Raw genomic sequence first — 144,179 nt, 5'->3', positions numbered from 1 at the left:
GAGCTAAGTGTTTCCCTACCTTGTTCCCCTGGGAATAGGAGAGGCGACGCAGTTTCAGCAGGGTAAACTCCGCTCTGTTGTTATAATGAGCCCTAAGTTTCCCCCTGACTGCCGTTAGTGGGCGAAGTGTCAGTCTGGTAGGGTTCAGTTTATGCGCCTGCTCAAGAGTGGAGAGCTCCCTTTCCAGCTCCTCACGTTCCTTCTGCCGCATCCTGTTAAGGTTAGCATTGAGGGCCAAGCAGGTGCCCCTTAAGGATGCCTTAAAGGCGTCCCATGTGTTGAACCTGGACGTGTCGGTCACTGGGTTGAGATAAAAAAAATTCACGAATGGCTCTGCGCAGTTCTTCATCCCGGACAAGATAGGCCGGAAAGTACAACTTGCGTTGCCCGTCACACCCCGTCGACCAGTGTAGACAGAGGACGAGCAGACTGTGATCAGAAGCAGAAAGCGGGAATATTCTGGCCTCGCGGATATCGCCCCTAAGGGATTGACTTAAAAAAATGTGGTCCAAGCGGGAATAAGCGTGATGGACATGGGAGAAGAAGGTAAAGTCCCGAGAGTGGGGATGGAGAGAACGGCAGCCGTACACCAGCCCCATGTCACCAATCAGCTGCTGCGTCTCAGCGGAGAACAGACCAGCGTCGGACCTCTGGTGGTGAGAGCTATCCAACTCCCTATGCCATACCAAATTAAAGTCCCCCATCAAGAATAGGGCCCCCTCGACAAAGTCCTCCACCTTCCACAGCAGGTCCTGAATAAAGCCATTTTGGCCCATATTTGGAGCATACAACACCAAAAACGTGCATAATTTGCCATGGAGCAGGCCTTTAACCATGAGCCAGCGGCCCTCCTTATCGCTACGCACACCCATGGGCTGGAAGTGGAGGACAGAGCGGAAGAGAAGGGCCACCCCCCTATGCTTCGTAGGGGCAGACGACCTATAAATAAGGGGGAACTGCTTATGTTTGAGGCGGGTCTCGTCCCTTCGCGCCAGATGAGTCTCCTGGAGGCCCACCACATCCAGCTGATGATCAATTATATACTTCCAAACCTTCTGGCGTTTCTGTGGGGAATTCAAACCTTTCACATTCCATGTTCCTACGGTGATCGGCATTACGAATTAGGGACCCCCACTCTCCTCCAGCAGGCACACAACAACCGGCTTAACCCCCTCCAACCATAGTCGCCACTGCCCACAGCGTAACAGTGCCCAACAGCGAGCATCGCTACCCAGGACAGGATCTAGAAGTATACACCTCCTCCAACAACCCGCCTCCCCCCCTCCCCTCCCCCAGGCTCCACAACCCCCCAAACTCCCACCTCACGCACCCATGGACTCCACCTCACCCCTCCTCCCCCACCAGTACCAAGACACCAACACCACACAACCAACCAAGCAGCAGTGTGATCATAGCGGACACTCACTGCACCAGAAACCAGCCCCAGCCAGTCAGAACGCATCCACACAACATACCACAATCTGAAAGCTACACACACACACACACACATATCCTGACCACCACCAGTACCCCCCGGGCCCCCGTCCCCCCCCACCCCCCAACAGACCACCCAAGCTCCCTCCCACCCCCAAAACCCAAGAAACTGAACAGAAAACCAACAATGCAAAATAAAGCAATAGAGGGGCCCAAGATATAGGCCTCTATAGGCACCCTCACAAAATGTGGGTCGTGGCAAGGGTCATTGTCCCCCCTGTAGTCCGGACCAGAGTCTCTTCCCAGGGAGAACATAAGATAACCACGGTACCTGATGGCGTCTCGTCCCTCCGGCGCTAGCTAACCTGTCTCTCTGGACTCAGGCCGCAGATGAGCTGTCCTGCGAAGACGCCTCCGTTACGATTGCCACGGAGGTCACCACCGCTCCTCTCTTGTGAAGGCTGGTAGTGGGATCCGGCCTCACCGCTGCGGCAGGCCGCCCCACCCTCTGCCATGATCGGGAGCATCGACGCCGCCTTGAGGGGGAGCCCCCTTCTTGAGTAGAGGTAGTAGTGTCGTCCAGGCCCAGTAGCTCCCGGGCCGCCTGAAGGGATCGGATCCGGACTAGTCTGTTTTGCCAACGGAAGATAAGGCGAAAAGGGTGGCCCCAGGAGTAAGCCATGTTCTGATCACGCAAAAAGGCCGTCACGGGACGAAACACGCGTAGTTTCTGCAGAGTCGAGGCCGCCAAGTCCTGGAACAGCTGGGGATGCTGGTCGCGAAATTGCAGAGTGGTGATCCCCCTCGCCTTCCGCAGAATCCGTTCCTTCAGCTGGAAATCGTGGACACACACCAGGATGTCAGGGGGCGGTGCCCCCGCGCCCCTCGGCAGGCCAACTCGATGGACTCTGTCCATTCAGATTTCCCTGAGATCATCCTCGCCCAAAATCTGGAGGAATAGGGCTTCCACGTAGCCTCTCAGATCCCCCACCTCACCGTCCCAGGGCACTGCCCGAATCCGAATGTTATTCCGCCTTCACCTGTTCTCTAGGTCCTCGGAGTGAGCCTGGAGGTCCAAGTTCTGCTCCGTAAGACGGAGCACGTCCTGTTGAAGCTGATGGACCTCCCCAGCCAGCCCCAAGTCGTGATCCTCAAGAGTCGCCACCCTTTCTCCTATGCTGTCTACATCTCGTCTCACCTCGCGGAGGTCCGACGCCAGTTGCGATCTGAGCTCCGAGATGTCGTCTTTAATTGCTGAGAAGAGTTCCACCATGAAGGCCTTGGTAGCGGGCGCCTCATCATCTCCCATCCGGGGGGATTTGCTGGTCCCCGGAGACGTCGTCGGTTGAGCCCCCTTCGTCGGGCCCTCCTTGCCAGGTTTCTCTTTTCGAGGCTTGGAGGACATCGTGCCAGTCCAAACGGACACTCAACAGCCAGAAGGTCGGGACCCTCACCAGGCGGCCCACAGGCAGAGCGATTCCAGTGGGTAAAACTGCAAGGGCTATAGTATGTGCGGCAGGTGCAGGTCCCCACCTGCGGGCCCAGGAGAGAGGGAACCCGCGAGTCGATCAGCTGGTAGCAGGCACTGGCCCCGAGGTCTCTGGCACACTCGGGCTCCTCCTTAAGGCTCCTCCGCCTACGTCAGGTCTCGGGTCTCCCCCCGGTCGCCTCCGCTGCGTTATGTGTCTTCAGGGCACCAGGATCCCCAAAGCGCAGGACCCCAGCAGCCTCTGTCACAATAGGTGTAGTAGCCAGGGCCAGCAAGGCGGGGCCCCCAGTAGTCACAAAGGCAGGAATCACACCAAGGGTGACCCAGGGGGGCAGCACGAGCCCAGCAATTCCGCGTCTGCAGGCGATGCCCCTGTGTGGCAGATGCAGTTGACCCCCCACCAGAGTTAGGCGTGGGGAGGTCCGTCGCACCCACCGGCACCCTCCGGGTCCAGGCGGCCGTAGTGGGTCCAGCGCTTGTCCCCAGGCGGCCAGGGGGCCCGGTCGGGCAGCAGGGGCAAAGTCAGCCGCCCCGGGAGCAGGGAGAGCCGCCAGAGGTGGTACCAGTGCTCCCAAACTTCGTTCTCCCCAACAGTCGGCCACCCAGGCCCCCAGGAGGGAAGGTCAGCCCAGGCCGGAGGTCCTCTGGCTCAAAAGGCGCTGAAGTGCGGGTGGAGGCAAGGCCTTGGCACAGCCCGACCCCTTGCTCACGCCGTCCTGGCTCGTGCGCGGCTCCTACCGGGAACCACCGCTCCCAAGATGCATGACCTGCAGGGCCCCGGCAACTTCTGATCGGCCCTCCAGGCACCCCCGCCCCCTTCACGGCTCGCTCCCGGGCCCAGAGTCCTCGCCACCAACCTTCGATGCGGGGTAGTAGGCCCGTCCCAGGCAGGCCCAGATGGGCGGATCGCTCATGCCGTGAAGCGGACCAGGCGGCAGGCGGAGGTATGCCCCTGTGAAGTCTCAGGCCCCCGCAGGCAAGACAGGGCGGCCGGTGATCCAAGGGCTCCGGTCTCTCGCCTTGCTCCCCTCCTCCGGCAGAGCTCCGATAGTGCCTCCCGGCGGGGGGGCTCCGATAGCACCCCGCCTGACTCCCTGCAGTCCGGGACAGGTCTCGAGGCCCCGGCCTCCAGTAGCGCTCTCCGCAGGCCCTTCTCATGCTCGGCTCAGCTCGGAGCTCTATCTCGGGCCGCCCCAGGAGCATCCGTCATGGCCCCCGAGCCTCCCTCCCTCGATCGAAGCCAGCGGCGGCACCCTCGTCGCCAGGCAGCGGGCAGCAGGGCTCAGGTGGCCGACGGCCCGGAAGTTGTAGCTGCCGCACTCCACACCAGGGGCAATCCGGCCTCCGTCCGGCGAACAGGCCGCACTCCCTATCTCTTCACTCCGGGCACCGGGATTGACCGGGAGACTCCCAGCAAGGCACCAGCAACAGCGCGGAATCTCCCCACGCCGTGACACAGGTGAGTAACCGCCCCGAGAGAGTGCTTTCCAAGGCTTTAGATATCGTAGTGCCGGAGGGACTTGGAGACACGTCCTACTCCGCCGCCATCTTCTGAAAATCACTTTTAACTTAGCCGGGTTTAACAAATATGGTTGAGCGCCTTTAGCCTGAAATCAGGGAACTCAACCGTATATAGGCAGAAATCAGGCTGCACAAATAACTCAAATTCCCCCCCAGGTCTTTTTTTGTTAGGTCGTGCTAGAAGAAAAACATCTTCATGTGCCAAAAAACTGTTAAATGATATTAACAAAGCTCTAGGCCTGTCATCGGTCTGCGCAGTTCCAGAGAAAACACGCCTATTGAATGGAAAACGGTGAGCTCTTTCAATTTCACTGTCCCAGTCCCATTTTGCCATCTCCGGAAAGGCTTTTGTGAAAAGTTCAACAATATAGCACCTTGGATCCTGTCCTTCCTTCCCCTCTGGGATCTGATTCACTCTCAAATTATTCCTTCGCACACAGTTTTCGATATCGGCCATCTTCCAGTGCGTATCATCCTTGACTGATTGGATAGTAGCAGTCATAATTTTTTGTTGAGCCACTTCATTAAATCGAGAAACAAAATCCGCATGTGATTTTGTCATCCGTCGAACGTAATTTTGCAATTTCCTGCACATATTTTGGACCCTCTGAATCTCTTCTCGAGTTTTAGCCCAATGAGACCTAATGGACTGATAAATAATAATCAATAGACATATCTCTTCTTCAGCAGGGGGGTGTAGTTGTTAAGAAACAGTGCTCTGCTGCTCTACCACCGTTGCCGGAAGTCAACTCTAATTTTTTACGAACAGTAAGAGATTGCCCTTCCTTAAGATCTCCTGCCTCGTCCAAAAATGAGCTGCTATGCTCACTGTCATCATGGACACTCATCTGTGTTGCATATTGAAGTGCTAGATCCTCACATGATGAAGTTGAATGGTCAGACAGTGAAAAAAGTCACCAGAGTCTGCATCAGGCATAAGAGTTTGATCATCACTTGATAAGTGGGCGAGCCCATTAGAGATTTCATTACCCCCAAATCCATGGTGCCCTGAGTCAGCATATCACCAACATTCTCCTCCACCGTGATCTCTCTAACAAGTACTGGAGCAGGTTCTGATGCAGTACCAATAGCAGCATGAGGCTCAATATTAGCGGTTCCTTTTCCCTCCCCAGTCACAACAGTAGGGGCTAAAACATCATTCAACACAGAAACCTCAGTGCCCTCATTATACATGGCAAGGTCTTTCCTGCCATGCACATGCAAATGAGCATGATAATTTATGGGGGGGGGGGGGGGACAGGTTGTTTATCCTTACGTTTTTCTTTATTTTCTGAGAAAATTGCTGGAATCTTTTTCCCCTCCAAACCATCCTTGCCTCTGACAGCTGAAACATCCGTCATAATATGCATACCGGGCCCCTTTACTAGCTTGGCGGTGTCCGGTAGTGAAGCCACACTCACCCCTGCTCCAGCGACACTACCATCCGAGTTGGGCATACCCTGTGCCGTATCTTGAGCGTGGGATCGACCACGTGTTCCTTTAGGGGGCATAGTGGAAAAAAGTTTAGCAGTGTTGCAGCCCTACGACACGCAGGAGGAGAATCAGCCCTGTAGTCCCGGTCAGCAGCTACACACGCCGTTAGTCGCCAATGAGCTGAAGCCGCCAAACGCTGCACTGGGAAGGGGAAGAGGTTCGAGGCCGCCACTTCCTCGGCGAACCTCCAGCAGCTAAGCGGGGCTGGAGTCAAGCCCCGGAGGGTCGAAAAAAAGTCTTTCCAAGCTCTTCACAGAATCCTTGAAGAGAAACAGTATCGCTCCCAAGCAAAGGCGACAACGTTGTAGCAACTTCTAACCGAGCCGCGAGTAGAACCAGAGCGATCAGCCTACACGTCTGCAGTAGCAGACGCCATCTTGCCTCTTCTATAACCTGTAGTTAGTTAATTTCCAATGAGATTAAGTCTGTCTTGTTCAATAAATTACCTTTGATTTTTGTTCCATGCATTCAGCAGTGCTGCTTGGTCTTTCTAATAATTATAGTGTGATAATGGATTCATTGCTTTGGATGTGTCTAGTTGCTTTGTTTGTAAACGTGCTTTACAGTGCAGATATTACTGTTGGAGGGCTGAGGCATGCGCTCCTTGTTCAACTTATGCGTGCACAGCCAGACCTTCACCACAGACACCACACCCTTAGAAGGTGATATATTTGTATACTACATTCTTGTTTATCTCCTAATTACTGACTGATATTGAACTAATCAATTTTGATCGGAAAGAGGCAATTGATATAAAAACCTGCACTCACCGCGATTGACAAAGCCAATGCCTTCAACTCTACAACATTTACCTAGCATGGCTCGGTAAACATAGTGTAATATTTGATTGGTTCCACTGTAAAAGCGAGCATCTACCTTTGACTCTGCCCCTCCACCACCAATCCAGTTACACCAACAACTGAAATGATGACTCCACCATGCTTTATGGTACCTTTCCGACATAAAAAAAGACCTAACGGCAAAGCTCAAAATGACGACAATTCATTATTGCTTCAAATTCCAAAATACAAACCGTCCTGTGAGCTCCAAAAGAACATTATTCCGCTTCCGCCTTACGTGTCCCTGTCACCTTGCTCAATCGCAAAATGCAAGAACTTTCTTTCTAACTTGAATGTAAAGATCAGACTCGCCAGAAGAAATCTAAACTTCACTCTGACTTCTGGTGAGATTCTCCTGCGTAAGTTATAGCTATGCTTGGGACAGTTTCTCCAGTTGGCATAGATGATTGTGCATGTTCAAAAAACACCTCAGAACCACAAAGTATGTAATTGAAGAGCAAAAGCTACCTTTCCACCTTCTGAAAATGCACAATGCTCTATCATCTACATTCTCCCAGGGAACCTCCAAAATATTCTATGTATGTACCCAAGTCATGTTCTACTTTAACATATAACTTCCATCGACTCATTTACAACAGATTTTAAGGTCGAGCATTTGAGACCTCTTGTATATACTTTTGTATATAAGTATTATATATTTATATGTGTATGTACTTTGTGGGCTCTGGAGATCAGCTCTAGGACTTGTCTGCTTCCTCTTAGGGACTTTGTTTTCTGTTCAACCGCCTCTATTTAACGGTCTTGATAGAAAACGACCAGCAGAGGTCAGTAAAATACAGGGATTGCTTTCTGCTAACAGACTTTCTATTTAAAAAAAAAAAAAATCTGGCAACTGCCTCTATTTAACTTTTTTGATAGAAAACGACCAGAGGAGGTCAGTAAAATTCCAGAATCACTTTAGCCTTCCACAAGCACCCGTAGGCAATAATATTTTTTCCAAATCTTGTATTTTCAGTGATATGACCAAAGGCCCTGATTTTATATTAGAAACAGAGCTTTGAACTATACCATTTCCCGCTTAAGGGCAAAATTTCTCTCCACGTGTTCCCATACCTGGCGTGTCATGCAGTTCTGTGCTTACTTTCCCTCCATATTAACCCCTTGTATGCTCATGACGAGTTGAGCTAGTCATGGTATACAGTTGTGCTGTGCTCATGACGAGCTCAGCTCATGATGAGACCCACCCACGGGGAGCGCTGGCACCTAATGTTTTTAACGGGGAAGGCAGGGAAAGACCTTTCCCTGCCTCCCTCCCCTCCGTTTCATCAATGATGTCAGCGCGCTGATGTCATTGGAGGTTCCCTTTCTCTCCCGATGCGCAGGGAAGCCATTTGCTTCCTGCGTGTCGGAGGAGAAAGAAGTAAGTTTTGCGGCTGGGGAGGGGGGATGTGAACGAAAGAGGCATTAGGGGAAAGGAAAGGATTTTCCTTTCCTCGATGCCTCCTTTGAGCATTCCTGCCGCACGATCGTGCAGCAGGAATGCCCACTAGACACCAGGGATTTTATTTTTTTAAAGTTTTGGCAATGTTTGTTTGTTCGGGGAGCGGCCCCTTGGGCAAGGGTCGCTCCCCATTGTTGGCCTCATAAATTTGCGATGTCTGCCACCCGTAAGGGGGTAGAATTTTAATTAATTATTAAACAAATCAGCGCAAATTCGGCCATTATTCTGGGGAGTGACCCCTTGGGCAAGGGCCACTCCCATGGGGGCCATTTTAGGGAGGCCACTTCAAAATATTTAGTCTTGGGGAGCGACCCCTTAGGCAAGGGTCGCTCCTTTTTTGGGGGCAATGTTGATCGCTTTGTCTGCCCCCCTGGGGGGGCAGAATTTAAATTCTTTTAAATAAATTGTGCCAATGTGCTGGGGAGTGGCCCCTTGGGCAAAGGTCACTCCCATGGGTGCAATGTAAATCACTTTGTCTGCCCCCTTGGGGGGCAGAATTAAAACAAAAAATGTAATTGGGCCAATGTGCTGGGGAGTGGGCCCTTGGGCATGGGTCACTTCCATTGGGGCCATTTTAGGGAGCCCAGTTTATAAAATGTAGTCTTGGGGAGTGACTCCTTATGCAAGGGTCACTCCCCTTTTGAGGGCCTATTATTTTTCTTTGTTTGCCCCTCGGGGGCTGATTTAAATGTTAACAAATGTATTCGGCCCACTGGGCCAACTGAATAAATGTAGTGGGGAGAGGCCTCTTGGGCAAGGTTCACTCCCCTTTTGGGGGCATATATTTTGGTTTTGTCTGTCCCCTTTGGGTGGGGGGAGATTTAATTATTCTTTCATCAGCATGATTTAGCTCACTCTACCACCCCAGTTTAGACATGGCCATATGCAAATGAGTGTGACCCTGTGCCTTATGGGAACAGTCCTGCAAAGCTATGTTTTCCCTGGCCTGGAAACAACATGATGCAATCACTATAGACCACATCCTTCCGGTAGATTGGTCACATCACCACCTAATCCTATTCCACTTCACCCAACCGATCCTGTGCCATCCACCCATCGCTGTCCCCCTACATGGGAACCTATCGCAGATCAACACAGTTGAACTAGAAGAAAGAATAGCCTCCACTCTGCCAATCTGCCCGGACGGCCTCTCTACTACTGAACTCACCTCACACTACAACACAACCATGTCCGCCATCCTAGACCAATTTGCACCCCTGAAACAGAAAAAAACCTAGTAACATCCCTTCCAGAACCTGGTTTAACAAGGACATCAATGAGGAAAGAAGACATCTTAGAGCCACAGAACGTCATTGGAGAAAGAACCCCTCCTTCAGCCGCTGTGAGGAACTCAGAGCAGCAAGAAGAAGGTACACAAAGCACATCAATAGCAAAAAAACAAACTTCTTCTGTACTGCGCTGGACAAGCCAAAAACAGACCAAGAGAACTCTTTGACATCATCAAAAAACAAACTTCCAAGCCATCTACTATCCATGTCCAACCCTCCAAAACCCTTTGTGATAACTTCGCCAACTTCTTTAACAAAAAAATCTCCAAGATCGAACTCTCCCTTGACATCAACCTTTACCCTCCTCACGATAATGACCTCACAGCTACCGAAACCACCGTTCGAGGTCGTCCTACATTCACCTGGTCCTCCTTCGACCATATCCACGAAGCCGAGATCCTCAATCTAATCTCCTCTTCCAAACCCTCATCGCACAACCTTGATCCCATTCCCTCACAAATGGCCAAAGATCTGAAACTCTCACTTGCTCCACTCTGGTGTGAAATCATAAACAGCTAACTAAAAACTGGCATCATACCAGACTGCCTCAAAGTCGGCCAAGTTTCACCTCTTCTGAAGAAACCAGGCTTAAACACCAACGACCTGAATAACTTCAGACCAGTCTCCAGTCTTCCCTTTCTAGCCAAAATCCTAGAAAAATGTGAACTCCGCCAACTAAACAACCAGATCGAAAACATTAATCTACTAGACCATCATCAATCAGGATTCAGAAAAGCCTATAGCACCGAAACTGCAATCCTCAACATAGTAGATGACATCCGCAACTCCCTTGATTCAGATCGATGTTGCCTACTCATCCTCCAAGACCTGTCAGCAGCCTTTGACACGGTAGACCACAGGCTGCTCATCAAGGCCCTCAAAGAACGAGTAGGTGCGGATGATGTGGTCCTTCAATGGTTCTCCTCCTTCTTCCAGAATCGCTTCCAAAGAGTTAAAATCAAATCCTTCACATCCGACCCTCTCCCCGTGACAAGAGGTGTCCCTCTGATGAAAAGCAGCGAGACTCCCAAAACTTTTGTTGCCGCTTGGTGCAAACCACCTCTAATTCACTCTAAGATTAGTGATCAAAATAACGAGGCAGGCGCTGGCAGTTGGAAGGCGAAGAACAAGTTTATTGCTCTAGATGAGAGTACATCACTTCGGACACCGGGGCTATCGTCAGGAGGTGCTCTAACTGCATCTCTGAGGCCTGGCCTTTTATATGTTTCTTTCGTCACTTTATTGCATGGTCAAACATTCCTGGCATCAGTTTATAACATAGTGAAACATCCCTGGAATCCCCGCCTTTAAGCTAGTTCCCACACAAGTCCAGTAGCAAATGTTCCCCCACCCGGATCTTACAGATGATCGATATCTTGCAGCTGGGCATTTCGAAAGGACCCAAAACACATGGGATTGGTCAGAAAAAGGGGTCGGGTCACTGATTAAATTCCGGCCCCTTTGTTGGTGGAGCAAGTTCAGTCGTTACGTGGGCAATAAACTAAGTCATCAGGAGTTGATTAGCACCTGGGACCGGATTGAGTAGCCAGGTGCAGTGGAGGAGGTTATCAGAGGGGCCTGATCGTGCGCAGAGGATGAAAGGACAAGTGGGTTTGGTGCGGGAAGTGGCTCTAGGGTATTGTCATGCGGACATGGTTTTACGACCCTGGTATGTGTGCTCGGGTTCAGTCAGAGTGCGGGGGGATGAGGGTGGCTGGGGTGATGCGCAGGTGACCAGCAATGTGGAAAATGGCTGCAGAGACTAAAACGGTTGCCGCTTACGCCCTCGTAGGGGCCTTCGTTACACAAGATGGCGCCGGCAATGTTCATATTTATCGTCTTATATTCAACAGTCGCCCCTTTAAACATATAGGGGCCAGCTTGTCAGTTTGCGTCAATGTCCATAATGTCCTGTACCTCTCTGTCATACATTGCTTTCATGTTTTCGCATCGAGTGTCCAAAGTCTTAGAGCGCAGAGAATGCAAACAAAGAGAACACAGGGGCGGTATACAATGTATCCCCAGACAGCAGCCACATATTACCAAGATCGGAACCAAGAGGACCATCAATATCTTCCAACCCCATTCCTCTAATATGCCCCAAAACCAATTTCCCAGTGTTCAAGTCTCTGGTTCTTGGTGGATCTCTGATGCCAGCCTGTGGAGATGTTCAATTGCCTTGTAGACTGATGGCGAGCTGTCAGGGACGAAAGTGCAGCAGCTGGCACCGATGACGCGGCATGCTCCTCCACGGTCTGCTAGTACCACGTCTAGAACAAGACGGTTCTGCAAAGCTACCAAGCGGACCGCCTAAAGCTCGGCTGTGTTGTTGGTGAGGATGCCAGCTGTGACGTTCACTGCTAGCGATAGGTGTCAGATGGCTCGGCTGTTTGCCATCGGGACCCATAGCGGGATGAGTACTTTTGCTGCATCAAGGAACTGTGATGCGGCGGAGTCTGCTTGTTCTGTGTCTTTGGACCGGCTTTCTCTGTGATGGATTGCAGATGCTGTGTAGGTTGGCGGCAGAACAAAGGCAATGTAGCAAGTGCCCTCCCATCCTTTTGGGACCCAGGTGTAGGCTTTGGTACTACAGATAAAGTACATGTTGGGTGATGCAACAAATGAAGGGGGGTCGGCAGTGTTCAGAGTCCTCGTTATCTGGCAAGAGCTGTGACCTACGATCTTAGTCCCGTGGCCTTCGATGCAGACGAGGCCTGAGACGTTCACCACTGATAGGGCCACTGTTAGAGTTGCGGCAGTTCGTTTCATCAGATAGGAAAAGGTGGGTCTGTCTGGGTTGTGGTACGCCTGCATTTCAATTCTTTCTTTGGCGGGGATGTTCATAGGAAAGGTTGCATTCGAAGTCAGAGGGCAGAAGGGAGCAGAGGTTCTCCCCGTCTTGTTCAACCAGAACTCATTGTAAAACTGTTTGATGGTCCTATCGGACGTGGCATTGTCTTTGTAGCTCTCTGGCAGGAGCATTAACCAGGCAAGGCAGGATCCATGAACAGAGAAGGGTGAAGGGATGAAAGGAATGGAATGTTCAGTGGCATGAGGTAGCAACCCACAGATCCAACAGTTGGTGGCATTTGTGGCAAGATTGTGTTGGTGCAATAATTGTACAAACAAATTGTTCCAGAACTCTTTGCGCCGTTCTCGGAGGCGCGGTGACAGTGACACCAGATAGTGTTCTTTCTTGGTGGTGGGTTGCATGGTGGGTGACATTGTCCTGTAAGCGGGAGCATTTTCTTCAAGGTACCAGATGGCAACAATCAGCAAGAGGCAGGTGAGAGATGCTGCCACAAGAGTTATTGTCTTTGCACTGTGCAGTTTGGCAAGTTTGGAGTCCTCGCGGTGGTTCTTCAGTCGTCCGGGATCTTCCATCCCCTTCAAGAGACTCGACGAATGGCAGGACCACATACTTTCGTCTAGCGTATCTCCCAGTAGCCTTGTAGTGTTAGCTACCGATCTGAGACTTTTGACTCAGTTTGTTGCCTGCTTGTCGGAGCACTCTCCTTTCGTCGATCTTAAATTGTACCCCTCCTTGGATGGTACCGTGGGGTCGGGAAACTCTGCCAATTCAAGTCTTTCTGTTTGTGGATAGCAACTCAGGGTGGGTCGGTCTTTGGTCAGGCGCTCTTCTTGGCTGTTCACTTCTCCGGGGGACATCAATGTTGGAGGTATCTTCTTACAATGGTGCGCAGGCACCCAGTTCTTCTTTCTTTTCACACAAAGGGCAGTTCGGGTGGTAATCAGGACCTGCCAGGGGCCCGTCCACCTGGGTTCTAGACTCTTCGACCTCTGGAAATTTCGAGTCCGCACGAAGTCCCCAGGCTGGATATCAGGTCCTGGGCCCCTGGACACGTCTGGAATGGCATGCAGCACCTGTTGGTGGATAAGAGTTAGTTCGTTCGTCAATTTGTACAAGTAATCAGACATTAGTATGTCCGAGGCATCATGGATGGAAGTTGGCTTTGGTGCCCCCCAAATGTTTATGGGCCTGCCAAAGACCACTTCATAGGGGCTTAGTCAGTATTTTGTTGGGGTGGAGCGCATTGATAGCAATGCCAGTGGGAGAGCGTCTGGCCATTTCAACCCAGTTGTGGCGACTATTTTTGCTAGCTTCAGTTTTAGTGTGGCATTGTGTCTCTCTACCAGGCCCGCTGATTTGGGGCGGAAAACGGCGTGGAACCTTTGCTTTACCCCAACCCCTTCAATATGTTTTGTATAACTTCTGCTACGAAGTGGGGGCCATTGTCGCTCCATAAAATTCTACAAAGGCCATATCGGGGAAAGAATTCGTTTAGTAACACCTTCGCTGTGGCTAAGGCGGTGTTGTCACGGGTGGGGTAGGCCTCCACCCATTTACTAAAAGCGCACACGATGACCAGTACGTATTTAAGACCGCGGTACCTTTCTAGCTGGATGTAGTCCATTTGGAGGACTTCAAAGGGATGGTCGGGGACTCCAAACCCTCCCCGCAGTACTACGTTCCCTTTCCCTGGGTTGTGTTGCAGACATACTAGGCATTGTTGCACTAGGCGTTTAACTGATTCTGTTATCTTGCTGTTATGCCATACCCTGGTGATCAATTTGGCCATGGGGGCAGATCCTATGTGTGTGGGTAAATGTGCCATGGTCAATATAGGGATCAGATAGGCATTTGGCAGCAGCCATTTGTCCCTGTCTTTTGTCCTCCAGCAGCCTTCCTCGTCTTTTAGTCTCACCCGAGCCCATTCAGTCAGTTCGTCCTGTGTGCCTGTTGTTTGTATGTCCCTTACAGTCATTCTAGCATCAGTCCACTGTTCTGCTTGTGACCTGGTCACGTACATCCGTGTTGTGGTTCTGTCCTGGGCTGTGGTTCGGACAGTAATGTCAGCTAGTGCATTTCCCTGGCCAATGAGGTTGGTCACTTTCTTATGAGCCTGGCACTTAATTACTGCTAGCTGCTTGGGGAGGAGGATTGCTTCCGTTAATGCTGAGACTAGATCTCCATGTAGGATGGGTGTGCCGTGTGATGTCAGGAACCTTCTTTCACTCCAAAGGAGCCCAAAATGATGAACCACCCCAAAGGCATACTGGCTATCCGTGTATATGTTGACTGTCATGCCAGACACTAAAATACACGCTCGTGTAAGGGCAATGAGCTCAGCTGCTTGGGCAGATCGCTGGGCAATGTGGGCTGTCTCTAGGATGGTTCGGGCTGTGGTTACGGCATATGCTGCTGAGGTGGTGCCATTGGGAAGTTTGAGGCACATGCCGTCTACCCATAGTTCCCCGTCTGGTTCTGGTAAGGCAGTGTCTCGGAGATCTACTCTACTCTTTGTCTGTTCGTCAGTGAGGGTTACGCAATCGTGCAGTGGAGGCACACCAGGGTCGGTCTCGGGTAGGGGTAACAATGTCGCAGGATTGAGAGTGGTGCATCGCTTCAGGGTGATGTGTGGTGCTAGCAGGGTTAACTCGTAGCCTGTGAGTTGTGTGCTAGTCAGGTGTTGGGTCTTGGTCTGGTTCAGTAGTGTGTCGACTGCATGGGGTACTACCACTGTGATGGGGTTGAAGAGCACTATTCCCTCACTCTGGCGTATGGATACGGCAGCAGCCGCCACAGCGCGCAAGCATGCAGGCAGCGCTCTAGCTACTGGGTCGAGGGTGGCAGAGAAGTATGCACATGGGCTATGTTTGTGACCAATCGACTGTGTTAAGACGGACAATGCACATCCCTCCCTTTCATGAGTGTAGAGGAAGAATGGTTTGAAGTAGTCTGGGGTACCTAGAACAGGAGCTGAACAGAGGGCATCTCGTAATTCTTTGAATGCTGACTGGCATTCGGGTGTCCAGGGAAAAGATGAAGGGGTGTCTTTGGCTAGGAGGGAGAGAAGGGGTTTTACAGTGAGACTAAAGTTTGGTAACCACTGTCGGCAGAATGAGGTGAGGCCTATCAGAGAGCGGACTTGCTTCTGATTCATGGGAATGGGAGTGTCTAGGATTGTCTGGATTCTGTCGGGTGTGAGTCTTCTTCCTTCTTTCGGTAAGAGGTGACCTAAATAGGTCACTTGTAGCTGGCAGAACTGCAATTTCTTGCTAGAAACTTTGTGGCCATTGTCTGCAAGGAAGTGTAGGAGTTGGATGGTGGCTGTGACAGCTAGTGGAGTGGTGTCTGCTGCTAGAAGGATATCGTCCACATACTGTATCAACACCACTCCGTCTGGTAATTGAACGGCATCTAACTGTCTCTTGAGCGCCTGGCTATAGATGCTTGGGCTCTCTGTGTACCCATGGGGTGCTCGACAAAATCTATATGAGCGGGATCTTAGAGTGAATCCGAAGAGATAGCCACTGTCTTGGTGAATGGGTATGGAGAAGAAGGCATTCTTAAGATCGATAACGGTGAAAGTGGTAGCAGTTGATGAAATCAGGGTTAGGATGGTGGTGATGTCAGAAACTACTGAATACTGTGGTACTACTATTTTGTTTACCTCCCGCAGGTCGATGATGAAGCGGTAGGCCTTTCCATCTCCTTCTCCCTATCTCTTTATGATTGGTAGAATGAGACTATTACAAACATTGTTCACTACCTCTTCCACCACTCCTGCCCCTACGAGTGACTGTATGATTTCGGTCAAGGCTTTCTCGCCCTCTGGCGATATCTTGTACTGGGGTATTTTTTTTGGTAGCGTTGCGTCTGGCTGTATAGTCACATGCACTGGGCCGATCATCATTCGTCCTACATCAGAATCAGCCCTAGCCCACAGATGTTTAAGGGAAAGTGTCTAGTATGGAAGTGTCTGCCTTGGAAATGGGGTACATGTGTTGCGATGGATTATCTCTTGGGTCTTGGTGATTGTCATATAAGATGAATCGTACTTCGTCCGGCGAACGTCTGATAGTTGCACGGAAGTGTTTCAGTTGATCGAGACCCATAATGGCGTCTGGGGTGTTGGAGGAGGAAAGGAACGTCATGTCGATAATATTGTTTTCAGGTTTGAAGGGGATCGGTCTGGACAAAGGGTTGGTGGAGGGCGTACCGTCATCCTATTGAGGTTATATGTGAGCCAGACAAGGGTGCCCGTGGAATCAGTCGTTTGGATAGTGCACTACGTGTTGCTCCTGTGTCTACCAAAAATGGCAACTCTGTGCCCAGGACTTTTGCGGTGACATAAGGGCATTGCTGGTCAACATAGAGCTCGAGTGGATCCCTCCCTTGCCCCTGGCTATCCTATGCAAAGTCATACATATTGTCATAATCTGTCTGTTGGCACTGGTTCTATCTAGGGCGGTCAAATGCGTTCACTCTTCCTGGCCTTCCTTCGCTAGCTTTGTTCGCATATCCTCTTCCATGCCCTCTTCCTCCCTGTTCATGTGGTATTTCTCTCATCCCTCTGCCTTTACTAACTCCTAATAAGGCTGGGCACTGAGATTTCCAGTGTCCGTATTCCTTGCAGAATGCACATTGGTCTTGTCCTAAGTCCTGGCGTTGTACATATAGTGTCAGTCATTTCTAGGAGGCTGCACTCTAGGGACATTCTGTTGGTATCCTCCTTTATACGGTTCCCGTCCTGTATTCACCCCTTGGAGTTGGGCTATCATTACTCTTTCCTTCAAATCTTTCTTTTTCTTTTCTGTGGCTCTGTCATTGCAATTTTTCTGATGCTCATAATACTGGGCCATTTGGAGAATAGCCGCTGGCTTAGAGGCTGCCCAACTACTTTCGCTAGTCTGTAATTTCTGGGATACCTCCGGTAGTAATCCTTTGACGTATTTCTGCACAAATAAGTGGTGTCCGGTCGCAGTGGACATGTCCTGTCCACTGTAGTCCGAGAATACTGTTTCGAATCTCGAGAAATACTCGGAGACATCCTCCTGTGGTTTTTGGCGGCACGCTGTCACTATGGACCAGTCTAGCTTTTTCTCTGGTATCAATGTTTTTACTTTCTGCACTATTTTATCGGGGAGGTCCAATATAGCTTTAACTGGTTTTTGGCCAGGATTCCGCCGCTTGTCTAATGTGTCGAGTTGTTCCCAGTTATGACCGAACAATTCTGTGTGGTTTATCTTCCTGATCTGCTTCCACACATCGGCCGGCAAACATAACCCGAAGAACAAGTCAATGTCGGCAAGTGTCATTATCATGGACCCCAAAGCGGTACTTTGTTCGATGTAAAAGGCAGTGGGATTCTTCCGTAAATCTGGAAGAGATTTACGGAATGTCAGGATGTCCTGCCTGTCCCATGGCTGATACACCCAAATGTACATTACCCTCCCTTTAGCATCCTGGTGATTTATGTCAGCATGAGTCCCTTGTCCTCTAGGGGGGACCCAATATGGGGCAGCCTCTTTTATCGGCATCATGCTATCTAGCTTCTCTATTCGGGGAGTCACTGGCTTCGATGCTCTGTCTGCATCTATCCGCCCTTGTTCTACGAGGTGGCGGAATACTTCTAATGTGGACAAGAAGAGTTCTTCTACCTTGCTGTCGTTCTCGTCTCCTATGCCGACTTTTCCATAAAGAGCCATTAGCCTCCCTGGTCCTACATCCTGATATTTCTCTTCATAGGCAGTAAGTGCGTAGTAGCAGAAGCGCACAATGAAGAACTGCTTGTGGCTTGCGTCATAAGAATTGCATATGTCAGTCACATACTCTTCTGTTTCTCTCCTATTCACAAGGGTTTTGACTATCTTATCAATGTTTGTCCGCTCGTGTGTACTTAATCATGGAACCCGGGGTAACCCTTTTTCTATTGGTTCTATTATCACTAATGCGTTCGTTGATGAGGCACTTGGTGTAAGTGGCTCGAATGGAGCAGAAACGATCGTGGCGTCTCCGCTGGTACCTTGGTATTCTTGTTACTGTACTTCGGAATGATTAGGGGCATAAGGAGGTGGCATGTAGATAATCGGGGGACCCAGTAAGAGGTCATTGTTTATTCTTTGTTTAGCCGGTAACTCTGGGTACAGAGTTGAAGGCGTTCTAACAGGGCACTGTCCCGATATTTTCGCTTCTTGTTCACTTTTATCGTTCTCTCTTTCTTTGATATCATCTTCTAACTTTTTACAGTTCTGGTAAGCAGACTTTCGTGTTTCCTTATCCTGCCTGGCTTCATCTTGTTTCTTTAGTTGCATTGCTTCTTTTCGCCATAGGCCGAAGTTGTCGAGCATGGCTTGCGTAGTTTTCATTTCAAAGAGCGCTATTTCTAAGATTTCTATTTTAGCGGGATCAAAAGATCCCGTCAGTGGCCACTGATTTACCCGGTCCTTTCTAGTATATTTGTGCCATAGTTTGCTATAAGCAACGATGACTACTCCATATTTGACATACATGTCCTTGTTAGGGGTATCCTCCGGCGGTGCTGGATAATTGACCTCTAACAAACGGTCCGGTCCAAAACAATCAAACAATTTTGAGAAGACAGGCATGACGTACAAGCGGTCAAAATAAATATCTCATTGGTCGTGGACAAAGGTCGGCACTACCTGTCCTTCGCTGCCTGCAAAGAGGGAATATTCCTATTTTACGCTTGTTTGCAAGCAGGGAATACCTCAAGTACTACCAATAACTTCAAAGAACGGAATACTAGTATTCGAGCGAACAATTTCAATACAAGCAAACAATTATTCTCCGTCGTATATCACGACCTTACCTGGACCGTTACGGACAGTTTCTTCGTCCTCCCCTTCCAGCGCCCGTTTGTCCTCTCACTCCAAAGATACAGCGTTCCCGCAAGTTCCCAGTTAGGACCGTTGGTCACTCGAGAGAGGTCCGTTCAGAACCGGTGAAGTTCGGATGATCGGCCGCCAGACGAGGGTCTCTTTCAGGCAGGTGCACTTTCCCGGTCGTTGCGGACGTTCACGCCGTCTTTAGGACCTCTCTACCGGACCCATGTGTCGCTGATGGCCCCCACGTTGGTGTGCCAATTGATGAAAAGCAGCGAGACTCCCCAGACTTTCTTAGCCGCCTGGTGCAAACCACCTCTAATTCACTCTAAGATTAGTGATCACAATAACGAGGCAGGCGCTGGCAGTTGGAAGGCGAAGAACAAGTTTATTGCTCTAGAGGAGAGTACATTACTTCAGACACGGGGGCTATCGTCAGGAGGTGCTCTAGATGCATCTCTGAGGCCTGGCCTTTTATATGTTTCTTTCGTCACTTTATTGCATGGTCAAACATTCCTGGCATCAGTTTATAACATAGTGAAACATCCCTGGAATCCCCCCCTTTAAGCTAGTTCCCACACAAGTCCAGTAGCAAATGTTCCCCCACCCGGATCTTACAGATGAAAGATATCTCGCAGCTGGACATTCCGACAGGACCCAAAACACATGGGATCGGTCAGAAAAAGGGGTCGGGTCACTGATTAAATTCTGGCTCCTTTGTTGGTGGAGAAAGTTCTGTCGTTACGTGGGCAATAAACTAAGTCCGCAGGGGTTGATTAGCACCTGGGACCGGATTGAGTAGCCAGGTGCAGTGGAGGAGGTCATCAGAGGGGCCTGATCGTGCGCAGAGGATGAAAGGACAAGTGGCTTTGGTGCGGGAAGTTGCTCTAGGGTTTTGTCATGCTGACATGGTTTTACGACCCTGGTATGTGTGCTCGGGTTCAGTCAGAACGCGGGGGGATGAGGGCTGCTGGGGTGATGCGCAGGTGACCAGCAATTTGGAAAATGGCTGCAGAGACTAAAACGGTTGCCGCTTACGCCCTTGTAGGGGGCTTCGTTACACAAGATGGCGCCGGCAATGTTCATATTTATCGTCTTATATTCAACACCTCAAGGATCCGTTCTCTCCCCTCAACTGTTCAACATATATGGTACCCCTCACCACCATACTGAAAAAAGCTAACATCCCTTTCCATCTGTATGCAGATGACACCCAGATCTACCTCGAAACCTCTACCTTTAATGACATTCTAAGGCTCAACAACACTCTCAGAGAAGTCCAAGACTGGTTAGCAATGAACCACCTCAAACTCAATCAAGGAAAAACCGAGATCCTCCTCATCTCTAACAACGAGGACAACCCGCAAATCATTGAATGGGTGAAAGCAATCGATGCCCTCAATGGGAATCTCACCCTGACTAACTCGGTAAAATCACTTGGAATCACCCTTGACCATAAACTATCAATGACGAACCACATCAAGAACTCCGCTAAGAGCGCCTTCCTCAATCTGAAGCTCCTCAATAAAATCAAACCGCACATTCCGCAGAGAGATCTCAAACAAGCCACCCAATCATTGGTGCTGTCTAGACTGGACTATGGGAACGCAACCCTCTCCAGAACAGCTCTCTCCCACCTAGCGCCACTCAAAACTACCCTCAATGCAGCTGCCAGAATGGTATCCGGTGCAAAGAAATTCGACCACATATCTCCCGCACTCAGAGATCTAAAATGGCTCCCAGTGGAAATGCGCGCTAGCTTCAGAACTGCCTGCCTTTCACACAAAGCCCTTCATACTGGGAAACCAGAATACCTAGCCGCTAAGCTTAAAAAAGCTGGTCAGTCCAGAAATCTCAGAAGTTCAAACTCCCTTCTACTCATCCCCCTGAAAACTAAGGGTGGGCGTAGTATGCGTAGTGGGGCTACGTGAAGCTACGTGAAGTGGGCATGATGCTATGCCCACTCACAGGCTTTGCGTAGCCCCACTACGCGCCACCCACCTCCCTCTTCTACATGCATAATTTCAAGTAACAACTGCAGTAAAAGAACATTAAAAGCACTTACCTGGTCCGCGGCGTCCCGGGGCTCCCTCTTCTATTTCACGCTGACTTCTCCCGTCCAAATGCGCATGCGCAGCCGCCCGCGCATGCGCATTTCTTGTGAGAAATGCGCATGCCATTGTGTGTGATCTTGCTAGAAGACTGTTCAACAGAGGCCACCATTTGTACCTTGATAACTTCTACACTGCGTTGCAATTGTTTAAGGAATTGTTTAAAGTGAACACTTTTGCATGTGGCACAATCCGCTCTAATCGCAAAGGTCATCCGAAAGAGCTTGTTTGCAAAAAACTTCAGAGGGGTCAGTGCAGTTCCTTGCGTAGTGACGAACTACTAGCTGTGTAATTTGTGGACAGGAGGGATGTGTACATGCTGACTACCATCCATTATGAGAGTACTTCACCTGTGCCTGTTTGGGGTCAGGTTGCTGAAGTGCACAAACCTGTGTGCATTCAGGACTACAATAAGCACATGGGTGGTGTTGACAGAGTAGATCAGAGGTTGGAACCTTGCACTGCTATTCAGAAGGCTTATGTTTGGTATAAGAAGTTGGCCATCCATTTTTTCAACTTAGCAACTTTCAATGCTTTTATTGTGTTCAAGGAGTGTTCTCCTGCGTCAACGTTGACATTTCTTCAGTTTCAGCACTCTGTGATAGCTAGCCTTGTTGTTGTGGAACAGGTAAGTGTTCCTTGATTTGGAGTGGTGGAGGATGTGGCTCGATTGAAAGATCGCCACTTTCCTGATTACATTCCTCCCACATCTACAAAAGACTTTCCCACTAGGAGATGTAGAGTCTGTTGGCGAAGAGGTTTGCGGAAGGAGACTCGTCTTTTCTGCTCTGGGTGTCCTTCTAACACTGGGCTGTGTGTGCCTGCTTGTTATAGAACTTGCCACACACAAAATAATTTTTGGGAGTATCCATGAGTGGTACAATGAACTGCCTGGTCTGTATTGTTTAAAATTTGTATTCTGTTTTAAGGTTGGATTTAGTGCAATGTATTTAGTTTCAGATTTTGTGTTAGTAGATTTGTATCTATTTGCAATTTGTTTGTGTTTGTTTTGTAAAAATAAATTCTAAATGTGATGGTGGTGTGTGTAGGCTGGCGCTTGGCTGGTGGTGTGCATGGACTGGTGCTTGGCTGGCGGTGTGCGTAGATTTGCCGCTTGGCTGGCGGTGTGCGTGGATAGGCGCTTGGCTGGTGGTGTGCGTGGATTGGCGCTTGGCTGGCAGTGTGCGTGGAGTGGCACTTGGCTGGCGGTGTGCGTGGAGTGGCGCTTGGCTGGTGGTATGCGTGGACTGGCGCTTGGCTGCCGGAGTGTGTGGATTGGGGCTAGGTTAACGATGTGCATGGCCTGGTGCTTGGATGGTGGTGTGAGTGGACTGGCGCTCGGCTGGCGGTGGGTGAGTAGTTACTTTCTGTTGGTCACTACACACACTGCTAGCTGAGCGCCACTCCACGCAGTCCATCACTTTGTGTAGTTGCTGTTTCAGGAATGTGGGCATGTGAAAGTGATGGGCCCTTGAATGGCGCTGTCTGCCTGTGTGAGTATTGTAATGTGATGGGCCCGCGGCTGGCGGTGTGAATGTTTTTTATGTGTCACATGTATGAAAGGTGTATGAATGGCCTGTAAAGAGGTTGGTGCCTTGACGTGGCTTTACAGCTCACGAGTTGTGAATCAATGGTTCAGTTTCTCGTCCTTTCAATTATTAACAGTGCATTTCATTTTTGTGAAATGACTTGCTAATACAATTTTATATACTGAATCATCACTCACCCTCGTGCCAAATTCAACCAGTATGTGTGTGCGCGCTTGAGGATTAGATGGCTGTGCAGTAATATTTGTCTTTTTTCTCTTTCTGAAGCAGGGTGTACCTTGTCCCTTTTTGTGAATGTTGTAATATGTTGCTTTTGCTCCCAGCTAGTGTGTATCAGGTATGAAAGGTGCGTGAATGGCCTGTAAAACGGTTGGTGCCTTGTCGTGGCTTTACAGCTCACGAGTTGCGAGTCACTGGTTCGGTTTTTATGCATTTAATTATTGACGGAGCATTTCATTTGTGTGAAATCTCTTGTTAATAAATTTTTATGTACTGAACCATCACTCGCCCTTGTGCCAAATCCAACCAGTATGTGTGTGTGTTTGAGGAATAGATAGCTGTGCTGGAATGTTTGTCTTTTGAGTCTCTCTGTCAAGGTGTACATTCCATCTAAGAATAACCTACTAAATATAGATATTATTGTTAACCCATGGGAGTACATGGTGATGTCTCTCTTGTGAATTCAAAGTTATTTTTTATCCACAATGTCCTGCAAACTTCAAAAAATGTCTGTCACAATTTCCATGCAATATTGTCCAAAAAATCTCACGCTGTAGAACTGAACACATAATTAAGTCAAAGCAATTTGGTTTTGCAAGGTAGGTCACCTGGGTTTTTGGTCCCGTGCTCTGCGGCCATCTAGGGAAACCTACCAGACCCACACACTTCTGAAAACTAGACACCCGGGGGCTTTCAAGGAAGTATGGCTTGAATGGATCCCCCAACATTCCCTTACCCATAATCCTATGCAAACTTCAATTTTAGAAGAAAAAAAATATTTTTTCATACAGTTTTATGTGGGGAAGCGTGGCATCACCGGGCTCACACAAATTTCCTACCACCCAGCGTTCCCCCAGGTCTCCCGATAAAAATAGTGCCTCACTTGTGAGGTTTGCAAGGGTTTCTGGGTAACAGAACCTGGTGGGAGGCAGTCAAGTCACCCATCCTAGATTCCCCTGGGTGTCTAGTTTTCAAAAATGTATAGGTTTGCTAGGTTTCTGTAGTATTTAAGAGTCTACAATAAATTCGTTAGAAGATAAATTTATTATCTTTAGCAGGTGCTGTGCATCAGCAGCATCATCTCAGTTCAGGCTGGCAGCAACTGACAATTATTTCAAACCACTACAACCAGTGGAATGTTAACAATAGTGTCATAGAAACATTCCAGAATAAATGTAAGAGAACAAGCCTAAGGAAATAAAGAGAATACAACAGTTTTCCTAGGTACCGGCAAAGCTAGGATTCAACAACTACAGCTAGGCACTTTGCAAAAAAAGGGTCATTTTTCACTGCGAAATTGAGGTGTGACCACGTTGTGTTTTGTGCCGTTTCCGGTCGCAGGCACTAGGCCGACCCACACAAGTGGGGTACCATTTTTCTCGGAATACTTTGGGGAACGTGTGGTGGAAGGAAATTTGTGGATACACACAGATTCCAGAACTTTCCACCACAGAAATGTAGGAAAAATTAGTTTTGGGTAACAGAACCTGGTGGGAGGCAGTCAAGTCAACCCATCCTGGATTCCCCAGGGTGTCTACTTTTCAAAAATATATAGGTTTGCTAGGTTTCCCTAGGTGCCGGCAGAGCTAGGGTACAAAAACTACAGCTAGGCACTCTGCCAAAAAAGGGTAATTTTTCTCTGTGAGATTCAGGTGTGACCATGTTGCGTTTTGTGCCGTTTCCTGTCGCGGGCACTAGGCCGACCCACACAAGTGAGGTACCGTTTTTCTCAAAAGACTTTGGGGAACGCAGGGTGGGTAGAAGTTTCTAACTCCGGGGTCATTAATTTTCATAAAAAATTGAGCTTTTAGGAATGGATAAAAAATTATTTCAAAAGTCACTTGTATCGCCCCTTATGTTGAATAACCACTTTTTAAAGCCTCAAAGTGAACAAATATGTTGTTTTTATAGACTTTTCTTCCTACTCATAATTTTTTGCGTTCACCGATTTGGAGCATGAAAACAGCTCTAAACACGCTTATTTTGTTTCCAAAAGTGATGATTCACATCCAACATTCATTACAGTCAAAAGATGCAAAATTCAAGTAATCACCATTTTTTAAAACCATTTTTAGCAAGTTCCTAAGGTTCAATGATTTACTTGAAAAAAATGATTTTTTTGGCATGTACAAAAAACGATTCCAAATATCATTTGTATTGTGCCTTATGTTGTATTAACACTTTTTATGTTATCAGAGTGACTAAATATGCCATATTTAAAGACTGTTCCTCCTACTCAGAAGCTTGTGCTTTGACCATTTAAAAGCATGAAAATGACTTTAAATACACTTATTTTAGTTCCAAAAGTGATAATTCACATCCAACAGTCATATACAGTCAAAAGAAGAAAAATTCAAAAATGTACCACTTTTGACCATTTTTAAAACGTTCCTAAGGTTAAGGGTCATTGATTTTCAACCAAAAATAGATTGTTTGACATGGAGAAAAAATTATTCCAAATGGCATCTCTATTGTGCCTCATGCTGAATAATCACTTCTTAAGGCCTCAGAGTGACCAAATATGCCATATTTATTGACTTTTCCTCCTACTCGGAAGCTTGTGCTTTGATCAATTTCGAGTATGAAAATAACTTTAAACACAATTATTTTAATTCCAAAAGAGATGATTCACATCAAAACTTTCATATTCAGTCAAATGATGAAACATTTGAAAAGTCAAAATTTCTGACCATTTTTAGAAAGTTCCTAAGGTCCGGGGTAATTGATTTTGGACAAAACATTATTCTTTTGCACGGGTACTCATAGTACGGCCCGTGGGCCGCCAGCGGCCCGGCAAACCTTCCTTGGCGGCCCGCGGACCTTGCAGGCATTGTACCTGTGACAGACAGAGGGAGACAGAGGGGCACAGACAGAGGGAGGGAGACAGACAGAGGGAGACAGACAGGGGAGGAGGGCGACAGAGGGATGGAGACAGAGGGAGGGAGACAGAAGGAGGGAGAGGGAGCGAGAGGGAGAGGGTGACAGAGGGAGGGAAAGGGAGGGAGACAGAGAGAGGGAGACAGAGAGAGGGAGACAGAGAGAGAGAGACAGAGGGAGACAGACAGAGGGAGACATGGAGGGAGAGGGCGACAGAGAGAGGGAAACAGAGGGTGACAGAGGGAGGGAGAGGGAGGGAGACAGAGAGAGAGGGGGACGGAGGGAGATAGAGAGAAGGAGACAGAGGTTGAGAGAGGGAGGGAGACAGAGAGAGAGAGGGAGTGAGACAGAGAGGGAGTGATACAGTCAGAGTGAGGGACGCAGAGAGAGAGAGAGAGAGAGAGAGAGAGAGAGAGAGATTGTGAATACCCATGTTCTTTTGCATGTACAAAAAAGTATTTCAAATGTCATTTGCATCGCATCTCAAGTTGAATAACCACCATTTAAGGCATCAGAATGACCAAATATGCTGTTTTTATACACTTTTCCTCCTACTCAGAAGTTTTTGTTTTGAACTATTTCGAACATGAAAATGACTCTAAAGACACTTATTTTAGCTCCAAAAGTGATGATTCAAATCCAACAGTTATATACAGTCAAAAGATTAAACATTTGAAAAATCACTATGTCTGACCATTTTGAAAATGTTCCTGAGGTCCGGGTGGTTCAATTTTATCAAAAATAGATTTTTGAAAATGTACAAAAACAGTATCCCAAATGTCATTTGTATTGCGCCTCATGTTGAATAACCACTTTTTAAGGCCTCAGAGTGACCAAATAAGCCATTTTTATAGACTTTTTTAACCTACTAAGAAGCTTTTATTTTGAATGATTTTGAACATGAAAATGAGTATAAACACTCTTATTTTAACTCCAAAAGAGATGATTCACATCCAACAGTCATATACATTCAAAAGATAAAAACATTCAAAAACACAATTTCTGACTATTTTGGCAAAGTTCCTATAATCAGGGGTCATCAATTTTAATTAAAAAATAGATTTTATAGCATGAACAAAAAATTATTCTAGATGAATTTTGTATCACGCCTCATAAAGAATAACCACTTTTTAAGGCCTTGGAGTGACCAAACAAGCCATTTTTAGGAGGAGAACGTAACTCGAGCGGGGCCATCAGACTCACCCGCAACGCCGCACCAGTCGTCCCTGGGTTCCCGACGCTGCTGGTCTCCCTGCCGCCGCTAGCAACATCCCGCGGCCGCAGAGGGGGAGACCACAGCTCCCAGGCAGCACTGCGACTACCCCGCCCACTGCCACACATCTCACGCGCCCGGAGGCGATTAAACATCGGAGGCTCCTTCCGTGTCGCGGGACGCGCGCGGCGGCGCCGGGCTGAGCCCGGGCAGAGGGCGGGCCGTCTGTGGCCATCCGGGGCAGGAGGAGGCAGGGCAGGGCCATACCCTTGACATTTACCCTCTGACAAACGACCGGTGAGTGGCTTCTTATTTATATCTTGTTCCCGGTTCACACCCTCATCTGCAGTATAACATGGGAAATAATGGTGTCATAGCTACTGCGACCAATTTAAATGCCATTGACACTGTACTGGAGCATGCTATGACCTTGGTGAGCAATTAAATTCAGATGGCAAAGAGGAGATTGTCTGTGGGTTCCATCAAACAATCAGGCATAAACTCACATGACACCTCAGACAATAGCACAGCCCAACCACTGTCACGCACAGTAACTGTACATTTACCTCAGACTGTAATGGGAGAAACTTCTTTGGACCTGGAAGGTCCGGATCTGACCAGCCCGGTTATAAATGTTGAAGCTGATTAAGCCAAATTGATCACTCACTCATAGTGAATCTACCCACTACGCCTGACCCAGAAATATGTGGAACTAAAAAGAAGAGGAAGGCATCAAAACAGCCCTGTCCCAAAACCAATAGAAAGCAGCCATCTCGTTTGAAACCCCAATGTGCAACCTTAAATAGATGGCTTGAGGGCAACTCCACTATCACCAATCCTACTATTGATCCTGAGCCTTCCACAGATCAAATTCCAATTGACAACAGACGTAGTGATAGTACTGTTCCAATCATTGTAGTCGAGGAGGATTTACAATGTAATTCTAAGGAAACACAATCTACACAAACTGGCTTTTCAGACTTTACATTGGGGGACACTGCAATCGATCTTATTGTTGATACAGTTTGTAATCGTATTAAAGGGTTGATAGATTCAAGTTTTGATAGGTTGTGGAAATGATTAGATCGATTGGAAAGTTTAACCTTGAAATCCACACCGTCAAACAAGGAAAATAATGTACATACTAATCCTGTTAATACCTTGAGAACCCATATGTCAGGAAAACAACTACCTATCCCCCTACCCTCAGTACCCAAAGTTGTAGTACCCAAGCCATTAGGGACATCAATGCTCTCCCCCGTTCCCCCAGCAACTCAAACTGCAAAACCTTTGTCAGCTACCATTGATCGCAATACACCTACATGTCTTGGCTTACCAAGCGATCCTAACCCAAAACCTGCCCACAGCAGGTCGATAGATAATGCCAGCATAGCTGCGGTTACGGATAAAGGGCCTGACGAACCTAATAAAGATATTTTGAACCTGCCACCTCCATCATGCCCATACGTTTTAGTTCTTGCAGGGGTTCCTCCCCTACAGAAAAATAAATCTGAGTCTTGGGTTCAGCTTAGAAATAAATGTATGGATTGGTTGGCTAAACACAAAAGGTTCAAAAGGCCCGACATGAACGAAATTCTAATGGTTCGTAGGGTGGGCTGGGTAGGACCCACACCAAAAACTATCAAAGGGGACTGCATTGTTATTAATTTTTCACATCCAAGGATTGCCGGATCCATACTTGATGTCAAGGAAACTAGCAACCTTAGCCAAACTAACATCTGCGCTTTACCCCTTGGGATCTTTTACAAACATCCACTGACACAATACTCAGTCTCTACTCTCCCCCTTTTTACAAACCAATATCTTGCCCTCTCTAATTTGGATACACTTGATTGACCTTCCCAGTCACCCATTTTTAATAGTTCGCTGGTGTGTGGGAATGTGGATGTGATTGTTTCTGTCAACCCTGAAGCGCCCAACATCTGTAAATCAGATATTCCTGATTCCACATTGAATGTCCTAAGTTGGAATGTGGCAGGCTTAGCCCCAAAGTTAAAATCAGCAGAGTGGGTGAATATGATTAGAGAACATGATGTTCTTTTGTTCAAAGAGACTTGGGCCCCTAAAGAGTTATACCTTGAGGGATATGAATGTTTTCATATCATTCCCGCCACTCCTAGTCACGGCAGACCGATAGGGGGACTATCAATATGGATTAGAATCGCTTCAGGGGGTAGAACAAAACTAATCCCTACCGGTCACACCAATTTCCAAGCTCTAATTTACACACGGGGTCCTTCTATTTGTTTTATTAATTTTTATGAATGAATGAATGGCGTTTTTATACCGCGCAAAACTTAGCCCCAAGGGGCGTCAAGGCGCACAACGAACAGACATGGAAAGTCCAGACTCCAGGTAACTAGACCAAGGCCATTAGGAGAGCAATAATCTAATATGCTTGAGAAAAAGGGCCAGGTTTTAAGAAGTTTTTTAAAGATTGCCAAGGAGGATTGACTGGTAAGCTCAAGGGTAAGGGAGTTCCACAATTTGGGAGCCAAGATGGAAAAGGCTCTACCTCCCCATCTAACCTTGGCAAACCTAGGGACTGCCAGCCTATTCTTTGAAGATGAACAAAGCGTTCTAGTGGGGGTGTAGGCACACAGAAGAGATCTAATGCTTTCAGATACTGAGCCATGGATAGCACCATGGGCCAGACAAAGAATTTTGAAGGAGATCCTAGATGGAATCGGAAGCCAGTGAAGGTCCCTTCTGGCCTTTGTTGCAGACGTCCTCCTAGGAAGGCTCAGAACCAATCTGGCTACAGCATTTTGCACCATTTGGAGGCGATGGATAGAGCCCTTATTGATGCCACCATAAAGGGCATTACAGTAATCTAGCCTTGATAGTACTAGGCCAGCTGTTGCTTGTTTCCGGGCTGCCAAGGACAGGTAAGGGGCAATTTTCTTTAAGATTCTGATGGTGCCATAGCATGTAGACACTGCCCTATTTACCTGGGGGTCGAAGGAAAGGGCGGGATCAATTTGTACTCCAAGGTTCTTAGCAATAGGAGTGGGAGTCGGGCAGTCTCCCAGAGATGGAGGCCACCAGTCCTTTGACCAGAGATCTTGGCTCCCTCCGAAGACCATAACTTCGTTTTTTTCACCGTGCAGTTTTAAAAAATTACCTGTCATCCAATTGGAGACTGCCTCCATGCAAGCTCTGAACTTGGAGGCGATCTCACAAATTGGCTGGGTGATGGATACCAAGATCTGTGTATCGTCAGCATATGACAGCACGTCCAGGCCAAAGGATCTTACCACCTGTGCAAGTGGGGTAACATAGATGTTAAACAGTAAAGGGCTCAATGAAGAGCCCTGGGGAACCCCACATTGCACCTTTTGGGGATCGGAGAGGAAATTGCCCATTTTTACTCTCTGCTCCCTGTGATGAAGAAAGGAGGAGAGCAAACTGAGGGCAGAGCCTCCTAATCCGATATCCTTAAGCCTGGAGGTCAGTATTGACGGGGACAAGGTGTCAAACGCTGCTGTGAATTCTAATAATTCAAGCAGCGAAGGATGTCCCTTGTGAACCTCAGATCGAATTATGTTTGTCACAACAATGATTTTTTAAGAACTCCGAATCCCAATTTTGTTCAACTTTTTGATTTTATTATGGATCAAGATAACCTATTAGGGAAATATAATTTGGCGGGTATTTTCTTGGGGGGTGATTTTAATGCAAAGATTGGAAGAGGTGTCAACGGACTCTCTTTCGATCTTAATATCCACAATCCATGTAAAAGGGGGTATGAGCTAATAGATCATTTAGTAAACACCAGCCTCCTGCATGTAATGGACATTGCCCCAGTTAACATCAATGGGAATTTACCACCCAGCTACAGAGGATCAGGACGAGGGTCAGTTATTGATTATGTGTTTCTATCACCCTCGTTACAAAGTTATCTCCTCGGGGCAGAGGTAAAGCTTTGGAGACCATAACCCCATAATTGTTCTGCTAAAGGTGGCACGTCATGCAAATTTCAGGAAGGAACCAGGTGCTAGTAACTTACAGCTCTCCACTGACACCTTGAGAGTCAAATGGAGAGGTCTAGATTACAAGGAGATCTTTGCGAAGATGGTAAAAACATACCCCACTTTATGGGAGACGTGCCTGGTCTTGGCAGACCCTAATCCTGTGGTTGTTACTGCATTTACCGAACTATGTGCAGGCATAAAAAACCTGATCTCTAGACCAGTGGGTACACGCAACTCTGACCCTAAAGGGTTACGATAATACTTGCTCCAAAGCCAATAGGGAGCTGAGAGCGGCTCTGTCTGCAAACACCAGAGATCCTATGCTCATTCGCACACTAAGGTCAAATTATAAGAGGGCCTTAAGAACTAGGCGTGACACCGTTCTGAAAGAACACTGGGATAATTTGGCTTGTGCAGCTAACACTAAAAGCACAACTGCCTTTTGGTCTGCAACCAAATCCCTAAGAACTTTCGGGAATCCCTCCACACCCCTTGATTTTAATATCTCCAGTGAAGTATGGGTTGCTCACTTTTCTAAAATATATGCCCCCCATTATATTGTGATAATTCTTTGTCTAATATGTGTCCCACTAAAATTTCAATAACTATAGGCGAGGTCGAGGAGGCAATATCCCAGAGTTTGGGCAATAAAGCACCTGGACCTGATGGTCTACCGATAGACCTGATAAAAGTGGAACAGGAATTTTGGGCCCCCTTAATAGTAAATGTTTTTAATAATCTAATTACAACCGACATTCCCAGTACATGGTCAACTTCTGTAATTGTACCAATTTTTAAAAAGGGATCAGATCGGACCCTAGCTGTTATAGGCCGATCTCATTAATCGACAATACCCTCAAAATTTTAGGAAGAGTTTTCTTTAATAAAATCAGGGCATGGGCAGAGGAAGAAAATATTTTAAACAAATGCCAGTTGGGTTTCCGGAGCCAACTGGGTACAGTGGAACAGTGCCTGAATTTGAACCTAATCATAGGAAAATATACCATCGCTCGACACAGTCCACTGTACCTGGCTTATTTGGACCTTTCGTCCGCTTTCGACTTTGTCAACAGGTCGAAGCTCTGGCAACGCCTTTTGGACTATGGTCTGGATAATAATCTGGTATACTTTCTGGCATACCTGCATAGAGATCTGAAAGCTAGAGTGAGGTTAAGCATAGATGGAGCAGTGTCAGGAGACATAACGGTCGGCAGAGGCGTTAGACAAGGGTGCGTCCTTGCCCCTCTTTTATTTATTTTATATATTAACGAACTCCATAACGCCCTGTCTAATTTAACCTCCGATGTCCCTATAATAAATGGCACTAAACTCCTCTCCCTACTCTATGCAGACGATGCAGTTTTAATGGGTCGCACACCGAACGCCCTGAGGATTTTAGTGAGGGGATTTGTGGATTTTCTGTATAGCCTTGACCTTTGCACTAATTTAAAAAAATCGTTTTTAATGTGTTGTGGCCCTAAAAAACGTCACATTAATAGGATCGTCTTAGATCAGGGATCACTGTTATGCACTCGCACTTTTCCGTACCTGGGCCTACAATTCGCTGATAACGGCTCATGGACCGCTCACTTGGCTTACGGTCGTTCTAAGTTCATCAAGGCCATAAACTCCGTACTGACTCTTCCGAAGCCTAAGAGATTTGTGGTGGTCCAGTCTTTATTAAAAATTTATAAGACACATTGTGTCCCTGTCATGACATATGGGGCCGAAATCTGGGGATATTCAAACTTAAAAAACGCCCAGGCGGAGGAGAACAGATTCTGCAGAAGGCTTTTGGGTCTACCGATTTCATCCTCCACCTTCATAAGCCATAATGAATTAAAATTGTTTTACTTGGAGGATTACATTAAGGCACGTCCTGTGTTATTCTGGATTAAGGTTTGGAAAATCCCAGAAGCATCACTAACAAGGGAAATTCTGGCTGACTGTCTAAAATGTGATCAGGGTATTAAAATCCCATGGCTTGCCCAAGTTCGGGCAAGCCTGGCAGCAGTCAATCTTGAACACATATTTGAAAACCCAAATGGACTAGAAGGGACTAATGGGAAGATAATACGGAATACCCTCTATAGGCATTATGGGGAGACTAGATACAATGCTGAAATAGCAAAATCTTCTGTGAAACGCTATATCCAAATAGAAGGCGAAATTGTATCTACCTCGCTCACACCAGTCGGCTACCTCCTTAAAGAAATTACATGCTGGGAGCGCAGCCTTTTGTTTCGCCTAAGAGCAGGATCTATAAAGTACCTACTGTGTTTCCCCTTGGGCTACCACTGTAACATTGTGAATTTGGTTTGCCCATGTCAGAATTCCGGGAAGCAAACACTAATGCACTTTTTGTTCTTTTGCTCCTACTATCATAAATATAGCAAGCCCCTCCTGATACCATTCTTTAGCGCTAAAGGCATAAAAGATTTTAACGTGGCATTTAAATCTATTTTACAGCTTAAAGATGATGGATTAATATACCGTGTGTGTACTTTTTTAAAAATGGCCATACGATCCCGTATTTCTATGAATTAATTCTTATCCAAATGAACTATGTCACCTTAACAGATCGGAAGGAGGCCTCTTTGCGCTTTGCACATTTGCACCTTAAATGTATGCTGCTATCTGTAAATATGTGAATTATTTTTTCCCTGTCCTCACTCTGGTAAATATGGAGACATAGATAACAATCTACTCCTTGATCTATGGCTGCTATTACACTATGCACTTTATTTAGATAGTCTAATAATTTGGATTTACACCCTGTGCACTTTAGAAATCTGCGATTAAAATAATGCTGCTAATTATTTGTTCTATGTATATCTTGCTGCTAGTTTAACGATGATCTCTGTATATGTATATTTATTAGCTAGAGTTATAGAAATAGATAAGAATTGGTGGATATGGACATCAATGATATCTTGCACTTTTTCTTGTCATTGTTTTTATTAAGGAAAACGTAGTACAGTTACCTTATTTTAACCTTGACCATGTACGTAATTATGTGTATGCTTTTATGGATAATGCAATATCCGAATAAAGGTTATTTCGATTTTGATTTGAAGCCATTTTTATAGACTTTTCCTCCTACTCAGAAACTTGTGTTTTGACCGATTGTCAGTATGAAAATCACTCAAAACACATTTATTTTAGTTCCAAAAGTGATGTTTCACACCAAACAGTCATATACAGTTAAAAAATGTAAACATTCAAAAAATCACCATTTCTGACCATTTTGATAAAGTTCCTGAGGTCAGGAGTCATCAATTTTCATCAGAAAATAGATATTTTGGCATGTACAAAAAATTATTCCAAATGTCATTTGTATCGTGCCTCAAGTTGAATAGCCACTATTTAAGGCCTCAGAGTGACCACATATGCCATTTTTATAGACTTCTCCTCCTACTCAGAAGTTTTTGCTTTGACCAATTTCAAGTGAGACAACAACTCTAAACACACTTATTTTGTTCCCAAAAGTGATGATTCACACCAACGGTCATTTACAGTCATAAGATGAAAAAATGTGAAAAATCACCATTTCACCAAAATTGATTTTTTGGCATGTACTAAAAACGATTTCACATGTCATTTGTATTGTGCATTATGTTGAATGAGCACATTTATAAGGAATCAGAGTGACTAAATATGCCTTAGTTATAGACTTTTCCTTCTACTCAGAAGCTTGTTTAAGAACATGAAAATTAATTTAAATACACTTATTTTAGTTCCAAAAGTGATGATTCACATCCAACAGTCATATACAGTCAAATGATGAAATATTCGAAAAGTCACAATTTCCTGACATTTTTAGAAAGTTCCTAAGGTCCAGGGTCATTGATTTTGGACAAAAACAGAAACTTCTTAATGTCTCAGAGTGACCAAATATGCCATATTTATACACTTTACCTCCTACTCAGAAATTTTTATTTTGACAGATTTTAAACATGAAAATGACTCTAAAGTCACTTATTTTAGTTCCAAAGGTGATGATTCACATCTAACAGTGATATACAGTTAAAATATTAAACATTCGAAAAATTACAATTTCTCAACATTTTGAGAAAGGTCCGGGGTCTTCAATTTTTATCAAAGAATTGATTTTTTGACATGTACAAAAAATGATTTGTATCATAGGATTTCATCGGGTCAGGCATGCCTTCACGTAATACGCTGTGAGCACTGCAGTTCTTCCTGTTAATTGAATTCTCCTGGCCGGAGCAGCGGAAGCTGAGTGCAGCCAGCAGCAGGACACCATTTGGAAGGTAGGCAAGTCTTAGACTCCTGTCCTCTGCGCCGGTAAACTCCACTCTGCTGCGAGTGCGAAGTTTTTGAAAACTTCGCACTACAAACGGAGTGCAGAGTTCTAAAACACCGCAAACTCCGCTAGCAGAGCGGAGTTAACCCCTACACCTTGAGTCAAAAGATAAAACAATAAAAAATCACAATTTCTGACTATTTGACAAAGCTCCTATGGTCCGGGGTAATTGATTTTGATCAAAAAATTTATTTTTTGGCACATACAAAACATGATTCAAAATGTCCTTTGTATCGTGCCTCAAGTTGAATAGCCACTATTTAAAGCCTCACAGTGACCAAATATGGCATTTTATAGACATTTCCTCCTACTCTGAAGCTTGTGCTTTGACCAATTTCGAGCATTAAATGACTCTAAACACACATATTTTAGTTCCAAAAGTGATGATTCACAGCCAACAGTCATAGACAGTCAAATGATTAAACTTAAAAAAATTATAATTTCTGAACATTTTGAGAACGTTCCTAAGTTCCAGGGTCATACAATTTTTTATTTAAAAAAATCAGTTTATGGCATGTATAAAAAAATGATTCCAAATGTCATTTGTATCGCGCCTCATGTTGAATACCCTGTTTTATAGGCCTTAAAGTGACCAAATCTGCTACTTTTATACACTTTTTTTTTACCTACTAAGGAACTTATATTTTAAACGGTTTCAAGCATGAAAATGACTTTAAAAACACTTATTTTAGTACAAAAAGTGATGATTCACATCCAACAGTCATATACAGTCAAAAGTTTAAACATTTGAAAAATCACAATTTTTTACCATTTTGAGAAAGTTCCTAAGGTCTGGGATCATCGATTTTCATCCAAAAATTTATTTTTGGGTACGTACAAAAAATTATTCCAAATGTCATTTGCATCGTGCCTTATGTTTGGCCTATTTTGAACATTAAAATTACTTTAAACATACTTATTTTAGTTCCAAATGTGATGATTAACATCCAGCAGTCATATAAAATCAAAAGATTAAACATTAAAAAGTCCTAAGTTCCAGGGTCATCGACTTTCATTAAAAAATTGAGTTCATGGCATGTACAAAAAAATTATTCCAAATGTCATTTGTAGCGCGCCTCATGTTGAATAACCATTTTTTTGTTCACATCTGTTTATTGTGGACACAGCGTTAAGCCTACAACCTCGTGTCGAGGCCGGCCGCGTACAAATCAATTTCTTTAGTTCGGCGCCAGCTTGGATGAGGGAGACTTTTTAACACAGCGCCATGCCTACAACCCTCCAGGAGGGGGCCGGCCGCGTGGCTTACTTGTGGGCTGTGTAGGGGTGCGCTGCAAGCGGGCATGTGTCCATTTCGGTGGTAGGGCGTATGGCGGGCAACTAGCCCAACTGTCGCAAACTGCGCAACAGGGCGCAACTGTCTCGCTGAAAGTCAAGAGCCAGAGTGGCAAGTAGGAAGAAGGAAAGTAGGAAAGACAGAGAGGCCTAAGAGAAGTCAGAGAAAAGAAGAAGGGGTGATGAACACGTGCAGCATGCTGGTAGGGTGAGGGCAGGGGGCCGCGCGCAGGAGCAGGACCATCATCGGTGCCCGTGGTGGTCAGGTACACAGCCTAGTTGGGTCCGCAGGGACGAGTGCATCATCAAAGAGGCCCAAAGCGCGGAGTCTAGTGGGCATATGGCGTGCATATTCTATGGAGCAGAGGTGTCGCACTAGGGGTTCCCAAACTGCCTTAAAGCGTGTATCTCGCGCTTGTAGCCTTGCTGTGAGAAGCTCCATCGCCAGGACCTGCCAGAGGCGTACAAACCAGGAAGCTACGGATGGCGCCTCCTTTCACTTCCAGAATAGGGCTATGAGTTGTTTGGCTGCCCCTAGCATTTGTAGTGTGAGGATCCAGTCACTGCGGGTGAGTGCCTTGAGTGTGGTAGGGCGGATGCCGAGTAGAATTGTGCGAACTTCCTCAGGTAGAGGGAAACCCAGCACCCCCTTGATGTGACTGAGCACCTCCCTCCAGAAGACGGTCAAGATCGGGCATGACCACCATATGTGCACGAAGTCGCCAGTCGCAGAGTCACACCTCCAGCACATCGGCGAGGTGTTGGGAAACATTTTACTAAGGCGCAGAGGGGTGTAGTACCATTGGGTGAGCAGTTTGTAGGCGTTTTCCCTCTGTGGGATACTGCTATATATCTTGGGTATGTCCCTCCACAGCCTGCTCCAATGGGAGAGGTCTATGTCTGTGCCTGTCGCTGATTGCCAGTGTCGTTGGTAGGGATGTGCAGGCGTCGACGCAGGGTGCTGCAAAATGAAGTATATTTGCGAAATCAGCCTCTTCAGGCCCCCTAGGAAGCGTGCCAGCTTCTCAAAGGGCGTGTATGCCCGGGTGGCCGCTCGATACATGTCCTCCCCCGCAGTCCAAGGACGTAGCTGGGTGTGCTGTAAGGCAGCCGTCGGTGGTACCCCAAATTCCTCCCTACAGTCCTTCCATGTTTTGGGCGAGCCCCCTATGAAGAGGTCCCCAATCACTCTGCAGTCCCCTTGTATCCACTTGTCGAACGCCCGGGTCCGATGGGCCGGGGGGAACTGTGGATTCCCGGCAATCGGTGTATGAGGAGATGGGAAGTGGTAAGACCCCTAGACACAGCTACTCTATTACAGATGTCGAGGACTGTTTTTGTGGGAACCGCAAGGTATGCACTTTTGGAGCGTGCTGTTCGCGGGAGCCAGGGCAGGTCCCATATGGTGCGTCCTGTGACTGCCCTGTCCATATGGAACCAGTGCTTGTCGCTTTCGCGTGAGCCCCATTCCACCACGAATCGGAGGTGTGCTGCCCAGTAGTAATGTACCAGGTTGGGGCATGCCAGTCCGCCTCTATCCCTTGGTTCCATAAGGACCTTCTGCGAGAATCGGGGGCGTTTCCCACCCCAGATGAAGGACGTGATTTCGCGCTGAAGGCTCCGTATGCAGTGGAGCGGAATAGGAGTGGGTAAGCATTGAAATACATATAGGATCCTAGGGAGGATCGACATCTTCACCGCGTTGAGACGTCCCAGCCAGGATACCATCAGGGGCCTCCACTTCCGGGGATCCTCCAGCACCGCTCTCCGGCACTCTGTCCAGTTTATCGAAGACCAGGAGCCTAATTGGGGAGTGAGGTCAAGGCCCAAATACCGAATGTGGTTTTCCGCCCATCGGTAGGGCGCAGCCTTCTGCAGGGATGGGAGCTCCTCAGCAGGTACAGTGAGTTAAGCACCCAGGATTTAGTGTGATTTATTTTCAGGCCCGAAGCCTGCTCGTATAGGCAGAGCACCTCATGAGCCGCCGGTAGGGATTCGCGAGGATGCGTTAGGGTGAGGATCAGGTCATCCGCAAACAGCGCCACCCTGTTATCTCTTCCCCCGTGTGGTATGCCTTGTATTCTTGGGTCGCGCCTTATCAGCGCCGCGAGTGGCTCTACTGTGAGGGCGAAAAGGAGCGGCGAGAGCGGGCACCCCTGTCTCGTGCCTCTGTGTATCGTCAGCGGCGATGTCAATTGGCCATTAACCCTGATTCTGGCTCGCGGCCCTAGATACGGGGCCATGATCCGCGCTATCATTTTGGGGCCCAGACCTAGTTTCTGGAGGACCTCCCTCAAGAAGACCCAGTCCACCCGATCAAAGGCCTTCTCCGCGTCTAGCGAGAGGAGACAGGCCGGAATGTCCCAGTGGCCCACCTTACCCACCAGATGTGCCAGTCTGCGCACATTGTCGGCACCCTGTCGACCATGGATGAACCCCACCTGGTCCGGGTTCACCAATCCTGGCATGTAAGGGTCAAGTCGCTTAGCCAGTATTTTAGTATAGATCTTCAGGTCAGTGTTCAGGAGGGCGATCGGGCGGTACGAGGCACATTGCGCTGGATCTTTCCCTGGCTTCGGTATCAAGGCAATCTCCGCCAGTCCCATATCAGGGGACGGACCAGACATGTCAGAGAAGGATTGAAACAGTCTCCACAGGTGGGGACGGAGTTGGGTCTGGAAGAGTCGGTAGAAGGTCAGCGGTAAGCCATCTGGCCCTGGGGTTTTCCCCACGGGGAGGTCCCTCAGTGCCGCAGAGATCTCGTCCTCCAATATGGGCCCTTCCAGCTCCAGCGCACACGCTGGCGGTAGTGGAGTCCCCTCATAGTCGTCGAGGACGGCCCTCCGCCGACGTAGGTTCCTCCGTGTATAGGGAGGTATAATAGGCTGCAAAGGTATCCAGTTTAGCTCTTTCCGTGACGGCACGGGTGCCGTCCTGGCGTTGTATCATTGCGATGTGGGCTTTGGCCGTCCTCGCCCTCAGCCGTCCCGCCAGAAGGCGTCCCACTTTGTCCCCCCCCTCGTAGTATTTCTGTTTTAGAGTTAGCAATGAGTGTTCCGTCTTGTTAGTGCGTAGGAGGCGGAGTTGCCCCCTAAGGTTCGCCAGCTTTCTCCTGGACGCCAGGGAGGGCCGGTCTCTATCCTGTCCTTCCGCCTGCTTGATCTCACCCACCAAGTCAGCCTCCAGTTTGTGAGCTGCCCGTCATCTCGCTATCGCCAGCGAGGTGATGTGACCTCGGATGGTGGTCTTAAAGGCATCCCATACTGTCGGGAATGGGGTCTCCGGGATGTCGTTGAGGGCGAAATACGAGTCTATGGCTTCCCGGATGCTGTTGACATCCTCCGGGTCTCGAAGGATGCTCGGAGGGAGGGTCCATCGCCGTTCCCGAGGGGCGTGTGCTAGTGGATCTTGCAGTAGCATCTCCACGTGCGCGTGATCCGATAGTGAGATGTCTGATATGGACCTTCAGCGTGTCGCGGGTCAGGTCAAGAGAGGTAAAGAGGTGGTCGATACGCGAGTAAGTTCTATGGGAGTGTGAGTAGAAAGTGTAGTCTCGGATTCCCGGGTTATGATAGCGCCATGCATCAACGAGCCCCAGGTCAGTAATCTGCCCTCTTAACGCAGCCGACATCGCGCCCGTGCCGCTAAATGCGCCGTCCCCGCGGTCTACGTCTGGGTCCCACACTAAATTGAAATCCCCTCCCAGTATTGTGCGCGGTCCGCCGGTCTGAAAATGTTCCCGCAGAAGCGACTGGAGGTATTTATCTTGCGACTGGTTAGGTGCATATACATTGCCAAGGGTGAATTGCATGCCTCCCACCTGCACCGTGGCCCGAAGGAAGCGTCCGTCTCCACTCTTATAGGGTTTTATGGATCCCCGCCTGAAGCCAGCTCTGCACAATATCGCCACCCCCGCAGTTTTAGTGTCAGCCGATGCCCAGAATTGTGTGGGGTATCTGGGGTGCGCCATACGTCTAGTGTCCCCCCGCAACAGATGGGTCTCCTGGAGAAAGATGATGTCAGGGGAATGGTGGAGAAGATAGCGCCATACCTGAGTTCGCTTGTTGGGGGAATTGAGTCCTTTGACATTAAGTGTCAGGACCTTTAGGGGAGCGGGGACATTTACCGCCATGGTACTAAGGGGGCAAGAGCCGCTTCATCACCCTGTGTCTGCCACCCCGCGGGACAGAAGGGAGTGGCTGTCCCCACCCACCGCAGTCGCGCAGGCACCTGTAGTGGTTGCCGGGTCACCGCATTGCACAAAGAGAGAAGGGGCCAAGTGAGAGGAAAGCTCAGATGAGAAGCAAGAAAAATAGAACAAGTAGGAAAAGAGAAAGTACACAGAAGGTAAATAACCACAATAGGCCAACAGGGCCGTAGTAGAATGTCCCAAGTTCCGGGCATCCGCTACCCTAGGGTTTGGATGATCTCAGGAATGTCACTTCCTTTGGGACAAGTTGGGGGGCGTATTACCAAAGGTGCGGGTCTCAATTATCTCGAGGCCCGTCTGCCCCGCTGCCCGGTGTGAATTCGGGGGGTAGGCAGTACAAGTTCATCTCAAAGGTGGGTGTGTCGTGTCCGCCAGGGCAGAGAGATTGGGTCCCAGCAGCGTGGAGTTCACTCCTAAGTCGCAGGGCCGCCGGATCCGGCCCCAATCACCTCCTGAGGGGTAGTGGCTCCAATCATCGGCCCGTCTGAGCCGCCTCCATTGGTCGGTTGCCCCCCTGTAGAGAGACGGCGGGCTCAGGTCCAGGCATGTGCTTCCCCCGCATTGCCGGGGTGCGTGAGTTCATGCGGGCTGCAGAAGTGCAGGCGTCATCCTATCGCCCTTCAGTGGGCGCACGGTCACAGAGGCTTCTATCCCTGCATAGGGGTTTGCAGCGGCGTTCCCCTCAGCAACCGTTGATCACCTAAGTGTGGGAGCTGGTCGATTGGGGGTCATGGAGTATGAGGTTTCGAGGGGTGCTCCTCGCGGTCGTTCTCAAGGGAGCAAATGTGGTCTATGATGTCTTGCTTGACCTGGGATGTGGAGCAGTCATCCTTCGGGGGCGTCCGGCGATGCCGGGTCACCGTGGTCCAGTCCGGTCGAGCCGGGGGTCTCTCCTGGCGCCTGGAGTGGGATGGACTGCGCTCGGGGGATTCCGAGAGTCCAATCAGCTGTGCCCCCTCAGTGTAGGAGCGGATTACTCTGCGCTTGTCACCCCAGCGAAAGATGAGGGCAAAGGGGTGCCCCCACTGGTAGGGGATGTCGAGAGTCCGTAGTTTTTCTGTCACAGGGCGGAAGACTCTCCTTCTATGCAGCGTGTTGGGTGTCAGATCTTGGAAGATTTGAATCTTGTGCCCCCCGAATCGTAGGTCCTGGTTGTCCCTTGCTGCTTTCAGTATGGCCTCCTTCTTCGTGAAGTAGTGTACTCGGGTTATCATATCCGGGAGAAGGCCCGTCTTGCCTCCCACGCTGATGAGTCGATGTGCGCGATCCAGAAGCGGCAGGGAGGCCCCTTCGCCGCCTCGCACCTCATGCAGGAGCTGAGCCGTATAGGCCATGATGTCAGTCCCTTCTTTCCCGAGTGGTACGCCGCGGATGCGGAGGTTGTTGCGGCGCCCCCTATTCTCAAGGTCCTCCTGTTTGACCTGGAGCTTGATGTTTTGCTCCTCCAGAGCCGCCACCCTCTGCCACAACTGCTCGATATCTTCAGTGCGTGTGTCGACAATTTTTTCAAGTCCATCGACCCTGTCTCCCAGCTCTGTGACTTCTTTGCGCATCTCTTTGACGCATGTATGCACCTCCGACCGCAAGGAGCCTATCTCCAATTTCAAGTCCGCCATGAAAGAGGACATGAAGGCCTGGGTCACCGGGGGGGTAGTCAGTGACGGGCGGCGGCGTTTCTTCAGTCGGTGCTGACGCTCCTGCTTTGCCCCACATGGCGACCACCGACGTGCCCTTGGACGTCGTCGCCGGGTCCGTCCTGCCCCCCCCTCTGCCTCGGGTCATTGTCAGCCTAGGGCGCGGTGTCCAGGCACCTGGTATGTGCCCCTCGCCGCGGGCACGGTTCCTCGGTGGCGTTGCCGGGTCGTGGGGATAGTGCGGAGCGCCACCAGTCTTCCACTCCCCGCTCAAGCACTTCCCCACGCACAAACTCGCTCTGCCCACAAGACGGGATTCAGGCCTGGGTCCTCCAGTTGCCGCTAGCGCGCAGGGGATCCGCTGTACAGGCCGGCCCCCTCCTCGAGCCCCGGGTATCACACCTCTCGTCCCCCAGGAAATGGCGTCGCCGCTCAGGAGTGGCGCTGGTCACCCCGGGGCCCCACAGTCAGCGCAGGGGTACTCACGCGCCTGTCGTAACTCCGTTCCCTCGCTCCAGGTCAGCCAGCTCTGTCCCGGGGACGCAGATGCCAGTGGGTGCAGCAGCCGGAGGGGCCAAGACGGCGGTCAGGATCCGATCCAGAAGAGTCAAGATGGCGGGCGGTGTGTGCAGTAGTCCCAGCCGTGGTCCAGCGGCGCCGGGTAGTAGCGGCGCACCAGTCCGCAGACAGGGGAAGGAAGAGCTCCGATGAGGGGGATTTCGTTGGGCACCCCTGTGGCAGCTCCCAGTCTCACAGTAAGGTCTCCGGGCAGGGGGCCAGCCGGCGGCGCCCCCGTGCCAAGTGCGGCCCTGCGTCCCCGCCAAAGCCGGGTCCTCCCCCGGGGACCGTGGCTGGGCACGCACCACACTCCTGTCTAGGAACCGCCTCGGCACCGGCAGCTCCGTCCGCTCTGATCGCTGGGTCCTCAGCACGCAGTCAGCAGCCGGAGGTCGCCCTTGTAGTGTCGGTCGTCCCCTCAGCTCTGCGTGCCTCCCCGGGAGTAGGTGAAGCCCAGTCGCCGGCCGTCTGACGTGTCGAGAAAATGGCGGCGACACACCGGCCTCAGCTCCTTCAGATCCCTGTTCGCCCCCAGCTGAGCCGCCTGCACAGGATCAAAGGGCTTCGCTCCTCGTGCAGGATGGGCCGGGGGGGCGTCTTAAACGATGCGCTTGATGTGCTAGTTGCAGCACTGGAGACTATCGCGGATCTTAGGAACCGCCGCCATCCTGGGGTCAGGCAAGTCGGGCCGACTCCGGCTCACAGCGGCAGCTTTTTCCAGGGACTCTCACCTCCTTGACAAGTTGAGGCGTTGGTTGGGTGTTCTTCTCCTCCTCACAGTCTTGCAAAAGGCGCTCGCCGGTGTTAGGGGCTGGAGTCAGCTCTCGGCGTCAGGCGAAGTCGCGGCAACAGGGCGACGCCATTTTAGGTCCTGGACAATGCCTGAGCACGCTCCGCAAGAGACTGGAGGAATGTTTGCATGCAGGCATCAACGGGCTCCAAACTGGCAACCGGAGGGCACCGCATGGAGCAAGGCATCACAGTCCACGATTTCCGATCACTGTTCAGCGGGGGATCACCCGCAGAGGCGCAACCACCCGGGCGCCGGTCCCCAGTCACAGGACCAAGATGGCGGGCGGGTCCCCCGGCGGCAAGGCGTCCAGGCCCCTCGAGCTGCACCCCCTGGCCTCTCCCGCCGGATCCGCCTCTCCGGTGGCCGCCGTGTGTTCCAGGCACCAGTAGCTGTGGAGGTACCCCTTTTTTTAGCCCCCGAGTATCGCTTTTAGTAGCTAATGTAGGCAACGGGGCGACGGAGCTCGCCCGTGGCACGTCCGCTTACATTGCTGTCTTGGCCACGCCCCCAATAACCATTTTTTAAGGACCCACAGTGACCAAATATCTTTTTTTTACCTATTAAGAAGCTTGTGTTTTGAATGGTTCGAGCATGAAAATGACTTTAAACACACTTATTTTAGTTCCAAAAGTGATCATTCACATCCAACAGTAACATACAGTCAAAAGATTGAACTTTGAAAAATCACCATTTTGACCATTTTAAGAAAGTTCCTAAGGTCTGGGGGTCATCAATTTTTTATCCATAATTTATTTTTTGGTATGTCCAAAAAAATGATTCCAAATATCATTTGTATTGTGCCTTATGTTGATTAACCATTTTTAAGGCTTCAGAGTGTCCAAATATGCCATTTGTATAGACTTTTCCTACTACTCAGAAGTTTGTTCTTCAGCCTATTTTGAGCATTAAAATTACTTTAAACATACTTATTTTAGTTCCAAATGTGATGATCAACATCCATCAGTCATATACAATCAAAAGATTAAACATTCAAAAAATCAGCAACCATTTTATATCACACACACATTAGACAGAGGCAATGAACCATATATGTGCAAATGAGTCTATAAGAAATGTAACATTAGACAATGAGGATTACAAGGGGAGGAGTCACATGTTAACTGTATTAGTAGGCAGTATATTTTGAGAGTGTTTGTTCTGGAGAAGCACAAACTCAGGATTTAAAACTTCCACAGTGGTTGGGGTTGGCTTTACTAATTAGAATGTATTTCTACCCACACTAACCCTTTTTGGCAACATTAAGATAATGAAGGACTTGATGAAAAAACATAACGTTCTGACGTAAACCAGGCATTTTGCATGCAGCTCCTTTGTGACAGTTCCCAGGTCACTTTACTATATCAGGATTGTAACTTAAGAACTGCAAGTAACAAAAAGATCTCTCTGGCAAAGAAATAACCCCCTGAGCTGTATACATAATATACAATTCTGCGATCTGCATGGTACACATTCTTTACAGGATTCATTCTAACCCTCTGCGCTACTTTATAATGAGCCAAAATTGCTACTAGACACAGAATAAAAATCAACAGAGTTATCTTGAAATTGAGGGGGCGTGGCTTACGCGCCGGCGTGGGATGGCGCTTCACCCGTGAGCTCCGGACCTACGCGGGAATCCTCACTGTTTTTCTGCATTTTTCTCCGCACACGGAGTCTGGCAAACGGCATCATTACACGGCGGAACATGGTCCCCGTGTCTTACGAGCATCAGCGGCGCTCGTAATTGCCGCTTTCTAATCTTTTGGCTGCCGTCTCTTCTCCACTTGTCACGGGACGCGGGCGGCCGCCATTTTGTGCCGCCGCGCTCGCGTCCCGTCTTCTGGCATTTCCACCGCTCCAATGGCCCGTATACTGCACTGAATGCTCATCTTGGGAAACGGTATGTGCCAAGGTATGCGCCTCCTGCTACCAATACGTTTTCTTGACTTTTACCGCCAAAGTTCTCCTCAGGACTTCTAATCCTATTCACAATACATCTTGGCGGCCATTTTGAGGTGCTCCTTGCGCATTACCTCATACCTTCCTTTCCTATGCTGTTAACCCTTCATGGTACATTTAATACTTACCTTGGGTCCCATATTTCATGAACGCTTTGCTGTCTCTTTGATACCATATTCCTGGATGGTTTCTTTGGCTTCGCATGAAATTGATTTTTGCTGCATCTCGATGCATACCGTGTAGGTTTGCAGTATTGCTTCTCCATTGCCACATGTTACCTCTTACATGACCTCTTCTTTCCAGTACTTCGTATACCTCGGCTCATAGGGTCTCAACAAATCGATTGTTACGGTGTGACTTTCATTCCTGTGGGTCTCCCAGTTTGCCCCTCTGTTGGCATCATGTCTCAGAACGCAGGCCATGCGAGATCGTCTGTCACCGGTACCACACCGAAACGCCTTAAGAATGACCCTCCATCTCCAATTCGCTCTTCTCAGAACCCTGTGCTGGATTCCATTTTAGAAGAGGTTCGTGGCCTACAACCTTTCATGGTGGCAACTAATGAGAAGCTCAAGCAGATAGAAGACAGATGGGTCGTCATGGAAAATAAAGTCCTGCAACTAGAACAACGCATTAGTGACGTCCAGGATGTCTCTACAAAAATTCCTATTCTTGAAAAGGAGATACAGCAGTTGAAACTTCACACAGAGGACCTTGAAAATCGTAACAGGCGGAATAACCTCCGTATTTATGGTGTTCCGGAATCCCTTGGGGAGGGTGATATGGTGTCCTTCATCCGCAAATTCCTCTACGAACTTTTGGAACTCCAACCTGAATCTACTCCCCTAAATATACAGCGTGCTCATCGTTTGGGACGTCCAACATCTAACCCGGCCAAACCCAGAGGCATAATCCTACTTTTTCTGGAATTCACTGAATTGATGACTGTTCTTAAGGCTGCAAGAGCGAAACGTCGCCTTATTTGGTCGGGCCACACCATCTTCATAGCCCAGGATTTATCGAATGCCACGAATGCACGCCGCAAGGAGTTCCTTAATCTGCGTCCACGTATGAGGGAATTAAGCATTCAATATGGAATTCTTCATCCTTGTCTCTGCAGAATAACACACAATGGTCGTTCCCGTACCTTTGATGATCCGCAGAAGCTTCGAGAGTATCTACAAACCGTCTCTACTTCCACGATGGACACTAATGACTGAAAATAACTCTTTTCTAAATTCTGCCCTCACTTTTCTTCTGTCATGACGACTGTTGTGGCCTTGTCCAGATCTCTTTCGTGTCATTTTTTACTATGACTTCTCTTCTTGTTGATTATATCCTATCTATATTCCCGCGTTGTCCTCGCTCTATGGGGTGGACGCCCGCGTTGGCGTCTCCATGCTCCTGCTATCTAAACATTCTCTTTTTTCTCAGATCTGGCGTCTTTGCCTTGATCTGCTTCTTATCCATTTCCTTCTTTTCTTTTCCCTTCTTTTTCTTCTTCTTTTCACAGGCCATTCATGTTTATCCCTTGCTCATTTATGCTCCGTTCTCTTCTTTGTGTCACTTATTTCCTCTCTTATTACTAACTCCAGTACTCCTCATTGTTCCTCCCTACCTCTCCTAATGAATATCATGCTTCCTCGTCTACTGTTTCTCTATTTTTACCCGATATGTATTGTCTATGTTTATATTGCGTATTTGAATCTCATTTTTAACATGTTTGTCTCCATTGTCTCTCCTTGTAGTTCCCTACCTGCAGTGTTTTGGATCCAGTTGTTACCCTCCTCCCTTGTCTTCCATCATGTGTAACTTTGTTACGTGGAATGTTCGTGGTCTCGGCAACCCTGTTAAACGTCAAAAGGTATTGTCCCACTTATCCAAGTTAAACGCTCAGATTGCTTTTCTCCAAGAAACGCATTGTACAGATGTCGAATCGTTGAAACTTAAGAGGGCGTGGGTGGGTCAAGTTGTATTTTCTCCAGCTGTTGATAAAAAAGGTGGTGTTGCTATATTATTTCGTAAAGGTTTGGATGTTCAAATTCTATCCTCTCAATCGGATGCAGAAGGTCGTTGGGTTATGTCAAAGGTGACTATACAAAACAAAACTATGGTGCTCCTCAATATTTATGGCCCTGTCCGACCTGACCCTAAATTTTGGACTGATGTCAAAATCCTCATTTCCTCCATTGACTGCCCTAATATTGTCTTAGCTGGCGATCTTAACCAATGGTTAGACCCCTTTTCAGATAGACTATCCTCCTCCAAATTCCAACCTGATAAGACACACAAATCCTTCCAATCAGCCATTGCTTCACGTCCCCTCTTCGATGTGTGGAAAACATGTAATCCAAACTTACTCGAATATACATTCTACTCTAATGTTCACCACACCAGGTCCAGAATTGACTATATTCTAGTCAGCAAATCCCTTCTCCCTGCGATTCAGAAATCTGAAATTGGTTCTATTTTTCTTTCGGATCATGCACCTGTTTATGCCACTTTTGACCTAGCCCAAACCTCCTCCTCTTTCAATCGTTGGAAATTTAACACTTTCCTTCTCTCCGATTCTGTTTTTATGTCTAAAGTTAAGGATTTTATCTCTGAATACTTCGCCCTCAATTTACCCCAAGACACGTCAGTTTCAAATAATTGGGATGCTTTTAAAGCTGCTTTACGAGGTTTCACGATTTCTTATGTATCTCGGAAAAAGAAACTCAATCGTGATAAATATACCGCCCAACTTTCCAACATTAAGACCCTTGAACACTCTTACTTCTCGTCCAAGAATCCTGACGCTCTCCACCAACTTATTAAAGCCAAATCTGAACTTAATCAAATTGCCACAGTTGAAGCTTGCAATACCCTCTTGAAGGTTAAATCTAAATTTCATGGGGGTCAGAATAAAGCGGGGAAAATGTTAGCAAACTATCTCAAAATTAAATCTGAGCGGAAATCAATTGGATCTATTCTCAATGAGGTAACCAATACAACGGTTTCATCTGATGAGGATATTGCACAAGTATTTCATAACTACTATAAACTCCTGTATACTGACGATACGCACCCTGATGATGATGACCTTTCCCGCTTCTTCCAAGACCTCCCCCCTCCTCCATCTCTCCCTACCGAATTCCATCAATTAGAGTCTGAAATTACCCCTCAGGAAATTCTCAAGGCAATTACCTCCCTCAAGAAAGCGAAAGCCCCTGGTCCAGATGGTCTCCCAATTGAATTTTACTCCAACATGCATTCTATTTTTGTCCCCCATCTTTTACAACTTTTTAACTCCTTTATCGCAAATGCCAAAGCATCTGGCTCATTTTTGGATGCCCTCATAATCATAATCCCCAAACCTGATAAAGACCATTCCCTGTGTAAAAACTATCGTCCCATATCCCTTATTAATTACGATTGTAAAATTTTTGCCAAAATTTTAGCGGCCCGCCTTGAATCCCTTATTCCTCTGCTAATCACAACCGATCAAGTTGGTTTTGTGAAAGGAAGACTTGCAGCTGATAATGCCCGTGTTTTTGCCAATATTATCTCCCTCAGTAAACGATTCAAAGCCCCTCTAGCTGCCCTATCTTTAGACGCTGAGAAAGCGTTTGACCGAATTAATTGGAAATTCATGTTTAAAGCATTACATTGGTTTGGGTTTGGCCCCCACTTCATTTCCTTAGTTAAACTACTATATTCTGCTCCCCGTGCTAGTGTATATGTTAATAATCAATTCTCAAAATTCTTCCCCTTATCCAGAGGGACAAGACAAGGCTGTCCTCTTTCCCCTTTACTTTTCATTCTTTGCCTTGAACCCTTCCTCACTAAAATCCGCTCTAACCCCCTAATTCAAGGGTTCACTCAGTCCTCGATTGAGACAAAAATTTCAGCCTATGCTGATGATGTCCTGGTTTACATGGCTAATCCTGTTTCTTCCCTTCCTCCATTTTTAGAAGAAGTCCGCTTATACTCCTCTGTTTCTGGCTATAAGCTTAATCTTTCTAAAACGGAGGTCCTACCCCTCAACTCATCTTGTTACCAATATATGTTTGCATCGACGGATTTTGCATGGTGTCCCGCTAAGATCAAATACCTGGGTATTTGGTTCTCCTCTACCTTGCGTGACACACTCAAACTGACCTTTACCTCCCTTACTCAAAAGATCCAATCACTCCTCCAATTATGGTCTCCCCTTTTCCTTTCCTGGTGGGGTCGTTTAGACACCATCAAAATGATGATTTCTCCACATATTTTATATACTGTATCCATGCTACCTGTGAAAATCCCTAAATTATATTTCAATCGGCTGAACTCCATCTGCTCCAAATTTCTGTGGAATAATAAAAGATCTCGTATTTCCTTACATAAACTTATACGCCCAAAATCTGAAGGTGGAGTCCGCTTTCCTGATTTTCAATCGTACCATTCTGCCTTTTTATTAAAACAAGCCTTCTCATTGGCGTTTGATTTCAATGATACCCCTCTACCTAGATGGATTGCTATCGAAAGGTCCTTGTTAAAGGATTTTTCTTTCCAACACACCCTTTTCATGTCAAATTGTTCATTCTTGAATATACACCCTGTACTGAAATACTCACATACTCTGTTGCATAATATATTCTCGAAAGACTCATCCCCACTACAAACTTTTCTTTCCTCTAGCGTATGGTATAACAAATATCTTAAGTACAAGGGTAAATCTTTTTACTTCAAGTATTGGAAAGAAAAGGATATTATGTTTGTGTACCAATTTTTTTCTGATTCATCTATTATTTCATTTGATATAATGCAAACTATGTTTGATTTACCTGCACATTTTCGCAAAGAATTTGACATCATTACTTCTGCCATTTTATCTCACTTATCTACCCTTCCTACTTTTGATTTCCTTCCTTCCCCTACTCCTTCCACTCCATTATATACTATGTTTACTCAACAAATACCCAAAGCTGCGTTAATTTATAAACTGTTATTAGGGAATGTAGGCCTTAGGCCTAAAACTGTTATTGAAACTGTTTGGGAAAATGATTTATCTTTCTCGTTATCTGTTGATGTTTGGGATCGCTTATGGTCTAAACTGTTTAAGACTTCGATTTCAGCCCGTATTACTCAGTCACTTTTTTTTCTTTACCATAGAGCTCTAATTACCCCCGTAAGCATAACAAAATTCTCCCCTTCCTCCTCACCCCTTTGTTGGTCCTGTTCCTCTCACCAAGGCACACTTACTCACCTCTTATTTGATTGCCCATCAGTTCTCACTTTTTGGAACGCAGTTTGGAAATATTGCATGCGTATTTTTCATTTCTCTGAACCATTTTCATCGTTGCATATTTTTTTAGGTTCCCTATCTGATGTTTTGGATTTACATTCTTATAATGCAAAATTGTTTGATCTTCTCATTGCAACTGCTTTCAAAGTAATTTTATCTTGTTGGAAGGATAACTCTAAACTGTCTGTGCATACATGGTGGAATTTTGTTTGTGATGAGCACAGGATTGCAATTGCTTCCTCCTCTTCTGTCACCTTAAAAATTAAATCTGACCTTACCTGGCTACCTTTCTCTACCTTCTTATCCCCCTCCCTAACCTTTCCCTCCTTTCTCTCTCTCTTCTTCTTTTTCTCTCTTCTTTTCTTCTCTTTCTTTCTCTCTACTATTTTCTTCCATTTCATATTTTCTCTGAACCTTTTTCATCTCCACTTATCTTTTATGATTATTGCATATTGGTTCTGTTATATGTTATGCTGTTATATTATACTGTACTATCTTTCTTAAACAAAATAAAAACTTTATTAAACTGAAAAAAAAAAGAGTTATCTTGAAATTGGTATTGCTGGCTGAAAGCTGCTGGACGCACACGGAAATCTGGAGCGGGTATTTTTACGCTCATATGTTATTTCTAAACATAGCACCCTCAAACTTAGAGCCAGGTGCGGCTGCACCGGTACCACCACCCTAAAGCCGGCTCTGCTATTTGCTAACTGCTTCTTTAAAACTACTTGCAACAACTGTAGCCTTTAAAAAAAAATCTTGGGAAAATTGTGACATAAAGTGGTTTATTTGTACTTTTTTTCTTATAAATAACTAAAGCTGTTTTCCCCTCATACTTAATTCTCCCAGGTGATCAGACTCACCTGCTATGCTTGATCAGCTTTGGTAATTTGCACAGAATACACATGCCTCGCCTGTTTAAAAGTTCACCAATTTCCAATCCCATGAGAAGACACTGTGTCAAAGACCAAAACCCGGAAGCACCTCTTCTCTCTGAGCACAGCGTATGAAAGGTCATACCCAACTTGGACAAACTGAGGCATCCCTAAAGCAATTTAGGGGGGTTGGTGGAAGGGAGTCTGTAAAGTGAATGTAAACAGTTGGTGTTGAAATGCCAGGGCTTCAGGTTAGCCAGCATAACGTATATTTCTAAATTGCACATTCAACCCATGGGACATTTTGAATGACAGATGTTTATTTTTACCAAAGTTAGTGCTACTCATGTTATCAATATTTGAAGGATGAGAGACTGAGTCGATCCTTCAGGATTCAAACTTGTGACCGTGAGTTCAGACACAGATTCCGAGATTGAATGTATTAGCCCACTGATCCACCAGAACCATCATAATTCTTTTTTCCCTCTGATTTGCAGCCTCTGCTTCCTGACTACATGTAACCTGTACTCCCAAATGTTCCTTCGTATTTGTGCTCTATATAAGTGATCTGGGCAACACAGTGGGGCAAGTACATTTTTGTACAAGACAAATACAGTTCCGTAGCATTTTTTTTCTTCGACAAATTTAATGTTGTGTTTAATTTGCACACATCTGTGTAACCATACCTCTAAACTGCTGTCTTTTATTTAAATATTTGAACAGGTGCTTTTCTTTAGGGTAAACTACTTAAATATTCTATTCTGGTGCATTGAGGGGGGATACTGTTAACAACGCTGTATACTTTCTTGAATGCATTCCTCTGTTTTCCAGAGGACAATGGAGTGGAAGACTAAGCCAAAAGGCTCATGATTAATTTTAATACACTGTAGCATTGAAAAATGTGAAAACAATGTTAGAGCCAAGGGCCAATAACAGCCGGCACAGACCTCCGGCACGAACATTCCAATTCTGCTCTTTCAGTTTTGTTTTATTAGAATATTCCACTTTCAGTGTTTGGGATGTTTGCATACCATTGTAATACTTCTTGTATGGCCAATACCTATTGTTGAAAGTCTTCTTGCTCACTATATATCTTCACCTGCAGCTCCAGCCTATAATATGGGTCAGGGGCATTTAACAATGGGCTCAGCAGTGTCCTATAACCCTAAATTACAACATACATTTGAATTTCATAGGATAAACCTCACATCTCGTATAAGTGTATGTAAATTGGGTCACTGCTTTAAAAAATAAACCCATCCACATGAGTGTGGCATATGATTGGGCAATTCCAAAGATGAGTATTGCATAACTGTTAGAAATTGGGTATCTGGGTGGCAGACGTATACACTCTGTCCAAGCAGGAACCACAATCCTAGTCAGGTTATGTCACAAACACACCCTAAATTAACTTCTGCTCACCCCCTGGTAGCTTGGCACAGAGCAGTCAGGCTTAATTTAAGAGGTTATGTTTAAGGATTTGTGCATCACTTCAAACAGTAAAACTGTGAAAACACCACACAAAAAGAAGCCATATCTGGTTAGAAAGATTCAGCTTCATTCAATGAACTATTTCTGACTATTTGACAAAGCTCCTATGGTCCGGAGTAATCGGTTTTCATCAAAATATGTATTTTTTGGCACACACAAAGCATGATCCAAAATGTCCTTTGTATCGTGCCTCAAGTTGAATAGCCACTATTTAAGGCCTCAGAGTGACCAAATATGGCATTTTTATAGACTTTTCCGCCTACTCTGAAGCTTGTGCTTTGACCAATTTTGAGCATTAAAATGACTCTAAACACACATATTTTAGTTCCAAATGTGATGATTCACATCCAACAGTCATAGACAGTCAAATGATTAAACTTTTAAAAAAATTATCATTTCTGAACATTTTGAGAAAGTTCCTAAGTTCCAGGGTCATACATTTTTTTATAAAACAACTTGAGTTTATGGCATGTACAAAAAAATGATTCCAAATGTCATTTGTAGCGCGCCTCATGTTGAATAACCATTTTTTAAGGCCCCATTGTGACCAAATATGGTATTTTTATATACTTTTTTACCTACTAAGAAGCTTGCGTCTTGAACGGTTTCGAGCATGAAAATGACTTTAAACACACTTATTTTAGTTCCAAAAGTGATCATTCACATCCAAAAGTAACATAGAGTCAAAAGATTAAACATTTGAAGAATCACCAATTTTGAGCATTTTGAGAAAGTTCCAAAGGTCTGGGGGTCATCGATTTTCATCCAAAAATGTATTTTTTAGTATGTGCAAAAAATTATTCCAAATGCCATTTGTATTGTGCCTTATGTTGATTAACCACTTTTTAAGGCTTCAGAGTGACCAAATATGCCATTTGTATAGACTTTTCCTACTACTCAGAAGTTTGTGTTTCAGCCTATTTTGAGCATTAAAATTACTTTAAACATACTTATTTTATTTCCAAATGTGATGATTAACATCCATCTGTCATATACAGTCAAAAGATTAAACATTCAAAAAATTAGGAACCACTTTATGTCACACACACATTAGACAGAGGCAATGAACCATATATGTGTAAATGAGTCTATAAGAAATGTAACATTAGACGATGAGGATTACAAGGTGTAGGAGTCACATGTTAACTGTATTAGTAGGCAGTATATTTTGAGAGTGTTTGTTCTTGAGAAGCACAAACTTAGGATTTAAAACTACTACAGTGGTTGGGGTTGGCTTTATTCATTAGAATATATTTCTACCCAAATGAACCCTTTTTGACAACATTAGGATAATGAAGGATTTGGTGAAAAAACATAACGTTCTGACGTAAACCAGGCAGTTTGCATGCAGCTCCTTTGTGACAGTTCCTAGGTCACTTTACTATATCAGGATTGTAACTTAAGAACTGCAAGTAACAAAAAGATCTCTCTGGCAAAGGCAATAACCCCCTGAGCTGTATACATAATATACAATTCTGTGATCTGCATGGTACACATTCTTTACAGGATTCATTCTAACCCTCTGCGCTACTTTATAATGAGCCAAAATTGCTACTAGACATAGCCCCAATCCCTCTACAGCAGGAATAATAATCAACAGAGTTATCTTGAAATTGTTATTGCTGCCTGAAAACTGCTGGACGCACACGGAAATCTGGAGCAGGTGCTTTTAGGCTCATATGTTATTTCTAAACACAGCACCCCAAACTTAGAGCCAGATACGGCTGCACCGGTACCACCACCCTAAAGCCGGCCCTGCTATTTGATAACTGCCTCTTTAAAACTGCTTGCAACAACTGTAGCCTTAAACAAACATTCTTGGGAAAATTGTGACATGCAGTGGTTTGTTTGTACTTTTTTTCTTATAAATAACTAAAACTGTTTTCCCCTCATACTTAATTCTCCCAGGTGATCAGACTCACCTGCTATGCTTGATCAGCTTTGGTAATTTGTACAGAATACACATTCCTCACATGTTTAAAAGTTCACCAATTCCCTATCCCATGAGAAGGGACTGTGTCAAACACCAAACCCCGGAAGCACCTCTTCTCTCTGAGCACAGCGTATGAAAGATCATAACCCAACTTCGACAAACTGAGGCAGCCCTAAAAGCAATATAGGGGGGTTGGTAGAAGGGAGTCGGTAAAGTGAATGTAAACAGTTGGTGTTGGAATGCCAGGGCTTCAGGTTAGCCAGCATAACGTATATTTCTAAATTGCACATTCAACCCATGGGACATTTTGAATGACAGATGTTTATTTTTACCAAAGTTAGAGCTACTCATGTTATCAATCTTTGAAGGATGAGAGACTGAGTCGATCCTTCAGGATTCAAACTTGTGACTATGAGGTCAAACACAGATTCCGAGATTGAATGTATTAGTCCACTGATCCACCAGAACCATCATAATTCTTCTTTCCCTCTGATTTGCAGCCTCTGCTCCCCTACTGCATGTAACCTGTACTCCCAATGTTCCTTCGTATTTGTGCTCTATATCAGTGATCTGGGCAAACATAGTTGGGTAAGTACATTTTTTTACAAGACAAATACAGTTCTGTAGCGTTTTCTTTCTTCAACAAATTGATTTTTGTGTTTCATTTGCACATATCTGTTCAACCATAACTCTAAACTGCTGTCTTTTATTTAAATATTTGAACAGGGGTTTTCTTTAGGGTAAACTACTTAAAGATTCTATTCTGGAGCATTGAGGAGGGATACTGTTAACAACACTGTATACATTCGTGAATGCATTTCTCTGTTTTCCAGAGGACAATGGAGTGGAAGACTAACCCAAAAGGCTCATGATTAATTTTAAAACACTGTATCACTGAACAATGTGAAAACAATGTTAGAGCCAATGGCCAATAACAGCCGGCACAGACCTCCTGCACCAACATTCCAATTCTACTCTTTCAGTTTCGTTTTATTAGAATATTCCACTTTCTGTGTCTGGGATATTTGCATACCATTGTAATACTTCTTGTATGGCCTATACCTATTGCTGAAAGTCTTCTTGCTCACTATATATCTTCATCTGCAGCTCAAGCCTATAATATGGGTCAGGGGCATTTAACAATGGGCTCAGCAGTGGGCATAACCCTAAAGTAGGACATACATTTGAATTTCATAGGATAAACCTCACATCTCCTGCAAGTGTATGTAAATTGGGTCACTGCTATAAAAAATAAACCCATCCACGTGAGTGTGGCATATGATTGGGGAATTCCACAGATTAGTATTGCATAACTGTTGCAAATTGGGTATCTGGGTGGCAGACGTATACACTCTGTCCAAGGAGGAACCACACTCCTAGTCAGGTTAAGTCACAAACACACCCTAAATTAACCTCTGCTCACCCACTGGTAGCTTGGCACAGAGCAGTCAGGCTTAACTTAAGAGGTAATGTGTAAAGGTTTATGCAACACTTCAAACAGTAAAACAGTGAAAACACCATACAAAAAGAAGCTACATCTGGTTAGAAAGATTCAGCTTAATTCAATGAACTATTTCTGACTATTTGATAAAGCTCCTATGGTCCGGAGTAATCGATTTTCATCAAAAAATGTATTTTTTTGGCACATACAAAACATGATTCAAAATGTCCTTTGTATCGTGCCTCAAGTTGGATAGCCACTATTTAAGGCCTCAGAGTGACCAAATATGGCATTTTTATAGACTTTTCCTCCTACTCTGAAGCTTGTGCTTTGCCCCATCTCGAGCATTAAAATGACTCTAAACACACATATTTTAGTTCCAAAAGTGATGATTCACATCCAACAGTCATAGACAGTCAAATGATTAAATTTTGTAAAAACTTATCATTTCTGAACATTTGGAGAAAGTTCCTAAGTTCCAGGGTCATACATTTTTTATAAAACAAATTGAGTTTATGGCATGTACAAAAAAATGATTCCAAATGTCATTTGTAGCGCGCCTCATGTTGAATAACCATTTTTTAAGGCCCCACAGTGACCAAATATGCTATTTTTATATACTTTTTTCACCTACTAAGAAGCTTGTGTTTTGAACAGTTTCGAGCATGAAAATGACTTTAAACACACTTATTTTAGTTCCAAAAGTGATCATTCACTTTTGGAACTGTAACACACAGTCAAAAGATTAAACATTTGAAGAGTCACCATTTTTGACCATTTTGAGAAAGTTCCAAAGGTCTGGCGGTCATCGATTTTCATCCAAAAATGTATTTTTTAGTATGTACAAAAAATGATTCCAAATGTCATTTATACTGTGCCTTATGTTGATTAACCACTTTTTAAGGCTATAGAGTGACCAAATATGCCATTTGTATAGACTATTCCTACTACTTAGAAGTTTGTGTTACAGCCTATTTTGAACATTAAAATTACTTTAAACATACTTATTTTAGTTCCAAATGTGATGATTAACATCCATCAGTCATATACAGTCAAAATATTAAACATTCAAAAATTCAGGAACCACTTTATATCACACACACATTAGACAGAGGCAATGAACCATATATGTGTAAATGAGTCTATAAGAAATGTAACATTAGACAATGAGGATTACAAGGTGTAGGAGTCGCATGTTAACTGTATTAGTAGGCAGTATGTTTTGAGGATGTTTGTTCTTGAGAAGCACAAACTCAAGATTTAAAACTACTACAGTGGTTGGGGTTGGCTTTACTCTTTAGAATATATTTCTACCCAAATGAACCCTTTTTGGCACCATTAGGATAATAAAGGTTTTGGTGAAAAAACATAACGTTCTGACGTAAACCAGGCTGTTTGCATGCAGCTCCTTTGTGACAGGTGCTGGGTCACTTTACTATATCAGGATTGTAACTTAAGAACTGCAAGTAACAAAAAGATCTCTCTGGCAAAGGCAATAACCCCCTGAGCTGTATACCTAATATACAATTCTGCGATCTGCATGGTACACATTCTTTACAGGATTCATTCTAACCCTCTGCTCTACTTTATAATGAGCCAAAATTGCTACTAGACACAGCTCCGATCCCTCTACAGCAGGAATAAAAATCAACAGAGTTATCCTGACATTTTTATTGCTGCCGGAAAACTGCTGGACGCACACGGAAATCTGGAGCGGGTGCTTTTAGGCTCATATGTTATTTCTAAACACAGCACCCTCAAACTTAGAGCCAGGTGCGGCTGCACCGGTAGCACCACCTCAAAAGCGGCCCTGCTATTTGATAACTGCCTCTTTATAACCGCTTGCAACAACTGTAACCTTTTTTTTAAAAATGGGAAAATTGTGTCATAAAGTGGTTTATTTGTACTTTTTTCTTTTAAATAAAGCTGTTTTCCCCTCATACTGAATTCTCCCAGGTGATCAGACTCACCTGCTAAAATTGTTCAGCTTTGGTAATTTGTACAGAATACACATGCCCCACCTGTTTAAAGATTCACCAATTCCCAATCCCATGAGAAGACACTGTGTCAAAGACCAAACCCCGGAAGCACCTCTTCTCTCTGAGCACAGTGTATGAAAGGTCATACCCCAACTTTGACAAACTGAGGCAGCCCTAAAAGCTATTTAGGGGGGTTGGTGGAAGGGAGTCAGTAAAGTGAATGTAAACAGTTGGTTTTGGAATGCCAGGACTTCAGGTTAGCCAGCATAACGTATATTTCTAAATTGCACATTCAACCCATGGGACATTTTGAATGACAGATGTTTATTTTCACCAAAGTTAGTGCTACTCATTTTATCAATCTTTGAAGGATGAGTGACTGAGTCGATCCTTCAGGATTCAAACTTGTGACCGTGAGTTCAGACACAGATTCCGAGATTGAATGAATTAGTCCACTGATCCACCAGAACCATCAGAATTCTTTTTTCCCCTCTGATTTGTAGCCTCTGCTTCCTGGCTGCATGAAAACCTATACTCCCAAAAGTTCCTTTGTATTTGTGCTCTATATAAGTGATCTGGGCAACATAGTAGGGCAAGTACATTTTTTTACAAGACAAATACAGTTCTGTCGCGTTTTCCTTCTTCGACAAATTGAATTTTGTGTTTAATTTGCACACATCTGTGTAACCATAAGTCTAAACTGCTGTCTTTTATTTAAATATTTGAACAGGTGGTTTTCTTTAGGGTAAACTACTTAAAGATTCTATTCTGGTGCATTGAGGGGGGATACTGTTAACAACGCTGTATACTTTCTTGAATGCATTCCTCTGTTTTCCAGAGGACAATGGAGTGGAAGACTAAGCAAAACGGCTCATGATTAATTTTAAAACACTGTATCATTGAAACATTTGAAAACAATGGTAGAGCCAAGGGCCAATAACAGCCGGCACAGACCTCCTGCACCAACATTCCAATTCTACTCTTTCAGTTTTGTTCTATTAGAATATTCCACTTTCTGTGTCTGGGATGTTTGCACACCATTGTAATACTTCTTGTATGGCCTATACCTATTGTTGAAAGTCTTCTTGCTCACTACATATCTTTGGTAATCTACCTTTAGTATGCAGATTTTTGTCCGCAAGCGTTACTACGCTTGGGATGTAACATGGCGTACCATTACTACGCATGCGTTGTTAGAACGCATGCGTTTTTAATGGTATGCTATCCACATCGTTGTTTGGAAAAGGAGGCGCTTCCGTTTCCAAACAACGAGGTGCAGCAGTGACAATGCAGGAAGACGGAGATTACAGGAATCAGATGTGACGGAGAAGAGAGGGACCACGAGGAGCGAGAGGTAAGTGGGGCTGTGTAGTTTTTAGGGTTGTGTAGTCTTGTGTTTGTGTAGTGTAGTGTGGGAGGGTCGTAAGTGGGGCTGTGTAGATTTTAGGGTCGTGCAGGGTTGTGTTTGTGTAGTGTAGAGTGGGGGAGGGTCGTAAGTGGGGCTGTGTAGTTTTTAGGGTAGTGTAGGGTTGTGTTTGTGTAGTGTAGAGTAGGGGAGGGATGTGCAAGGGGTAGTGAGTTAGAGTTTAGGGTAGTGGTGTGGTGTTTGTGTAGGGTAGTGTTTTAGGGTTTAGGGTATAGTGTTTTAGGGTTTAGGGTAGTGTTGTGGTGTTAGTGTAGTGTAGGGTAGTGTTTCATGTTTTAGGGTAGTGTCGGGGGGTCGTGCAGGGTAGTGTTTCAGTCTAGGGACAGGCCTGGGGGTAGGGACAGAGTAGTGTTTAGGGTAGTGTGGTAGGGGGTTGTGAAGGGATCACTGAAAGAATATCGATTGCAAAAATATAGACCTACAAAAATATTGAGTAAAAAAGATAGAATGCCAAAATATCGACTTCTTATCTTCAAACAGGTAAGTACAAAAATATTGAATCAAAACTTTCGACCTACAAAAATATAGATAGTCAAAATATCGAATTTTTTAAATAGTTAAAAGTAATTTTAAATTAATGAAATAATAAATATAACTAACTTAAACATACTTAAAATACTTTAATAACATTAAAATAAATAAATAATAAATATAAATTAAAATAATTTTTGTACGATAGCGAGAGGGTTACATTTACTATTCCCACTCCAGTGAGTGCAACAGTAGGGAAAGCGTTGGCTAGCGGAAGGTTAAAAAATACTATTCCCACTCCAGAGAGTGCAACAGTAGGGAAAGCGTTGGATAGCGTAGGGGTAAAAATCACTATTCCCACTCCAGAGAGTGCAACAGTAGTGTAAGCGTTGGATAGCGTAGGGGTAAAAATTACTATTCCCACTCTAGTGAGTGCAACAGTAGGGAAAGCGTTGGATAGCGTAAGGGTAAAAATTACTATTCCCACTCCAGAGAGTGCAACAGTAATGTAAGCGTTGGATAGCATAGAGGTAAAAATTACTATTCCCACTCCAGTGACTGCAACATTAGGGAAAGCGTTGGATAGTGTAGGGGTAAAATGTACCATTCCCACTCCAGTGAGTGCAACAGTAGGGAAAGTATTGGATACCAGGAAGGTACAAATTACTATTCCCACTCCAGAGAGTGCAACAGTAGGGAAAGCGTTAGATAGCGTAGGAGTAAATATTACTATTCCAACTCCAAAGAGTGCAACATTAGGGTAAGCGTTGGATAGCGTAGGGGAACAAATTACTATTCCCACTCCAGTGAGTGCAACAGTAGGGAAAATGTTGGATAGCAGGAAGGTAAAAATTACTATTCCCACTCCAAATAGAGCAACAGTAGGGAAAGTAAATACTTAATATATAATTACAAATAAATTAAATATTAATACCAATTACAAATTATTTAAAATTAAGATATTATAATAATTCTTCAATTAAAAATAATAAAATTAATTTAATTACTAAAAAACAATTACCTATTAATATGAAATATTTACAAATAACAATAAATTATTATAACAATTAAAAATAATCAACAATTAATTCAAAATAATTATCAATTTATATATTACAATTTTTAAATAATTACAAATAAATAACTTCGCACCCAATTCCCCTATAAACCCACAACATACTACAAAAATTAAATAAATAAAATTCACATTTTTTTTTCTTTTCAATTTATATAGCGCATTATCACCCCAGGGTCTCTAAGCGCTTATACAAGAAAAGTCAGCTCTACAAAAACAGGTAACTTACTTATAACACTCCCCATGCTTCATGAAATTGAATTATCAATTAATCCATTAAAAAAATTAATTACCAATTATATATTAATTAAATACCAATTAAAAAATTAAGTAACAATTGATTGTAAATAAGTAGCAATAAATAATTTAACATATTTAATTAATTTTAATTAAATTACTTCCCACCCTATTCCCCTATAAACCCACAACCCGCTCCAGAAAATAAATAGATAAAAAAAACATAATCAATTAAAAAAATAATTACCAATTATAATTTAATTAATTACCAATTAAAAATTAATTAAGAATGATTTTTAAATAAAAACCAATAAAAAAAAAAATGTATTTAATTAATTATCATTAAATTATTTCCCACCCTATTCCCCTAAAAAACCCACAACCCGCTCCAGAAAATAAATAAATAAAATGAACATAATTATCAATTAATCAATTAAACAACATTAATTACCAATTATATTTTAATTAATTGCCAATTAAAAATTAAGAAGTTATTGTAAATAAATACCAATAAATTAAAATATTTAATTAATTATAATTTAATTACTTCCCACCCTATTCCCCTATAAACCCACAACCCGCTCCAGAAAATAAATAAATAAAATGAACATAATTATCAATTAATCAATTAAACAAAATTAATTACCAATTATATTTTAATTAATTGCCAATTAAAAATTAATTAGGAATTAATTGTAAATTAATACATTTAATTAATTATAATTAAATTACTTCCCACCCTATTCCCCTATAAACCCACAACCCGCTCCAGAATTGTATTACAAAAAAATTAAATAACATAAATGTACTTACTAAAATTCGATATTTTTGCTGTCTATATTCTGTTCCTCGATATTTTTGCTGTCTATATTCTGTCCCTCGATATTTTTGTTGTCTATATTCTGTCCATTCGATATTTTGTCCATTCTATATTTTTGATTCGATATTATTGTCATTCTATTCAATATTTCTGTAGTCTATATTTTGTCTTATCTATATTCTGTCTACTCGATATTTAAAACTCGATATTTAGCTACCTCGATATTTTTGTGGTCGATATTATGTCTGTATACCTATAAAAGATAAACCCATCCACAAGAGTGTGGCATATGATTGGGGAATTCCACAGATGAGAATTGCATAACTGTTAGAAATTGGGTATCTGGGTGGCAGACGTATACACTCTGTCCAAGCAGGAACCACAATCCTAGTCAGGTTATGTCACAAACACACCCTAAATTAACTTCTGCTCACCCCTGGTAGCTTGGCACAGAGCAGTCAGGCTTAATTTAAGAGGTTATGTTTAAGGATTTGTGCATCACTTCAAACAGCAAAACAGTGAAAACACCACACAAAAAGATGCCACATCTGGTTAGAAAGATCAGCTTCATTCAATGAACTAAACAAGACTAAAATAACGAACCTCCAATAAGTAGATCCGTAGTTATACATTTTTAAAGAATTCATTGAAATGTAGTGCTTATAAGAATAAAGTGCCAACCCAGGCAATCTGGTCATGCTAGACCAGGTCAAATCAGAAAGTTCAGGCCGACCACAATGGACCAAACTTGCCCGGCTGCAAAGTACCTTGCTGCGTCATCTGTCCCATCGTATGAAGGCGATGCATTGGTTCCAAGTCGTTCAAGTCGGAGATGCATTGTCATCGAAACACAAGATGTAGGCAATGCATCGCACAGGTCAACGATGCATCGGGAACTTGAGTCGGTGATGCAAGCTTTTGGGTCCTTGCAGCAGCGGTGATGCGTCAGTACTGAGGGAGATGTGCCTGGTCTGAACCATGCAAAAACAGTGATGCATGAATTTTGGTACTCACAGCATTGCATACATACTTCCAAGGGCCCAGGGACCACTTGACATGGCAAGACTCTCAGATGACAGAGTTTAGGTGCTATAGGTAGATGGGTTGGAAGTCTTTGATGTTACTGAGACTTCAGAACATGAGGCAAGGAGAAAAGCCCTTTGAGTCACTCTAGTTCTGGGTTGGAGAGATGCAGGCCCAGTTCTTCTCACTCCAAGGCAAGAAGGCAGCAATAAGCAACCCAGCACAGCACAGCAGGAGTTTGGCAGAGTAGCAGTCCAGTAGAGTGGCAGTTCGTGTAGAAGCACAGTAGTCCTTCTTCCTGAAAGAGTGTCCACAGGTCCAGAAGTGTACTGAGTCAGTGGTGTCAGGGGTCCAGTACTTCTACCCAGTTGTGCCTTTGAAGTGGGGGAGACTTCAAAGAGAGGTATTTTAAGGTCACGCAGTCCCTGTCCTTCCTGCCCTGTTTCAGACTAACTACAGTGGGGTATGCAGCCCTTTGTGGGGGGACAGGACACAGCCTATTCAGGTGTAAATGTGAGCTCCTCCCTCCCATCCTGCCCAGGATCGCCCATCAGGATGTGGATGTGCCATCAATCACACCTAAGCTCCATTTTGTGTATGGCTGTCTAGAGGGAATGCACAAAATCCAGCAGTCACCCAGCACAGATGTATATTCAGAGACAGACAGAAGGCACCAAATGGCTAAAGTAAGAAAATGCCACCTTCCTAGAAGTATTATCTATACAATTGTACCTTAAGGATTTATTATACAAAACATTAATTTACACCGCCTTAGAAATGGACACAGAAATAAATCACTCGAGGGATGTACTCAAAAAGCGTTATATTGATGATTTGAATTTAAATCAAAATCAACTCCTAAACAATACTGTCACTACTAACATTTACAGCTTCCATAGTAGTGTGACAAGCTTGTTGAACACAATCTTTAGTCTATACATCACATCCAATATACAATTCCAAATTTCATAGACAGTATCTTTCTATACAAATATGTACAATATACTATCGACATTTATTCACACATATATACACAATGGGTGCCCAGTAGGTCAAAAAAGATCCTTCAGACCATCCTGAGGACACAGCGTTGTTTGGTATCCGACAATTCACTTTTCTATACATGTGGTCTTCATTCTGTATCTAAACTCTCCAGTTAGAACAAACACTCCATAAAAGTGAGTGGATCCAGTGAAACTTGATTTCCTCAACACGGCTTGCATAACGTTTCAAGTCCTTCCTAAAAGTGCCATTTTCAGAATTACAATTTAAAATCCGACTTCACCATAGGTTGTGATTTTAAATTGTGATTCCAGAGACATCAGACTTGTAGGTTCTATCTCTTCCATAGTTGAAATTACGCTTAGAAAAGGTGATAAGGTAATCCCACTGTTATCACATGGGAGAGATAGGCCTTGCAGTAGCGAAAAATTAATTTAAGAGTTTTTCACTACTAGGACATGTAAAACGTAAATGTACATGTCCTACTTTTTAAATACACTGCACCCTTCTGTTGGGCTGTCCAAGGCCTACCTTATGAGTGGCTTATAAGTATTAAAAAGGACGGTTTTATCCTGGCAAGAGGGCTAACTTGCCAAGTAGACATGGCAGTTTAAAACTGCACACAGACACTCTGCAATAGCAGCCTGAAACATGTTTGAAGGGCTATTAAAGTTAGTGGTACAATCAGTTCTGCAAGCCCTGAGTATCATTTAATTATTTACACGTCCTGGGCACAAGTAGTACACTTTACTAGGGACCTATAAGTAAATTAAATATGCCAATTGTGGATAAGCCAATGTTACCATGTTTAAAGCAGAGAGCAAATGCACTTTGGTAGCATTAAAGAGCCCAGCCAAATAAACCAAATCCACTACTGCATGGGGACTTGTCAGTCCTACGCCTCTCTAAACTCAGTTGTATCCTTCTATTTATACTCTCCTGAGCCACTAAATTGACCCATGGGGAACCCTTCTCCTCTCTGGAGGACCCCAGTTTTGCAGCAGCTATCCTAATGTGCTCACAGATGCATCCCAGTAGGCAGACAGTACGACCATGGTGAGTAAAGTTATGTGGCTCATTCCACTCTTTGGGTCTGATCCCCAACTCAGAGAACACTCTGTCCACAAGGATGACAACCAACAGAGGCCACTGACAGGTATCAGTGTCCAGAGCCAGGGACCAGGCCATCCAGGGGTCTTTAACCTCTGTGGTTTCACAGAGTGTGAGCAGTAGCCCTAGGTGATTTGCCCTCTTTCTCCACTCTACCTCCAGCCAGTTCAGAGGTGGTATCCTGAAACTGGTCTTGCAACCCAGGGTCTGTACCCTTAAGCTGAACATGTGCCTGGTGAGCTAGGAGTTCCAGGGTAGTACCCTTTACCCCCTCAAGGGAGACACACTCTGTGTGTGTCATGCAAGAGTGTGCCTGGTGCAGTTCTTCAGTCCTGATTCCCGGTGACTGTCCATGCAGCCCCCTCTGGTCAGAAGTGGCCTCACCAAGGTCAGTCTTGGGGAATTCTTTTCTTAGATCTGGCAACCCCTGGCCCACTGGTCCTCCCACTGTTGACTGTTTCTTCCTCCTGCCCCTCTATCAGGGCCGCTGAACCCTCTGCTGCGGAGTGGTATTCCCAGAAAACAGAACTAGTAGGGCACCGGTGGCAGCCACCCCACCCAGCTCTCCTGACACTGTGGAGCTCCCATCAGCAGATGGTCTCTTGGTACAGACCAAGTTCCCCAGTTTGTGCCCCAATTGAGACTAATTCAAGCACTGGGGGAGGTAATAGGGCACACTGGGTCTATGTTTACCATAACCTCCCCTCCTATTCTTAGGAGGGACATGGGACACCTCCCCACCTTACTATACTGGAACCTTTCTGGGTCACTGTGTATCTCCCCCTCACTCTGATGGGGGACCTTAAGTCCCCCTCCTTAGGGTCCCTCCCCAATGCCTTCCCAAAAACAATGGGACTCACCCAGAGGTTTGCTTCCTTTGCAAGATCTCTGGGGTCAGTGAACTTGCAATCAATCAGGTGTTGGCGTAGCTCTGGAAAACAGTGACTGAACATGTGCAAACAAATTGTACAGCCCCTCAAAAGTGTGTACCTCCCTACCCCTCACCAAACCATTCAGTACCTTGCAGAAGTACCCCACAAAATCCCACCAGAACTGGTGAGACAGTTTCAGACTGCCACTGAATCCCAACCTACACTCTTCTGGGGGTGAATCCATATCTCTTGACAAGGGTCTCGTTCATGGTGGGATACCTCAGCCTGTCTCCCTTCTCTAGGGCCAGTGGGGCCTCAGTACCATCACTAGACATATGATTCCCTATGCTAGCTCCCCAAACCTCCTCAGGGATCCTTTGTACCTCTAGAGTAATCTCATATGCCTCAAACCAAATGGCTGTGTTCTCCTCCTTGGAGTCAGGCACCATGAACATGTGTGTGTAAATCCTTCCCATATCACTGGACTCTGTAGTTCTGTTGCCACCATTCCTGCTAGACTCTACTAGCTGTTTAGCTTTCAAGTCCAGCTCTCTCAGACTCAGTTAATGAGCCAGCAAGCTATCCTTACGTTCTAAAGCTATCTAAGCCTCATCTAGCTCCATGGCAAGTTTCTCCCTGGCTAAGGCTCTCTCAGCCTCAGCCCTCCGCTCCTCTGCCAGGGCTTTGTAAGCCTCAGCTCTTCTCTCCTTTGCAGCCAGTTGGACCAACTGCAGCCTCATGTCCCTCTCAGCCTGTCTGTCCTTTAACTCCTCAGTAGACATGGTTTGGTATGTGACACTGCTTCCTGCATTGGATCCAGCAGGGGACTCCCTCTCTGTGGGCTCCCTTTTCTCCACTGGAGCCTTTGGCAAGTCTTTTCTCTTCTCCTTTTCCTCCTCCTCAGGGCCACTGCTCTCTTGGGTCTCTGGTAATGAGTCCAGGTGTAACCAGGCCTCTCCATTCTCAAATACTAGAACTGGAAAGGGGTCCTCCTCCTTCTCAGAGTCCTCCCCAGAGTCATTACCCTCCATATCCTCTGTTGGTGCTCATTACCAACGTTTGCATCAGACTAATATAGGGCATTCGCAGGTCCTCCCTAGTGGATCCTTTCTCCACAGCCAGAGCCCTCTCCTTGCAGAATTTCCCCGGGTACCTCATATTGTAAGATGAGAGGCAGTTGGGATCCATTATCATTCTGTCAAGATATCACTGGTGCAAAACCAAGAGTCTCTGATGTATGGAGAAGGAGGAGTCACATTTAGAAAAAATACCAATTGAGAGAAAAACGGAGAAAACCTTGTAATGGTCTTTAGATGTGAAACAGTAGTGTACATCAAGTCACTGTATGGCACTGCACAAACATAAGTCATATCCTCACTGTTGGTCATCAATGTTACAAATAAGGGTTCTGGTTGGCAGAGGCATGCACCCTGTCCAAGCAAGATCCAAAATCTCAGTCATGGTAAGACATAAACATACCCTAAATTAACCTGTGATCACTCCTGGTAGCTTGGCCAAGAGCAGCCAGGCTTAACTTAAGAGGCAATGTGTAAAACATTTGTACAACATTTCAACCAGTAAAATAGTTAAAACACCACAAAGATATCACATCTGGTTAGAAAAATAGAGCTTCATTCAATTAAGTGGTGATCCCCATAGGGGCTGAGTGGCTTGTTACTTCCAGCGGGGCATACTTGGTTGTAAACGTCGGCTATGAGCTACTCATACACACACTCATATATATACCACTGGGACCAGGGACCAATTATGACTGAGTGAACACATGTTAGGCTAAGCGCCACACACTATCCAGCGACCATGTTTACATGTCAAGTATACTTCCTGATAGGAATGACGATGTGTTGTCATGTCGGTTCGAACACATTAAATATGACAAACATACAGTTCTATCTAAATGTATATTGTATGCACTTACAGCTGGGCACCACAAGGTGGTAACTGAGCTTGGAGAGTGCATGTGACTGTATTGCACAGTAGGTAAGCATTATGTTTATGAATGAATTAAGCATGGGTGTTCAATGCAATCGGTTGATGAGGCCATGTACCTTTAATATGCCCATTTCTCCCACAGTTTCATGAACCCCTCTGAAAGGAAGAGGGACGTTGGAGAACGGGCCACGCAGTTGCAGTGGTGGCTTGCATTCTTCCTTTACATTTCACTTGTTACCGCTATTTGCAGAGTGACTGTTGTTACAGGTCCTGACGAATGCCTGTTGGCAGAAACATGTTGACCTTAAAAGACCAGGGTATATCTGTTGAAACCCTATTTCCTCTTACATTTTAATCATGTCCCTGTGAGAATATCGATGTCAATAATTTGATGGACAGAATATCGACCCTAAGGTAAGCAATATCGATGTTTTTAATATCGAACTTAGTAATATCGATATCAAATATGTCGATGTTACTAATATCGATGTAAGTAATATCGAAGTTAGTAATATCGATATCAAATATATCGATGTTACTAATATCGATATGTGTATTATTTTCATGTATTTCATTAATCATTTTATATGTATATGTTAATTTTGTGTTTTAGTACTGTAGCGAGTAGTGGGTTTTTAGGGGAATAGGGTGGGAAGTAATTTAATTATAGTAAATTGATTATTCGTTTTTATGAATTATAAATACATTTGAATTAACTTTAGTGTTGAAGCTCTGTAGGGGGTTGTGGGTTTATAGGGGAATAGGGTGGGAAGTAATTTAAATTTAAGTAATATTTTTTTTATTAATTGGTATTGATAATTATAGTATTGTTAATTAATTATTAATTGGTAATTAATTTATATTGGTAATTAATGTTTGTTAATTGGTCATTAATTGTAATAATCAATATTTTTGGGTGTACATTATTTAATTGTTCAATATTTGTTAATTGGTAATTAATTTTTTATATTTAATATGTTCTTATTATTACATTTTTAAAAATATGTTTAATTGTTAATTAATATTAATTGCTTATTATTTATTGGTATTTATTACACATTAATTGTTAATTAATTATTTATTGGTAATTGTGTTTTTAATTATTTTTTGTATTTGTAAACGGTTTATAGTTATTTAATAATTAATTCATTATTAGTTTTTAAATATTTTAATTATTTTTAACCCTTTCTATGCTGATGACAGAACCGCTCCGTCATCAGCTACGGTGGCGCTGTGCTGATGACGGAGCGGTTCCGTCATGGCCCGCCAGATGCGCCTGCGCGGCACTGATTTCGCGCCTGCGCGGCGCGTTTTATTGAGCGGGCGGGGCCATGACGGAACCGCTCCGTCATGAGCACACCAGCATGCGGCCGCCGCGCGGCCACCCCGCCCCCTTAGCGCTGCGGCGGAATAGCCGCCGCAGCGATGCGGTTAAGTATGTTGTTTTTAACTTCTACGCTATCCAACACTTTCCCTACTGTTGCACTCTCTGGAGTTGGAAAAGTCATTTTTACCCCTATGCTATCCAACACTTTCCCTACTGTTGCACTCTCTGGAGATGGAATAGTAATTTTTACCCCTACGCTATCCAACACTTTCCCTACTGTGCACTCTTTGTAGTTGGAATAGTAATTTTTACCCCTAAGCTATCCAACACTTTCCCTACTCTTGCACTCTCTGGAGTTGTAATAGTAATTTTTACCCCTATGCTATCCAACACTTACCATACTGTTGCGCTCTCTGGAGTTGGAATAGCAATTTTTACCCCTTACGCTATCCAACACTTTCCCTACTCTTGCACTCTTTGTAGTTGGAATAGTATTTTTTACCCCAAAGCTATCCAACACTTTCCCTACTCTTGCACTCTCTGGAGTTGGAATAGTAATTTTTACCCCTACGCTATCCAACACTTTCCCTACTGTGCACTCTTTGTAGTTGGAATAGTAATTTTTACCCCTAATCTATCCAACACTTTCCCTACTCTTGCACTCTCTGGAGTTGGAATAGTAATTTTTACCCCTATGCTATCCAACACTTTCCCTACTGTTGCACTCTCTGGAGTTGGAATAGTAATTTTTACCACCACGCTATCCAACACTTTCCCTACTGTTGCACTCTCTGGAGTTGGAATATTAATTTTTACCCCTACGCTATCCATCACTTTCCCTATTGTTGCACTCTCTGGAGTTGGAATAGTAATTTTTACCCATACGCTATCCAACACTTTCCCTACTGTTGCGCTCTTTGGAGTTGGAATAGTAATTTTTACCCCTACGCTATCCAACACTTTCCCTACTCTTGCACTCTCTGGAGTTGGAATAGTATATTTTACCCCTACACTAGCCAACACTTTCCCTACTCTTCCACTATCTGGAGTTGGAATAGTAATTTCAAGCTTTACGCTATTCAACATTCTCCTTATTGTCTTAATTTTTTTTACATTTTTATTTAATTTTTATTTGTTATTATTTTATATGTATAGATGTATTTGTAATTTATAATATTTTTAATTATTTATAAGTTATTAAAATAATTATACAAAATTATTATCACGTAAGTATATATATTATATATTATATGTATATGTTTAATTACGTTTTTATTAAATTATGTATATTAATACATTTTAAATATTATTAACTATGTTTATTATATTTATAAGTATTATTTAATTTATTTTACTTTTTTTTATTTAAAAAAACTATTTTTTTATAGCAATATTTTTGACATTGATTTTTTTCTCGATATTTTTGTACTTACCATGTTGGTTATAGGATTTCGATATTGTTGACATCAATATTTTTGTTCCGATATTTTTGTATGTCGATATTTTGTGTTTCGAAATTTTGTCAGATGTTTGGTTGAAGGGCTACTGAAGTGGGTGGCACAATTAGTGCTGCAGGCCCACTGGTACCATTTAATTTACAGGCTCTGGGCACATCTAGTGCACTTTACTAGGGACGTATATGTCAATAAAATATGCCAATTGTGGATAAGCCAATGTTCCCATGTTTAAATGAATATTTTTATTATTACAAGACTTATAATGCGCACAGCTACCCAGAGGGGTTTCGTGGTGCAGGCCGGGAGTAGAAAAAAGGAAGAAGTGATCTGCATAACGAGTTTAAAAAGTCAGGTTTTTAGACCCTTCCGGAAAGCAAGAAGGGATGTTGAGTCTTTCAAGGAAGCTGGCAGGGGACTCCACAGTAGTGGCCCCACGTAGGAAAAAAATTGGCCTGTCATACAACCCTGTTGGGTTTTTGGTACAATGAACGGAGTCTGAGGAGAGGATCTCAAGGGACGGGAGAGATGGTATAGGTGTACTAAGTCCAGGAGGTATTTAGGAGCAGAACCAGATTTGACCCTGAACATATAGCAAAGTGCTTTGAACTTGATACATTTCGACACAGTCAGCCAGTGTAGATCGCAATGAAGGCTGGAAACCGAGGTGAACTTAGGTAGGCGATAAAGAAGCCTGTTGGCTGCATTCTGCACAAGTTGCAGTCAATGAATAGTGGATTTGTTGGCTCCCAAGTACAAGACATTGCCATGTTCCAGTCTAGAAACCACAAGGGCCTGGATCACCGTCCTCTGTGCTGAAAAAGGAATCAGCCACAGGATCTTTTTTAACCACTTAAGGACTGCAGAACAGGTGGACTTCACCTTGGCCACTTGTTGTTTCACGGATAATGACTCATCCACAATGAACCCCAAATTCTTAACACTACACTACTAGAAGAAGTGGAGAGAGCTCCCAATTTAGTGGGTCAGTGCTGGGCTCCACAGGGATCGGACCTTTTGCCTAGAATCATAACTTCAGTTTTGTCCCTGTTGACCTTGAGCAAATTATTTGGGATCCAGGGAGAGATCTTGCTCAGGCTCAAACTGAGATCAGAGAAGAAAGAAAGCACATGCACTTTAACACTGGCTGGCAGTGGTAATGTGCCCAGACTCAGGGCCAGCTTTAGCGCTGGTTGCGCCTGGTGCGACAATCAATTTTGGTGCCCCCACACCCCATGACTGCCTCCTCAGATTCTCTCACTACCACTGGGCAAAGGGCTCCTCCCTCATCTCTCCAATCATGTTATTGCTAAACACAGCGCTACCCCAGGAGTTCAGCGCCCCCTCCACAGGTCAGGGCCCAGTGCGGCCGCACCAGAACACTGTCCTACAGCCGGCCATGCCCAGAGTCCTAAAGCCAACAAAATTGAATTCAGCAAAAAGGGTAGGAGGAAGGCAAAACGTTGGGGGTTACCCTGCAGAAAGGACCATTTTCAACAATAATGAAACCACATTGTTTGAAATGCCAAATGAATGTGACTAATGCTGTATGCAGCAAAGACTTTACAAGCCTTGTGCACAGCCACTGAGTGATTCTTGCCCACACACTGATGCTCAATCGGTACAATGCTTGAGAGTAAATTGCAGTTAATCACCGATATGCTATTATTCGATCTGCTGGCTTGCAATGGGAATCAAATAGTTCAGTTCCTAAATCGAAGTGTATCATTTGGGGTTCACCGTTTGTTATTAGTGACGTCGCATGCCACAAAATACATGCTGTTGCCTGCGACCTGTGTTTGAAATAAGATGTTGACCACCTGGCTCCTGCCAGCAGCTAGAAAAAGAATTACAGAACTACCTGTATCCTGTTTTCACGAATTAAAAAGAGACCTGCCTGATCCCATCTCCTGGGGTACTTGACATCAGATATTTATGTGTTCTTCATTTGCTCCTTGTCTTTTGTCTGCTCGCTTAATGAAATTATTCATGTTATTGTTGAACTTTGAAACTGTTTGAATGTTATCCCTTTGCACTTGTTTACTACTTTCGGGTAGGCGCAACCTGTGTCACACGGCGTCCTTCCGTGCCTTCAACAAATCCACAGAAATGTAACAAGGAGAGAAACTTCTTGTAAATAGGTGCGCGTTTTTTATACATGAACCACAATGGGATTCTTCACATTTGTAATGTATTATTTATTGTTCAATAATCCTTCATAATGCGTTCAGTATTTGTCAATTTTCATAGATTATTTCATTTCATAATCGTTGAATTTCAAATGTCAAAACGAAATTGCATCATCAGCTTATTCATACCCAATGCATTTCGGGTCATAAAGCAAATTGACCCTTCGTCAGGGGTCTGTAACGAAATGGAAAACAGGACCATTAAGTTCATCATCCTATTGCTCACAAACAATTCCCTATTATATACATTCGAATTTTACATTGAAAAACGGTGTCATTTGTGAATGTGGTGGTCGCAAAGCGGACATATCTAACCTGTATGGGTGGGCTAGTTAAGACACGGCTCAACAGACTAAATGCAGCACAGAATCATTTAAGTAACCGCATACCATAAAACCACTGCCCCAGAACATTATCGTGGGTCGACTTCAAATGACATTCATAGGCAATGACGCGCAAAAGGCTTAACGTGCGAGAAACAGCACAACGCTTACTTTAGGATCAGCCGATCTCCGCCTAGCTGTAGTGAACGCCCAAGCTGGTTTGTTTTACCGCGCCATGTTAACCCCTTCCACGCTCATGACGAGCTGGGCTCGTCATGAGGTAGCCTCCTCGCACGCTCATGACGAGCCCAGCTCGTCATGAAACATGGGAATGATCAAATCCCAGCACAGGAGGGGAAAATGCATAGCATCGATCTGGTTAAACTTCCTGGTTAAACGAACCTGAGTGGACACGTGATCGGGAAGGCAGCCAATCACGGAAGTTCAACTTCAAAATGCCAGTATCATGTGACGGGGGAGTTTGTGCGCTGTGTGGTGTCATGCTCAATTTAGTTAAATAAAGTTATTTATCACATCGATATGTATATCTGTGAAGTTGAACATGATATAAAACACAAAAACGAACTTCAAATATCCACTAGCACAATTTACATAGAAAATGAAATATACATGATGTCCAGAAATAATCGCGTGTTGTGTGAGACCCAAAATTCCTTAAACTCACGGTATCATATATAAAGTTAATTATAAGAAACATGAATGTTCAATTCGATCATTGAGCCCTGTTGGGTGCTCAGTATGTAATTTTTTGATCCAAAGAAAATCATTCCTCAGTCTTTGTTTGGTGGGATCCTGGTCATGGACTGAAGGCTTGATAATGTACAGAAGGTACATTGACGATCTATTCATAATATGGAAAGGTACCTCTCAACTATTGGAACAGAACATCACTGATCTGAATACTCGTAACCCACGGATTCAATTCACCCACACGATTGATGCAAAGACCATATCATTTCTTGATGTACAAATAAATATCCAAGAGAATAAAATCACTACCAGAGTTTTCACTAAACCCACGGACAAAAAGTCAGCATTATTGTTCCAAAGTTTCCATCCTGATCCTCTTAAGAAACATCTGCCTACATCCCAATTTATCAGGATTAAACGCATAACCTCCAATGAGGGAGATCTCAAAGATGCATTGGAAACCCAAACTGAGAAATACCATGCAAGAGGGTATCCCAAAGATGTGCTTGATGCAGCACTCAGAACAGTTGCGAATCAGTCTCGAGAAAAATTACTGGAAGCGAAAAGTAAAACATCAGATAAAAAAACTGTTTGCATCATGAAATATTCAAGCGACGCTTCTAGAATCAGAGCAATCATTAACAAACATTGGAAATTAATCCAGTTAGAACCTGATCTTACTGGATTATATAATGAGAGAGTCACATATGCTTTTCAACGGTCAAGAAACATCAAGGAAATATTGAGCACCACTAAAGAAACTGTCACACAATATCGAGGGATGCTTAAATGCCACAATTGCACACACTGTGGAAACGTGATCGAGTGCTCTACAATTACACACCCCACGAAGGGGTTTTCTATCCAACTCAAACACACAAGCACGTGCGATAAGATGAACTGCATCTATATGATTAAGTGTCCATGTGGAAAAGCTTACGTTGGCCAGACCGAAAGAAAAGTTAAGATACGCATAACGGAACACAAAAGCAATATCCGTTCCAAAAATGCCAAATCATCAATTGCCACACACTGGTTGGAACATAAACATCAAATTTCTCAACTCAGATTTCTAGTTCTGGAAAAGCTCACCACACGCCATGACCAGGATCCCACCAAACAAAGACTGAGGAATGAATTTTTTTGGATCAAAAAATTACATACTGAGCACCCAACAGGGCTCAATGATCGAATTGAACATTCATGTTTCTTATAATTAACTTTATATATGATACCGTGAGTTTAAGGAATTTTGGGTCTCACACAACACGCGATTATTTCTGGACATCATGTATATTTCATTTTCTATGTAAATTGTGCTATTGGATATTTGAAGTTCGTTTTTGTGTTTTATATCATGTTCAACTTCACAGATATACATATCGATGTGATAAATAACTTTATTTAACTAAATTGAGCATGACACCACACAGCGCACAAACTCCCCCATCACATGACACTGCCATTTTGAAGTTGAACTTCCGTGATTGGCTGCCTTCCCGATCACGTGTCCACTCAGGTTCGTTTAACCAGGAAGTTTAACATGGAGCGGTAAAACAAACCAGCTTGGGCGTTCACTACAGCTAGGCGGAGGATCGGCTGATCCTAAAGTAAGCGTTGTGCTGTTTCTCGCACGTTAAGCCTTTTGCGCGTCATTGCCTATGAATGTCATTTGAAGTCGACCCACGATAATGTTCTGGGGCAGTGGTTTTATGGTATGCGGTTACTTAAATGATTCTGTGCTGCATTTAGTCTGTTGAGCCGTGTCTTAACTAGCCCACCCATACAGGTTAGATATGTCCGCTTTGCGACCACCACATTCACAAATGACACCGTTTTTCAATGTAAAATTCGAATGTATATAATAGGGAATTGTTTGTGAGCAATAGGATGATGAACTTAATGGTCCTGTTTTCCATTTCGTTACAGACCCCTGACGAAGGGTCAATTTGCTTTATGACCCGAAATGCATTGGGTATGAATAAGCTGATGATGCAATTTCGTTTTGACATTTGAAATTCAACGATTATGAAATGAAATAATCTATGAAAATTGACAAATACTGAACGCATTATGAAGGATTATTGAACAATAAATAATACATTACAAATGTGAAGAATCCCATTGTGGTTCATGTATAAAAAACGCGCACCTATTTACAAGAAGTTTCTCTCCTTGTTACATTTCTGTGGAATTGTTGAACTTTGAGTCACAGATAAATGTGTTTGTCAAGAAGTTAATGGCAATTGCCACTGACATTATGTTTTATTTGTTGAAAATTACTGTGGCAATTGTTGGGGCTGATGAAACAGAAAAACGTCATCTGTTGATCCTCCATAAATAGAAAAAAAACATATACCATTAGCAATTTCAGAAAATCATTGGGATTTGAAAATTGTCCCTGTGCATCCTTGTAATAAGCAGGTGTGCCCTCTGACAAACTCTTGAGACTAGGAACGCAGATGTTGGTTCAGCTGCTGGGTGAAGGGTGTACACAACATCCCCTTTACTTAAGGAGGCAATTCTTTCAGAGTATCTTTAAGAGGCGTTTGCGCCAGTGGGTCCACCATATTTACGGACATCAACAACAATAGTAAGGAACTTCTTACACCTCTCCTTGAAAAGACATGTGTAAAAATCATATTTTTCCTGCAAACTGTAAATCAAGTACTCATCGACAGTAACTAGCCGTGTTGATAGTGAAGCCAGTGGTCTATACCAGGTAAGTTTTCCATGGAAACACATTTATCCCTTGATCCCAGGTGTTCAGTCCCTCTGGCTTTCTTTTGGCCTCTTTATTTTTCCTCTTCAGATGAACTGTTCTGTGCTCTGTGTCTTACTGTCGACATGCTTTTTGCAGTAATCGGCTCTTGTTTTGAAATGGATTATGTAAAGGTATTTATTTGAAGGGAGAAAGATAAGTCAACTCTGTAGGTTGTCAATAAACCAACAGTGACATTGGTGTCTTGGTGTTCGATGGTTCTATCACTTATTGGAGAAACCTTTGTTTTACACCACACTGTTGATGCAAAAAACTTACACTGCAGGGTCTGCTCAAAACGTGTTTTCCTTGTTCTGATTTCATTAAGTGCAATTCCAAGCCACCCCACCCCCAACGTTCAAAAACCACTGAAATGTTGCTTACAATGGTATGTGAGAAAGTCGTTGCATACAAGTACTGTTGCAAGAATACTGACTTCCACAATATAGGCAAGTTAATTATATATGGTAAAGTACAGGTTTACTGTTCTTAATTTCACATCTACCTACACTGTGTGTGTTTATACACACACTTCAACATGTAAAGTTAATACTCACTGATGTTTAGATATTAATAAATACTTAGGGGCCGATCCCGACTGCCTGATTAGGATGTGACCGAACATTGTTCAGTCGCATTCTGACTCTTCCTTATGAAAGCATGTGTTACGACCATAAACCGGCTGTAGTACATGCTCCCATACGGAAATGGGAGGTGGTGTTAATCCTGGCACCCTGTTGCAGGCACCTCAAAGTGCCTGCCAAGGGGTGCAGAGATGAACAGGGAGCCCCATAGGTGCTCCCTCGGCCAGCAACTGGAGCCTGAAAAAGAAAGGAGGCCCTCATAGGGCCCCCCCCAAACACGCTTTCCTAAAGGATTTCCATGTTGAAAAGGCAGACTGCAAATCCTGCCGGAAACCATGCATCGTAATCCAGATAGAGTAAACAGCCATCCATTTGGATTACATGCCGGTTCCGGAAGTCAGCCAGAATGACCGGCCGGTTTGAAATCCGTCCGGCTGAATCAAAATCAGCCGGTAGGAATTGGAACCGACGATGTCGGTCGTAACTGGTCGGACTGACATCGTAAGAGGCGCCTAAGTATCACAATATTCAGTACTCAATATTTTGCACACCTTGCATTTTACTGACGTGCCTCATCAAGAGAGCTGGCGCCATGAACCTCTCTGTCTTCGGTACTTTGCTGTAACCATCACGAAAAGGGTATCTGGTACATCTTGTAATTATGTCTGCGGCTCCAGGTGTACAAAGCAGGTTCAGGGTTGCCACCTGGCCGGTTTTCTATCGGTGCCACTGATATTTGACTGCCCCTGCCAGTACAAAAATAAGCGAAATCACCTAAAGCCGGTATTTTTGCCCTAATTTGTACATTCTTCAAACAGCAAATATAAATAGAAAACACTTTTACATTTGTTCTAGAACTATGGTAATGATCTCTGACTAATAGAGTAAAATAATGACACAGAAGTCATGCTTATAATAGAATACATACGACTTTGTTTAAAGTCCTATTTAGTATCAAGCCCGGGCCATGTGCAGACTCTTAAAGCAGCAAAATGGCCGGTATTTTATTTTTGGATAGGTGGCAACACTATGCAAGAAGCTGGGTGAGAGTCGGCTGGAAGTCCGACCATGTTTGCAAACTTAGCAATAGCAGAAGACTAGGACCTAAAGTCAAACGCCAAAAAAATATAGAATTTAAAAAAAGGAGTGGTGCGACAAATGCAAGATTTAATTAAACAAGGCGCCGGTTGCAGGCAGGTGGTGTATGTCTGCCCTGCGCACGTACTTTCCTCGCTCGTGCTAAAGGCCCTAACTTCAAATCTCTCCTCAAGGTTCCTGCCGCAGAGGCACCTTTCACGGACATGACCTCGCAAACATCATAGTGGCAGGACCTCGTTGCGGCTACCCCTCTTCCCCCCCCAGTCTGATGGTATCTCCCACAATGAGTGACATTTTACTACCTAATCATGTGTGACACTTCCGTAGAGGCGGGCCGCGGGCGAGCCTCTGAAAGCTCGTGCCTGAAGCCTCGATCTGGCGGGTTGGAACCTCGAGCCCACAACGAGACCAGCTCTCGTTTGGTTTAGGCCCCCCGGGTTCCTCTACCTGGCTTGTGAAGTTTCAAACTCGGGAACCAGGTTCGAGGTTGGGCGTCTGCTCAATGTCGGTGATTCTGGTCAAATCACTTAATCTCCCCAAGCCTATAAACAATGGACGTGACCTTTTGCAATGTAACGGGTGCTAATGTAAACCACTCAATACCTTCAGGTCAAGTTTGCGCAATATTTTAAAGACCCCCCCTCCCCCCAAAAAAAGCCTAGCCTGGGCTAAAGTGCGAATCAAAAACAGCACCAGAACAACAATTTCTATTCTCGGACAGACACGTTCTGCTTCCCTTGCTGCTGCAGTGTCCTCAACGTTAGGATGCGGGTGTCCCAGTGATTCATAGTGGAGGTCAAAAACCCCATAGTCGGGTTTCTAATTGTTCAAGGCAATGTACGTCATCGTCCACCATTGTTCTTAAGAGACAATATGGTTTCCCATTAACACTGGTATGAGGCAGCATCAGCACTTCAAAACCAATTTCTGGTAGATATCAAAAACTGTCTTGATTTGGAATCGCATTAACATACTGTTTACTACCCAGGTGGTAATAAGAGCTAATTAAATGCTAAAGAGAAAAGAAAGAGGGTTTATTCAGTTTTAAATACACTGTGGGCAATCCACACATTTCTACCAATAGCATCTTTCAAGGGGGCTTGGGGGGTGAGGGGGCTTGGGGAGTGCTTGTGGTTTTGGTTCTAAAAAATTCATTTACTGACTAAAACAAATAAAAATGCAAAATGATGTTGAAGAAATACGGGTGGGGGTGGATGGAGCGCCATCACTTATTATTTAGTGGGGACAAGGACTCTTATAAAATGATCAATGGGTAGCAGTCCCAATCCTCTGGGTAAAGTGTTGCTGACTGCCTGTCCTTTTATAATTTGTGTAGTTTAATATATTGCAAACCTGTCCCAAAGGCTTCAGAGTGCTTTATATGAGCACCAGATTACATCACACAAGACCATAATTTTTTTTTAGGCACAGGTAGATTAGGTGATTTGCCCAGACTCACAGAATTGACTATGTTGAGCTGATGCCACGATTACAAAGTGGTTCTTCCAGCCCCAAAGTTATCAGCTCAGGCCATTAGGGCCACATCTCTTTCCTTTCCCCACAGGGAGGCCAGCTAAGGCTCAAGCATTGATGTTGCCTTTGAGTCTGTCTGTTACTATTGGCCTCAAGGTGGTGGCTTCACAATGATGTCATGCCAAGCAGTTACTCTAACAGGCCATATGCATGAAGAGATGCAGTGCTGCACCTCACTGGGCTAATGCACCTCATACTTGCTCTTTTGCTTAGTTTGGTAGGGATGGACATGAGCACCACAGCAGGGACACACATGCACTACATTTTCCGTCTAAGCGCAGCCAAGGGCTGTCAAGTTCTGACCTCTCACAGTCCACCTCCAAGAAGGCCCTAGTGTGCCTTTAGCCTTTTGCGTTTGGTGGGCGGACATATAATAGACTAAAGAGACACATTAGAATGACACTGTGCATTGACAGCACCTGGTACTTCTCCCACCAAGCTTTCTGCCACAGCTGCATGATGTTCCCCAGACTGCTCTGCACTTTGTATTCTACCTCTTGATCAACCTTACCATCTCTAAAGTGTCACTTTGTGGTTGTAAAACCTTGAGCCAAAGGGAGAACGGTGCCTGCTCCAAATCCAAGACACATTCACATTTCAAATAAACAGTTTAAATGTATACTGGCTGCACAGTTCCTGGCCCTAGGGCTGACCCAGTTCGGTTGGTGCCCACCCCTTCTTCTACTACCCAAAAGAGTAAGTGTAGACCAATGGGATAACACACCTGCATCAGAGACATAGCCCATATGACTCCCGCTTTCAGTGTTCACCTATTTTAAAGCTCAAGCTTGGTGTTCAGAGACGAGTTCTAATTTTATGTTTTTGTCTTCATTTTTGCTGTTCTGCTCAGGCCTGCTCTTTCCTTCCCATGTGCTACAATGCATTTTAACGTCTATTGCATTGCCTAACTGGACCTCAGCCCTGTCTATCCTTCCCTGTGTCCCCTTTGTCACTCTCTCCACATGCCGCGGCCTCCTCTCCGCTCCCTTTCCTCCTCCCTTTTTATTTTTCCCCACCTACCCCTTCCCACCACATACATTTTACATTTATCTCCTTTCATATTTAACATTGTCTTCTTGTCTTAATATGATCTTTCCTGCTTTCTTAAAATGTCCTCACTACAAATGTAGACTAAAAGGACACACCACAATGACATTAAAGCAACGAGCATCAAGAAGACATACACAGCAAAGTGTACTCTGGGAAGGAAGATGGTTTGCCATTGAGAGGGGATAAAAAGACACGGTAAATAGAGTTCAGCAGTGCAACTGTGGAACAAAGCACCACATGTTCAAACTCTTGCAGTGGAAAGTACCAATCAAAAGGGCGAAGTCTGCTTGGTATCAAGAAGCTCATTTTGGTGCCTATTTTATTAAGTAGAGCAAGCTAAAACTGAAGCTCGTGGTTTCTTTAAAAATAGACTGAACACTTAGAAGACATAAATGAGTACTTGCACAGAGAGAAATGGGTTCTTGCACACATAGAGACAGTGGAGCGCGGCCGCACACAGGTCTTGTCACCTCGTGGAGCTGAGCTACTTTACAGATAGAGCTGAACTCCAGCACAGAAGCAGCCAGGCTCCTGCATATACAGTGCTGAACCCATGCACAGATAGAGCAGACCATGCACCTGTGGGTCATTTCTGTAATTGAGCCAGAGTTCAGTTCCTACATACATAGAGCTGCAGACAGATCTGAGCTCTTGCAAGTATGCTGCTGAGCTCCAGTGCAGACAGAGCTGAGCTCTTGCAAGTATGCTGCTGAGCTCCATTGTAGACAGAGCTGAGCCCCGCGCAGACTTAGATCGAGGTGAGTCAGTTCACAGGCTGAGTTGAGCTCTTTCAGCCTTCATTCCTTAAATGTAAAAGCTGGGTTTCTGAGAAATCAGGATCAACTAATGTTCTATGGGAGAATCATATCCTTGTAACCCAGGTTAATCTTACATATGCCCTGTTTCTAACAGAGAGTGAAGAGGAGAAGGTGCAAGGGAGGAAGACAGTGAGAGAGAAGAGATTGAGACAAGCGATCGGAGAGAGAGACAAGGTAGACAGTAGTGAAAGAGAAGTAAGTATGTGTGAGAACATGGACAAACAGATGAGAGAGGAAAAAGAAATGAGAGGAAAGTGTGACTAGGATGGAAAAGAACAGAGAGTCTGAGACATCAGAGTGAGAGACGTTTGAACAACAGCACAACAATGATGCTAATTCAAACTTTATGTTATTTTATGTTATGGTATTTGTGGACCACACAGCTCACCATGGAGGACATCCTGGTGCTGAGAAAGAAGGGGCTATGCCGGCTGTGCCTTCTCCAGGTGAAGAGCCATGTTTTCAGTTTCTTCAGGAACTTAATTACTGGGGTGGAGGCTCTTGTGTGTACGGGCAGGTCGTCCCAGGCTTTAGACACGAGGTAGGAAAAAGCACAACAGCCAACTCTGGTTCTGTGTATAAGGGGGGATGTGTGCGAGCAGATGTCTGGCTGAGCATAGGTGTTCTCGTGGGTGTGTTGAAGTTGATGCAGCAATTGAGGGAGGCAGGGTAGGGGTTATGTGTGAGCAGTTTGACGAGTGTGAAGTTTTGAATGGGGAGCCAGTGGATGTCTTTGAGGTGCCGGCCGGTGATGTGAACACAGGAAAGGCCAAGTGTGAGTCTGGCCGCCGTGTTTGCTATGGTCTGAAGTCTTCTAGTCAGTTAGGCAGTAATTTCAACATAGAGTGCGTTGCCGGAGTCCATCTTGCTGTTGATGAGAGCCTGGGCGACCATTCTGTGTGTGTTGACTGGAAGCCATTTGAAGATTTTGTTGATCATTTTGAGGATGTGGGAGCAGGAGGTGGTGACTAAAGCAAACTTCTTCTTTAGAAGCCTGGCTTTCATTGTGTCACTGCACAGAGCTGGTTCTGGTAGTGAATGGATGGTGCCGATACCAATCTCCAAAGAAACATTTTTGTCAACAGCACACTTTTTATTTATTTTTTAGCAAATTAAGCACTAGGTTGAAGTGAAGATATTGCATATGTGACAGATCCCATTATCAGCTATGTTTCATGATTGTAAAGGGTGGTCTAGTCCATTTTGAAATTGTTTCAAACATAAACCGTCGATATACTGAAGGAGTTTGCAGTTTTAAATATTCACCACCACGGCTTGGTTGAAGCAGGCAAACCCCAAAGTGAGGGGAAGGAGGAGAAGAACATAACGCTTTGTGACAGCAGCCCAGCTTCAATGGTGCAATAGGAGGGATTTCCTGCGGGAGCCTCAGTTAGTGCATGTGCAATAATCGGTAATGTATGGCTTGGTGGCATCACAAATGAAGGGAAGGGCTCCAATCCTGGTGCCCCCAGTGGACAAAGGTTCTGTGCACTCCTCTATACTTCTAGCTATACCCTCCATCTTCCTGTGAAAGTGCACAAGGCATCTCTTCAGATGCAGGAACATGAGCTCCACAGTGGATGAGGGTGCATGGGTTGTGCACGGGAAAGCCGAAGTGTGAGTCTGGCTGCTGGGTATGCGATGGTCTGAAGCATTGCGCCAAGTAGCATGCTCGCTCGCGCGGGAGCGCACACTACCTGCTCCCAGTGCGCACACACTCTCCCAAAGCATGCACTTCACTGTTCCTTGCAAGGGACAGGATTGTCACTTTCTTGAAATGTGAGGAGTTTCAGCCCATGTGGTTGAGCAGCATACAGGAAAAAACGACTTTGAGAGTCTTCCTCTAGGCGCTATGTGGAATACTGACGCAATATTATCTGGGTGTGGCTCCTTAGCCTGAGGTATTTCCTGCATTGCATTGTATACGAAGGGGGCAAGGCCCAAGGTGATCTAAAAATAAAAATTGAATGAGGATTACTGATGGGTGTCTCTGGGTTCTAAACATGCCAATGGATGGAACATGGTGTAAGATACGGTTCACTGAATTGTGGATAATATTGCTTGATATGTAATATGTATAATTATACTGCGGATGTACTGGCTAAATATACCCTGCGATTTATTATGCTGATACCTTCTAATAAAAACTATGTTATAAAAAAAAAGAGAGTCTTCCTCTAGGCTGCAACGGTTTTGCCACAGTGTGTTACGGGGCTTGGAGCAGGCCGCTGTTAAATATGCTGCTTGCTTTATTACTGTTAGTGGCCTGCAAGGATTGAGCAGTAGCAGAGGCGTCCAGAGCCCTATCCAGGAATGTATTTATTGTTGGCAGTGTTGCTCATAAAAAATAATATTCAGTATCAGTTGTAAAGCACATGGAGAAAACTATCCAAGATCCGTGTTATGTAAAACTGTGCAAAATTGACTGTGGATTCTGCCTGTCACCAACATCTAATCACATCCTTTAGGAATGAAGTACAAACCATTTAAGCTTAAAGCGTTATCCTTTGATGTCGGCAAGAAATGCCTTTCTAGTGGCTAAATTGCAAAGCATGAAACTGGAAAATCTGGTATCAATTCCTGCTTGAGAGACTTGTGTGATCCTAGGCAAAAACATTATTTCACTGAGCATCCTTTTTGCTTGTTATCACATAAGAGATCAGCTCTAATACTTGAGTTCAGAATGTGCAATCCATAAAAAACATATTTATTTAGCAGCATAAAAAGTTGCTCCATCTTTAATAAAAAGCTAGGCTACCAATACTGCATGCATGACAACTGGCTTGCCTCTTTCTTAACTTATAGCATTGTCATCAGAGCTGGGGCAGGAATGTTTCTCAGTCCATGTTTAAAAACTCCCACTTTTAACAAATACTTTTCAAATACACTTATTTGCTAACGTGAAAAGCTCCAGCATGTAAAAAAGATGTTTTTTAAAATCTTATCATAGTCTAATGTGATGTTTGATGCACGATTTACATGTCAAATATTTTGAGGGCTTGTCTCGTACATGGGCTCTTAGAGTCACCGCACACCTGGGGCTCAGCTCTTCCTGTTAATTTGTTGGTTCGCCCACCTCTACCCGCCCGCCGCCCTGCAGTGAGCTGCAGACAGTTGTTAATTTGCGCCCCCTATCCCTTACATGGCACAAATGGACTACTCCTCAGTCTATTTTTTAATGTCTCAAGCGTGCTGCCAGTGAAAAGAGAAATCAAACTTGTCACCACTCCTTTAAGTGGGATGAAAAAAGTGGGTAATCGCGACAACGGGCATGGCAAAAAGAAAAGTAACTGCAGCTGCGGTTTGTTGAAGGCATAGTGGTCTTCAGTGTCACAATCTCCGATAAGAACTGCATTTTTATTCACTTTTCCCTGTCACTGTTTAAGGCGCTTTGTTCCTCCTTCACACACTTTTACATACTATCACAGGTACAATGGCACCAATGCTCTATGCACTCTGCACAGGGGCCAACAATCAGATGCTCAGTATTCTGAACACCAGTCTGAGCCACTGAAGGATATTCTGCAAATCTCACACTTCCATCAGCCTCAATTCCAGAGATCTCCATCATGACCCATTATAAACCCCTCCTTACAACCTGACCTTGCATGGATGTAAAAATCCCAGCATTTAAAAAAAAAATCCCAGCATACCAATTGCTGACCAGAGGAGTCAAAACTGATATACGATGACTAGGCCGGTCTGTATTAATGCGATTTTCTTAAATTGCCTACTTTGATTCGGCCTGAGTACAGGAGGAAATACATGTGTGTGTGTGTATGTAACCAGTGCAACACAAATTCACATCTATGTTATAGGGAAGACTGAATTAAAAGTGACATAATTAGCATTGTAATATTTGTAATTGGGAGCTAGCATATCACTTTCTTTGTATTCATATTTAACAACCGACCCCTATGAGATAGTGAGTACTGCAGCGCAACAAATTCATTCACTGTGATGTCGGGTAAAAAATGACTTCACATGACTAGCAACATACTGCATAGCCTGTTTTACCCTACTCGTTTTCTGGTAGGATTTCACCCCACAATCAAGTCGCAAATAGAGACGCCTTATGCAGACACCCAATTTTTAGGTTGAAGGATTAATAGCAGAAGCTTTCAGTAATGTCACAGTCTGAGCCAAATACCCTTTTAAACCTTTCTTTGACACCCAAGTCAAGCAGTTCTCAAAATTGTTCAACAATTAAAAAATATGATGTGCCCTAGTTGGGACTCAGTGTGGTGAGACAAATGCTTTCACCTGCGGTCCCAGCTACATGGTTGCTCAGCAGACAGCAACGTCAATGAAGAGAGTGGTTTAGCGGGTGTGTCTAGGAGTGAGGGGGCACTGATGGTATTATTGAATAGATTTTTAAGGAACTGGATAGTGTGGAGTTCAAGAACCACAGACCTAGCACCCATGGAGGTCCTGGATTCCATGAAGGAGGACAGCATGGGGAGAGGTGGCTCGGTGGTGTAAGACGACTAGATTCGGAGGAAGGAAGGCCTGAAGTAAAAAGTAAAGTGGAAGAAAAACAAACAACGTTTTGCTAAGAGTCTGTAATCCAACCTGGCCATGATCACCCTTATGAGCCAGAACTTCACGGGAAGAGAATCATGCTCTTCCAGGTAAGACGATTCATTAGTCTCCTATAACTTGTTTGCCATTAGGCTCACTTTGGGGGATGCTTTCGCATTGCAAGGTGTTGAAGCTAATACCACCACCCAAAACCCCTTATTCTGGGGCCACAAAAGCTGCATTACCCAGTTCTAACCCTTTTAGGTCACTGTCACCATGACAGTATACCTTCAGTACAATCTAATATTCATACAAACCTGTGAGACCTGTTTTTTACTAAACCTAGAGTTCAAGTGCCACTTGAGTAAACAATTCATGTCATTACGATGAGTAGCTACATTGCAAAACTGTCACAAACCCATATTAGATGGAGATGTATGTGTAAAATGCAGCTGTTTTCACTGTTGTTGTAAACAAACACTTGCAGTGGTGATTGCCACAGATTTATTTACCTGAGCGCTGCACTTGCATACATTACATGATCAATTCCTTGGTGCTGATAGACTTGGCTGTAGTGCACAGAGGTCCTACACTGCAGCACAGAGAGGAAGCAAATTAGAGGGAACATTGGTCTGAAGTCTTCTAGTCAGTTAGACAGTAATTTCAACATGGAGTGCATTGCCGGAGTCCATCTTGCTATTGATGAGAGTCTGGGCGACCATTCTGTGTCTGTTGACTGGAAGCCATTTGAAGATTTAGTTGATCATTTTGAGAATGTGGGAGCCGGAGGTGGTGACTAAAGCAAACTTCTTCTTCAAAAGCCTTGCTGGCTGTGTGTAACCTATAACTGATGACCAATTAAAAAGAAAAAGATTCAAGAATAGACTCCGACATTGGATTGGTTCTTCGTCTTCAGAACATTTTATTTACATATTGTGTTATTTTGCTATGAGTGCGCAGGACTGTTGTCAACCACATAAACATGACAACTTTGTTTCCCCAAGATAAAACGTATCTTCAGAGTCGTGGGAACAATAGATAGATATTTCACTCAGTCAATCGTGCATGCTTCGTTTCACCAGAGGTGCAGGGAAATAGATAGATGGGCGTTTTCAATAAAAGGGTTTTATTGAACAGTCTTCTTTCTCAAGCATAATAAATGAACTGCTACAATCGTAACACTGGTTGTAAAATATAATCATACAGTATAAATAGTAGAATAAAATAATACTGTAAGAGCATTGTATGGTTCCTAAACCAAAGATAAATACATACATAAATAACAGAGGCTAAAAGTACTCAACTGGTGCTTCTAAAATACGCCTACCCCAATGTACCTAACCTAAGATTAGTACGAGGGAGGAAGTAAGTGAGGTGTAGCATAAATGGAGTATTCTTTTGCCAAGAATCTGCCCAAGATTTCTCTACGGGTCTAATCAGCTCCGTACCTTAGTTTAGAATGAAGAAGGCTGGTCTCGGGACTCGATTTCCCAGCAACTCGCAAGAGTAGCTTGGAAACACTGGAGCTGAATTTCTCGGCAGGAGAAAAGACAGCGTCTCTCTCAGTGCGTCTGCCTGAGGATCGGCTTCCTTCGGCACTTGCTGTAGCAGGGCGCATCGGGCAAGTAGATAGTCGAACGGCTCCAAACCAGCAGTGTGTTTGCTTGGGCAAGTGTGGGCATATTTATACCTTGAAGGTGCCGGGTTTGACGTATGGTTGGACATAATAATGTCATCAAAGAGTCTCAATTCTTTGAAAACTCCATGAGTTCTTGGAGAAATCCATATTCAAGCAAGGGGAAGTCCTTGACTGCTGAAGGCGAGTTTTTCCAAGAAATCGTTGTGGATTTTCGGACCTAGTGGAAGTAACCCTGCAATATTTGGACTGCATGAGCTATGTCTAAATAGGGTTATGATTTCTATGCCTATATAAGGATATGGGGCCAGATTATCAAGCGTTTTTTTTTTGTCGCAAATGCTGCGAATCGCAAAATAGCAGCGTTTGCAACAAAAAAACGGGAAATGCGATGTATGAAAAAAATCGCATCGCACAATTAAGGAATCGCAACATTTGAGATTCCTTAATTTTGCACTACCATTTAAGGAATCGCAAAAAGAGATTCCTTAAATGGTATGTAAGAAACAAGAAAGTTTTGCGATTTCACACTAAGAAATCGCAGATTAACCAACTTGTAGTTGGTGGTAATTTGCGAATTCTTTTACAAATGCACTTTTTGCAATTTATAAAGGTGCCATGTGACGCTCATACATGCCCTGTACACCATATGCGCACACATGTCAATTTCAGGGGAGTGCAGCAGGGTGTCCTTAAGACACCCTGGCACCCTTGAAATTATTCTCAATTTGCGATTAGCAAATTGCGAATCGCAAATTGAGAATAATTTCACATTCATTCCTATGGGCCTCCTGGCCCATAGAAATGAATGGGAAAATATTCCTTAATTGCGATTAGCAATTTGCTAATCGCAATCAAGGAATTTTAAGAAATTGCTAAAAAATAGCGAATTTTTACATACATACCATTTTGCAATTCTCAAATAGAGATTCCTTAAAAACCGCTTTTTGAGAATCGCAAAAGGGTATCTTGATACATCTGGCCCGTGGTGACTTATACCTATATAAGCGGTACAAAAGGGAGCGGTGATGGACGGAGCATCTGAATCAATCAAACACTCACACCCAGTCAAAAGATCTGGGTTTAATCCATCACTGTTCTTTAGCCCACTCTGCCACCCCAGTTCAGACATGGCTGAGTGAGCTAAAGAATGGTGATGGATTAAACCCAGATCAGTTGACTGGGGGTGAGTGTTTGATTTGCTCAAACGTCCATCATCCCCTTTTGTATCGCCTTATACCTATATAAGGGCATGAATCGGGAAACTTACAATAGAGTCCTAAAATAATACATAACAGCACACTTCTTATGTTTTAGCAAATTAAGCACTAGGTTGAAGGGAAGATGTTGCACATGTAACAGATCCACTTGACAGCTATGTTTCATAATTGTAAAGGGTGTTCTAGTTCATTTTGAAATTGTTTCAAACATAAACCGTTGACATACTGAAGGAGTTTGCAGTTTTAAATATTCACCACTACGGCTTGGTTGGAGCAGGCAAACCCCAAAGTGAGGGGATGGAGGAGAAGAACATAAAGCTTTGTGAGAGCAGCCCAGCTTCAATGGTGCAATAGGAGGGATTTCCTGCAGGAGCCTGTTAGTGCATGTGCAATAATCGTTAATGTATGCCTTGGTAGCACCACAAACGAAGGGAAGGGCTCCACTCATGGTGCCCCAGTGGACACAAGTTCTGTGCACTCCTTTATACTTATAGCTATACCCTCCATCTTCCTGCAAAAGTGCACAAGGCATCTCTTCAGGTGCAGGAACATGAGCTCCGCAGTGACTGAGGGTGCATGGGTTGTGCACCGGCTGGAGCCCCAGGAGCCCACTGAGAGCTGATGGATTATGGGCATGCAAACACTTTCCCACATGCATGGGTCTACTCACAGGTCTCCTGGCTATCTCAGTGTAATCCTGCAGAAGTGTTTGTGTTGTCAATGCTCACCATGACAAGAATAAATAGATTTTTTACACTGCTTCAGTTCCTCCACTAATATGGCTGCAAGCACTACTTGCCATGATGAATTTCTGTTGCAACGTGAGCACATTTAGATCTGTTAAATCAACCTCATTTGATTTGGAGAGGACTGAGTGCAAGTTTGAATTAGACGTAGTTTGTATTTTTATAAGAAAATTAACCTAGAGCTAACAAAGGAGGAACTGGCTTTATAGTTGTAATTGAGGATACTGCTTCATCCCTCTCGCAGCAGTGCATAGCCATTTTAAGGAAGTATTGCAGGGCTGAAAGCCCAAAAAAGATTCCGTTTGAACGCTATCTTACATGGCAAGAAATACCACATTAAAAAGACACTCATTGCCACCATGATCCCTGCTCGACAATGATAGCTACAATGGAGATTATTTAGAAGTCATTACATCTTCGAGTAAGAAGGCATAAATTACATGTCTTGGTGCTTTTACTGCACAAAAAGTAGTGGTATGAAACCCATGTATCACAAGGAACCGTGAAATATGGAAAATATTTCATGGTTGCCTGCGAAATATAGATTTTGTCATCATAATGATAGTCCTGAGACCACTGTTCAGAGGTTTTACATTGTCTAGGATTATGTAGCGTGGACGACCAAGGTGATTGAAATCATGCAGCAAAAAATGCAAATTATTTGGCACTATGTCTGGTGCTATTATTTTAATCGTGTTTATTTATTTATTTATTTATTTTTGACATTTTTAAAGCGCGCTGTTACCCGAAGGTGTCCTGTCGCTGACTGATTGCTAGAGGGCGTGGACAAGAGAGTTAGTGTGTGAAAAGCCAAGTTTTAAGGGCCCTCCTAAAATTGAGCAAGTCGGGGATCTGTCTGAGGCTTAGAGGTAGCGCATTCCATTCCTTGGCGGCACCCAGGGTGAGACTTCTGCCTCCCCAGCGGACTTTCCTTACTCTGGGGACTACAGCCAGCCCCTGCTCGGCTGATCTTAGAGCTCGCAATGGCTTGTACCACTGGAAGAGAGGGGTCATGCTTTGGGGGCCCAGGCCATGCAGCGCCTTGAAGATCACGCAGAGTGACTTAAACACAATTCTTTTGTGAACTGGGAGCCAGTGCAGCTTTACGGGGTCTTGAGAAACTGAGGCAAACTTGGGAGTGCCCGTAATCAGACGTGCAGCTGCATTCTGCAGGATTTGCAGTTTGTCTAAAAGTCCCTGCTGGGCGTTCAGTAGCAGAGCGTTACAGTAATCCAGCCGGGACAATACCAGACCGGTTACTACTGTCTATTTATGTTCCGCCGGCAGAAATGGCAGGACTTTCCGGATGGTTTTAATTACATAGTGGGTAGCCGAGGACAAATCGTTGATTTGTCGCCTGAAGGTCAGGGAGTCGTCCATCAAAACACCCAGATTTTTTACCTTTGCCACCGGAGAGGGGGGCGACCCCATTTCCTCTGGCCACCAACGAGGGGACAGGAAGTTGTCTCTTGACCCAAACAGCAGCACTTCTGTTTTTGCAGAATTGAGCTTATGGCAGTTTCCTGCCATCCAATTGCTCACCTCCCGCATGCAACATCTGAACCGATCTGCTGTGTTGTCCAATTCTCCCAGACGCAGCGACACAACAATCTACGTGTCATCGGCATAAGATGTAAGATTAAATCCGAAGGATCTAATCACTGGCGCCAGGGTGGAGACATAGACATTAAAAATAGTCGGACTCAGGGATGAACCCTGTGGGACTCCGCAGGGAAGCACAAATGGTTCAGATTCGAAGTCCCCCAGGGCCACCGACTGAGTCCTGCCGGATAGGAAGGCTTTCAAGATGTTGAGAGCCTTTCCCTGAATCCCGCAGGCCATCAATCGGTCCACCAATAATTTATGGTGGACCGTACCGAAGGCCGCTGATAAGTCCAGCAGGATCAGGGCGGCTCTGCCCCCCGCATTCAGTTTGAGCTAGAAATATCAATTTTGGTGAAATATAAAAATTTGGGAAATTATGTGCCAATTCAGTAAATCCATAATTATGCATTTATTTGTGACAGGTAAACAAACCCTCAACATTTTAATTTCAGTCAATGCCCATTGTTAGCTGACTTTTAATAAAATTGCTTGTAATATAAAAAATACATAGCGGGTGCATTGTCATTGCCATCTCGGGGTTCTAGGGTAATTTACGAATGAAAGGGCTAAAGATATCATCAGAACCCCTCAATGATAATATTGGACCAGATTACACAGTTACCTTTTATGTATTCTCTGTATGTACTTAACTTTAAACCATTGTGTATATGCAAATAGAAAAACCTCAACCTTAAACAAGAGACAACCCTTTAAGGTGCTATGTTATGTTAGGTGAAATTGTTTGACGCAACTTATCACCCATGAGGGTATCCAGGCGCTGGGGCAGGAGTGTGGGTCCAGCCGTGCTCCTCATTGAACAGCCAGGTCTTTAGCTTCTTGCAGAAGTTAAGGAGTTCTGAAGTGCTGATGAAGTTTGTTCCGGTTTTTGGCTGAGATCAAGGAGAAGGCGCGTCCCCCTGTCTTGCTTCTCTGAATGCAATAGATTGGTGCCAGGGCAAGAGAGGTGGACTTTGGTTTGAATCAAGCTTTGCATTGACTGAAAATTGTTCAGTTCTGGGAAATCACTTAATCTGTATGTGCCTAGAATGTAAATGTGTGAGATACTAGTGTAAATGTGTCCCCGCTTATGTTTTAAGACGTGCTGCCACCCATGGTATTTTGAGGCCAGAGCTTACCACTGCTAAAACCCCAAGGCCACGCCCTCTTGCCTCTCTTCCATCTTCATCTAATATAAATACCATTCTTAAATGCTCATACCTTAACACTAGGTCCATGGTTAAGCACCATCTGGACATCTTTCTCTATTTGCAAACTGAAAAGCCTGACATTTTATTTCTCACGGAGACATGGCTTAATGCAGACTCCTTACCTGACATTTTGGCAGCGGTTCCCTCCGATTATTACATCTTGCATGTGGATAGACCCGCTGACAAAAGGGGCGGGGGGGTCGCTGTGATTATCCGCAACACCCATAAAGTCTCCCTTTCACCTTCCCTTGACCTCACATGCACAGATAATCTGATTATTAAAATGGATACTAACAGCGGTATTCTACTTATGATCCTCATATATCGCCCCCCTCAAAACATGCCCACATTTGCGACAGCCTTAGCAGAACAGCTTGCCCCCTTAGTAATCTCGCATAAAAAAATTGTGCTACTAGGCGATCTTAATTATTGGCTGGACTTAGCTGAGTTAGATACTCAGGCAGCTGCATTAAAAGATGCCCTCCTAGACCTGAACCTCGTTCAACAGATTCATCTTCCTACTCATGCTAAAGGGCACAGCCTGGACCAAATTTGGTCTCAGAACATCCCTTTGGCTATCAATTCCATCTTGCCCTGCATTTGGTCAGATCATTTCATGATCAAATTCATCTTGACCATCGAAAGTAGTAGGAAGCCCCCGGCCCAGACAGGAGGCAAAATTCGAATCTGGAAGAATGTTGACATCCCCGCATTTATTGGCACCTTAACTTCCTCGTTTTCCCCGCTAGATCAGGATATCGAGGAAATGGAAGCAGCATTCTCTAGATGGCTACTTCAGGCAGCCGATGCCTATGCTCCTTGTACCAACTTTCCCCGCTCCCGTCCCAATGACGCCCATAGGTGGTTTACACCTCTCTTGAAAAAGCTAAAACTTGAAGTCCGCCAAATGGAGCGTAAATGGCGAACAGCCTACCTAGAAGTAGATAGAGTCATTTACTGTAAGATGCGTAAGGATTACCAAAAACTTATTTTGGAACATAAAACCGATTATTTTTCTAAAAAGATTCTTAATGCCCAGAACAAGTCCAAAGAGCTGTTCAATATCGTGGAGAATTTGAGTGCTAGCGATAGAACCTCTCTCCCGGCAGTCCCTACTCAAGAGCTTTGTAATTCTCTCAATTCATTCTTTTCCGACAAAATTAGCACTATCAAACAAAGCATTCCCATCACTCAGTCCCCGTTCTTATCAGATGACACTGATCACAATACTGCGACTCTGCCCGTATTCCCCCATGTTGACAGCACAACTTTACATAAACTTCTCACTAAAGTTAAATCTGGTTCCCCTGATGACATCTGCCCTCCTTACATCCTGAAAGAAGTGGGAACTAGTATTCCTGAGGGTATACTTTCTCTACTGAATGGAACACTTACTCAGGGTAAAGTCCCCGACAACTTTAAAAAAGCCCTTCTTATCCCCTTGATGAAGAAGGTAGGAGCCAACCCGCAGGACCTGCAAAATTATAGGCCCATATCCTTGCTACCCTACTGTGCCAAACTTTTGGAGTCTCATGTCTGCAACAGCATCTCCAGATTTCTGGAAGCATCAGAGTACCTTACACCGAACCAGGCTGGCTTTCGCCCAGGCCATTCTACCGAGGCTGTTATTCTTTCGGTGCAGAATACTCTGAGACGGAAAGCAGATGAGGGAATACATCAGGCTCTGGTGTTATTGGACCTTTCGGCTGCATTCGACACGGTCGACCATAACATCTTGGTCGACCGTGTCGAGCAGGCAGGTCTCAGGGGCACGGCACTGAGCTGGATCCGCTCATTTATCACCGGGCGCACTCAGGCCGTCAGACTAGGATCTTTCACTGCTCCCACCATACCTTCTACCTGTGGAGTCCCTCAGGGCTCTTCGTTATCACCCTTGCTTTTTAATTTATATTTACGCCCCCTTCTGTACTCCCTTAGGAAGGCCAAGGTGACAATCTTTAACTACGCAGATGATTTGCAGCTCATCTTTCCTTTAAACACCAAGGACTCCGTGGTTGAATTTCAAAATACGATGTCCCACATTATGAACTGGATGAGCTGCAGTCATCTGAAACTTAATCCTGGCAAGACCGAATTGGTCTTGCCGGGAAAGAGTGCTCTTAGCTGGAACCCTAGTTTCTGGCCTCCCAGTATGGGAGCTCCCCCATCTAAGTCTTCCTCTGTCAAGAGCTTGGGAATACACATTAGTGAGGACCTCTCTCTTAAAAAACAAGTAGGAGCCGTTGTCTCAGCTAGTTTCTTCCAGCTGAAGAAAATTAAGAAAATCGCCTGCTTCTTTTCCCCAGCAGCCCTCACCCAGATCGTCATCTCCCTGGTTCTGTCAAGATTAGACTTTTCCAACAGTCTCTATTTTGGAATCCAAGTTGGAGAGCTTAAACACCTCCAGCTTGTTCAGAACCAGGCTGCCAGACTTCTCCTGAATCTCTCCAAAAGGCAGTCTGTCAGATCTGGTCTGAAACAGCTACACTGGCTGCCTGTGGAGCAGCGCGTGGCCTTCAAAATAGGGTGCATTTTATTCAAATCTCTGCATGACTCTGGTCCTCTTTTTATCAGAGACATGTTTAAGAGATACACCCCTTCCCGCAATCTTCGGTCTATTCATAAACTTCTTCTAACTGTTCCACCCTATAAGAGGAAACGTCTTGGAGGCAGCTGTTTTGACCATCTTGCGGCTGGCTTCTGGAACTCTCTCCCCCTTCGCCTGAAACTGACTGATGACATCCTCAGTTTTAGACAATCTTTGAAAACTTGGCTTTTTACCCTGGCGCATTGCTGAGTTGCTCCCCTTCCACTGTGACCTGTGCGTTTGTTCCCTCCGACAGCGCCATGAAGCCTCCGGGCGTACGAGCGCTTACAAATACATACTAACATTAACATTAACAAGAAAAAGATTTAAGCCCCCAGTTGAATACAAACTTGCATGATTTTCCATCACCTCCCATAATATGCAACACTCTGTTGCTCTCAGACTAGGTCCATCCTATAAAAATACCACCACATGCATGCTTTTATATTGCGAAGAATAATCTGGTTTATGATTCTCTTGAGATATCTCTTCCTTTTGAGACAATAGTGAACACCCCTCATTTTGTGACAGCTGGATAAAAACTCCCCATGATTTTGGTTGTCCCAGTGTTTCTTCACACTTCAGTGGTGTTCATATAAATCTATTTCTCAATGTCTATGGCAACACTTTCTTGGGAGATTCCCCCAAACTTCTCTTCATGTTACCTAGAAGCACTTGTTCATTTTGTTTCTGATGCTACTTTCAGTAAGAAAAGACACCGTCCCTGTAGGCCTTTAATGCTTTCTTTTGTGTGTGTCAGACATACACAGCACTCGCTTGGTACCAACCATCTTGCAGACATCTGATGCTCACAGGTCTGGTGAACACTCTCTAAGGTCCAGCAGTGCTTATTGTCTCTGGGGAATATATTAGCAAACACAATAGATATGGCTTTAATGTGCTAAAGCATGAAAGAACAGGCATGCACATATGACATTTCCATCTGTTAGCACATTGTTTTATATGGTATTCCTGTTTCACTGATCTGTGCCCTGGGACCAGTCATTATTTTAGACCAAAGCGAGGATTTAACAGGTTTGCAGTACAGGAGTCAGAATGCATTGGTGATTGTCTTGTTTGCGCTTGCCCTACAGACATTCGTCATTGCGTATGGATGGGAGATACTTGGCATCGGTGGGCATAAGTGTAGTGTGTAGTATATGGGTTCCTACTGTCCTGGCAGTGAGTCGGTGTACTGCTGTGGACTTGTGTTGAGGTGGTGGCACCCTGTTTGAATGTTTTTTTATTTTCAGAAATGTCACTCGATGCATACTAGATGCGTTCATCACTGTGATTGTGAGATATTCTTTCTGGTTGTCCATGTTCCAGAGGGTGTGGTGCAGATTTAGGTGCTTTTCTCCATCTGGAATGTGTTCTTGTTGGTGTGTCACCTAGTGCGGCTGAGTGATGGAATTGGTGGGGGGCTGGGCTGCACTTTTGTGTGTTTATGTGTGAGTGCATGAATTTGCGATGGAGTCTATTCTTGTGGCCATTTGTGCATTGCTTTTGGGAGATGGAGAAGGTGGGGATGTGTGTCTAATTTATGGGTCATTGTTGCATTGGGTTGACGTTTGTTTTCTGTGTACGGATACAGGATAATATACTGATGTGGCTTGCCTGTGTTGTCCTGTGTGTAAGGAAGGGGATGATGAAGTGACCTGATGTGTCGGTGGCTGCATGGACTGCTTGAGCATGATAAGGAATCTTGAGTGTGGATCCTGCCCTCCAACAACACAAATTGTAAGATGCAAAATCGTTGTGGGATCAAAATATGCCCCAATTGATTTACAAAGCTCTGTTGTTTCCACACAAATGCCAGGAAAAAAGAAAAAGAGAAGAGAAAAGGATAAAGGGAGATCCATGGTATCCGATATATGTTTTAAAACGTTTTTGTATGGGTGTTCTTTTTTGTTTTTTTGTAACCAACTGTAAACTATGAATAAATATAAAATAAACCCCAAGTGGAACCATTTGCAAAATCCACTCCAAGAGGAACCATTTGCAGAATCCACCCCAAGAGGAACCATTTGCAGAATCCACGGGCCTTTATTGCAAATCAATATGTAATTCCATGAATAATCAATGATGTGCTAGTTAGTAGGTATGGCAATTCCTATTTATATTTAACTCTCACTTTTTTTTTACAGTTCAGCACTGTAGGAACCCACTTAAAAAGAAGGCCCCAAACTAGAACCGAACAGCCAAATCGACGCCCTTTCTCATGACGCTGCTCCTAATAATAGCAAGTTTCCTGGTTTTGCCATCTTCTGCATCAAAAGAGGGGTGTTTCCATGATCCAAAACTAGCAATGTTCCCCCAAATGAACTACTACAGGGAGGGAGATCTAATTCTTGGCGGCGTCCTACAAATAACGAGGGATTTCAACTTGTGGATACCAGATTACACTGATATCAGCCCATCCATAACTTGTGCATTGTAAGTAATTACTCCTGTGTGGTGTGTGCGGGTGAGGTAGTTAAGATGTCCCACCTCCAATCAAAACTTTAACCTTTCTTAAATGCAAGACATAATGTATTTTGATTGAACAAAGTGTTTTCTGCAGCTTGGATTTTCCATTACGAAGGTACAACAAAAAAATATATACAATTTATAGGTTTAAAAATATGTCCATTTTCAAATAGTACAAAATCTGTTCATGACACTTTATATATTTATTTGCCTTTTTATATAGCGCACCAGAAGACAGAAAAGGAAGACATTTCAATTGCTAAACAGAACGGCAGTTATAAATAAATAAATAAATAAGATCAGCCTTAGACAGAGCAAGTTAACCAACATTTTATGCACGAGTAAAACAATTTTATATCACCATTTACAGCGGACCAGACACAGTGCCAAAACAAAAAGCAACAAAATAGAACTGTTTAACTGTAATGAGGCTGTAGTTAGCGTCTTATACGTCCAACATCTTAGGCGCGTGTGGAAGTTAGAATCTTATTCAGCCAGCATTTTATTTACAATCTGAATTTTATATCAAATGCATTGCATTTACTGAAACTTAAATAATTCAGCTAACTCCATTTTATTAGACTTTTTTTAACATTTAAAAAACCTTTATTAGTAGTTGAGAGTGTGAACACAGCTCAGTGCCTACAACCATATCATGGCCGGCAGCGGCTCAGAATGATCATCAGGCATCAATCAATAAACCATATAATCAGTACGATTTAACACAGCAAGCCGCCTACAACCACTTCGGGCCGGCCGCGTTTCAATGATCATCAATGTGACAACTATCTGTATTGGTGGCAGGACACAGAAACAATGAAAGGCAATAAAGTTTGTGGTAAGCCATAACCTTGGAGCATGTAGTCACCGCTCATCATTCAACACTGCACCCTATACTAAGCAACGCAGCATGGCTAGTATGACCGCAGTTAAGCCTGGTCAAAAAGAAAACAAGCATTTACAATGCAATGGTTTCGCCTTTTGAAAAGTTTGATCTATTGATATTGTAAATGTCAAAATTTGTATGTATGTGTTGGTTTTGAAAACATATAAATAAATGGCATTGTTATTTACATTGCCATTAGCTTAATCTCTTGCAAATGTGAGACTTATTGTACCCTACAAATGAGCTCAGCAGACAGCAATTACAGCCACACACATACACCCAGAGCCAGCCACACACACACACACACACACTAAGAGCCACACACACACACCCATAGCCACACACACCCTGAGCCACACACACACACACACCCAAAGCCACACACACACACACCTAGAGCCACACACACACACAGAACCACACACACACACACACACACTCAGAGCTACAAACACACTCAGAGTCAAGTAAAGATCAATTCTTAGAGTACTAGTACGTAAACCAGTAGAGATTTTTAAGAGAAAGGAATGCGACAATACTTATGCAGTGCCTTTGAGTGCAGGTAATGTAAAACCTGGCTGTCTTTTACCTTAAACAGAAAGATCCATTGCATTTGCAATGCAATGAGTTGCAGATGCACAGTGAATGAGAAGACTAGGTATTTAAAAAAACATGAGAGCATTATTTTTTGAGCCTTTATATATATTTCCTTGCACAGTAATATATCTTTTTGTAGTTTGTAAATAATAATGAAAATACAAGAGAAAAAATTTAACATGTTTTATTAAAGTAAATATATTTAATATATTTTTTATTTTCAGTTTTTATAAAAGCAAAGTATTGTGCACTATTTTATTATTCAAGTATTTGTATGATGTTTCCATTTTGGAAAATTACATTAACTGTTTTTGGCAGGTATTGTATTACAGCTTCTTCAAAGTCGTCAATGACATCTGGGATGTTTAAGTAGTCCATTAGAACTGTATTATTTATTTCAACTGATTGAAAGTTTTCAGCATCTTCAATTTGTACAGTAATTGTACTTTGTTCTTGATTTGCACTTTCCAGTCCATATATAGGGGCAGATTAGGATGGCGGACGGACCTGCGTCCGTCCGCCATCCCAGAGGTGGAGGGACCGTCCGCAGGGGCAGCGGCGGTCCCTCTGTGCAAATTAGGATGTGACCGCCACCCTGGCGGTCACATCCTGTATTATAAACATTGCGGCGGGTGCTGCTTCAAGCAGCACCCGCCGCAATGTTAAAAATGCATGTATTACATTTACATGCACAAAGCGGCAGGCACCGCGCGGTGCTTGCTGCTTTGTGCATGTAAATGTTGGGGGGTACCATAGGTACCCCCATGTGCACCCCCCATCCCCCGAAACCCTGGGGGCACGCAACGGGCCCCCAAAAGCCAAAGTCCACATGCTTTTCCACGGCGGAAAAGCCGCCGCGGAAAAGCATGTCTCCGTGAACATCCTAATTTGGATGACGGTGTCTTGCAGACACCGTCACCAAATAGCCCTCCCCACCCCGCGGATCAGCGGCGGACGGACCTGCCGTCCGCCGCTGGTCCAACCGCAATCCCACCGCCATCCTAATCTGGCGGTGGGTCTTGTATGTGGCTGCGGCGGTTAATCCGCATCCTCCAGGCCGGCGGTGGCTTCCGCCGGCCCGGGGGATGCGGATTAACCGCCATCATAATCTGCCCCATAGTTAGATTAATTTCTTCTTGTGGTGGTTGTATTTTCTGTGAAGAAAAAAGAAAAGTGTTAATTTGTTAAGTCTTTCCCTCCATTTTTTTCCCATGTATTTTCTTTGTGTTGACCTAAAGAGAAAAATAATTGTTATTTGCAGGGACCAATTAAGTTAATAACTGTTGAAGGTAATTGAAGATAGCATAGATGTGAGTAAATGTAGTAGAGAAGTATTATTGTAGAGTGTATAGTAGAGGAGTAGATAGTGTGCTGTTAATAGTTGAGTTAGTAGTAGGTAAAAGAGTTATTAATAGAGTGAGTATTAGGTAGCAGTAGTGAGTTGTAGAGTAGTATAGTAAGTAGTGAGTATAGTGAATAGCGGAGTGTTAGTAGAGAGTATTTGAGTTATTAGTAGAGACATTTTGGTGTAGAGTAGTTGAGGGACTAGTACAGTAATTTTTAAAGAGCGAGTATTAAAGTGTGAGTATAAAGTTAGCAGTACTTTTGAGTGTATACTAAACATTGAGTAGTAAATAATTAATAGGGGAGTTATTAGTGGAGTGAGTAGTAGAGAGTATTAGTGAGTATAGTAGTATGGATTAGCAAAATGAGTAGCATATATTTTTAGTTGTAAATAGTGAGTAGCATATAGTTGAAATGTATTAGTTTAGTGTTATTAGAGAGTAGTAGCAAGTTGTTAATGAAGTTGTTAGTGTGTTAGTAGAATTGTGTGTATGGATTATTAGATATTTGTAGTGTACGGAGTAGAGTAGTAGAGGGAGTATTTTAGAGAGTATTAGAGAGGGAATACAAACGTGTGTGTAGTAAAGTGTGAGTTTTAAAGTGTGACTAGTAAAGTAAGAGTAGGTAATAGATATTTGTAATATGTGAGTATTAAAGAGTGAGTATTAATTGTAGTGTAGCAAAGTGTTATTTTTAAGGAGCAAGTAGTAAAGAGCGAGTAGTTAAGAGTGAGTAGTGGAGTGATTAGGAGAATATTAGTGACTTTTGTAGTAGTGAGTCGTAGAATGTGTAGTATAGAGTTATAGTTGTAGATAGTGAGTATTAAGTAGGAGAGTTATTACTAGTGTGTTATTATAGTATTATAAAGTTGTTCAAAAAAGTTAGTAGTATAGATTAATTAGTAGAGTAAGGTATAATATTGTATAGCATTTTGTACTTACTTGAAATTGTGTATTCCGCGTCGTATTTTATTGTTGTTGAATTCGTGCACTGTTAGGTGAGTCATTTTTATGTAGGAACCCATTTCTACTGGGAAGTCTGTGGCTTCTCTCCAAAGGGTTATTTTGACTGAGTCTGTTGTGTCGATCACAGTTATTGATTTTAGTTTTGTTTCTTGCCCAGCGATAAAGATAATTTTTGTTTCTTCTTCCTGTAAGACAAACATAAATATTGGTAAAAAATGTTTGTACAATGTTAGAGTTTTGGTGTGTAAGAGTGTGGGTGAGAAAGAGTGGGTGTGAGAGTGGGGTTGTGAAAGAATGTGGGTGTGAAAGAATGTGTGTTTGAAAGAGTGTAGTTGTGAAAGAGTGTGGATGTGAAAGATTGTGGATGTGAAAGAGTGCAAGTGTTAAAGAGTGTGTTTGTATAAGAGTGTGTTTGTTAAAGAGTTTGTTTGTTAAAGAGTGTTGTTGGGAAAGAGTGTTGGTGTGGAAGAGTGTAGGTGTTAAAGATTGTAGGTGTGAAAGAATGTTTTTGTGATAGAGTATGGTTGTGAAAGAGCGTTGTTGTGAAAAAGCGTTTTTGTTAAAGAGCGTGGTTGTGAAAGAGCGTGGTTGTGAAAGAGCGTGAGTGTGAAAGAGCGTGGATGTGAAAGAGCGTGGGTGTGAAAGAGCGTGGGTGTGAAAGAGCGTGGATGTGAAAGAGCGTGGATGTAAAAGAGTGTGGATGTGAAAGAGCGTGGGTGTGAAGCATTGTGGATGTGAAAGTGTTTTTAAAAGAGTGTGTTTGTGAAAGAGTGTGTTTGTAACAGAGTGTGTTTGTGACAGAGTGTTTTTGTGAAAGAGTGTGTTTGTGAAAGAGTGTGGTTTTGAAAGAGTGCGGTTGTGAAAGAGTGTGGTTGTGAAAGAGTGTGGTTGTGAAAGAGTGCAAGTGTTAAAGAGTGTGTTTGTATAAGAGTGTGTTTGTTAAAGATTTTGTTTGTTAAAGAGTGTTGTTGGAAAAGAATGTTGGTGTGGAAGAGTGTAGGTGTGAAAGAGTGTAGTTGTGAAAGATTGTAGGTGTGAAAGAATGTGTTTGTGATAGAGCATGGTTGTGAAAGAGTGTGGTTGTGCAAGAGTGTGGTTGTGAAAGAGTGTGGTTGTGAAAGAGTGTGGTTGTGACAGAGTGTGGTTGTGCAAGAGTGTGGTTGTGCAAGAGTGTGGTTGTGCAAGAGTGTGGTTGTGCAAGAGTGTGGTTGTGCAAGAGTGTGGTTGTGCAAGAGTGTGGTTGTGCAAGAGTGTGGTTGCGAAAGAGTGTGGTTGTGAAAGTGTGTGGTTGTGAAAAAGTGTGGGTGTTAAAGAGTGCAAGTGTTAAAGAATGTGTTTGTATAAGAATGTGTTTTTTAAAGATTTTGTTTGTTAAAGATTTTGTTTGTTAAAGAGTGTTGGTGTGGAAGAGTGTAGGTGTGGAAGAGTGTAAGTGTGAAAGATTGTAGGTGTGAAAGATTGTAGGTGTGAAAGAATGTGTTTGTGATAGAGCATGGTTGTGAAAGAGTGTTGTTGTGCAAGAGTGTTGTTGTGAAAGAGTGTGTTTGTGAAAGAGTGTGTTTGTGAAAGAGTGTGTTTGTGACAGAGTGTGGTTGTGAAAGAGTGTGTTTGTGAAAGAGTGTGTTTGTGACAGAGTGTGGTTGTGAAAGAGTGTGGTTGTGAAAGAGTGTTGTGAAAAATTGTGAGTGTTAAAGAGTGTGTGAAAGAGTGTGCGTGTAAGTGTGTGTTAAAGTGTGTGTTGTAAAGAGTGTGGGTGTTAAAGAGTGTGGGTGTTAAAGAGTGTAGGTGTTAAAGAGTGTGTGTGTTAAATAGTGTGTGTTTGCAACTATGTGAAAGAGTGTGGGTGTGTAATAGTGTGTGTGTGTGTGAAAGAGTATAGAGTATGTGTGTTAAAGAATGTGTGTTTGCAACTATGGGTGTTAAAGAGGGTGGGTGTGTAATAGTGTGTGTGTGTGTGTGTGAAAGAGTATGTGTGTGAAAGAGTATGTGTGTGAAAGTGTGTGTGAAAGAGTGTGTTTGTGGAAGTGTGGGTGTGAGAAAGTGTGTGTGAGAAAGAGTGTGTGCGAAAGAGTCTGTGTGAAAAAGTGTGTGTGAAAGAGTACGTGTGTAAGGGTGTGTGTGAAAGGGTGTGTGCACCATTTGTTAATCCATCGTTGACATTTATATTGCTTGTTAAATCATATCTTAATTTTAATGCAATATGTAATATGAATGGCAGGCCCATTGTTTTAGTTGCATCTGTGGGTAACTGTTTTAGTATTTTTTTTTACTACTTCCCTTAGGTCTAATGCAACTGTATCTATTGCTGTAGCTGTGTAAACTGGGTATTGTGTTATATGTTCCAATAAAACTGCACTATTAATGTTATTCACTTCATTGTTAGTTCCCATAATATAAGGGATAGTTTTGCTAATGTTTTCAGGTGGTTCTATTTCTCGTGTTTGTATCTGTATTAAATCTTCATTAGTTTGTTTCCCTTCTCTTAATCGGTTTAGTAGTTGAGCAAATGCCAAGTCATTTTGCTGTCTCATTATTTTAGTTAACTCAAATAACTTAAAATGTGTCTGCCATAAATTGGTACTTACTGGCCTGTAGGAATGTTTTGTATTTTCAAATATATATGAGTCAAAAACTGGCTTTAATTGGTAAAAATCTCCAATTGCTAATATTGATATTCCGCCAAAAGGGAGATTAGACAATTTTATTTCTTGTAATCTATTATGTATGAAATTGAATACATTAGCTCCTGCCACTGATATTTCATCAATTAATAGCAATTTAAGATGCATTAGCTCACTCTGTAGTGTACTTCTATTCTCATGCTTAGCTGTTTATGAGTTAGTGTTTGCGAAACTGGTATTTTAAAGGTACTATGTAGTGTCTTTCCTTGAATGGTATATGCTGCTTTGCCTGTTGGATCTGTAAGCAATACATATATGTTATCTGGATTTTCTCCAGCTTTTGTATTGTAATACCGTACTAATGTTTGGTAAAGTGCTGTAATTAAGAAGCTTTTGCCTACTCCTGCACCACCTGTACAAAATGTGTAACAGGGTGTTTCTTTTGTTTTTACCCAATGCAAATGATGATATATAAAGTTAAGTTGTTCTGCTGTAAGATTTTGCATTATACTATCATATTGCTCCTTTGACATTATGTTATTGGTCAGTGTTTCTTCTATACTTGTACTTCTAATGCCTAAATCAAATGATAGGTCATATAATGGCCGTTCATTATCTTGTACTTCATAGGATAAGGTGTCATCTGTTTCTATATCTATTGGTGTAAGTAATGGATCTAATATACTGTTTTCATTGCTATTAGTTGTTAGTTGTTTATTATGCTTATTATATTTATTATGATTAGAGTCAACTGTGTCTTTAAGTTGTAGATATCGTTCATAATAGGTACCTTTATTATTGATTATTTGTTGTTCATTTCGCCATGGGTAATATGGCATTAACAATTCTCTATAGTAATTTTCTGAGTCATTTTGACGTTAAATCTGCAATAGCGAATTACTTTTTCTTTTTTCTTTTTATGTACTCTGTTTCCTCTTGTAAATTAATTTCAAGTTCTTCATCTGAGCTATGAAAGTTATTTTCAGTAAGGAAATTGTCATGTCCTGTTTCTTGTTTTTTCTTACATTTCTTCTTTTCATTATACATAGATGCATAGTCAGCTAATGTACATTGTTCTAATTCTTCAGGGTGTTTGCTGTACCTCACTATAATATTATCATATTGTATTTTACAAGATGCATCTGGTAACAAATTGATAGTTTCTATGTCTTTTAATAAGTATGTCCGCTTTTCATTAGGACTTGTATTAATAAATACAAAAGATCTAGAACTTTTCCGTAAAGGAATTTGTAGTATAAGATAGGCTGCTTCTTGTGCACTTATTTCTGTACAGTTTAAGAATTTGTTACCTATATGCTTAAGTTGTTCTTTAATACTTGGATTGTGATATACTTCTTTAGCTGCTTGAGCAATTAATTTGCTCATTCCTCGCTGTGATTTACTAATATATGAAACAATATGCACAGCACATGCATATGCATCTAAGATGTATTGTATATCTATATTTGCTTGCCATGCTTGCAAAATAGTAGGATTGTAGTTTTTTTTATAAAGCATTCAGCTGGTGTTCTTTTTAGGAAAATAGTATTTTTTTCTATAACAGATTGTATACATAAAGTATATTGTTGTAGATCTATGTTCATAGAATCTAAAAACTGTTCAAAAGTATAAGTTTGGAATTCTTGGATGTTTATAGTTAGATGTATTAGTTCAATTTGCTGTAAGAGCTCTGTATTTGTTTTGTCTAGCTCTATTGGTTCTAGTATAAATGTTTCAGGCATTGGATATCTTGGATAATGATATTTGCATGTTCTTTTATGTTTGATACGGCAGTTTTTTGTATGGCCGTGTCTTTGTAGGGGTATTAAAGACTCTATAGCTGGATCTTGGGATTTTGCACATGTAACATACTTATTTATAAAAGTAGTGACTTCATTGATATGTTATGTTATGTTATGTTTATGTCTCTTTTATAGCGCACGGCTACCCCAAGGGGTGTCCCGGCGCTTTGGCAAAGAGAACTGAGGAAGAGAACACAACACAGCTACTCGCGAAGGCCGAAGAGAATCATACCGAGAAGAGCCAGGTCTTCAGCTCTTTTCTAAAGGAAAGGAGACTGTTTGCTTTCCTTAAGGAGACAGGTAGCTCATTCCAGCATCGCGGGGCCAAATATCGGAAAGAGCGCCCTCCAATCTGGGCAAGTTTGACAGGGGGAACAACGGCTTTCGCCAGCAAGGCCGACCGTAGAGTCCTCCTCGGCATATAAAAGGACAAGCGCTTCCCAATATATTTAGGGCCGATCGAATGAAGGGCCTTAAAAGCCAAGGTCAAAACCTTGAAGGTGATTCTTTTAGAAATGGACAACCAGTGCAGTCTCTTAAGCAATTCAGAGGCTTTTGCCCTACGTGGAAGACCAAAAATGGCTCTTGCCGCTGAATTCTGCACAATTTGCAGACGGGCCAACAGATATTTAGGCAGCCTGAGATAGAGGGCATTCGCATAATCCAATTGCGAGCCAATTAGAGACTGCACAATGATTTTTTTGTGTTGCAGAGATAGCAACGGAAGAAACTTCCGTAGCATTTTCAAAATGCCAAAGCATTTCCCTGACAACCCGATGATTTGGGGTCTGAAAGAAAGGCCGTCATCACACAACACACCAAGGTTTTTGGCTTTCGCAGAGGCCACATCAGGAGGAAACATGTCCTGGGGCCACCAAGTCTTCCAGCTGGGATCAGGCGGACATCCGAAGAAAAGCAACTCCGACTTATCGGAGTTGCATTTCAGACTGTGCCGCCGAAACCAATCGAAAACCGCACCCAGGCATTCCCTAATCAGGCCACCATCAAAAGCCTCTCCCTTCTTAAACGTAAAAAGGAGCTGGGTGTCATCAGCATAGGATATGATCCGGGCACCGAAGGACTCCGCTACCGCCGCCAGAGGAGCCATGTAGATATTAAAAAGGGTGGGGCTCAGGATAGACCCCTGGGGAACCCCCACCTCTAGCGGCGGCATTTCAGCGGAGAACGGAGGTGCCCAGACCACTTGTCGCCAGCCGGTCAAAAAAGACTTAAACCAGTTCCACACCATCCCACGGAGACCGATCTCCCAGAGTCTAGAAAGGAGACCGTCGTGAGGGACGGTGTCGAACGCCGCCGACAAGTCCAGCATAACCAGAATAGCCTTACTTCCAAGATCAAGAGTCTCTCTGATGGCATGGATATCAGAACTTTCATATAGTGGAACATTTTCTATCCATATTATAGCATGTATATGTGGTGATCCACGTTGTTGGAGTTCCACTCTATTAAAGTAATCAATAATCTTGCCAATTGGATTACTTTCATGCAATAAAATGCAATTAAATAATTTCCTAACTTGGAAGTCAAACTGTCTTGCACATGTAATGGGATTTTGCTGTATTAATTTGCATTTTGTTTCCCATGACATATTGTCAAATTCTTCTTTTGTGCATTCTGGTCTTTTTTCTATTCTGAATAATATGTTAATTAAGTGATACCATTTAGTTTCTGCAGCTGATAATGTTAAAAAAAGGTTTGTAATCCTAATTGTCTAATCATAGCAAAGAGGTCTTTTTTGCATTGCTCCCAATATGGTGGTGAACTACGTATTGTTTTTAGTATTTTGTACCCTTCATTAAACTGTAAAATGGTATCTAATTTATCTTTTATGTCTTTGGCAGTTATAATGTTTCCATTATTAAAGTATTTTCTAAGAGAGATAAATATTTTGCTTTGTATTTGTTTAATGTGTAATGCTTTTACTTTAAAGAAAATATTAGTAATGAACTTTGCTACTCTTAGATCATTACTTCTTACTTCTGATTGACAGATTGTGCTGTTATGTATTGGGACATGCCTTTCTTTATTAGTTGGCCTTCGTTTTCCGCAAAATATAGTTGGGAATGCTAAATATTCTGAATCTTTGTCCTCATATAAGCCTCTTGGTGTGTTATATTCTGCAGGTGCTACACTTAAAATATTATTTGTTTCTGTAGTAATTGTTTCATTATCTAACATAGTATCTAAATTTCCTGCTGGAATGTTGTCTGAGGAATCAGATGAATTACTTGTATCTGAAGTCTCATCACAAGAATGTATGTCTTGTGTTGTATAATCCCAATCTTTATTAACAGTGATTCCATATTCTTGAAACAAAGTGCTAGTAGTTGCCAAATATAAAGCTGCACGTTTTACTTTGTTTGGTCTAACATTTTCTAAATGGGTATAAGATTTATAACTTAATTTCCTTTTTAATTTTATTGTGATTGTCATGTTATCATTAATTTGCCTTGGTAAAATAGTTACAGTTGTCATAACATCTGCAGGTACATTTACTACTGCACCTGATAGAGATTTTTGGAATCCACGTGGTAATGTTCTAATTTGTAAAAAAGGTATTCTTGGTGATACTAATCTTTCTTCTAAGTTATGCAAGTGTAAGACTGCTGGGATATCAGGAAATATCATCCCATTATAAACTGAACATGGAGGTATTTTGCCCTTACAAATATATGTGTAGCATGTTTGGCATATCTCATCTGTTGTGTATTTGCTAATGTTACATTCTATGAATTTTGCCCGCTTACTAATATTGTTTGTTTTTTGTAGACTTTGCTTATGCCATAGTTGATTGCAAATAGTGCAAGTGTACTCAGGACCATATCTTATTTCTGCATGGAATATACTAATTATATCCTTTGTTGTTTGACCTGTAACATTTCTAGTATTATTAAGTCTATTTTCTCTGTCTTGTGTATGTTTTCTTTTCCTATTACTGATATTTTCTCAAATTTGTATACTATTTGTTGTTTGAGTTTCGGATTCAATAGCAGGTGTTACTGTGTTAATTATATCAGTATTGCTATTAGTTATGTGTGAAGCCGAATAACTGTGTGTTGTTAAATGCAGTCCATTGGCTTGACAATTGCTGCTTTGTGTGTTAATAATTGTACTTCCTACTTGTAAGTTAGTTGAAGGAATCTCTGGTAATGCATTTAGAGATATATGTGTCGTATGGACATATATGTTTTTATAGACTTAACATTTCCTTTTCTATGGTTTCTTTGTGTTTTCTGTAATGATATTTTGCTAATTGTTTTTATGTTCACTGTAGTTATTTCTAAAGTAATACTCCCTGAATTTGTAATCTTTTCTTTATCAGCTAACTTTATGATGTATTCCATAATAAGATTAATAGAGTCAATTGGTATAGCAATACATGTTCCATTAGGATGTGGTATTGCATTTTCATTTTGGCTATGTGAATCAAATATAAAGTATGGATGTATAGTTTTAAATACAGAAATTGTATATCTACCTATACAGTTCAATACACCAGTTTGCAAATTAATTGTAGAAGTTAATGTTGATATAAATTTACTATGTGAAGTTTGTGCTGATTTTGTTACTTCGTCTCTGAAGCAATTCTTGAGCTTAATAGCATATATTATGTTATTGCTTTGTATGTAATTTGGTAAATTTTGCGATTGCATACAATGTTGTTCGTTAACAGTGCATTTCTGTGTAAAAAGCATCTCTGAGATTCATAGTACAATGTAAATCTACACTATCCCAAATATATGCTGGTTTACAGTAGTTCTGTAGAATAGCAAATATACTATTTTGCAGAGAATGTGTATATTGAATACTATTAGTACTATGTGTATTTTTTCCTGTGTATGTGTTATTTAAAAAATCTAATTCTTGTTGTGCTTGTGTTAAAATATTTGCATCTATGTTGGTATTATTTGTGTTAGTTTGCTTGTTGTGCAATGTGCTATTGTTTATACTTTTAGGAAGTATTATGGTATTACTTTCAGTAATAGGTTTACATGTATAATAGCAATTACTTGAATATGTGTGGGTATGTAAATTACTTGTTGATATGGTCTGTTATTGTACATTTATGTGTGTGTTATTAATATGTTCTCTTTCTGTGTTGCTCTTAAGTGTTTTCTTAAGTATACTTGCATATGTGTTAGTAGCAGTAGTCTCTTGTGGTGTATTAGTATATTGTGTTGTACTTATGTTCCTGCTGTTGGTTGTAGACATATTCTTATGTGTTGTTGTTGGAATTAAAAGTGTACTGGAATATGTACTTTGTACTAGGAGTATTATGTAAAGATGCTAATGGCTGTTTCTCAGAAACAAAATGTGTTTGCTTTAGATTTAGATCCCTGAATGTTTTTTTTTGCAGTTTCTATACGTGCTTCAAATGCCTGTGTGAACATTTTTTTACATGCTTTAGTAGAATGAACATACAGATTTGTGGGTGCTAATGAATTTCTATTTTGTTCATTACTCACCATTGCTTTTTGAAGTGACTTTTTTAATCATACTAAATTATATTGGAGTTAATTCATAGAGTACGCAATTCATATTTGGTTTCTTTAGATAGTGTGCCAGCTTTGTGATGTACTCTATAAGTTTTTCAAATATGAACTGTATAGTAATACATGTTCCATTTGGGTGAAGCATTCCAGTGTTATCACGACTATGTGAGTCAAATACAAAGTATGAATTGTTATTTTTAAAAATGGATATTACATAAATTTCCATGCAAAGTAAAACTCCTGAGTTTAAATCAAGTGCCGTTTTTAATATTTTTTGCAAATTTGGAAATGAAGGGTCAAATTGTTGTAATATGTTCCCATAAGAAGGTTCTTTAAGGTTAAGTGAATAGATAGTCGTATTGTGTTCTATAAAATTTGGTAAATCATCTGGATGCATAAGTTGTTCTTTATTAATAGAATGCATATCTGTATATAAAGCATCACCTAATTCCATAATGTAATGCAAGTCTTCTTTAGTCCATGTATTTGCATCTTTGTAATAGTTGTGTATAATTGCAAACGTACTATTTGGCAAGCATTGATACCCTCTTGAATTATCTGAAAATTTGTAATGGCCTTGATGATAATCTGCTGGCAGTATTGGCATCATATTTTTTGAAATTTAGAAAATATTTTTTTTTCAAACAATTTTTTTTATTGCTAGAAGTTTTGGTATAGCTGTGTCCTAGCCTTTTATTTTGTTATATATATATATATATATACGCAATTTATAAAATATTTGAAGGCACTACTTATTTGGCTATATGTGAAGTTAAAGAAAATATTAAGCTACTTTATTTGCAAATATGTTTTGCAAAATATTTTTTAACGTATGGAGTTTAACTTTTTTTTAAAAACTGTAAATTAAGGATTTGATTAAAATATATATACATTTGATCTACCATTAAGTATATATATTTATATAAATATGTATACATATATATATATACACACACTCACACACACACATATATATATATATATATATATATATATATATATATATATATATATATATATATTATAGTTGTTTTTAAGGTAAGTATAATTGAAGGAAAATACGCAAAATCTATAATATGTTTATTGTTTTCTTTTAGCTTTTAAGTACTAACCTTTTATGTTTTGCTTATGTAATGGAACTTGTTGTTTAGTAGCTAGACTTTGTAGTACCTATTTATATGTTATGTATTATATAAATATATATATATATATATATATATATATAATGAAGAGTTATATTTGTTTTGGTATATATTTACTCTATTGATTGTGTTAACACGTTTTTTTAGTTACAGGTGGATAAATATTAAAAAAGGGACCTTGACCTTGCTGAATGTTTATAAAGAATTAGCAATGCCTGTTCTTAATGAAACAATTGGCAATGTAGGAGTTAATATACATATATATATATATATATATATATATATATATATATATATATATATATATATATATATATATATATATATATATATATATATATATATATATATATATATATATATATATATTCTATGGTTGTTTTGCAGTTAACTAAAATCAAAGGTAAATAGGCAATGGTTATATTATGTTGATGTTTCCTTTGTTTTATATAACTAAACTTGGTATTTAGTTGCTATATTTTATACTACCTATTTAAATTTCCTGTATGATATATATATGTAAAATATATATATATATATATTTATATAAATATATGTTTATATATATATCTATATTAAGTGTTGATATATGCCTTCTCTATTGTTTTTCTAGCGATTTCTATACTTACAGGTGGATACATAAAGAAAACCGATACTTTTACCTTGATGATGTTTTCACTGAGGATGTTCTGACAAACAATTACCAACGTCTGATTTTAAATAAACAATTGGCAACCTAGGGAAGAATGAAAACAAGCATTATGAATGAGTTTACATATTAATATAATAAAATTTGCTGTGTGTTCTTAAAGAATTTTAGTATATAAAAGTGTTTAGCAAAGAGTATTTTAATTAATGCATTAGTAGTAATGAAAAGTGTATTACAGTAAGTTATAAAGAATAGTGTAGCATATATTGTATTATATTATATGTTGATAAGTGTGTATTAAACATTGTGTGTAGAGAGTGTGTGTGTATAGCGTGCATGTGTAAAGAGTGCATGTGTAAAGAGTGCATGTGTAAATAATACGTGTGTAAAGAGTACGTATGTAAAGAGTACATCAGTACTTTTGTAAAGAGTGCTTATGTAAAGAGTACGTCTGTAAAGAGTGCATGTGTAAAGAGTGCATGTGTAAAGAGTGTATGTGTAAGGAGTGCATGTGTAGAGAGTGCATGTGTAGAGAGACCTCTTTATACACATTCTTTGTACACATACGTTTGCAGAGAGCGCGTGTGCAAAGACCACATTAGTGTTAGTAGACTTAAAGTGTATTATTAGTGTGATTTTGTATGTATAGAACTACTAAACAAATTGTCAAAAAGTTGACAGTGCCTTATGTAAGTAGCACTATTATATTTTGCAGATTTGTTCTGTGTGTAGAAAGCATGTGTATAAAGGCATGTGTGTAGAAATTGTGTGCAGAAAGCATATATGTAGAAAGCATATATGTAGTATATGCCTTAAGACTATGTGTAGAGAGAATGTGTGTAGAGGGTGTGTGTGTGTGTAGAGGACATGTGTGTAGAGGATGGGTGTTGACAGCTGGTATGGCCAGAGTTGGTGTAGAGAGTATATGTAGTGTATGTGTTGAGAGTGTATGTGTAGAGAGAGTGTGTGTGTAGAGAGTGTGTGTTAGAGAGTGTACAGGAGAGTGTGAACACAGAGTGTTGGTATGTAAAATGTATTATTTGTTTAGTAATGTACATATAAAAAAGGACAAAAAGTTGTGAAAAAGTTGACAGTGCCTCACGGAAGGAACACCATTGGAGTTTGCAGATTGGTTCTCACCTGCACTCACTTTCTCATCATAAGCACTTGTCAACTTATAGTAGAAAGAGTAGAAAAAGAAGTAAAAAGAATGAAGACAGTAAAGATTACACAGTGTGAAGTATATGTGAAGTTGTAAAGAGAATATTATAAGCAGTGTATGTAGTATAGAGTAATTAGTATAGTATAGTAGTAACGGGGATAAAGTGAGTAGAGATGGTATTTGAATTGTAAGTGTTATATATGTGTTTCTGAGAGTGTGTATTACAAAGTATGTTAAAAGAGAGTATGTATTATAACGTGTGTATTATAGGTGCATTTGTGTTGATAGCATATGTGTAGAGGGTGTGTGTGTAAAGGGCCTGTAGGGTCTTTACACATGTCCTCTGAAATATGCCCTGTCTGCACCCGCCCTCTCTGCACCCGCCCTCTCTGCACACGCCCTCTCTACACACGCCCTCTCTACACACGCCTTCTCTACACACGCCCTCTCTACACACGCCCTCTCTACACACGCCCTCTCTAGACACGCCCTCTCTACACACGCCCTCTACACACATGCATGCATAGTGTGCACGTGCAGAGAGGCCGCGTGCAGAGAGGCCAGGTGCAGAGAGGCCAGGTGCAGAGAGGCCGCGTGCAGAGAGGCCGCGTGCAGAGAGGCCGCGTGCAGAGAGGCCGCGTGCAGAGAGGCCGCGTGCAGAGAGGCCGCGTGCAGAGGGCGTGTGCAGAGAGGGCGTGTGCAGAGAGGGCAAGCGTGTGTAGAGAAGTGTGCAGAGGAACCAGAGAGCGCGTGTAAAGAGAGCGCGTGTAAAGAGAGCATGTGTAAAGAGAGCACGTGTAAAGAGAGCATATAGAACATTGAAAGTGTAAACTGAAATTGTATTAGTATGTTGTAGACAACTATTTTTGAGAGCATGTGTTTATAGAGCTTGTGTGTAGAAAGCGTGTGTGTAAAAAGCATGTGTGTAGAAAGCGTATATGTAGTGTATGCGTTGAGACTATGTGTAGAGAAAATGTGTGTAGAGAGCATATGTGTGTAGAGGGCTTGTGTGTATAGTGCATCTGTGTGCAAAGCAGGTGTGGCCAGAGTGGGTGTGGGCAGAGTAGGTGTGGACAGAGCAAGTGTGTAGAGTATATGTAGTGTATGTGTTGAGATTGTATGTGTAGAGAGAGTGTATGTGTAGAGAGTGTGTGTTAGAGAGTTTGTAGGAGAGTGTGGGCACAGAGTGTTAGTAGCCTTAAAGTGTATTATTAGTGTGATAATATAAATAGAAAAATGAAAAAAAAGTTGTGAAAAAGTTGACAGTGCCTCACGGAAGTAACACCATTGGAGTTTGCAGATTGGTTCTCACCTGCACTCACTTTCTCATCATAAGCATTTGTCAACTTATAGTAGGAAGTGCAGAAAAAGAAAAAAAAGATGAAGACAGTAAAGTTTAGACAGTGCAAAGTATATAAGAAGTTGTAAAGCGAGTATTAGAAGCAGTGTATGTAGAATAGAGTAACTAGTAAAGTATAGTATTAAGGGGGATAAAGTGAGTACAGATCGTATTTAAATTGTAAGTGTTAAATATGTGTTGTTGAGTTTGTGTATTACAGAGTATGTCAAAAGATAGTATGTAGTAAATGTTGTGTATTATAGAGTATCCATAAAGAGTATGTATTAAGAGAAGTGCTAAAGAGAATATGTGGTAAAGAGAGTATGTGGTAAAGAGAGTATGTGGTAAAGAGAGTATGTGGTAAAGAGAGTATGTGGTAAAGAGAGTATGTGGTAAAGAGAGTATGTTGTACAGAGAGTATGTGGTAAAGAGAGTATGTTGTAAAGGGAGTATGTGGTAAAGAGATTACGTTTTAAAGAGAGCAGGTCTAACATGCTCCATGTAATAAGTGTTCAGCACTTTCCACAGAATGCTTCCAACGGTATGTATGCTCCTGTTTCTGTGTTTATGATAAGCCATATGTTCAATGATGTTAACCTAATCTCTTTTTGTCTTTTTTTCGAGGTCTAACATGCCTCAAAGTAATACAATTGCAATTTCCAGTACTTGCACTCACTTTTTCATCAACAGCTATTGGCAACTTATAGTGCAGCACACTATTCTACTGCACTCTCTGCACTGGGCTCTCTGCATTGGGCTTGGTGCACCATGCTTTTTGTACCATGCTTCTTGCACCACACTCCTTGCAATACCCTCTGTGTGTGCAGAAAGGGCGTGTGCAGAGAGGGCGGGTGCAGAGAGGGCGGGTGCAGAGAGGGCGGGTGGGTGCAGAGAGGGCGGGCGTGTGCAGAGAGGACTGGCATGTACAGAGAAGGCTGCATGTGCAGAGAGGAGGTGTGCAGAGAGGAGGTGTGCTGAGACGAGGTGTGGAGAGAGGAGGTGTGCAGAGAGGAGGTGTGCAGAGAAGACATGTGCAGAGAGGTAGCGTGCAGGGAGGTCGTGTGCAGAGAAGGCGTGTGCAGAGAGTGTGTGTAAAGAGAGCTTATGTAAAGAGAGCTTATGTAAAGAGAGCGCGTGTAAAGAGAGCGCGTGTAAAGAGAGCGCGTGTAAAGAGAGCGCGTGTAAAGAGATTGCGTGTAAAGAGATTGCGTGTAAAGAGAGCGCGTGTAAAGAGAGCGCGTGTAAAGAGAGCATGCGTGCAGATATCATGTAGTACATTGAAAGTGTAAACTTAAATTGTATTATTATGTTGTGTATGCATTGAGACTGTATGTGTAGAGAAAATGTGTGTAGAGAGCTTGTGTGTGTGTAGAGGTCTTGTGTGTAGAGTGCGGCATTATGCATAGCATGTGTGGGCAAAGTGGGTATGGGCATAGTAGGTTGTAAAGAGAGTATGCAGAAAATACAGTATATGGTAAAGAGAGTATGTGGTAAAGGGAGTGTGTGGCAAAGAGAGTATGGAGTATAGAGAGTATGTGGTAAAGATAGTATGTGGTAAAGATAGTATGTGGTAAAGATAGTATGTGGTAAAGAGAGTATGTGGTAAAGAGAGTATGTGGTAAAGAGAGTATGTTGTAAAGAGAGTATGTGGTAAAGAGCTTACGTGGTAAAGAGAGTATGGAGAGTATGGAGTATAGAGAGTATGGAGTATAGAGAGTATGGAGTATAGAGAGTAAGGAGTATAGAGAGTATGTGGTAAAGATAGTATGTGGTAAAGAGAGTATGTGGTAAAGAGAGTATGTGGTAAAGAGATGTGGTAAAGAGAGTATGCGGTAAAGAGCTTACGTGGTAAAGAGCTTACGTGGTAAAGAGCTTACGTGGTAAAGAGCTTACGTGGTAAAGAGCTTACGTGGTAAAGAGAGTATGTGTTAAAGAGAGTATGTGTTAAAGAGAGTATGCAGTAAAGCGAGAATGCATTAGAGAGCTACAATACATGATCCCTTAAAAAATCCGGTTAAATAATAAACTTACTGTGTTTTAGTAACCAACGTTTAAGATGTATAATAGATGTTGCTGTTTAAAGAAATGGCTCGACTGGTTGTTTTTTCTATGTAAGTAAATAACAATAAAACAAAAATTAGTTTGCAAGTAAAGAAAAGTAAACAATACATGAACGTTACATAAGGGATGGTTGCACTTGTGCAGCTATTAACCTAAAAATGCGAGAGGTAGCAAAGAGTGTGTTTAAAGAAGTGGCGTGCTTAAAATGCAAAAGAGTTTCAAAGACATTAGTAATTTGCTCATTGTTGCTATGGTGTTTACTAGACCTAAACTAGAAGCAGTGAGAGGGTGAGGGTGATGCAGGCGGTGAGTTAAGTATAAGCGTTTGAAGCTGTTTGGAAGAGACTGAGTGTACTAGCAGGTGTTGAGGGAGGGTAGAGAGTAGTAGAGAGTGAGTAGTAGAGAGTAGTAGACAGTGAGTAGTGGCTTGTATAGAGCGTAGTAGAGAGTGAGTAGTAGAGAGTAGTAGAGAGTGAGTAGTAGAGCGTAGTAGAGAGTGAGTAGTTGGGAATAGAGAGTAGTAGAGAGTGAATAGTAGAGCATAGTAGAGAGTGAGTAGTGGAGAGTAAGTAGTAGAGAGAGAGTAGAAAGTGAGTAGGAGAGAGTAGAAGAGAGTGAGTAGTGGATTGTAGTAGAGAGTGAGTAGTGAATTTTAGAGAGAGTAGTAGAAAGTGAGTAGTAGAGAGTAGTAGAAAGTAGTAGAGAGTGAGTAGTAGAGTAAGTAGTAGAGAGAGAGAGAGTAGTAGAGTGAGTAGTAGAGAGTAGTATACAGTGAGTAGTAGAGTAGTAGAGAGTGAGTAGTAGAGTAGAGAGTAGTAGAGAGTAAATAGTAGAAAGTAGTAGAGAAATAAAGATAACAGATAAAGATTTCTCCTGTGACATATTGAAACAGTTGCATGATGTCAAACGTTATTTTCCAAATAAGTTGTAAAAGTAGCATTTCAAATCTTTAAGACACATTGCACGTAAAATTAGTTACTAAAAGCAAACTTAAGCAAACTTATAACATTGGTGCAATTCTAAAAGCCTAAGAATAAAAGTGAAAAGGGAGAACATTGTTTCAATTAAGCAAGAGTAAGAATAAAAGTAATGTAACAAATGGTAAAACTCTGAACTAAAAGCCGATTTATTTTGCAATCTGAAAAGTAACTTACTGTTCTGTAGCAGAGAAACGGCAGCTCTCGAAGTGCACCGGCAGCTCTCGGAATGCACCGGATGGAGTTCTTCAAGAAATGACCCGAATGGTTGCTGTTGAAGTTTAACTCCTGTAAAATAAGAAAAAAAAGGCAGTTGCTTAAATTAAATAACAACAGAAGACAGCATGTAGTGTTGAAAAACAGTATGTAGATGAGAAGTAGACAAGTAACTTTATCAAATTACTAAGCATTCTTACATTAATGAGTTCTTTTCACGCCGTACTAACCTCTATCTAAAGTACAGTGTAAAATAAAGTAACACAAGTCACATAGTATTTTAATAAAAATAGGGAAGACTCAAACCAAAAGGCAGGCAGAGGAGACCTGAAAGTGGAAAATAATAAAACATTAGATACAGAAAATGCATGAGGTAGCAAATTGCAATACAGAAAAAGTGTGGCATGTGTGCACGTTAGGAAAGAGAACACCAAAATCAATTTGTAGGGTCACAGTGCGAGTTAGCTGATACATGGGGTATGAAATTGCAATACAGAAAAACTGCGGCATGTGTGCACCTTAGGAAAGAAAAACCCCAAAACAATTTGTAGTATAATATTGCAATATATGGCAGATATCCCCCCCCTTAAAAATGAACTAATGTTTAGAACGTAACTATGGTTAGTAAAGGGTGGACGGCATGCAGAGGGGCATTTAAGCAAGGAGCGTCTGAAGCTGTTGAAAGGAGATTGTGTGCCAGAGCATATGTTCATGGAGGGGACTGGGGTTTAAGATTGAAGGTAGTTAAACACGGGCCTTTCATCCTTCTAGGGCCTATTTGAATGGGTGCTTACTTGTGTGAGCTGTGCGGATAATGGGATAGGTAAGGCGCTGTGGAGAAAGTTAAACGCAGTAGAGGATGTGGGGATTTGCGAGGGCGATAATGGCTGAGAAGGGCAGTGCCGGCAAGGGTGAGAATGCGAGTGAGCATACTATGTAGGAAAGTGCAATGCAAGAAAAAGTGTGGCATGTGTGCAAGTTATGAGCGAAAACACAAAGTACAAATACAAGTGTAATACTGCAACATATAGCAGACACTCCTAAAAAAAAACCAAATGTTTAAAACGTAACTAATGTCAGTGAAGGGGTGGGCGTCTATGAGGGCCATTTAAGTATAGTACGTTTGAAGTTGTTCAAATGAGCTTGAGCGCCCTAGCAAATGTTTACGGAGGAAAGTGTTTGTAAAACTAAGAATAAAATATAAAGTTCAATACAGCCCTATATAGCAGACAGTCCTAAAAATGAAGAAAACTGTATAGCCTAACTAGGGCTAGTGAAGGGGGGGGGGACAACGGCATGCAGAGGGGCATTAAAGCATGGAGCGTCTGAAGCCGTTGAAATGACATTTTGCGCCAGAGCAGATGTCCTTGGAGGGGACTTGTTGAATATCCCATAATTCAATAAGAAGTATACTACTGATATATGGCATAGACTCCTAAAAATGATTTAACTTTAAGAACGTAAACAGGGGCAGTAAGGGGGGATCGCGGCATGTCAAGTAACATGTAAGCAAGGAGCGTTTTAAGCTGGAATGGAGATTGCGTTGCAGCAAATGTTCACGGAAGTATACTACTGACATATGGCCTACACTCTTAAAAAAATTATCCAACTTTTAGAACTTAAACAGGGGCAGTAAGGGGGATCGCGGCATGCCAAATAACATGTAAGCAAGGAGCGTTTTAAGCTGGAATAGAGATTGCGTTGCAGCAAATGTACACGGAGGGGACTATTGTTTGATTTGGAAGGAAGTTAAACATGGGCCTTTTATCCTTCTAGGGCCGATTGGATTTGGTGTTTGCTGCTGTGTGATCTGGGAGTACAATCCTTGAGCTTAGGCGCTGTAGAGAAAGTTGTTTGTAATAGAGAATGTGAAGATGTGTGAATGCGATAGTATGGGGGGATAGAGGTGGCTGCACAGACAAGGCGATAATACGAGTTATCTATAAATGAGATAGCAAACTGCAATAGTAGAAAAAGAGTAGAGGTGTGCATGTTCGGAAAGAATCCTAAAAATGTATTTAGAAGTATAATATCGCAATCTATGGTAGATATTCCGAAATAATTAAGAAATGGTTACAATGTAAGTAGGGTCAGTGAGAGCGTGTGCGGCATGCAGAGGGGCATTTAGGCAAGAACCGTGTGAAGCTGGAATTGAGATTGTGCGCCAGAGCAGAAGTTCACGGAGGGGACTTGTGCCTGTGCAGAACTGCACTAAAAATAACACTACAAGTAATGGATACAGTTGTTGCTATCTAAAAAGTAAGCGCGCCATTCAAATAAAAAGTACGTGTTCAGTACAATAAACATAATGTGACAAACGTTAAATATGTAATTGAAAAACACTGCGAAAAGCTTTGAAAATAAAGTAACAAATATATTTTACTGCACATGACGGAGACATTGTCTTTTCCGCTGTGGAATTGTATACCTTTTTGTAAAAGACATTGTAGCGTTACAAAATAACAGTAACAGATAAAGATTTATCCTTCGACATATTGAAACAGTTGCATGATGTCGAACGGTATTTTCTAAATAAGTTGTAAAAGTAGCATTGCAAATCTTTAAGACACATTGCACGTAAAATTAGTTACTAAAAGCATGTGTGCACGTTAGGAAAGAGAACACCAAAATCAATTTGTAGGGTCACAGTGCGAGTTAGCTGATACATGAGGTATGAAATTGCAATACAGAAAAACTGCGGCATGTGTGCACCTTAGGAAAGAAAAATCAAAAAACAATTCGTAGTATAATATTGCAATATATGGCAGATATCCCCCCCTTAAAAATGAACTAATGTTTAGAACGTAACTATGGTTAGTAAAGGGTGGACGGCATGCAGAGGGGCATTCAAGCAAGGAGCGTCTGAAGCTGTTGAAAGGAGATTGTGTGCCAGAGCATATGTTCACGGAGGGGACTGGTGTTTAAGATTGAAGATAGTTAAACACGGGCCTTTCATGCTTCTAGGGCCTATTTGAATGGGTGTTTACTTGTGTGGGCTGTGCGGATAATGGGATAGGTAAGGCGTTGTGGAGAAAGTTAATCGCAGTAGAGGATGTGGGGATTTGTGAGGGTGATAATGGCTGAGAAGGGCAGTGCCGACAAGGGTGAGAATGCGAGTGAGCATACTACGTAGGAAAGTGCAATGCAAGAAAAAGTGTAGTATGTGTAACGTAAACAGGGGCAGCAAGGGGGGATCGCGGCATGCCAAGTAACATGTAAGCAAGGAGCGTTTTAAGCTGGAATGGAGATTGCGTTGCAGCAAATGTTCATGGAAGTATACTACTGATATATGGCCTACACTCTTAAAAAAACGCTCCAAATTTTAGTACTTAAACAGGGGCAGTAAGGGGGGATCGCGGCATGCCAAATAACATGTAAGCAATGAGCGTTTTAAGCTGGAATGGATATTGCGTTGCAGCAAATGTTCACGGAGGAGACTAATGTTTGATTTGGAAGGAAGTTAAACATGGGCCTTTTATCCTTCTAGGGCCGATTAGATTTGGTGTTTGCTGCTGTGTGATCTGGGAGGACAATCCTTGAGCTTAGGCGCTGTAGAGAAAGTTGTTTGTAATAGAGAATGTGAAGATGTGTGAATGCGATAGTATGGGGGGGATAGAGGTGGCTGCACAGACAAGGCGATAATACGAGATATCTATAAATGAGATAGCAAACTGCAATAGTAGAAAAAGAGTAGAGGTGTGCATGTTCGGAAAGAATTCTAAACATTTATTTAGAAGTATAATATTGCAATCTATGTTAGATATTCCAAAATAATTAATAAATGCTTACAATGTAAGTAAAGTCAGTGAGAGCGTGTGCAGCATGCAGAGGGGCATTTAAGCAAGGACCGTGTGAAGCTGGGATTGAGATTGTGCGCCAGAGCAGAAGTTCACGGAGGGGACTGGTACCTGTGAAGAACTGCACTAAAAATAACACTACAAGTAATGGATACAGTTGTTGCTATCTAAAAAGTAAGCGCGGCATTTAAATAAAAAGTACGTGTTCAGTAAAATAAACAATGTGACAAACATTTAAAATGTAATTGAAAAACACTGCGAAAAGCTTTGAAAATAAAGTTATGAATATATTTTACTGTACATGATGGAGACATTGTGTTTTCCGCTGTGGAACTGTGTACCTTTTTTAAAAAGACATTGTAGCGTTACAAAATAACAGTAACAGATAAAGATTTATCCTTCGACATATTGAAACAGTTGCATGATGTCGAACGGTATTTTCTAAATAAGTTGTAAAAGTAGCATTGCAAATCTTTAAGACACATTGCACGTAAAATTAGTTTCTAAAAGCAAACTTCTAACATTGGTGCAATTCTAAAAGCCTAAGAATAAAAGTTAAAATGTAGAACATTGTTTCAATTAAGCAAGAGTAAAAATAAAAGTAAGGTAACAAATGGTAAAACTATAAACGAAAAGCCGATTTTTTCGCAATCTAAAAAGTAACTTACTGTTCTGTAGCAGAGAAACGGCAGCTCTCGAAGTGCACCGGATGGAGTTCTTCAAGAAATGACCCGAATGGTTGCCCTGTTGAAGTTTAAATCCTGTAAAAGCAAAAAAAAGGCAGTTGCTTCAATTAAATAACAAAAGAAGACAGCATGTAGTGTTAAAAAGCAGTATGTAGATGAGAAGTAGTTGTCTAGACATATGTAAATCTTTAGGTGCGGTGCTTCCTTGTAAGAATGAAAGGCATGTCTGGAGAGAAGTGTATTAAGTTGTTGTTAATAAGGACGTGTCAATTACGTGTAAAGTAAATGTGAAGGCGCGGCAGTTAAATCCCCCAAAAAGCGGCTCCAAAATGTCTAGGCATTTGATACAAAGCCCTGCAACCGTCGATTCTAACGTTCTGTAAAATAAATAAAGCGTGCACTTCTAATACAAGTAAATTTAGAAAATTGCTAAGCATTTTTACATTAATGATCTTTTTTCACGGCGTACTAACCTCTATCTAAAGTACAGTGTAAAATAAAGTAACACAAGCTACATAGTATTTTAATAAAATTAGGGAAGAACCAAGACAAAAGGCAGCCATGGGAGACCTGAAAGTGGGAAATAATACAACATTAGATAGATACAGAAAATGCATGACCTGAGCACAAAAGATACGTTTAAAAAGTAAGACACAAGCCACAGGTGACCTAAAGACACAAGCCGGCTACAAAGCCAAACAAACATGGAAAAATAAATAAGAAAAACATCCTAAGAGCACAGAAGCTAATATAGCGAACAGAAAAATTAGCAGCAAATAAAGGGACTTACATTATTTTTTTTGCGGCAAGTATGGTTGACTGTAGAACTCTCTAGAAGATATCGCCTTATGTACAACACGAAAACATGAGCATACATACTTTAAACCGGAAAAGAGGAAGAGATGCACAGATACGAGGACACGAACCAGACACGAGGCAAACACGTACATAGGAGCCAATGAACAGAGCCTAGGACACAAGCTATGCACGAGCAAAAAACAAGCAAAAAAAAAAATACATTATAAAAGCACAAAATGGAAGATACATTTTAAAAATAGAATTCGAGCCGTACACGAGGCACAGGTGACCTAAAGGCACGAGCCGTATTCACAACACAGGGCATGTCGCAAGCGTTGCACTTAAATTTATCTTAAGGCAAAGGACACCTGAAGCCACGAGCCGAAGACGAGCCAAAAGAAATATGAAATGAAAAAACGGAAATACACGACAAGAGCACAAAACTAAAGTCAACTTTTACAAAGAACACTAGACAAGAAGACAAACAATAGACACCTAAATACACGAGCTGGACATGATCCAAAAGAAACGTGAAAATAAAATGTAAAAATAAAAGAAGCCACTACACAAAACACATCTGAAATGAAAAAACAATGTGTTAAAAGCATACTGTGCAAAGCGAAAAATTCAGAACACGGGGCATGTTGCAAGCGTTTCACTTACCTTTATCTTGAAGAAAAGGACACCTGAAGCCACGAGCCGAAGACGAGCCAAAAGAAATCTGAAATGAAAAAACAATCTGTTAGAAGCATACCGTGCAAAGCGAAACATTGACAACACGGGGCATGTCTCAAGCATCGCACTTACCTTTATCTTAAGGCAAAGGACACCTCAAGCCACGAGCCGAAGTATAGCATACTATATTTGTTAGAAACATAGTATGCAAAGGTAAAAATTCACAACACTGTCCTTGTCGCAAGCGTCGCACTTACCTTTATCTTGAGGAAAAGGACACCTGAAGCCACGAGCCAAAGACGAGCCAAAATAAATCTGAAAAAAAAAACAATGTGTTAGAAGCATACCTGGCAAAGTTAAACATTTATAACACGGAGCATGTCGCAAGCGCCACACTTACCTTTATCTTGAGGAAAAAGACACCTAAAGCCACGAGCCAAAAGAAATCTGAAATGAAAAAAACATGTTTTAGAAGCATACTATGCACAAGCCGAAGACGAGCCAAAAGAAATCTGAAATGAAAAAAACATGTGTTAGAAGCATACTATGCACGAGCCGAAGACGAGCCAAAAGAAATCTGAAAGCACAAAGTCTGAACACTTGCGCTTAACTTCATCTTGATGCGTAGGGTATCGTTGCTTGTAGAACTCTCTCCAACATCTAGCCAAACGCAGATTAAATAAGAACGTGCCCCACCCTAACGTAACTCAAAAAGTTAATTCCACAAACATCTGTTTCGACAAAAAACGTACAAGACATAGACAAAAAAATGGCATTACCAAAGAAAAAATAATCAATAACAAAACATAAGAGGAAAAACGCAATTACATTACAAAAGACAGTAAAGATATAAAAAAAATTAATTACCTCATTCTGTGTGCATCATACAGTACACGGGCATGTTAAACCGAGAAAAAAATAATAATGGGAGATTACAAAGGGAGATTACATAAGTAAGAATAAACAAACAGATAACTTACCTAAAACACGATCTCAGGAGCATCCATACTGTCAGAAGCATACCGTACAATGCTAAACATTCAAAACACGGGGCATGTTGCAAGCGTCACACTTACCTTTATCTTGAGGAACAGGACACCTAAAGCCACGAGCCGAAAACGAGCCAAAATAAATCTGAAATAAAAAAAATATCTGTTAGAAGCATACTATGCAAAGGTAAACATTCACAACACGGGGCATGTCGCAAGCGCTGCACTCACCTTTATCTTGGGGAAAAGGACACCGGAAGCCACAAGCCAAACACGAGCCAAAATAAATCTGAAATATAAAAAATATCTGTTAGAACCATACTATGCAAAGGTAAGCATTCACAACAATGGGCCTTTCGCAAGCGCTGCACTCACCTTTATCTTGAGGAAAAGGACACCTGAAGCTACGAGCCAAAAGAAATCTGAAATGCAAAAAATATCTGTTAGAAGCATACTATGCAAAGGTAAACATTCACAACACGGGGCATGTCGCAAGCGCTGCACTCACCTTTATCTTGAGGAAAAGGACAACTGAAGCCACGAGCCAAACACGAGCCAAAAGAAATCTGAAATGCAAAAATTATCTGTTAGAAGCATACTATGCAAAGATAAACATTGACAACATGGGGCATGTCGCAAGCGTCGCACTTACCTTTATCTTGAGGAAAAGGACACCTGAAGCCACGAGCCAAAGAAGAGCCAAAATAAATCTCAAATAAAAAGCAATGTGTTAGAAGCATACCGTGCAAAGTTCAACATTTATAACACGGAGCATGTCGCAAGCGTCAAACTTACCTTTATCTTGAGGAAATGAACACTTAAAGCCACGAGCCAAAGACGAGCCAAAAGAAATCTGAAATAAAAAAAGATCAGTTAGAAGCATACTGTGCAAAAGTAAACATTCATAACACAGGGCATGTCGCAAGGGTTGCACTCACCTTTATCTTGAGGAAAATGACACCTGAAGCCACGAGCCAAACACAAGCCAAAAGAAATCTGAAATGCAAAAAATATCTGTTAGAAGCATACTATGCAAAGGTAAACATTCACAACACGGGGCATGTCGCAAGCGCTGCACTCACCTTTATCTTGAGGAAAAGGACAACTGAAGCCACAAGCCAAACACGAGCCAAAAGAAATCTGAAATGCAAAAATGATCTGTTAGAAGCATACTATGCAAAGGTAAACATTCACAACACGGGGCATGTCGCAAGCGTCGCACTTACCTTTATCTTGAGGAAAAGGACACCTGAAGCCACGAGTCAAAGACGAGCCAAAATAAATCTCAAATAAAAAAACAATGTGCTAGAAGCATACCGTGCAAAGTTCAACATTTATAACATGGAGCATGTCGCAAGCGTCACACTTACCTTTATCTTGAGGAAATGAACACTTAAAGCCACGAGCCAAAGACGAGCCAAAAGAAATCTGAAATGAAAAAAGATCAGTTAGAAGCATACTATGCAAAAGTAAACATTCACAACACAGGGCATGTCGCAAGCGTTGCACTCACCTTTATCTTGAGAAAAAGGACACCTGAAGCCACGAGCCAAAGACGAGCCATAAGAAATCTGAAATGCAAACAATATCTGTTAGAAGCATACTATGCAAAGGTAAACATTCACAACACGGGGCATGTCGCAAGCGCTGCACTCACCTTTATCTTGAAGAAAAGGACACCTGAAGCAATGAGCCAAAGACCAGCCAAAAGAAATCTGAAAAAAAAAAATATCAGTTAGAAGCATACTATGCAAAGGTAAACATTCACAACACGGGGCATGTCGCAAGCGCTGCACTCACCTTTATCTTGAGGAAAAGGACACAAGAAGCCACAAGCCGAAGACGAGCAAAAAAGAAATCTAAAATGTAAAAACAATGTGTTTGAAGCATGCCGTGCAAAGAGAAACATTCACAACACGGGGCATGTAGAGACGACGGCAACGAAACACACAACAACAAACAAGGAGACGACATGAGACGGGATACACGAGACATGGTACACGTACAAACACGGGGCATATCGGAAGTGTGTCGTACTTACCTTTATCTTGAACACGACAGCAACAAGACACACAAAGACGTAAAACAAACAGGGAGATGACATAAGACGGGATACACGAGAAGGGGTACACATACAAACACGGGGCATGCCGTGCAAAAAGAAACATTCACAAAACAGGGCATGTAGAGACGATAGCAAAGACACACACAAAGATGTAAAACAAACAGGGAGGCGACATGAGACGGGGTACACATACAAAAAGAGAGACAACATGAGACGGGATACACATGCAAATAAAATTATAAACAAAATGCTGCTTACCTGATCGCAAATAACAACAACTTCCTGGCAACTTAAATCTCGCCGACCACTCCGTCTAAAGGCACTTCGAAAAAGACGAAAACATCACGGTAATAAAAAAAACAAAAAAACACACGCCCACAGCCGCATGACGTTTTAAAAGGGGCGGAAAGGGAAAAATCGGCGGAACGCCCACCAATCGCCTCGGTAAATGACGGACAGATCTCTCTTCCAATGGCTAGCCTCCATTTATGGAGCTAGCCAATGGAAGAGAGAGGCGGAACTAAGGCCACACTGTTCTAACATAAGATTTCGCCTGCGCGAACGCTGCTGCTCAGCGGACGCCAGGCGAAACCTAAAAAGGAACATCGAGGAGCACCTTCAGGACACAGCACCACGCTAACATTTTCACAATCTCTGACAACTGTATCATTCAATCAGTGTCTCCTATGTCAGGCACCCTATGGGCATTAATGAATAACAGTAATACAGAATGATCTACATATAGGCTTGCTAATGGTCCTTCTCCGTGGGCCTGGACAACAAATAGGATGTTAGTGGCGACCATATGTCTCTGGGCCTAGATGCACTAGGTAAGAGCTCAGCATAAAGAGCAGATTGTTCTTGGCAATAAGCCATATCATTAAGCCAATCCTTAAATTGGGGCGCCCTTCCCCTGCTCCATCTACAGGCTACCCGTCTTTTAGCCATCAGTAATGCAAGGGCTGTGTAGCGGCGATGCGCTAATGGCACATGTTTGACATAGCTCAACAGAGCAAGCAGTGGCGTAGCTTCTATATGCGTGTTGGTCATCTGATTGAGTGCTGTAAAGACGTGTCCCCAATATTCGTGTATTGCTGGGCAGTTCCAGGACAAGTGTAAGAAATCAGCTCGTGACGCGTGGCACCTATCGCACCTATCTGTATCGCGAAGGTGGTGTCTATGCATACTGGCTGGAGTGTGGTAAAGTCTGTGTAGATATTTGTAATGTATGATTCTTAGCCTGCTGCTGGCTGATATACGCTCAGTTTGCGAACAACAGTATTCCCATTGTTCCTCTGTTAGCTCAACTCCTAACTCCCCTCCCCACTTAGAGCGTGACGGTGAATCCTCTACATTGTGCCGAGTGTGTATTACTCGATAAATCAGGGATACTAGACGCCTAGGTGAAGGCTGCTGCAAAAGGGCCTGTAGCGGCAGAAGTATCGGAGGTTCAGCTGGAAAATCAACATGTAGGGATCTCACTCCTTGCTTAAGGCGTATGTATAAAAAGACGTCCAGTGGAGTACATTGTGTTCCCTGAAGCACACTATCGGAATCACGAAATTGACCATTTTCATATAGGTTCCCCCAGGTTTTGATGGATGTGCATGCCTGCAATTTGTGAAAGAGGGTTTCTTGCAAGAGGGGCATGTCCGGATGATACACCAGTGGAAGCAGCGGTGAATCTAGCATGGGAGACTCAAAGAGTTGCGCAATCCTCTGCCATGCCGTAATTGTGGCATTTACAGTGGCCTGTGTGCGCTCTCTGGTATTCAAGGCCATATATAAGGCACCCTCTATCGGTATGGGATGTACAAGCCAATGTTCAGCTGCCAGTTGCAGCATATACTTAGGTTGCCAAATCCAAAAATATAAGTAGTGTGCCTGGGCGCTGATGTAATAGAGCTCAAAATCTGGGATGCCAATCCCGCCCGCCGCATAGGGCCCGGTTAGGACAGTCCATTTCAATCTGGCCTGTTTGCCTCCCCACACTAATCGGATCATTTTAAATCTGAGGGATTTCATAAAGTGCTGTCCCGGAAAATATGGAATATTTAAAAACAGATAGAGCAGCTGGGGCAAGATCACCATCTTTATCAGTGATGCTCTACCTGCCATAGGAAGCGGGAGCGTTATCCAGTGGTCCACCTTGTCAGTTATGCGGGTCAGTGCCACCCCGTAGTTGAGTCTCATAAGTTCTTCCTTGTTTCTGGTAATGCCAATCCCCAAGTATCGTAGTTCATCCTCGCACCACTCCAGAGGGTAGTCTAGAGGAAAGCGCATAACTGAGTCCGTCAGTGGGAAGAGACAGGATTTCCCCCAGTTTATCTGGACCCCGGGTAGGCGACCAAAGACAATGAATTCTCTCAGAAGGGTGTTCAGATTATTTTGTGGATCTCGCACGTAAAGGGTGATATCATCAGCATACATAGAGATTAAGATCTGTCTCATGTTACATTGCAGGGCCATGGTATTGTGGTGCTGTTGCAGTCGCGCCGCCAGTGGCTCCGTCGCTAGGGCAAATAACAATGGGGACAGTGGGCACCCCTGCTGTGTACCCCTAGTAATCGAGAATCTCTGGGACAGTCGTCCATTGATAAGCACCTTTGCACCCGGTTGATGGTACAAGAGAGGTATCCAAGACAAAAAAAGTAGCGGGAAGCCCATGCGGAGCATTATCCCAAAAATGTAATTCCATTCAAAAGAATCAATGGCCTTAGTGGCATCCCAAAAAACTGCTGCCAAAGGTAGCTCATGGGCAACGTTATGCAATAGCGTAAACAAAAGTCCTCAAATTATGGGAGGTGGCTCTGCCAGGGACAAACCCAGACTGGTCCGGGAGTATCAGATGCTCCAGCAGAAGGCTCTGTGGATTAGCAATGAGCTTCCCTAAGATTTTGGCGTCACAGTTAAGAAGGGAGAGCGGTCGATACGATCCGCATAGGTGGGCTGGTTTATCTGGTTTCAATAGTGAAATAATGAGTGCTTCTCTCATTGATGGAGGAAGAGAGCCAACCTCTAAAGACTCTTCATAGACTTCACAAAGGATTGGGGCCAGTATATCTATATAAGTTTTATAGAATTCCACAGGTATGCCATCCATTCCTGTGGCTTTTCCGGATTGTAGGCCCATTATGGCCTCCCCAACTTCGCCCAGTTCAAACGGCGCACACAGAAATTCCTGATGCACGTCGCTTAGCCAGCCAAGGGCTACATCCCCCAGGTAGGCATCCAAATCTAAGTCTCGGTAGCCAGAGGTAGTGTACAGGATTTCGTAATGGCTAGTGAAGCCCTCAAGTATACTCGCGGTATCACAGCAACGCGTTCCGTCTTGCATTTCCATCTCCACCACGTAGTTAGAATAACGCGGTTTCCGGATTATGTCCGCTAATGTCTTGCCAGGGCGCTCTCCCTACCCATAGCGGCGAGCCTGCCAATGCTTACCCTTAAAGTGTGTTTCTCTCTGCGCCTCTTCCATGTACTCATTAAGCTTGGTCCTGAATTTCTCCTACGTGTCACAATCCGGTGTGTGCGTCAGTGTCGCCTCTAGTATCCGCAGTTCGTGCTCTAGCCTAGAAAGCGTATTGGTAATGCCCCTGAGTACGCCCGACCCTTTAGATATGCAGAACCCTCTAAGTGTAACCTTGAAGGCTTCCCAAATGGTCTCTATGCTTTGCACCGAACCTTTGTTGCGTGTGAAATAATCTTGTACCTCCTCACGTAATTCTTCGTGGAAGACTGTGTCTAGTACCATGCGTGTTTTAAGTCACCAAGCGCTACGCGGTGGGCTGAAGTCTGTGGAAGAGAGTGCAAGCTTGACAGGTGCATGATCGGAGTACATCCTAGCTAAATGCTGTACTGCACAGATTGCAGCTTCAAGCCCCCGGGATATAAGCCAATAGTCTAGCTGTGCCCAAGTAGCAGCTTATGCCGTAAAATGCGTTCCTTCCCGGTTCAAGGGATGTATATGTCTCCACGCATCCAACAGGTGATTATCCGCGATGATATCTTTGAGCAAGGTGCCTGCTTTAGTACGATGATGCGGGCGGGATGTGATCTATCCAGGGCCGGAGCATATGCAACATTAAAATCTTCTCCCCATATAATATGATTTGACCCAATGTTTCTCACCACCTCCCATAAGGAGAAAAAGAAATCAGGGGCATCTACATTTGGTCCATAACAACACACTAGCGTGACCGATGCTAGACCCACGCATCCCCAAACCATGCAATACCTTCCCTGATCATCACTGGACGACCCCACCAGTTGGAAGGGCACTTGTTTCTTGATAAATATAGCTGTACCCCTAGCATAGGTGGAGTATGAGGAGAAGACACTATGTATGGCGCATCTAGACGCAAATGTGGTAACTTTTTGAGGTGAAAAGTGCGTTTCTTGCAACATTGCTATATGTGTGTGATGCCTGTCTAGATATGCTAACACCTGCCGTTTCTTTCTAGGGTCTCCCAGCCCCCTAACATTCAACGTGATGACATTTAATTGCGTTCCCAGGACATTAACCATGAATATATGATACAAAAGAATCTAGTCATGCGGTGCAGTGCCATAGCATCTCATACCATGCATAATACAATACTAATTGCGGTGTGCTCTGTGCTCCAATTGTCCTCAAATGCAACATATGGTCTCTGAACATTAAGCTGCATGAGAGGAGTTGGCCTAACGGCTAGGGCGCTCGACCTCGGACCTGGGGATCTGGGTTCGAGTCTCGGTAACGACGCCAAAACCTCCTGTGATTCTGGGAAAATCACTTAATCTCCCTGTGCCTAAAATGAAAGTGTGTCCTCATGTAACATAACTGGAAAATATGTAAAGCGCTCTGATACCTGATTCTGTTCGGGTCTAGTTCGCGCTATATAAAACTCTGCAAAAAAATAAAAAAAATTATACTCAAAACTTCCAACATACGTTCGCCCCTCCAGCCCTCCCATCCCTCCCACTGAAGCAACCCCAGCATGCCAGCATAATACACCCTCCCCACCCTCCCTGACTGTCCACCCAACCAAGAACAAAAAGCAGCCCCTACCATAAGTATGTGGCAAGGTAGCTGGGTGGAATTCCCTGTGGGGGTTCTATCCAGGTGGCAACACAACAACCCCTCGCCCTCAGAACCTACGCAGCCGATGCTGCAGCTCTAACGAGCATAAAGGGGGCCCGGCAAGCTAACTGTTAGCATCCCGGGGTACATCTGTCAATGGTTACATATACTTCGCTGGCATTATTCTCCAGCATATATGATACTGCTCACAGTGACAGAAGTCTGTTTCAAGGTCTACAACAGTCAAAGGCACATTTACTGATCTTCTCCATCCGCTCCTGCCAACGGCGACCGCCGAGATTCTTCCTCTTCATCGCCAGGTCTGGCGAGTGTTTGAGGTGTTTAAGGAAGTCTTTCACCTGCTGTCGTTTTGTGAAGAACCGTTGCCTCCCTTGATGAGTGACTCGCAGCCGCGCTGGGTACAGGAGGGCGTAGTCAATTTGTGCTTTGCGCAACTTCCCTTTAACATCAAGAAACTTCCGTCGTTCCTCTTGGACCATAGGCGTGAAGTCAGGGTATACAGTAAAGAAATTACCATCATAAGACAGTGACTGCTTGCTATGTGCCACCCTCAGTGCCACGTCTCGGTCCCTGTAGTTTAGGAGTCTAGCAATGATGGGTCTCGGAGTGTCCCCTGGTTTGGGCCTAGGGCCCAGCAACCTTTGCGCCCCTTCGACAATAAATTGGTTAGAGAAGGCTTCCGATCCAAAACGCCGCCAGCAACATCTTTTCAACATACTCCTCCATGCGGCCAGTATTGGTCGACTCTGGAATACCTAAAATGCGTATGTTATTACGCCTACTTCTCGCTTCCAAATCCTCGTTCTTGGTAGCAATGATTCTCAGCAGGTTATCCATTCCAGAGAGCTGCGAGGTATGTCCGGCAGTCACATCTTCCGAGTCCGATATGCGCTGTTCCGTTTCTTTAATCCTCTCTTCGTGCACGTCCATTTTGTGGACTATGGCATCCATTCGCGATGATATCCTATCCACCTTGTTCGCTATCGTGGCAAATCGCTGGCGGACCTCCCGTAAAATATCCTGTACCTCTGTAGGTTGATCGGTTGGGGCACCAAGTGGCCCATTGCCACCCGCTTGGTCTGGTGGTTCTGGCCCCGTACGGTTATGTCTCTTGGCAGCCTCAAAGGTGAGTTTTGGTTGTCGCGCATCGGTCTTGCCCATGATGGCACCGGGCCAGCTGGTGCAGTCGCACCCTGCTCCGTTAGCTGTCCACAGAGGTCCAATTGTTAGCCGCTGTTGTGGGAGGGCGGTGGCACCTGTGATAAGGGAGGTGGGAGATAAGTTGCTCAGCAACTTGTAAATCTGCTTCTCTCCGCCACTATGAGGTGTCTCCTGGGTGGTGCCATTCCGGGACTATGGCGGTGATGCACTGCGGCGGTATACACAGTAGACGCCAGTCACGCTACGGACCTCAACGCAGAAGGCCCTCGCAGGTCTCAGGACTGATGACGGTGCGCCGGGGTTCAAGCCATCGGAAATAGCATTGTCCTTGCCTGTAGGTGCTCCCCCCGGATACAGACCGGCAGCCGAGCTCCCTATAGAAAGAGGCCTCGCTATAAGGCAGGCAGGGCAATCAGGCAGGCATCAGCAAGACATCCTGTAAGTTGCTGCAGATGCAGGTGGCAGCCGGTGCTGTTGTCTGTGGCCTGCAACTGCCACCCAGATGATCCAGTTATTTACGACATCAACTGCCTCCCAGAGCTTGTTGGGGCATCACAGTCTCCCGAAGAGAGGAGAGGTGGGGGGGAGGGTGGGGGATGGACAGGTGTGCAAGGGCTCGGGGCCCACCGCAGTTATGCGCACCATGCGCCGGCCTAGGTGACACTTGGGGCAGTTGAGCCCCCCCCGCTTACCGTCAATCTTCTGCCCCCCAAGCCAGGGGGGGGGGCACCACCGATGTTCCGATGGCCGCGAGCATGCAGGCCAGGTCATTTCCGGCGGCACAGCTCCGGGTGTAAAGTCTCTCTTCTCCTGCGGCCTCTGCCCTCGTGTGAAGCCGCGGACCGGCGTAGCTTCCACAGTCGGCGTCAGCACAGGGTGAGCTCCGCAAGCGTCTCCCATCGAATGTTCACAAACAGGCCACAGGCGCAATTCGCATTCAATCGGGCGGAGATTCGGTATGCAGGTACCGGAGGGGCACGCCAAGGAAGCGCCGCACTCAGATGCCCTCGTGGGTGCCAAATACCAGGATAAATTTAGGATGAATGTCGCCGGGTGGTGAGAGCCTCACACATTGGCAGCCATTCACAAGTGCGCCACCTAGCGTCCCCCCATTTTATTAGACTTGCATTGCCATCCTATGAATATGTTCTTTTTCAATCACACCCAGATACCGCTATTACATCTATTAGGATTTAATCTGAGCCAAGCAACCTTTCCACCAAAACATGGAACAGCTTTGCTAGCCTCAAAATTCATATTCAACCGAAGAAATGGAGCACACCTTTACATGACCTATATGTAAACAGTCTGAGCTGGTCATATTTTGTCACAACAGTTGGCAACAGGGAGGTCACAACAATGCACTTTTAAGCAGTTACGTTTGAATACTTGATCAGATAATCATAATGGCTCACAAATATTTATAATGGTTTTCAAGCACACTACATCTGCTTACAAGGTCCATGAGGATTGTGCCTGAGCCAAGAAACCATTCTACCAAAACTTGAGCCCACTGTTCCACCCACCAGCCAATCCATTCAAATGGAATTTTAGATGAATAACCATCCTTTCTCTAATGAAAAGCAACTTGTCCCACAAATGTTCATCTTGATCTTAAAGGGAGCTTTCCTTAACTCTACCTGTATGTAAATTATCTGAGCTCACCAAACTGGTTGCCCTTACCTCAATGCATTGCCATGCACAAATAAGTAATCACAGTTCTCTTATGGGAAAATTACACAGGATCAAAATAATTTATGTATAATAATAATAATCTTTATTTGGATAAAAGAAAATATCCTTAAAAGCATTTCACAATAAAAGAAAATATCCTTAAAAGCATTTCACAATAGATCAGCAGGTCAGCATTGTAATATGAAATTCCGGAACATATTTTGCAATCGTCCAAAGCTTGTTGCTCTATTTCTGTAGTACTTTTAAAAATGATTCAATTTTATAGTAGCCAGCAGTAACACTTAATACTAGGGCAAAAGAATTTGATGTACTGTCATTTGGCGGCTTACAATTCATAAAAACCAAAACATTTAAAAGAGAGAACTACTTGTGCAAAAACACAGTCCAAATGGATAGGTCGCTAGTCAGTAATAATTTTTATTTTTTGTGTGTTTGTTTTTGTGTTATTATTAAAATTGAGGCTAAAATGCAGCTTAAATTAGACAGCTAGACAGGGGAGAACAGGGGTTACTGGTCCTACCGCCTTAACCGTAAAGGTGCTGTATGCATGCCGAATGTAGATTGTGAAGGCAATATTTAGAGCTGTATTTTCAGGGCACAGAGAGGTGATGATTGCCTGTCTACAAGTCCGAACGCCCAACCTGTTCCACTCTGCTTTGAGATTGCGTCTACGTTGGGACATGAGGGCGGGACATAAGCAGATCACGTGCTCTAGTGTTTCGGTTGCCTTGCCGCACCCTCTGTATGTTACATCTTCAGTGGAATGCAGCCGTGTGGGCAAATCTTTTAAGAATCACCAAACCCCCCATCTAATGGCCAGAAAACTGCGTTTTAAATGCAGTGAATAGGTACAGGAGAGATAGGTAGCGGGGGATATGCGCCCATAGGATTTCATGACTGACCAAGCATGACTGCGTTTAGAGAGGTGCGCTTTGTCAATAATGAGTGAGCACATTCGGACACTTTTTTTAATACAGGTTTTGAATGCGGTCATGCTAGGTTTGTGGGCCCATAGGTCGCCCGCTGACATTTCACGAATAGAGTCCGTGAAAAGGCGGCCATACGAGCCACCTGGATTATTCTGGCTGATCTCAGACCAAACTAAGGACTCTAAAGTACCTGTATCTGCTTTTCTAAGTTTGTGACAGAGATTTAAGAATGTGCCAGTATTGGAGGCATCGTAATTTAGTAAGCCCAGTTCTAGCCTGATCTGGGCAGCAGAGGCAGATTGGGGCAAGTGGAGGACTTTTTTATAGATCTTGGTCACAAGTTGGTTTAAGGTTGTATTTAGTTTGCCCCTAAATATCTCGATGCCATACGCTAAAGTAGGCCCACTTTTTGCTCTCAGGATTTCCAGTAGGAATGAGAGTGTTGGGCCGGACAGCTCTTTAGCGAGCTTAGATAAAGTGACTTGTAGGGTCGTGGCTTTTGCTGCAACCTCGTCGCGCTGTTTGGAAAAGTTACCCCTAGAGTCAAAATGAACCCCCAGGTATTTGTATGTGCGTCCTGTTGTTAAGCTTTTGTTGTTATATGACCACCCACCACCGCAGTTACGTTTTCTCTCGAAGGTTACGACTTGGGTTTTCTTTAAGTTTACCTCGAGTTGGTTCTTAATTGTGTAGCTGTGTAGCTTGTCCAAAAGCCTTTGAAGCCCGACCCGTGTAAGGCTGAAGAGAACCAGGTCGTCGGCATAGAGAAGATTGCTTATTGCAGAGCCTCCGATCTTAGGGGGGTGACTATTTATTTAGTCAAGTGTGACCGACAGATCTGCTATAAACAAGTTGAAGAGCAGGGGGGTCAGCACGCATCCCTGTTTGACACCTCTGGTTGTCATAATTTTCCGTGAGAGATGCGTGCCAGACCCCAACTTCACCTGGACCCATGTGTGTGAGTACAGTTGGATTATCGCGTCCAGAAGTTTTTCTGGAATCCCCCATTTTTTTAGTTTTTCCCATAGCGCTGCCCTTGGGACCCGATCAAACGCGGCTTTGAAGTCAACAAAACAACAGTACACAGACCTGGATGATGAAAGCGATTTGTCAATGATTAAAGACAATGTGAATAGATTGGTCATGGTCCCTGAGTTGGCCGTAAAGCCTGTTTGGTTCATTGGTATCAGCTCGCGAAGGTCCGCCCATGCCCTCAGCTCCTTCAGTAGAATTCCTGCATAATGCTTGGCCTCGATGTCAAGGAGGGCAATTAATCTGTAATTGCTTGGGTAGGCATGGGAGCCTGATTTGTAAATTGGGTGGATTATTGCCCCACGCCAGGAATCCGGAACAGTTGAAGTTCTCAGTGCAAAGTTGAACAAGTTGGTTAGGTGGCCCGACCAAAGAGCTATGTTGGATTTAAACAGACTCTGTGGTAAGCCGTTTGGGCCCGGGGCCCCATCTGATCTTGCTTTCGACACTGCCTTGGTGACCATTTCTTGAGTGATCTGGAGATCTTCGCCGCAAGAGTCTACACAGTTTGTGTTATTGCGCATGCAGGTGCTTGGGGGAGCTTCTGCCTCTATGAGGGAGCGGCTTCCTATTGGCGCTGTGCTCTCCGGGGACCTAAAGTGTTCAGTCAGAAAGGCGTCCCAGTCTGATTCCTGTATGTTTGCCGACCTGCCATTTGATGGCCCTGAATTAGAGCGATTGATTAAGGCCCAGAATTTTCTCGTATTACGTTTTTTGCTTTCCCAAAGAAGTTTGGCCCAAAAATGATTTTGATGCTGTCGTTCTTCTTTTTGTGCGGCCATTCTGAATAGTTTTTGCGCTGATTTGTACTCGTGTCTGAGGACATTATTTCCTAGATTTTTTGTAAGTGCCCGCAAGGCGTTGTTCCTGGCTTTCTTCAGCGCCCTTGAATGGATTGAGAGTGAAAACTGCCAGATGGAGCTAGCATTGTGCTGATTCTGTTTAGTGGGAAAAAGTGTGACCAATTGTGAGCAGAGTGTCGTCCATACGGCAATCGGGGAGGCCGTCGATCTGTGTCGCCGTTGATTAGAGCCAGGCTTGCCTTCATGATGTTGGGGCTTATATCGTCGCTCCATCTTAGGCGCTTCAGGTTCTCAGTGTAAATCCCAGTGCAGGTGGTTAAAGCAGATATATGATACTCTGGTTTTATGTTGAGGGTGATAACCTGTGGGCGGTGATCACTTTCCTGTCGCGGTTGGATGCTAAAGCTGGCCAGATGGTGGAGCAAGGCTGAATTACAGATGGTGTAGTCCAGATAGGATTGCATAAAGCCCATTTGTCCAGGTCCATTTTGGTGGGATGTTGTCCGACGATCTTCCGTTCATTACCAGGTATCCGGCGCTATAGAATTGCAGCACGCAGAGTTCACCCAGGGTGCAGTAGGCCTAGTTTGGGGGCTTAGATTGAGCTGGCACCTCAGATAGTGTAGGTGGGGAAAGCCCGTTGTAGTCAGCAGGCTTGCCCTGGAAGAGGTTGGTGTTGAAGTCCCCTGACATGATGCAGTCCGAATCGGGATGGTCCCCAGCGAGATCGCTCATGATTGTAGATAAACGTGCCAGGTGGCCCTTTTTTGTGCGTGTACTTGGATTGATGTAAACATTGAGAAGTAGGAGCAAGCGTTGCTTGGACCATGATTTAATTTTAACACCGAGTAACCAATCCTCCTCAAAACTTAGCGGGACAATCGGACCTTTTAAGTTATTTGAAACGTAGATTGACAGGCCCCCTTTTGGGTGGCCATAGCGGTGGTCTCTGATTCCTGGTTTCCATAGTTCGATGAACTCCGTGACTGGACTGCTTTGGATAGCCCACGTTACTTGCAGGGCTATGAGTGCGTGCCCGTAAATAAAGGAGTGTGTCTCTAGGTTGGTTATTTTATGCTGGAGGCCGCTGATGTTCCATGAACACAATGTGAAGATGGGATCTGCCTGGGTACTTGTTGCGGTAACAGGTCGTGATGGTTGGTGGCTTGCTTGTACCTGTGCTTTGTAGTTTTGGTCCGCTAGGAGAACTTCCTGCGGTCAGTCTGTTTTACCGCTTGCCAGGACAGCCGGAAGCCATCCCCATCCTTGAGTGTTATCATGGCCAAGTTCCCCGATTGTAAAGCTTGTCTTAGGTTCTGTAGTTCCCAGCGCGCATTGTCGGCTGAGGGACCTAAGTTAGGTCCTCGTGGGGATGGGGGCTGATGTCGCAGTCCTGGCCTCAGGGTCGGCCTACTTGGTGGAGAGGTTAGCTTGTGGTTGAGGATTGTTTTTGAAGGGATTATATCGGTGTTTAGTTTTTCCGGCGCTGACTGGGGGGGTTGCAGGGCTGATTGGGGTTGTGATGCCAAGCCTGTACACCTCTGAGTGGAGTTTGTTGGGGTGAGGCCTCGGTTTTTCTATGGCAGGATGTGGCTCAGGTCCCGCTATTTGCGCGGGTGCCTCTGTTAGACCAGTTGTCCTGTTTGAGTCGTAACCATAATTAGGGGGCTTTTGGCAAGGACTTGGGGGTGAGTCCCCTTTTAAATCACTGTGACTGACATTTGTTGGGGTTGGAGGTGGAGATGGAGCGCTTGTGGCTTCCTTTTTGGGTGCCGTTAAAAAGACAGGAAATAATTTCGGGGGAGCGGCTGTTTGATTTGCTTTTAATTTATTTCTTTGTTTGCGCTGGCGTTTGCGCTCTCTCTTGCTGCGGGGTGGCATGGGGGCAGACAGTGTTTCTAGATCGGAAGATTCAGGAGCGGCCTGGCTGACTGGCAGCCCTGGCGCATTAGGGCTGATGTCGTTTGCTTGCCCGTTTGAAGTCAAGGCTATGGCCGGCACTAGTGTCCTTGTGGGCATTTGGGATTGGGGAGGTTTTGTTTGATTGTTGCACTGGACTATTTTGGGCTCTTGTTCCCCGCTTGCCTGGGGCACAGTTGCAAAGGGTATCGGAGGGATGTCTGAGTCTAAGGACAATTTTGCAGGGAATTGCGGTTGGTAGTGAGGGGTTTTGGGTGGACCTCCGTCCTTCAACAGCTTAACCTCATTTATTACAGTGGATAGGAAATCAGGCAATCCAAAAATATTATACTTATTTCGGGCAATCCCACTCTTGGTCGACGACGGCATAATCAAAAACCTTGATTCTGCTATGTCAAGATTTATTTGGAATTATGGTAAAGTTAGGAGGGCCTTACCTAAGCTAACTCTACCATATCTAAGAGGAGGATTAGCAATACCAAATTTAACATTCTATTTATGGGCGACCCTCTTGCAACAAATGACCACCCTCTTTGACACTAGAGCCTCAGTAAGCATTAACCTGGAACAGGCTATACCCTCAATATACGAACTGTCGTTAGGAGATAAGGCTAGCGGACTGTTACTGAAACAAGTCGAACCATCTTACTTTAAAAAGATTAAATTTAAGATCATTACGGACGCATGGAGAATCTGGAAGCGTACCGCTAAGTATCTGACAATACCAAGATATACTAAATATACACCCCTGTGGCAGAGTTCAATAATTCCGGCCCAACTTAATGATAGCACCTCTAGGAGGTGGGAGAGTCTAGGGGTAGTGAAAGTAGGAGATTTCCTGGGTAGGGAATCTATGCCATCTTTCGAAGAGTTATGTGAAAAATATCAAATCCCCCGCACTGACTATTTGAAATTTATACAAATCTACACTTCCCTTAGACAGTTGGTACCGAGCATAGATCTAAAAACAATACCAATATTAGATCTAATAGGTAAACAGACATCCCGGATAGGTAACATTTATGAATTATTCATAAGGAGTCATCCTGATGACCTTGAACAAATAGAAAGAAACTGGGCCACTAAGCTAAATAATTTAAATATCGATATAGACATGTCTTTGATGTTATCATCTAAATTATTTTTAGCTTCAAACTTAAAGGCTCAAAATTATAAAACAATATACGATCTCTATTTTACCCCCGCAAAACTATTTACCTGGGGCAAAAGAATAAACGATCAATGCCCAAGATGTTCTTTTGGTCCAGCTAACCTTATTCACATGCTAGCTGAGTGTCCAAAACTAGACGCGATTAAAAAAGGTATGACCAAATACTGGGCTGAAATCTTTGGGCACGAATTAAGAACATCAACGACACTCTTTGTTATAGGTTATGATGACTCTTTAGGGCACAGCAATAAAGAAGCAATGTCTATTTTTGTTGGTACGGCTGTATATAGAATCATCCTGGCAGCACGGTGGAAAGACTCAGATGCACCAACTTTTCAGGGGTGGCTGAGTAGACTACTAGGTATTTATAAGCAGGAGACTGCAATCTATAGAATGAGAGGGAAAAAATCGAGAACACTCGGGGAGCAGATATGGGCTCCTGTCGCCACCTGGCTTGATAACCAAAGAAATGTATAGACTCTGCAGATGAAACTGTTTATTAATGTATTATAGGTGGATACCTATTATAATCTGTGTACCCTTTCTTTCCCTTTTATGGAGAATACTTGAGTATGTCCATGAAGAAACCTTAAAATGAATTATGTCTTACTGTGTTGTCTATTTAACATGAACGCTCGGAATGAATAAAATAGTGAATTCTCTTTTTTCTGTAACGTTATGTTGTGTATACTTTTTTAAAATATTTTATTGTGTATATCTTTCTTAAACTGTACCGTTTTGAAATTGCTCAAATAAAAACATTTAAAAAAAAAAAAAGGAAATCAGGCAATGAAGAGAGTGAATCGATAATGGGAGAGCAGCAGCAAACCGACTGTACCAGTTTTGAGGATGATTGTGCATCTTTGATTAAAATGTTAAGTTTATCTAGTTTATTATCAATCCCTGCTGTAAATACTGCTAGCGTATTCAAGAGGTCGACCTGCATGTCCAGTTTGTCAGAGTGGTAATTTAATGCTGTGACTGTCAGTTGGAAGGTTTGAAGTAATTGAGGCCAGAGGCTCGGTGTTATTGGGGCTTCTTTGAGTTGGGAAACTTTCGGAGTTGGGTTAAGGTTATTTTGCAGGTTTTTAAAGAAAAAGGACAGGTCCGCTAGAAGTTGGTAGTTTGAGTCGGGTTTTTGGGGGGATCTTGATGGGGTTATTGTTGCTGTTAGAGGTGAAAGTAAGCATTGTTGGTGGCTGGACGGAACCGGGCTTCCCTTGGAGGGACTGAGGGTATGTAATGGCGGGGGATTGACTGTGTCGTTGAAGAGAACCTGGTGATTTTGCTTATGAATTTGTGGAAAAATTAGTTGGCGGTGAGGCGCTGGAGTAACCTCCTTTAATACAGCAGAATGTTGAGGTGATGGGAGTGGTGGGGTCGCTGACTGTAATGCAAGGGGGAGTGAGTCGTGAGTAGAGGTAGGAGACACTGAGGGGGGTTGGTTGCAGCCTACCTCTTGCTTGTTGGGGACGTGTGGTCGCTGAGGCTGTCTCAGAGAGGGTTGGTCGCTTGGGAATGGGTCTACCGGTATCATCCCTTCACCCTCCCAGGCTGGTCTCTGGTCATTAAATGCGGACCTGAAGATGTAGACTTCTGGAGCAGAGGCCGGCGTTTTGGTTGTTGTTGTAATCAGCGTTTGCGGTAGTTGCGTATTTGACTTTACTGGTAGTCCTGTGGTGCGAGGACTCGTGGCCTCCACGGGTTGTGGAGGAGAAGTAGTATTTGGCGTGCCCGGGGCTTTTTTAAAATAGTCCTATAGGGACCGGGGTTTTAGTCAATTCGGGGCTGATGCCTGGGAAAAGAGCTTGCCGTTGTTGGTAAGATGTTGCTTCCCGTTTGGGGCGAATTTAAGAGCATTAGTGAGTCCTGAGGACTCATGAGAGTGGTCTGGGAGGGGCCTTTGTGGATTGCCTCCGGTTTTGACTTCTTCCTTTTTGTTGCGGTGTTGGTTTTTCTTACTCTCCCCGATCTCATTGCTTCTTTTGGATTGCAAGGGTCTGCTGGTGGAGGGACCAATGAGGAGGGGGCTTCTACCGGGACCTCTGGTCCTGCCTTGGAAGTTTCTGCTGGCCCCTGGCTTGGTCGTAGGGGACGGAGGGATACTAGGACCCCTACTGTCTCCCTGGCGGATTTTCTGGCCTTTACTTGTCCATCTCGCGTCTCGCGTCAGGGAGGTCGAATAGGCAAGATGTCCAGTATCTAACGTCCAGCCCGGCCCAGCGCAGCTGCTATTCCTGTTGCTGTGGCAGACGAACGTTATGGCTGCCCCCTGCTTGCTTCCCCCCCCCCAGTTTCCCCCGCCTGAAGCCACCCGGTAAGGAGAGTGAGGGGGGCAATGCCAAAGCTGCAGAGCAGGGCAGAGGAGCTG

The sequence above is a fragment of the Lissotriton helveticus genome, chromosome 10 (genome assembly GCF_964261635.1).
Source record: "Lissotriton helveticus chromosome 10, aLisHel1.1, whole genome shotgun sequence".
NCBI classification, from domain to species: Eukaryota; Metazoa; Chordata; class Amphibia; order Caudata; family Salamandridae; genus Lissotriton; species Lissotriton helveticus.
Note: the sequence above shows the minus strand (reverse complement) of the source record.